The 144,179-nt window shown below is 39.2% G+C and overlaps 1 long non-coding RNA gene across 2 annotated transcripts; it reads right to left on the minus strand.

The window, feature by feature from the left end:
* Positions 1-2,566: 2,566 nt before the first annotated feature.
* On the minus strand, positions 2,567-111,659 carry LOC147573434 (uncharacterized). Of its 2 annotated transcripts, XR_015244520.1 has the most exons (5): positions 111,614-111,659; positions 101,675-101,747; positions 86,535-86,708; positions 9,722-9,786; positions 2,567-2,643 (listed from the first exon to the last, which is right to left on the minus strand). It is a non-coding gene; the product is annotated as an uncharacterized LOC147573434 (long non-coding RNA). The 2 variants fall into 2 exon arrangements; XR_015244519.1 differs by lacking the exons at positions 101,675-101,747; positions 111,614-111,659 and adding an exon at positions 94,297-94,449.
* Between the last annotated feature and the right edge of the window lie 32,520 nt (positions 111,660-144,179).

The following is a 144,179-nucleotide window of genomic DNA, read 5'->3' on the forward strand; positions in this document are numbered from 1 at the left end:
TGACACCAGAGCTGCACTTTCTTTGGTTGGAGACAACATCCCCAGGGGATGCAGGTGTTCTTCACCGCATCACTTCCTCCTAAGTGGAGGAAGCCCAATTGATTGATCACCACACAACTAACTCTGGGGCAACACTTGAAATGACGCTTTCTAGGTAGAACCAACAGGACACTGGGTGTTTTATGTACTTCATTTCATTTACTCTTCACAATCATCTGGTGATGCACATGCTCCAGGAATGCTGGAATGATTGATCAAGCAATGAAATGACTGATTTTACTATTTTCACTACATAAGACAAACTACTTTTTGATGACATCAAAATCTTAGCTGCCTTTGTATATCCGTGGCCTGCCCATAAGTATTAGCCACATTTGTACATTTTAAATCTTACCTGCTTCAGCCTTTACAGTTAAGAGTTACAGGAATGGCAGGGATGCTTTGCAATTAGATTTTTACATCAGAATGGATTTGATTTTTGACATCAATGAACAAACCCATTTGTCTATTCCTGCATTTCAGTACTAGAAATCCATCATAGTTATCTGCCAGCTGTTGGTTCACCCTACTCATGGCTTCTTACTGAAAAATGCTTCCTAACCCCCAGCAAAGTCCTCACTACATTTGTAGTTTGCAGGTATCTAAAGAGCTTGCATTTTTAATGAATTCCTAATGTACTCACTCAAGCAAACAAGGAAATTATAACCATGGAACATTACATTTCAAACATTAATCATAATTACTTAATAATACCAAACAAGGAGATTTTATTACAAACTGAGACTTCTTATTTAACTTCAGAATCAGAATAATTGTCACATTTGCACATATTCTAAATGATACCACATATTTCCAAATGCCTACATTAAACAGTTTAGTCATAAAGAAATATTTTGTCAGCTAATTTAATTTAATTGCATGGCATAATCATTTCACCCATTTCTCTAAAAACAGATATTTTAATAGGAGAACTGCAAGGAGGTTATAAAAATCTCACTTTCTCAATTGCCAGGAAAGGTCTCTGCTGAAAGTTACCAGACAATTACAGATTCAGGGGGGTTCTATAGTTCTTCAATGTATTTGTTATATACCATTAGTCACCAGGTGAAGCCCTTCACTAATAGCAATACCCTTCAACAATAGCCCCAGAGAATTTAACACTGATTGATGGCAGGTCACCTGGAATTGGTTGGCAGAATTTCCAATTTTCTGTTGGGAAATTGCTTATTTCTCCAAGTCTATTCCCATTTTTACAAGTGGACAGAAGCTGAGATTATACATTATTATGTGTCTAAATATAAAATTGTGATGGATGGTGTCACACATTTAAAGAGAGTTAAGCATTTAATTTAAGATTTTAAAAGTTTAAAGAAGTTTAAAATGTATTTTTAATCTTTCTTGGGAATTCATGGGCTGATCCATATTGGGAGAAATATTGAGAGATTGCCTGAGGATTGCCACTTATATGGAGAATTATTTTCATAAAATTATCCTTTTAGATTCTCAAAGCTCTAGCACCATAACTTTCTTTGTAAATGTATCTGAGAATCCCAGCTTATCAAAGGACCGAAGGGATAAATAGATTCTTTTCATGAGGGCACTACACTAAATGTGACAGAGAGGAGAGGAAAGTAAACAAAACTCAAAAGTCACATTAAAATCAGAAGACAAAGTATGCTATTTACATTAGATTGTTATTTCTTTGAAAACATATATTAGGTGTCAATCTTATTTTTATTGTTATTTTTTAAGTAAACTCTATGCCCAGTGTGGAGTTCAAACTCACAACCCAAAGATCAAGAGTCCCATGCTCTACCAACTGAGTCAGCCAGGCACCCCTTAGGTGCCAATTTTATAAGTGTGTATTTAGGATGCTACAATATCATATACTACAGTAATATTACTCTGCAAGTATTTTTGCACACAGAAACGTTACCAAATTCTTGAATTTAATAACTGGCTACCTATATAAAGATCTTAGAGGTAGCAGGTAACAATCCAATGACAAATTTAAAATTTAGTCAATATGGGTCACTCTGCAGAAACAAACTAGCAAAACCCTCAAAATCCTTAATGCTCAACATGATTGCTTAACCTACCTGGGGACTAAAAATGCCTTTATGACTTTAGATTTTCTTAAACGCAAAAAACTAACTATAAAAATATAGAGAGGCACAAAGAACAAATATAAAATATTACAAAAAATTCAAAGAATAAATGAAACTGAACTCTCTCCACTCAGAAATAATTACCATTAACATTTTTGTTTTTTTCATACACACACAAAAACACACAAATATGTATGCATATGGGGAGAGAGAGAAAGAGAATTATACTGAACAGTGAAAAGGCTTCTTTGCAAACTATACCTTTTTTTACTATTATGAACAACCTATCGCATTAAAAAAAAAGAAAACCATATATATTTATAAAAATGCCATTTTAAAGGCTGCACAGAATTTCATTATATTGTTATCCAATGCATTTGGTCAATAACCTACTGGTGAACATTTTGTTTGTTTTGCTTGTGTTATTTATTCATTCAACAAATATTTATGGACTATGTGTTCATTGCTCAATAGTTACCTCGTCCCAGACTGGAAATGCAAGGCCTCTGTTCTCATAGAGTTTACACTGTGGGGACTGAAAGATAAACAAGAAAAACAACGCACACAAATAAATATGGCAGTTGGTGTTTAAGTCCTGCAATAAAACTATCATAATCATAATAAAGATAATTATAATCATAATCATAATAAAAATAAGAAGATAGAGAGTAGCAAGAAGCAGTGGCTGCTCTCTAGCAGGTGACCTACAATCAAGGATCTGAATGGGGTATATGGCGCTAGCCATGTGGAAATCTGAGTGACGAGCCTTTCAAATTCAGTTTATGAAAGACAAAAGAGGGAGTGTGTTTGACTTGTTAGTATAACAACAATTGTTTAAAAAATTAAAAATAAACCTTTGCATCTAGCTCTTTACACATACATTTATATCCATGGAAGACATTCCTAGGACCATATTTGTGAGGTCAAAGTTATGCTCATTTTTAAAAAATCAGAATTCTCTCAATATTTTGTGAAAAGAATTTTTATGGAAATAGATTGAAAAACAGAAACCCTCCATGTTATACCTCATTACTTCTTGAGAATCTCTGCAGATTAGTGCACTCTCAAGCATCTGCTATGTATATTTCTGTCATTTACATGTACAATCAAGCCTATCATTTGACATTATTCAACAGTTGTTGATGATAAATGTCAGCATGCTGTGATTTGCAGGACAGTTACTTTGCACACATTCCCTACCAGACTATGAGCTCAGAAAGGATAAGACCCTGACTGCACCACTATACATGACAGCACTGCACATTCTAGAGATCCTATGACTGTGTGACTAATGTTGTATTACGTTACCTTTTTTATATTAAGTTTACTCCTGAAGCAGTAAGAATGGTGACCATATAGTCTCTGTCTCCTCAGCATCCAACATAAATGCCTACCACGCAGTAGATGCTCTACATGTACTTTGGATGAATGAGTAAATAAAAACATCTTCACCAGGGGTGCCCGGGTGGCTCAGTCGGTTAAGCATCCGACTCTTGATTTCAGAGCAAGTCATGATCTCATGGTCATGAGATTGAACCCCGTATCAGGCTCCATGCTGGGTGTGGAGCCTGCTTGAGATTCTTTCTTTCCCTCTCCCTCTGCTGTTTCCCCTCAAATTAAAATATATATATACATCTTCACCAAGATTATAACTGAGATAAGGACTAGCTAATAGCCAGAGTAATAATGATTTTTAAATGTTCAATAAGTCATCAAAATGTACCAACGATCTTTAGCCCCAGGAGTCTCTATGACTTCTACTTGTTCAGTGGTCACTCAAAGAATGGATATTGTCTTAAAGGTCTCTCATCTTAAAAATCATTTTAATCGTATGTACTAATACCACAGTTCCCAGCATGCTTTACAAAACAAGAAATATAAAATACTTCCCAGCAATTACAAATCATGTGTGTATATGTATTAAATGCCTACTATCGGCCGGGCATTGAATTAGAAGCTAGAGATGGTGTGCTGACATGGTTCGTGTGCATGAGAGGAGACACGTGAGCACATAGTTCCAAGGATGTGATACTCTCCCTTCTAGTTTTTTTTTTTTCAACGTTTATTTTTATTTTTGGGACAGGGAGAGACAGAGCATGAATGGGGGAGGGGCAGAGAGAGAGGGAGACAGAGAATCGGAAACAGGCTCCAGGCTCTGAGCCATCAGCCCAGAGCCTGATGCGGGGCTCGAACTCACGGACCGCAAGATCGTGTGACCTGGCTGAAGTCGGACGCTCAACCGACTGCGCCACCCAGGCGCCCCTCCCTTCTAGTTTTAGAAAGACAGTCTTCCCAGCGAATACAAAAATACTAATTCAAAGGGATACATGTACCCCAATGTTTATAGCAACACTCTCAACAATAGCCAAATTATGGAAACAGCCCAAATGCCCATCGACTGATGAATGGATAAAGAAGGTGTGGAATATTACTGAGCCATAAAAAAGGAATTAAATCTTGCCATTTGCAACAAATGGAGGGAGCTAGAGAGTATTATGGTAATTGAAGTAAGTCAGATTATATGATTTCACTAATATGTGGAATTTAAGAAATAAAAACAATCATAGGGGAAGAAAAGAGAGTAAACCAAGACACAGACTCTTAACTATAGAGAACTGATGATTACCAAAGGGAAGGTGGGTGGGGATATGGATGAGACAGGTGATGGCGAGTAAGTGGTGCTCTTGTGATGAGCACCAGGTGTTTTAAGTGTTCAGTCACTATTTTGTACATCTGAAACTACTATCACACTGTGTTTACTAACTGGAATTTAAATAAAAACTTAAAAAAAAAACACAGTCTTGTTGTTTGTTTGTTTTGCATTAAGGAAGGGGATAAAAAAGGAAAATTAAATTTACTGTCTCACATAAATATCAAACTGGCCAAATGAGCAGAAGTGGAGCCTCAAAGGCCCTGCCTGGTCTGTCTCCTGCCCATCTTTTCCATTTCTCCTGACACTCCTCACCTTTACTCATGATTTATTAAAAATAGATCTACCCTATGTTGCAGCAATAGCACTGCTAGGAATTTACCCAAGGGATTCAGGAGTACTGATGCATAGGGGCACTTGGACCCCAATGTTTATAGCAGCACTCTCAACAATAGCCAAATTATGGAAAGAGCCTAAATGCCCATCTACTGATGAATGGATAAAAAAATTGTGGTTTATATACACAATGGAGTACTACGTGGCAATGAGAAAGAATGAAATATGGCCCTTTGTAGCAATGTGGATGGAACTGGAGAGTGTGATGCTAAGTGAAATAAGCCATACAGAGAAAGACAGATACCGTATGGTTTCACTCTTATGTGGATCCTGAGAAACTTAACAGAAACCCATGGGGGAGGGGAAGGAAAAAAAAAAAGAGGTTAGAGTGGGCGAGAGCCAAAGCATAAGAAACTCTTAAAAACTGAGAACAAATTGAGGGTTGATGGGGGGGTGGGAGGTAGGGGAGGGTGGGTGATGGGTATTGAGGAGGGCACCTTTTGGGATGAGCACTGGGTGTTGTATGGAAACCAATTTGACAATAAATTTCATATAGTGAAAAAAAAAAAAAAAACAACTAAGGGTGTTGTATGCAAGCGATGAATCACAGGAATCTACTCCTGAAGCCAAGACTACACTGTATGTTAGCTAACTTGACAAAAAAAAAAAAAACACCCTACGATAAACCAAGCCCTTTCCCAGACTCGAGAACTTGGTATTACCTATCTTCTATGCTCATGCTCTGAACAATCTGCTCCTCGCTTTCCAGCATGATGGGTCCCTGGTCTTTGAGGCCCCACCATCAAAGTCCCCTTACCAGTGATGCATTTCCTGACCACCCCATGTTGTGTCTCCCTTCTCCCATACATGCTTATTTCTCCTTCACAGCCCCCATTTCATTTCCATCATAATTCTTATAACTAGCTGTGGTGCCTTTGTTCATTACTTTCTTGTTTCCCTGTTGGCTCCTCCCATCTCTGAACTATGAGTTCCAGTTACCAGGCTTCTCCTGATGACCTCAGTGCCCAGTGCAGTACCTGCTGTATAAGGGACACTCAGTAAATATGAGGATAAAAATACATCTAAAGGAATGCAAGAATGCAGGAGGAGACTTTGATTATAGGCATCCCACAACAAACCGGTTTCCAAATATGACCTACAGCATGTAACTTGAACAACATTCCACAGAAAGGAGCATGCCCTAAAGAACTTCTTAATGCCTGCTCCAAAGTTACCATATATTTGAGCACACACTCACTAAAGTGAATGATACAGAACATGCGATGATACACTTTTAATCTTTATGCAAAGCATAATATAGCATAATATAAGAAACTAGTTTTTTCTTGCAAAACATCACAATTCACCATTCTAGTCAGAATATCTACACACCAAGCCCTGCTGGCAACATGTTTACAATTTCTCTTTTTTTATATAGTTGTTTTTTGATTTTTTTAACATTTACTTATTTTTGAGAGATAGAGTCAGAGCACAAGCAGGGAAGGGCAGAGAGAGAGGGAGACACAAAATCTGAAGCAGGCTCCAGGTTCAGGGCTGTCAGCACAGAGTCTGACACGGGGCTCGAACTCACAGAGCACGAAATCATGACTTGGGCTGAAATCAGATGCTTAACTGACTGAGCCACACCCCTGTTTACATTTCTTTATCCACCTCTTCTTTGGTGTGCTGCCATCCACTTGCTAACTACACAGTCCTCAATATCAGACCAATTCCAGGAATCTGACTGGTAAGAAGTGAAGGTGCCCTTTTTCTTTAGCAAGTCCAAGAACTACTTTTACTGTAATTAGTCACAATGGTAATTCCATTTCATTCAACGTATTCACTGTCATTTGAAATTATATTTTTTATTTATTTTGTCTCTCTTTCCAATCACATGGCAGATACATGAGAGTAGAAATCTTGTCACAATTGTCCTCCTTATAGCTCATCTACCTCTCTTTATATCCCCTCCTTCTATCTCCTCACCCCACGCCATCCCCAGTGCAAATAGTACTGGACTCAAATCTGGCACTTGATAAATTTCTGAATGAAAGAACAAACAATTGAATGAATGAACAAATGAACTGGCTCTCAGTGTTGCCTATGGATTCCATGTGTAAGGCATCTTTTTCTTTCAGTCTGTTTCATCAACTTTAGCTGTTCTGGGGTTACCCATGTAAATGGGAAAAATGTAGAATCCTAGCTTCAGTCAACAGTCTATAGTTCTAGAATAAATCCAAATTACATGATTTTAGAATTGTGTCCTATGTTCCTCATATGCAAACTAAGTGCAGCAGATGCTGTCATGGCTCTGAGACCATCTGCAGCTCCTTATATACCAAGGACTGCTTCCTGGGTCTGTTTTTAGAATATGGTAATACGACAGTGTGTAGGAATTAATGCCCCAGAAGCAGCTCTCAATCAATGAGCGGTAGACGTTGGAGGATTAAATCCCTGGCTTCCCCAGCCTTCAGTGGAACAATTCTGAGGCATGTTCTATAGAGGACCTCCAGTGGTATTTGAGCTCCGGTTGACCACAGCAGACACCACTAATTAATAGAATTTTATTTGGTTTTCCTCCCTTCCTGTCTACCTTCCCCATTCCCTCAAAGAAAATAGAAAACCTGGGATCATTTCCCTGAGATTGAACCCAAAACCCTGTCTTTGGGTTTCCTCTTAGGACATTACAAGGTTAGACATTGGAAAATAATATAAGTACCTATCACATAAGGCTGTTGAAAAGATTCATGGAGTTAACACAAGTAAAGAATTCCTTGGATGTAGTCTGTGGTCCGTGAGTGTTATCTACTAGTTATTTCTAGTATTACCTATCTCTTCTAACCCCAAAATTCCCCTTAAATTTGCCAATCTTGGTTCTCTATTTAAGCCCACACCCTTATTCTTGATAGTTGTCTCAATCCCCAATTAGTCTCTGAAATTTCTAGACTAAGTTGAACTCCTTCTGAACCATTGGTAGTTGCCATTCTATTTGTCCTTCCCAGAAATAAACCAAGGGCCATCCTCAACAGCTTCAGAGGCAGCAAAGCAAAATTGCACAGATACAATTAAAAAGACTTACATTACTGCTAAAAAATAGACAAAAAGACTCAGATTTTCCAGCTTGGCCTTTTTTCCTCTGGAAAAAATATATTGCTAAAGCAACTCCTAGGTGGGCATTTAAGGACCATTATAGTAGATCCAACTGACCAAGTATATATGTTGCTGGGTAACTCACTCTCCTTTTTTACTGGTATCAGGGCTCTAACTTTCTCGGATTAATTTTCAGCTAGGATTCATCCTAGAACAACTACAGAATGTATGACTTTACGAAGCAGCTGTGTCAATTCCCTTAAGGTATTATGAGCAATGACTTCACTATATAAAAATCCTCCGAATGTAGGCTGGTAGTCAGCTTCTTGCTGTCCATTTTTATCCTCTCTCCCAACCATCAAAGGATATCAAACATTATGAGTATACAACAAATACATCTTGATGGGTTGGTATTAAAATTATGAAACAGTAAATTGTCTTTTACATACTGGTATCTATGAAACAATCAGATGATCTTTATGTAGACTAGCTGCCCCCAAATAGAGATATTAAAATACCTTTATGATGGATTAGTCTGACATAATTGTGATGTGTAAAATGACGATGACTTCATTTTTTTTCAATTATTTTAAATTGTGGTAAAAGATACATAACACAAAATTTACCATCTTAACTATTTTTAAGTGTATACTTCAGCAGTGTTAAGTGCATTCACACTGTTATACAATCAACATCCAAAATTCTTTTCACCTTACAAAACTAAAACACTATACCATATTACACAATTCTTTTCCCCTCCCTCTGAGACCCTGTCAACCAGCCTTCTATTTCCATCTGTATGACTCTAACTATTCCAAGTATCTCATATCAGTGGAATCCATAAAGCATTTGTCTTTTTGTGTCTTAACATTATGTCCTCGAGGTTCATCCATGTTGTAGCATGCATCAGATTTTCCTTCCTTTTTAAGGCTGAATAACATTCCATTGTATGCATATACCACATTTTGTTTATCCAGTCATCTGTCAGTGAGCACTTAGTTTGCTCCCAACTTTTGGTGATTATGAATAATGTTCTTATGAACATCATTGTGCGAATACCTCTTCGAGACCCTGCTTTCAACAGTTAGGTATATACATACAAAGGGAATTGGTGAATCATACAGTAATTATGTTTTTAATTTTTCTGAAGAATTGCTATGCTGCTTTCCTGAACAGCTTTGCCATTTTATATTTTTACCAACAGTGCACATGGCTTCCAAGTTCTCCACAGGCGACTCCATTTTTTAAGCTCTGAATGTTACCACATCTTGGACTTCATTTTCTTTTAAGCTTCCTTATTCACTATAAGGATCCTGTTTGCATACTCTTATTTACCTTTGAACAATTTTTGAAAACTAATATTCACTATCTACTTTTAATCCTGGATATTTTTTTTAATAAGTACTAGCCCCTATCCTCTAGAATCTCTCTGACTAGTTAAGACATGAAAAGATACTTGAAAAAAAACAATGTAATATGAAACTGTCATCATACACATACATAAAAAATACTGTAAGAACTTGCAGAGAGTGATTACCTTTGTTAGAAGAAAGTCCGTTGAAGTTTCAAAAAGAAGATAGCATTGTGGTTGAATCTAGACTGCTGAAAAATTTCAAGTTGAAAAAAATAGTGTAAGGGAAAAGTGCATTGCAAATTAGCCATAACATATACTAAGGTAGATGACTATGAGAGACTAAGATCAAGCCAGTGGCAAAGACAATTAAATGTCATGCAAATGTCTTTTTTATGTTTGCATCAACCACGCATGTACAAAAATTTCATTCATGAAAATATAAAATGGAATGGAGATAAAGTCTACCTACCAGGATTAGCTGCTTTTTCTAAACCAAGCCCAACCCAGACTCAGACTACAAAGCTTAACACTGTTGTCAAACCACTGAAATTCACTAAGTCATCTGGGATTGTGACAGGGGCAGAAAGTAGACATCCCACAGTCAATCTGATATGGAGTGTTTCAAGTGTTTAAAAAGCCTAATGAACCATGCATCCATTAATCTGGTTATGTCGTAGAACCATTGTTACCCTAATTAAGGGCCTCTCGGTATGGGGCACCATGATAGACACTCCTGAAAAAAGAGTCCTCATCATACTTGCATGATTAAAATCAAAGTCACAGAAAACTGATGCAGACAGATTCCAAGGACATCCAAATGTAAAGTTCCATCCAATTATAAACCCATATAAAGGTATATTTTACCTACATGTGCACATACATATATATTGCACATATACATATCTTTCAAAACTATTACTGAGAGTATATACATATATCTTAGGAAAGAATGCATACTGTAGAACAGAGGATAAGTAGGTGTCATTGGCAGGTATGTATATTAATAGAGTGGATCAGTGGACCTTTGGGGAAAAGTCATTACTTCTTGCATTTATCAGGAAAGTTCACTCAAGAATGTTTTGGGAAAGTTCAATTTTTAAAGATAATCATCTCCTTCCTACACTTGGCACATAAAGAGGTAACCATTAAGGTAGTAAATCATAGATCACAGTTAGTTAGCATAACCTAGATAGCAGAAAAAGGCATTTTTCACAGGTAAGAAGTAAGAAATTTACTACCTAAGTAATTTTATCAGGTGACTGATAATTTTCACCCATGGAAATAAAGTATGAAACACAAACCTCTCCCTCATATTTGGGTGCATATGAGCTAACCTTATTTTCTCTGTCCCCAGAGCCAACACTTGTGTAATTATTTGATATATATAATTTTTTTTATCAAAGGCATTGGTGCACATCAGTGAGAACTTTCAACCACCTTGAAAATGACTTTTAGAATATTTCATTAGCAGACTGTCTTTCAGAGCCTGAGTTGACATTCATGTTTCTTCATACCAGTCTTTCATCCATAAAACCCTTTGTTCTGCTGAACAGTTTCCAGACAATGTAGGCAATAAAAAAAAAGAAAGAAAGGAAAGAAAGCATCCATTCCAGTATTTGATCAGTTTTATTCAAATCTCATCTATTAATAATCTTTTGAGATCTTTCTAAGAATTTTATTTCCTTTCTTTTGGTATCATATTATTTCCTTAAAAAAGCTCTCCAAATTTAATGAAATGGAAACTTGCTATTTCATAGGAAATAGGCAAAACTCATGTTAAATTTTTTTCTATTTCTATCACTTTCAATAAAGTTTATGGGAAAATAACTGCTGTGATGAGCTCAAAGATTTATTTTTAATTACAAAAAGTTGAATTTTTAGCAAATAATTAGGAAAAAACACCCAGTTGCTTAAATAGCATTTTATACGCACCAAAATAAATGTTTAAAATGAGATAATCTGAATAGCCAATTAGATATTTTTAATATTTTAATAAAAATAAAATGTCAAATGAGTATTTTGAGGAACAAAAATATTTATAACATATCCTATAAATTGGGTTTGTTTTAGAACCACAAAGACAGGACTATGTACAACATAGAAATCCATGTGTCTAGTCTCTGCAATGCAAGAATCACGCTGGCTTCTTCAACTCTTCCAATATTTATGTGCAGATCTATATCATTTTAGCTGATGTAGTTTGGAAGGTTAAAAATGAAGCTGTTACTAAACAGGTAAAATTTTGATGTGTCTTGGCATGCACATGTACACACTGTGTGAAATATGTACATTTCAGAAGCAGAAAATTCTGCTTCTGCCTCACAGCTAGGCCTAATAATTCTACTACAGTAATTTAAACAACCATTTGGAGTTTGCTCTTAAAAGTTAAACACAAACCATTAAAATCTGAGAAACAGCAAGCTCAATTTGATTTATTATCTTTTATATGTTATGCTTCTGCCTATTGGATAAAAGGCTCCAGCAGCCAGACTGAAATTTGCCAGGTTCGTTTTCTTAATAGAGATATTGATTTTGCCTTTTGTTCTAGAACTTAGAATATCCCAGTTTCATTATGTTTTAATATTTTGTTGTTCAAGCTAGTTTACTTTTATGGTACTTCATAACATTACGTTTTGTGAATGAAAGAAGAAGAAGAAATAGAATTTGCTTTCAAACAATGTAACTTAGAAGAGAGAAATGGAAATTATCAAAAAATTGAAGAGTTAGAAGCAGCAAGATTCTCTTTATACTTTTCTTTCAAAAAATATAACTGAAAGCTCCTAAATATGTCAAAATACTTCTTTCTTAATTTAAGCTTTTACTTTAATTCTAGTTAGTTATCATACAGTGTTATATTAGCTTCAGGTATACAATATAGTAATTCAGCAGTTCCATAAATCATCCTGTGCTCATCATGACAAGTGCACTCCTTAATCCCCATCACCTATTTAACCCATCATCCCCATGCCCCCTCACTTCTGGTAACCATCAATTTGTTCTCTATAGTTAAGAGTCTGTTTCTTGCTTTATCTCTCTTATTTTATTTCCCCTTTGCTTGTTTGCTTTGTTTCTTAAATTCCACATATGAGTGAAATCATATGGTGTTTGTCTTTCTCTGACTTATTTTGCTTAGCATAATACACTCTAGCTCCACCCATGTCATTTTAAATGGCAAGATTTCATTCTTTTTTATGGCTGAGTATGGCATTGTATATATAAACCATATCTGCTTTATTCGCTCATCATTCAATGGACACTTGAGCTGCTTCCACATCTTGGCCATTGTAAATAATGCTGCTATAAACAGAGGCTCATGTATCCCTTTGAATTAGTGTTTTTGTATTCTTTCAGTAAATACCAAGTAGTGTGATTGTTGGATCCTCAGATAGTTCCATTTTTAACTTTTTGAGGAACCTCCATACTGTTTTCCACAGTGACTACACCAGTTGACATTCCCACCAATGGTGTATGAGTGCTCCTTTCTGCATGTTACTGTCCAGTTTTCCAAACACAGTTTGTTGAAGAGATATTCTTTTTCCCACTGGCTATTCTTCCTGCTTTGTCAAAAATTAACAGACCATATGAGTTCATTTATGGATTTTCTATTCTGTTTCATTGATCTATGTGTCTATTTTTATGCCAGTACCATACTGTTTTACTACTGTTTTGAAATATAATTTGAAGTCTGGAGTTGTGATGCCTCAAGCTTTGCTTTTCTTTTTCAAGGTTGTTTTAGCTATTTGGGGTCTTTTGTGGTTCCATATGAATTTTAGGATTGTTTGTTCTAGTTCTGTGAAAAACACTGTTGGTATTTTGATAGGGATTGCATTAAATGTATAGATTGCTTTGGATAATATAGACATTTTAACGATAATTGTTCTTCCAATCCATGAGCATGGAATACTTTTCCATTTCCTTGTTTCATCTCAAATTTCTTTCACCAGTGTTTTATGGTTTTCAGAGTACAGGTCTTTCACCTCTTCGGTTCAGTTTATTCCTAGATATTTTATTATTTTGGGTGCAACTGTAAATAGGATCGATTCCTTGATTTCTCTTTCTGCTGCCTCATTATTGGTGTAAAGAAATACAACAGATTTCTATACATTGATTTTGTATCCTGCAACTTTACTGAATTTGTGTATCAGTTCTAGCAGTTTTTTGGGGGAGTCTTTAGGGTTTTCTATATATATTATCATGTCACCTCCATATAGTTAAAGTTTTACTTCTTCCTTACTGATTTAGATGCATTTTATTTCTTTTTGTTGGCTGATTGCTAAGGCAAGGACTTTCAGTACTATGCTGAGTACAAGTGGTGAGCGTAGACATCCTTGTCTTGTTCTTAACCATAGGGGAAAAGCTCTTAGTTTTTACCCATTAAGAATGATGTCAGCGGTGGACTTTCCATAGATGGCCTTTATTATGTTGAGATATGTTCCCTCTAACCCTAATTTCCTGAGGGTTTTTATCATGAATGGATGTTGTGCTTTGTCAAATGCTTTTTCTGCATCTACTGAAATGATTGTATGGTTCTTATCCTTTCTCTTATTGATGTGATGTATCACATTGATCAATTTGTCAATATTGAACCACCTTTGCAACCCAGGAATAAATGCCACTTGATCATGGTGAAGTATTTTTTAATGTATTGTTGGATATGGTTTACTAGTATTTTATCGGGAATTTTTACATCTGTGTTCATCAGGGAGATTGGCCTTAGTTCTCTTTTTTAGTGGTGTCTTTATCTGGTTTTGGTATCAGGGTAATGCTGGCATCATGGAATGAATTTGGAAGTTTTTCTTCCTCTTCTATATTTTGGAATAGTTTAAGAAGAATAGGAATTAACTATTCTTTAAATGTTTGGTAGAAGATGAAGCCATGTGGTCCTGCACTTTTGTTTGCTGGGAATTTATTGATTACTGACTCAATTTCTTTGCTGGTTTTCAGTCTGTTCAAATTTTCTATTTCCTCCTGTTTCAGTTTTGGTAGTTTTTATGTTTCTAGGAATTTATGCATTTCTTCCAAGTTGTCCAATCTGTTGGCATATAGGTTTTTGAAATATCCTCTTCTGATTGTTTGTATTTCTGTGGTGTTGGTTTCAAACTACTTCTTAAACAAGAGAACGAGATGCTCATAGAGTACCTAAAAGCCACTTTCTACCCCCTTATAGCCAGTTAGACAGGAACTACTTTTCAGTCTTAGACATCAGATACTGTAATATCAGACTGGAAATGGAACCAGTTAAATTGGAGGAAAAAACATCAAAAAAGCCTTCTGAAGGAAACTCATGGAGAGAAACAGATTAGCAATTAACTTAAATTCACATGACAGATGTTCCAACATTTACAAAGTTAAGATGACTTGTCAAACAAGAATCAAACTCTGTCCTAATAAGAGGGGTTAAAGCTCATTTAAAGAAACTACTTACTGAAGGTGCAAACAGGATGGTAAACATGAGATGTAGAGTATATACTGAAGACGTATGGGGTCATCAATGACTTTTTTTAGCTTTCCTAAATATAACCAAATCGTGTTCATATGTCAGATTATATGCTTTTGGAATGTTTCTACAGGTTTTGAACATTTGAACATTTTTGTATTCAGTAATTTTCACTGAGCACCTTTGATGTTTCAAACAGTGAACTAGGCATTGAGGTTATATTGACATTTAAAGTAGAGTCCCTACTCTGGGGCAGACAGAGCTTACATGTACATACATCCTCTTACAGATTGGTCCTAATGAATGCCTCATTATACTGGCCTGGATTGTATCCTATTCACAACCGAGGAAAACTAGAGAGAGAGATCATGGGAAACTGAGGCACTATTTTGAGTGAGTCACTTTGCATTTCTCACCATATAATCATAAATAAGGGTCTGCCATCTTAATTCATATCTGCCATACATTACCCAAAATTAATTTCCGGTCACTCCCCAAGCTCTCCCTTAACAGCATCTCCTCCTCTTCACTCCTGCTGCATCCCTGATTTATTCTCCACAATCTACATGCTACCCCACTGTTGCCCTGAAAGCTCTTCCACCAGAGTCCCCAGTGACCTCTTGTGATGAATTCCAATAGATATTTCTCAGTCTGTGCTGTATTTCATTTGCCCCTTTGATGTGCACTCCCATCTCTCTCCCAATCTGCTCCACACCAGAGGCTGATCTGTACAGACTACTTCACAGATTTTCTTGCTTCTGATTGGGCGTGGCCAGTGGAGAGTACATGCAAGAGAGTGAGGGAAGAATCACGATAGTGTCAGGGTAATCCCCATCTAGCCTCAACCTGAAACGTCTCTCAATCAAAGGTTGGAGCTCTCTTGTGCCAGGTTCTGGTAACTGCTCCCTCTTCTTGCCCCATTGGGCTGAGGAGCAGTCATGATCTCACCCTCTTACCCTCGCCCCAGTGAAAGCCACCGTCACACGGAATTTCCCCCACACTTTGGTAAACAGTCACTTTATTAAGTTCTCCTCAAATTAACCCATTTGAGAGCTCAATCCGTTTCTGGCTGGCAACCTGACAAACTACAGTCCTTATCGCACTTGCCTGCTCTCCAACATTTGATAACCAATGTCCACTCTCTTCTTATCTCTGACTACTTGCTTAGTCTCCTTAATGAGTCTGTCTTAGTGTGGTCAAGAAAGAGTGACAACATTAATCTTCAACAGCCCTCCCCCATAAACATAACAGTCTGAATAAAAACAATGTGCTTTGATGGAAACATAACTTCAAGACAAGTTCCCTGTGCCGCGCCCTTTCTCTCCCTCCCTCCCTCCCTCCCTCTCTCTCTCCCTCTCTCTCTCTCTCTCTCTCTCTCTCTCTCTCTCACACACACACACACACACACACACACACACACACACACACACACACACAAAATCCAAGTTTATTTTATGCTCTTGGGCAACTCCAAAGAATAAATTCTAGATTCATTCAGTGATTTCTCATTCTCTGCTTATCCCTTAAATAATGTCACTTTCCACATGTACATTTTACATTCTCCATGCTTTTTTTTATTTTATACATTCTTACTGTGATACTTTAAGTATATTGGTTCAATTTACATACAAATGCTGAACACTTTCCAAATTCTTACCACTAAACTAGTCCTGTCCTTCTGAGTACTGGGCAGTCCCTTTAGGAGGCTCCAAAGAATCTGAAACTCAACAAATTCAAGCCAGAATCATTAAGAGCTCCCAAAAACTTTTGCATTCTCCTATTCCCTATCCCAGTAAATGGCACTGATATCAGCTCAGAAGTGCGAGACAGAAATCTATGAGCTGGCCTTGATGCCTCTTACTCCACTGTCCTTCACCCATTAAATCAGCCAGACATGACCATTGCTTCCATCCTCTTTTTTTTTTAATGTTTTATTTTTTAGAGAGAAAGAGGCAAAGTATGAGTGAGCAGGGGGAGGAGCAGGGAAAGAGGGAGACACAGAATCTAAAACAGGCTCCAGGCTCTGAGCTGTCAGCACAGAGCCGATCGCAGGGCTCGAACTCATGAACTGTAAGATCATGATCTGAGCCAAAGTCAGACACTTAACTGACTGAGTCACCGAGGCACTCCAGTTCTATCCGCTTAATTACATCTTAAACCTACCTTTCTCCTTTCCTCAACCTCATGGCCTCCTAACTATACCAACTGAATCAAACTTCACCATTCTATAATCCATCTTCCATATCTCTTCTCTCTTTCTAAAGAAAAAAAAAATCTTATCCTGTTACTCTCCCTCTATATCCTTCAATGACTATATTGCATTCAGGAAAATATATTTGAACTTTCAAAACCCTGCAAGACCCCTACCTATATTTCTAGTCTCATATCTTCACAATACATATATATCATAAAATCTAGTCACTTACAATTAATGTTATATGATCACGTACACGTATATATGTACAGGCGTATTTCCAGACTCTTCATTCTGTTACAGTGTTCTATTTGTCTATCTTTATGCCAATAACTGTCTTTATTGTAGACTTATAAAATTCTCTTTGCTACCAACACACACAAGCCATAGTCTGGGTGCTCAGTGCTGAATATTTCCTCATTGGTACCACTTAGTTCGCATGTCACAAGTTTGTGTGTTGTATTTTCCTTTTCATTCAGCTCAAAATACTTTCTAATATCCAAAAAATAGAAATTGAAGGAAAACTTCCAAACTCTTTCTATGAAAGCAGCATTACCTTGATTCCAAAACCAGACAAAGACCCCACTAAAAAGGAGAACTACAGACCAATTTCCCTGATGAACATGGATGCAAAAATCCTCAGCAAGATTTTAGCCAACCAGATCCAACAATACATTAAAAAATTACTCACCACGACCAAGTGGGATTTATACCTGGGATGCAGGGCTGGTTCAATATCTGCAAAACAATCAATATGATTCATCACATCAATAAAAGAAAGGACAAGAACCACATAATCCTCTCAACAGATGCAGAGAAAGCATTTGACAAAATACAGCATCCTTTCTTGATAAAAACTCTTAAGTAGGGATAGAAGAATCATACCTCGAGATCATACAAGCCATATATCAAAGACCCAATGCTAATATCATCCTCAATGGGGAAAAACTGAGAGCTTTCCCCCCTAAGGTCAGGGACAAGACAAGCATGTCCACTCTCATCACTGTTATTCAACATAATATTGGAAGTCACAGCCTCAGCAGTCAGAGAACACAAAGAGATAAAAGCATCCAAATTGGCCAGGAGGAGGTCAAATCCTTCACTCTTCGCAAATGACGTGATACTCGATATGGAAAACCCAAAAGATTCCACCAAAAAACTGCCATAACTAATCCATGAATTCAGCAAAGTGGCAGCATATAAAATTAATGCACAGAAACAAGTTGCATTCCTATACACCAAGAATAAAGCAACAGAAAGAGAAATCAAGGCATCGATCCCATTTACAATTGCACCAAAAACCATAAAGTACCTAGGAATAAATCTAACCAAAGAGGTAAAAAATCTATACACTGAAAACTATAGAAAACTTATGAAAGAAATTGAAGAAACAATAAAAATGAGAAAATATTCCACGCTCCTGGATAGGAAGAACCAATATTGTCAAAATGTCTATACTACCCAAAGCAATCTACATATTCAATGCGATCCCTATCAAAATAACACAAGCATTCTTCACAGAGCTAGAACAAACAATCCTAAAATATGTATGGAACCAGAAAAGACCCCAAATAGCCAAAGCAGTCTTGAAAAAGAAAACCAAAGCAGGAGGCATCACAATCCCAAACTTCAAGCTGTATTACAAAGCTGTAATCATCAAGACAGTACGGTACTGGCACAAAAACAGACACTCACATCAATGGAACAGAACAGAGAACCCAGAAATGGACCCACAAACATATGGCTAACTAATCTTTGACAAAGCAGGAAAGAACACCCAATGGAATCAAGACAGTCTCTTCCGCAAGTGGTGCTGGGAAAACTGGACAGCAACATGCAGAAGAATGAACCTGGACCACTTTCTTACACCATACACAAAAATAAACTCAAAATGGATGAAACACCTCAATGTAAGACAGGAAGCCACCAAAATCCTCAAGGAGAAAGCAGGCAAAAACCTCTTTGACCTTGGCCACAGCAGCTTCTTATTCTACATGTCTCCAGAGGTAAGGGAAACAAAAGCAAAAATGAACTATTGGGACCTCATCAAAATAAAAAGATTCTGCACAGTGAAGGAAACAATCAGCAAAACTACAAGGCAACCGACAGAATGGGAGAAGATATATGTAAATGACATATCAGATAAAGGGTTAGTATCCAAAATCTATAAAGAACTTATCAAACTCAACACCCAAAAAACAAATAATTCATTGAAGAAATGGGCAAAAGACATGAGTAGACACTTCTCCAAAGAAGACATCCAGATGGCCAACCGACACATGAAAACATGCTCAACAGCACTCATCAGGGAAATACAAATCAAAACCACAATAAGACACCACCTCATACCTGTAAGAATGGCAAACATTAATAACTCAGGCAACAACAGATGTTGGCAAGGATGCGGAGAAAGAGGATCTCTTTTGCATTGCTAGTGGGAAGGCAAATTGGTGCATCCACTCTGGAAAACAGTATGGAGGTTCCTCAAAAAATTAAAAAGAGAACTACCCTATGACCCAGCAATTGCAATACTAGGTATTTATCCAGAGGATACAGGTGTGCTGTTTCGAAGGGGCACATGCACCCCCATGTTTATAGCAGCACTATCGACAATAGCCAAAGTATGGAAACAGGCCAAATGTCCATCAATAGATGAGTGGATAAAGAAGATGTGGTATATATACACAAGGGAGTATTACCCAGCAATCAAAAAGAATGAAATCTTGCCATTTGCAACTACATGGATGGAACTAGAGGGTATTATGCTAAGTGAAATGAGTCAGAGAAAGACAAATATCATATGACTTCATTCATATGAGGACTTTAGGATACAAAACAGATGAACATAAGGGAAGGAAAGTAAAAATAATATAAAAACAGGGAGGGGGACAAAACATAAGAGACCCTTAAATATGGGGAACAAACAGAGGGTTGCTGGAGGGGCTGTGGGAGGGAGGATGGGCTAAATGGGTAAGGGGCATTAAAGAATCTACTCCTGAAATCATTGTTGCACTACATGCTAACTTGGATGTAAATTTAAAAATAAATTAAATAAAAAAATTTTTAAATGCTTTCTAACATTCCTTTTGATTTCTTCTCTAATCCATGGGTAATTTAGAAATGTGCAATCGAGTTTCCAAGTATTTAAGGGTTTTCCAGGTATCTTTTTGTCATTCGTTGGTAATTCAATTCTGACATGGTCAGAGAACACACGTCATGTTTTGATTCCTTTTAAGTTTATTGGGATTCATTTTATGGTACAGAATATGGTCTAACCTGATAAATGTTCCATGACTCAAAAAAAAAATCTGTTTATAGGAGTATTATTTAAATTTCATTTAGATCAAGGTGGTTGATTAGTACAATCAGTAAGCCTTCCATAGTTTTATTGACCTTTTAATTTTCCTTTTCAGTTACTGAAGAGAGATACTAAAATAACCAACTATAATTGTGAATTTGTCTAGTTCCCCTTGCAGTTCCACCAGTTTTTACCTCATATATTTTGAAGCTCTGTTATTAGATGCTTGAACAAATAGATTGTTATGTCCTCCTAATGAAATTGAGCCCTTTTTATCATTATGAAGTGATCTTCATTTACCCTTGTAATATTCTTTGCTCTGAATCCTATTTTATCTGATATTAATATACAGTCTAACTTTCTTTAGCTAAGTGTTAGCATTGTATACCTTTTTCATTTATTTTAAATCTATTTCCATCTTTGTAAATTGTGTGTCCTATAGGCAGCATATAGTGGGATAATGCTTTTCTATTCAATCTGATCATCTCTGTCATTTAGTTTTTTGTTTTTTTATTTTAGCAGTTACCTTGGGGCTATACACACACACACACACACACACACACACACACACACACACACATATATATATATATACATATATATATATATACATATATACACATATATATATATACATATATCTTATTTTTAAGTTATCACAGTTGATCTTCAAGGTGTATTTTATCACTCCATATGAAGAATTAATATCTCACAAGAGCATATTTTCATTTATCTCTACTCAGCATTTGTCATACATTTCATTCTTACATGTTACAAATTCCACAATACAATGTTTTATTTTTAAGAGTCTACAACCTCCTAAATCAATTTTAAAAATAAGAACATAGGGGCGCCTGGGTGGCTTAGTCGGTTAAGCGTCCGACTTTGGCTCAGGTCATGATCTCACAGTCCGTGAGTTTGAGCCCCGCGTTGGGCTCCGTGCTGACAGCTCAGAGCCTGGAGCCTGTTTCAGATTCTGTGTCTCCCTCTCTCTCTGCCCCTCCCCTGTTCATTCTCTGTTTCTCTCTGTCTCAAAAATAAATAAACGTTAAAAAAAATTTTTTTGGGGGCGCCTGGGTGGCGCAGTCGGTTAAGCGTCCGACTTCAGCCAGGTCACGATCTCGCGGTCCGGGAGTTCGAGCCCCGCGTCAGGCTCTGGGCTGATGGCTCAGAGCCTGGAGCCTGTTTCCGATTCTGTGTCTCCCTCTCTCTCTGCCCCTCCCCCATTCATGCTTTGTCTCTCTCTGTCCCAAAAATAAATAAACGTTGAAAAAAAAAATTTAAAAAAAAAAAAATTTTTTTTTAATAAGAACATAATCTTGTACATTTATCAATGTAGTTAGCATCTCCAGTGCTTTCCATTCCTTTGTGTAGATTCATGCTTCCATCTAATATGATTTTCTTTCTTCCTGAAGAACATCCTTTAGCAATTTTTATAATAGAAGTCTGCTGGTAATTAGTTATTTCAGCTTCTGTAATTCTGAAAGTCTTATTTTATCTTCCATTTTCAAATACATTTTACTAGGCATAAACTCTAAGTTGACATAGTTATTTTGTTTGTTTAATTATATAAAGATGATATGCCTCCATTTTCTCAATTACATTCTCCAATGAAAAGTCTACTGTTGGGATGCCTGGGTGGCTCAGTCGGTTGGGCGTCTGACTTCGGCTCAGGTCATGATCTCACGTCTGTGAGTTCGAGCCCCACGTAGGGCTCTGTACTGATAGCTCAGAGCCTGGTGCCCATTTCAGATTCTGTGTCTCCCTCTCTCTCTGCCCCTCCCCTGTTCATGCTCTGTCTCTATCTCAAAAATAAATAAACGTTAAAAAATTTAAAAAAAAAAAAGTCTACTGTTATCTTTCTCTTGTAGTGTATGTATTGTGGCTTTTTCTTCTGCCTCCTTTAAGAATTTCTCTTTATTAGTGGTTTTAAGCGATTTGCTTATGATGTGCCTTGGTGTAATTTTCTTCATTTTCTTTATGCTTGGCATTATTTGAGATTCCTGCATTTTGGGTTTATAGTTTTCAACAAATTTGGAAAATTTTTAACAATTATGTCTTCAACTATACATTCTGTGTCCCTCTTCTTGCAGACTCTAATTACATGCATTTTAGGCCATAAGTTGTCCCACAGCTGATTCTTTTTCTCGTTGCCTTTTGTTTTGGATATTTCCTATTGTTTTATCTTCAAGTTCACTAATCATTTTTTCTGCAATGTTTACTTAATGTTACATTAATTTCATTAAGTGTGTTTTTTTTTCATTTTCATTTGAGACACTGTAGCTTTCATCTCTAGAAGGTTTATTTGTTTTTTTTTTAATTTTTCATATTTCTATTTAACTTTATGAGTGTATGGAATAAAGTTATTGGAACTTTTTAATGTCATTTTTGGTTAATTCTATTATTTGTTAGTTCTGGGTTAGTTTCAATTGGTTAATTTTTTTCAATATAGATTGTATTTTCCTGCTTCTTTATCTGCCTCACAGTATTTTATTGGATGCCAGACATTGTGAATTTTACCTTCTTAGGTGTGGGTATTTTTGTGTCCCCAGAAATGTTCTTGAGCTTTGTTTGGGGATGCAGTTACTTGGAAACAGTTTGATCCTTTCAGGTTCCACCTTTAATCCTTATTAGATAGGACCAGAGCCATGTTTAGTCTGATGACAATTATTTCCCAACACTAAGGCAAGACCCTTCTTAGTATTCTAACTCATTGAACCATCATTTATGAAATCTTCCACTCCAATTTGTGGGAATAAGCACTATTCCTGGCCCTGTGTAAGATCTGAGTACTGTTCTCTTTAATCCTTTCAAGTGGCTCTTTTCCCAGCTGTGGGAAACACAAGATGCTGATCACACAAGATGCTGATCAATAAATACTTAGCTAAATACTCAAAAAATACTCTACAGATCCCTAGATTTCTCTCTGTAAGCAAAGCTCTTGCAGCTTCGGTGCTTTTTCCTGAAAACTAGTTGCCCGTGTCTCTCCAGACACAAAGCCCCATCTTCTCAACTCAGGGAGTCTTCTAGGCTCCATATGAGTTTTCCCTCCAGCATTGGAGCCCAGAGACTCTCAGAGGAAATCATAGAGTTCATCTCATTTTTCCCCATCTCCCCAGGATCACTGCCCTGCATCACCTTATGCCCAGTGTCTCGAAAACCAGTTTTGTATTTTTTGTCCAGTTTTTGTTTCTCAGGTGGGATGGTAAATCCATTATTTGTCACTCCATCTTGATCAGAAGTATCTCTGAATAACCTAATTTAATCACTTATGAGAGCCCTAATATTACTACTATTTTGAGTTCACTATGTGCTAATTTCTTGACATGTTCCTTTCCATTTATTCCATTTAAATTTTCAACAACCCAGTCAGTTAGATGCTGTGTTTTATAAATGGGAAAACAGAATTCAAGAGAATTTTTCTTCATCATCCAGCCAGTAAATGCTGAAGCCATATTTCAAACCTGGACAAGTTGATTCAAGTTGATATCCATACCTGTATATATACCACATTATAAGACTAACCACAACTACAACATTTTTAATCATATGAAAGATTTATAAATCTATCTATTTTTGAGTCTTTGGCTGCATGATGATTAATTTTGTGTGTCAACTTAACAGAACTTAGGGATGGATGCCCAAATAGATGGTAAAACATTATTTCTGGATGTGCCTGTGAGGGTTGTTCTGGGAGAGATTAGCATTTGAATTGGTGAAGAGAGTAAAGCAGCTGGCTCTCCCCAGTATGGGCATCTCTTGAGCAAGCAAAACAAAAAGATGGAGGAATGATGAACTCATCTTCTTTCTGCCTGAGCTGAGCCATCTACCTTCTATCTCAGACATCAGCTCTCCTGGCTCTTAGGCTTTCACACTCAGATCAAAATTTGCAACACCAGCCCCTCCCCCTCCCTGATTATCAGGCTTTCAAACTCAGATTGAATTAGACCACCAACTTTCCTGGTTTTCAAGCTTGCAGATGGCAGATCATGGGACTTATAGGCCTCCAGAACTGCATGAGCCAATTCCTGTAATCATATAGACAGATAGATAGATAGACAGAGATATTGATATATACTATATTATATACAAATTATATATACAATATATTATAATTTACATAGATATACAAATTATATATTTATAATATGTAATTATAAATTATAATAATATAAATGTATATGTTATATATTTATATCATATATATTGTATTGTATTATATTATATATTCGTTCTGGAGATATATAGAGAGGGGTGAGGGAGAGAGAAAGAGAATCCAACTGGTTCTCTTTCTCTGGAGAACCTTGACTAATACAAGCTGTTACTTAATAGAAATATAGTTCATACCACCATCTGGCACAACACACACACACCCCTGTATAACAAAACTAAAACCAAAATTTCATGGCAAAATATTTACTGTTATTATAGCTGCTGATCACTTATTTTTCTTTTTTCTCTTAAGGCCTATCTGAATTCCTAAAATAATTTTATGATTAATAGGTTTGACTCTCAGAAAGACAAAATGATATAATGTTAACTGAATCATTTATTCTAAGCCCTCCTTCTGAAATTGCAATCTTTCCTCCTGACTTTTAATTTTATTTGATTGAAATTCTGCAGGAATCAAGTAGATTCAAGGGCTAATTATAAGTTGGTCATACTTACCCCAAGCCTTGAAGTTTTGAATTATTAATAGTCTCACTCTTATTGTCTTTATTTATTTTTCAGCTTCATGAATTTTACCACAAATTGGTGCAGGTATACCTTGTTTTATTGCACATTGTTTTACCTTGCTTCATAGGTGGTATTTAAAATTTGATAAGAGAGTTTATCTTAAATATAAGAATATTAATTAATACTTTAGCACTCTTCTCTTTTGGTGCCTCACATGGGGTTTCTTACTTATTATCACCTGTGTGCTCTCTATTTTTCATATTTAAACTTCCAGATAAGTAATATTGTTGGTTCAGAGCATCATGAATATTCCTCATGAGTCACAGTTTTGTTCTATATCATTTTATAGGTCAACTGGACCTCCAAGTGCAATCAGTTATGACCAGAGAAACAAGTTATAGAGACAGGGAGAATGACAAATTCTTTAACAACCCCATCCACAGAGGGGCATATTTTTTTTCTGGCAGAAATTCAAAGCAAAATCATCTCCCCTCCTCCATTTTAAACTACATTTCACTGTATGTAAATAGCATTGAATAAATTTTATGCAACCACTGGTCATTTGATTTCTTATTTCTTAATGTTAATAATTCTGTATTCCAAGTTTAGAATAAATAAAAATGCAAATATTATTTAGCAGAAAAATATTTAATTAACGTGGTATTTTTATTTCCTATTTGCTTGAATCAAGCAACTTTGAAGTTGGGAGAGTATATTGAAAATCCTTAAATCACTTAAAATAATTTACACCTGCTATTAATTTTATTTCATAAGTGAGTAGTTAATGCAGAGTAAGCAAGTTTGTCACTGCTTTTTAATTAAACATAAGTTGAATGTAAAGAGCGAATTATTCAGCATATGAGAGATATATCTAATGGCTATATAATTAGATGAAAATCACATAAAAAAGGAATGCCCAATTTACTTCTTGGTATACTAGTTACATAAGAAATATGCAGATATTTCACTCACATTTATCAAAATAGCCTACAGCAAGATAATTACAGATCACCTTTGAAAATAGTGGCATTCAATATACATATTGATATCAATCTTCCTTCAAATAGCCCATTAAGTGGAAAACTCTGACACAGAAAATAGTTTATAAAAATCAAAATACGTATCTCTATTTGCAATGTTAATTGACTATCACTCATATATCTTCATTTATTAAAGTTAAATAATTATTTTCTTTGCTTTGTTGATAATTAAACAGCCATAACAAAGTTTCTCAATTAAATCATGATGGTAGCTATCAATTTATAACAATAATGATGATGATATACCAGGCAATCAGAAACAATAAAATCTGAATTCATTGTACTGAAATAAAACTATATGACTAAGTTTTATTTGAGTGTATTTAAAATTGGGTAAACTTTTAATAACATTTTAAACAATCTTTTTGAGAAGGTTGCAATAAATTGGTGAAATATAATATCAGAACTTTTGTCCTATGAAAGTAACTGGCTGGCTAAGTACTGCTATTAGGAAAAATAAACATTTCCAGTCAATTCACAGTATCTACTACCTACAAGAATACCTCACAGATATTTGGGTTTGGTTCCAAACTACCACAATTGAACAAGTAACACAATAAAGTGAATCAAAGGCATTTTTTGGTCTTTCAATGCATATAAAAGCTGTTGACACTATACTATAGTCTATTAAGTGTACAAAGCATTATGTGTAAAAAAAAAAAACAGTGTATTTAAGCAATTTCTTAAAGAAAACAGTGGGGTTTGCTACATTGATTGATTCTTCTTTCATAAACAATTTTTCTGTAGCATGTGATTTGTTTGATTACATTTTACCCACAGTAGAACCTTTTTTAAAACTGGGAGTCAATCCTCACAAACCCTGGTGCTGCTTTATCAACTAAGTGTACAGAGTATTCTAAATCCTTTGTTGCCATTCCAACAATCACAGAATCATCACCAGGAGCAGATTCCTTCTTGAGAAACCATATTCTTTGTTCATCCATAAGAAGCAACTCCTCATCTGTTAAAGTTTTATCAAGAGATTGCAGAAATTCAGTACCATCTCCAGGCCCCACTTCTGATTCTAGTTCTCCTGATATTTCCACCATATCAGATACTTCCTCATCTGAATCCCTTATAATCATCCATGGGGAGTTGGAATCAACTTCTTCCAAACCCCTGTTCATGTTGCCATTTTGACCTCTTCCCATAAGCCATAAATGTTCTTCATGGCATCTAGAATGATGACTCCTTTCCACGAAGTTTTCAATTTACTTTGCCCAGATCCATCAAAGGAATCACTCACTATCTATGACAGCTATAGTCTCATGAAATGTATTTCTTTTTTTTATTTTTTTAATCTTTATTTTTGAGAAAGAGACAGAGTGTGAGCAGGGGAGGAGCAGAGAGAGAGGGAGACACCGAATCCAAAGCAGGCTCCAGGCCCTGAGCTGTCAGCACAGAGCCCAACGTGGGGCTCGAACTCACAAACCGTGAGATCATGACCTGAGCCAAAGTCGGACACTCAACCGACTGAGCCACCCAGGCGCCCCACATGAAATGTATTTCTTAAATAATAAGATCTGAAAGTCAAAATGATTCCTTGATTCAGCAGCTACAGAGTGAATGCTGTATTAGCAGGCATGAAAACATTAATCTCATTATACATCTCCATCAGAGCTTTTGGGTGATCAGGTGAATTGTCAATAATCAGTAATATTTTTCAAGTTACCTTTTTTTCTGAGCAGGTCTCAACAGTGGGTTTAAAATATTCAGTAAACCATGTTACAAACAGATGTGCTGTCATCTGGGCTTTTTGTTCCATTTATAGAGCACAGGCAGGGTCAATTTAGCATAATTTTTAAGGGCTCTAGAATTTTTGGAATAGTAAATGAGCATTGGCTTCAACTTAAAGTCATCAGCTGCATTAGCCCCTAAGAGAGTCAGCTTGTCCCTTGAAGCTTTGAAGCCAGCCTTTGACTTCTCTCTAGTTGTGAAAGTCCTAGGTAACATCTTCTAATGGAAGGCTGTTTCATCTACACTGAGAATCTGTTGTTTAGTGTAACCACCTTCGTTGATTTTCTTGGCTAGATCTTCTGGATAACTTGCTGCAACTTCTACATCAGCATTTGCTGCTTCACCTTAACACATTTATGTTTCCCTTAAACCTCATGAACCAACCTCTGCCGGCTTCAAACTTTTCTTCTGCAGCTTCCTGCAGAAGAAAAAGAAGTCTCAGCCTTCATAAAATTAGAGTTAGTGTCTTGCTCTGGATTTGGTTTGGTTTAAGGGAATATTGTGGCTGATTTAATCTTCTATCCAGACCACTCAAACTTTCTCCATATCAGCAGTAAGCCTATTTCACTTTCTTATCATTTATATGTTCACTGGAGTAGCACTTTTAATTTCCTTCAGGGACTTCTCCTTTGCATTCACACTTGGTTGTTTGGCACAAGAAGCCTACCTTTTGACCTATTTCAGCTTCAAACATGCCTTCCTCACTAAGCTTAATAATTTCCAGGTCTTGATTCAAAGTAAGATACATGTGGCTCTTCCTTCCACTTGAACACTTAGAGGCCACTGTAGGGTTATTAACTGGCTTAATTTCAACATTGTTGTGTCCAGGAATAGGGAGGCCCCAGGAAAGGAAGAGACAGGGAACAGCTGTTTGGTGGAGCGGTCAGAACACACAACAACAATTATGGATTAAGTCTGCCACCTTACCATGGACATAATTCATGGTGCCTCAATACAATTAGAATAATAATATTCGAGATCACTGATCATAGATCACCATAACAAATGTAACAATAATAACGAAAAAGCTTGAAATGTTGCAAGAATTACCAAGATGTCACACAGAGACACAAAGTGAGCAAACGCTGTTGGAAAAAACCGGGCTTATAGACTTGCTCAACACAGGCTTATATAAACCTTCAATTTGTAAAAATGCAATACAGTGCATTTGCACTGTTAATATTGCAATATAGCAGTATTAACTATCATCACCATGCTATACATTAGATCTCCAGACGTATTCATCTTATAACTGAAAGTTTGTACCCATCTCAACACTTCCTCAACCCACCCCATTTCCTGGTAACCACCATTCAACTCTGCTTTTGTAAGTTTGACTTTTTTTAGATTCCACATATATAAGTGAGATCATATAGTACTTTTCTCACTGTGTGTGGCTGATTTAATTTAGCATAATGTCCTCCAGGATCATCCAAGTTCTCACAATTGACAGAACTGTATACAGACCACCACATTTTCTTTATCCATTCATCTTTTGATGGACACTTAGGTTGTTTCCATATCTTGGCTACTATAAATAATGCTGCAATAAACATGCAGATGCAGATATCTATTCAAGAGAGAGATGTTTTTTCCCCTTGGATATATACCCAGAAGTGGGATTGTTGGATCATATGGTAGTTCTATTTTTAATTTTTTGAGGAGCATCCATACTGTTTCCATTATAGCTATTACCACTGTACATTCCACCAACAGCACACAAGGCTTCCCTTTTCTTCCCATCTCACCAACACTCACTTTCTTTTCTCTTTTTGGTAAAACCTGTCCCAACAAATGTGGGGTGGTATCACACTGTGATTTTGATTTGAATTTCCCTGATGATGAGTGACGTTGAGCACCTTTTTATATACCTGTTGGCCATTTGTATGTCTTCTTTTAAGAAATGTCTATTCAGGTCCTTAGCTGAGTTATTTGCTTTTCTGATGTCACATTGATTGAATTCCTCTCAGTCTTTTCTACTATACATATAAAAGCTGAGTTTTTAAATTTTAAGAATAAAATAAAATGTTAAAAAATTTAACTCTCTTACTAAGAGCAGAAGATGAGAAGAAAGAAGTGACAGCTAGAGTTCTACTTCAACTTGAATAACCATCCTCTATCCAACTCAGTATCAGGCTCCTTGGTGCCTGGCTTTTCTATTATCTTATGAGGTCCAGTTAACACAACCTTCCTCACAAAATCTTCATTACACCAAGTAATGTAAATGAATATATGTTCCTTCTAACCAAATTGTGTTAACACAGTGAGGTTCCCCTTTTTTATCAGGACAATACAAGTATTTGTGTAATTATATATAATGCCCAAGCATGATGATATACAGTATAACATGACAATTCATATACTCTCAGTTGGAATGAAAACTGTTCTACTTTCCTGCACAAAAATTTTACTTGTAGTAAGTTATCCAAAAATTATAACTAAGATTAGGTGTAAGGATTTAGTGAAGAAATTTTTTAGAGGTTTGTATACAAAATTCCAGTAATAATGGGGCGCCTGGGTGGGGCGCTTAACCCAGTCGGTTAAGCGTCCGACTTCGGCTCAGGTCATGATCTCGCAGTTCGTGAGTTCAAGCCCCATGTCGGGCTCTGGGCTGATGGCTCAGAGCCTGGAGCCTGTTTCAGATTCTGTGTCTCCCCCTCTCTGACCCTCCCCCGTTCATGCTCTGTCTCTGTCTCAAAAATAAATAAACGTTAAAAAAAAATTCAAAATTCCAGTAATAAAAGATTGGTGTGGTGCCTGAGTGGCTCAGTCAGTTAAGCATCCAACTCTTGATTTTGGTTCAGGTCATGATCTCAGGGTTCATGAGATCAAGCCCCATGTTGGGCTCCGAGCTGACAGCACAAAGCCTGCTTGGGATTCTCTCTCTCCCTCTCTCTCTCTCTGCCCCACCCTCTCGACCCCCTTCCCCAGCCTCTCTCTCTCTCTCTCTCAAAATAAACAAATATTTTCAAAAATAAAATAATTAAATATTGGTAAAATAAATTGTCATATGATAGATTTCTATAGACTCCATGAAACTAGTGTTATGAAATAGTTTTACAGGCCTAGAAATATGAAAATGAAGTATTAAATGACAAAAAAATTATAACAATATGTATAGTTCCCTTAGTTAAAAATAAAATGCAGATCTTAAATATTTATATACAAATACATAATCTAGATAAGTACAGAGGCCAACATGTTAAAAGTAGGTATCTCTTAGTGGTGAAATTGTGAGTGATTTCATTTCCTTATTTTTTGCATGCCTAAATTTTCTAAATTTCTTCTCTAAACATGTTTAACTTGTATAATCAGAACAAATTAAAGTTTTAGAAATATGAAAGCAGTGATTGTCCCTAGGTGTTTAGGATTATGCTTTTCCCTTACTTGTCTATAATAAGCAAGTATTACTTTTATAATTGAAAAATAAATTGTATTTTTAAAAAACGGCCTAAGTATAATGTAAAATGAGAGAAAAAGTTTTATTCTAAAAGAGACTTTATCAGGATTATGATATGCTGTTGATAGATCCTGCATGATGAGCCATTCCAGTGTTACACATACCACTATAGGAACAATTTTCCCCCCAATATTAGTACAATATAACCTGGTTCAGTGGCAAGGATTTCCAATTACAAACTGATCTCCATTGCCTTTGTAATATACAAAGGTAATTTTCCTCTATGGATATGAAAAACAAACTCAAAGCTATGTTACAATAAATCCACCATCACTAGCATTGCTTCCAGGAATGCCATTCACCATCCTCCCCGGATAAATCGTTCTCTCTGAAATCCAAAAGTTTGGTGGTAATTCGAACATTGTCAACGCATCAAACTATATCATTGCTAACATCATCAACAGGATATGTTACCTACATGGCAACATGTGAAAGTGTTCATTTAATAAGAAAAATGCTGGTTTTGGATGGCTATAGGAGTACTTTCAGTGTTAAAAGACCAATCAAGGGGCGCCTGGGTGGCGCAGTCGGTTAAGCGTCTGACTTCAGCCAGGTCACGATCTCGCGGTCTGTGAGTTCGAGCCCCGCGTCGGGCTCTGGGCTGATGGCTCAGAGCCTGGAGCCTGTTTCTGATTCTGTGTCTCCCTCTCTCTCTGACCCTCGCCCGTTCATGCTCTGTCTCTCTCTGTCCCAAAAATAAATAAACGTTAAAAAAAAATTTAAAAAAAAAAAAAAAAAAAAAAAAAAAAGACCAATCAAGGCTTTCAAATAGATACCTTTCTGGAACTTCCAGTCCCTTACCATGGTTTTAGTACAGAGTATTACTGCTTCACTTATTTATGTTTCTTTATATATGAGTCAAAAAAAAATCCAGCATTGTGTCTGTACTAATATGTCTAATTTTTCTCCATAGAATCTCACAAAATTATTTCCCCCCCACAATAAATAACTCTTTTTCAGACTCCATGTTTCAGGGATTTCATTCATCCCCAGTCGTTTTCATGTTTGTGTTAAAAAATTCTCAGTTAAAGGATACTTCTCCATAGACTGATGTTATGGGTTTGATTCTCCAAAATCAGCTAATACTGCTTGATTTGAGGCTAACAGACTGGCCTTCTAATCATCTATTTTACAAATGGTGATAGTGACAAAGGGACTAAGACAAATCAAAACTACCCTTTCCCAATTTACTGAAAAACAAATAGCAACACAGCACCTTCATTCACTCAACAAACACTGAGACCGAACATGTGCCAAGCACTCTTAGAAGTTCTAGAAATACAGAGGCACCTGGGTAGCTCAGCTGAGCGTCTGACTCTTGATTTCAGCTCAGATGATGATCTCAGGGTTTGTGGGATGGAGCCCCACACTGGGTTCTGCACTGACAGCTCAGAACCTGCTTAGGATTCTCTCTCTGCCCCTCCCCTGCACTTACTAGCTCTCTCTCTAAAACTACATTAATTAATGTTTTAAAAAAAGAAGTTCTAGAAATACACAAGTGACTATAACAATGTCATTACCTTTACGGGGCTCGTATTTTGGAATTGGCTTTAAATATTGTAAAAGATCAGAATCCTTAACTGCTGCCCCAAGGCAAGAATTCTCTAACTGCTCGATTGACTCTTAGTGGATTTTTAAAATACCTCAGGGGTATCCAAAAGAGACAAGATAAGGATCCCCATACCCTTTCCTCTCCATTCTCCAGCATTCAAATATCTAAGAAGTTACCTGCTTCAAGCAGGGGAACTTCATTTTAAGTTCAACATATTAGAGTTCTGCAAAAGATTTCACTTGCCAATTAGATTCCATTTGAGGTGGGGGGGGGGGAAGGCTATAGATAGGGGAAAAGCAATGACCCCAATGACTAAGATTTCATAATGGCCCTCCAAAGAATCAGATGTCACTCAGGCCACAGAGTGTCACTGTTTTCTGAACTGCAGAGCTTCCTGAGGATATATCCTCGAGGATATAACCCTGTGCCTGCACAGACTCTATGAACTTCTAGAGACAAGAGACTCGCTGACTCCAACACACCGCAGCACTGCCCAGGGACTCAGTGCATTCATAAAAATGACCCACTTTGACCCACACAAAAGGCCCCCCTGAATTCTAATTCTATTCACTTCTCTAATGTAGAGAAGTTTTTCACTGTCACCACTATCCATTTTGCTTCCACACTAAACCTCTCTTTCCTTTTTTTTTTTTTTTATCATTTTATTTTTTTCATCATGAGAAGTGTACTCTTTAATCCCCATCCCCTCCATATTGACCATCTCTTAAGCACTGGTTCAAAACCTATCACCCTCAACTCTTTTTCCAACCACTAACATTATAAATAGATTTGTGCAGATGCAACCTGACAGCACACTTCTCACCCTTCTCCGGGTGTCTCTGATGCTCTGCTCAACACTTATGCAGGAGCAACCTGAGATGCACCTTTTGAGATACTTATTAAGATTTTCAAAAGGTCCTAAAGAACCAGCTGTCCTGCATCCCTAACAAAGTTGGTTACACATCCTTGTAATGACAGTCCATCTTTCCCTGTTCTGCCACCTCAATCCCTCACACCTGCTCCTTGGGATCACATTCTTAAATTAACAACCTGTGCAAATAAGCCTCTGACTCTGGCTTTCAATAGAGGGAGGGGTAGCTTCTCTGTTGTCTTAGAAGGCAGCTTGAAAAGTGACGTCAGCAGATGGCCTTCTAGGAGGTCTCAATGCTTGTCTCCCAACAAAAACAATGATTAAATAACTACCTACCAATGAAAATAGCTATGGGAGAACTCAAGTACAATGAAGAGGCTGTAACAACTGGAGAATGGCTATGTGAAAAAACACAGGAAGCATTTTACCTGTGTTACCCTATCTCCTAGTCCAGCACATCTCTTCCCCACCATGGGGGATAAAGAGTGCAAGACCCCCAAAAGGCTTCACCACTAAGGACCCAGGCAGCCCTTACCACAGTCCTGGACACCCGCAGCCTTGGTCACCTAGGAACCAAGCAGTCTTTGCCAACACTGACATCAGTGATAGAGCTACTCTCCCAGAGCCAGAGATAAGGCACTCCCCCCAGCTGCTGCCCTTGCATCCACTCACAGGAGAAGGTCTTTCCCTACTGAAGCCCCTTTAAGTAAAGAAGAAGTGACTGCTCCTTAGGGGCGCCTGGGTGGCTCAATTGGTTGGGCGGTCGACTTCAGCTCAGGTTATGATCTTGCAGCCTGTGAGTTCAAGTCCGGCATGGGGCTCTGTGCTGACAGCTCAGAGCCTGGAGCCTACTTTGGATTCTGTGTCTCCTCTTTCTCTGCCTCTCTCTCTCTCTCTCTCAAAAAAAATAAACATTTAAAAATTTTTTTTAAAAAGAAGTGACTGCTCCTTAAATTCACACAGTATAGAAGTTCTTCACAAATTTAAAAAATACAATGGCAATATGATCCAGCATCCCATTTCTGGGTATTTATCCAAAGGCACTGAAATCAGGATATTGAAAAGATACCTGCATCCCTATGTTCATTATAGCATTATTCACAATAATCGACATATGGAAACAACCTAAATGTCCATCAGTGGATAGATGGATAAAGAAGATGTAGTATATACATACAATGAAATATCATTCAGCTTTTAAAATGAAGGAAATCTGCCATTTGTGACAACATGGATGTTGTCCATGTTGAGGTATTACGCTAAGCGAAATAAGCCAGACTCAGAATGACAATACTGCATAATCTCACTTCTATGTAGCGTTTCAAAAACGTCAAAGAGAAGTAGAGAGCAGAATGATGGTTATCAGGGGCTGGTGTGAAGGAGAAATGGGGAGATGTTGGTCAAAGTATACCAACTTTAAGTTATAAGATGAAGAAATTCTTGGAGTCTAATGTACAGCATGGTGACTATAATGAACAACACTGTACTCTTTACTTGAATCTTGATAAAAGGGTGTATCTTCAGTGCTCTCATCATATACAAAAAAAAACAAAGATGGAAACTGTGAAATGATGAATATGTTAATTAGCTTGATTGTGATTATTTCACAATGTACACATATATAAATTACCAAGTTGTCCCCATAAATATATACAATTTTTAATGGTCAATTATACCTCCATAAAGCTGGGGGAAAATAAGAAGGCAATTTGATGTGGAGAACATAGAACCATGCAGACCCAGGTTCCAACCTTTGTTTACAACTGGTTAGCTGTAGGACTTTGGACATAATCTAGGCACCTTTTAAGAAGTATGAAGAATAAATAAGGTAATATAGTTGTTAGCTTCCAGATACCAAGACTTCCTTCCCTAACCCACAAACAGCCATTTTCAGCAGCTTATAGACTCCCTAAAAATAAGAAAGTAAAGGGTCGCCTGGGTGGCTCAGTTGGTTAAGTATGCAACTTCAGTGCAGGTCATGATTTCACAGTTCCTGAGTTTGAGCTCCGCATTGGGCTCTCTGCTATCAGCGCAGAGCCCGCCTGGGATCCTCTGTCCCCCTTTCTCTCTGCTCCTCCCCCACTAGTTCTCTCTTTCTGTCTCTCTCCCCCAAACTAAATAAACTTAAAAAAAAAAACTAGAAATTCAATAAAAGAACAACTGAAACATACAAAATATTCTCTTATAAATGGCGTTTCCTCTTTTTTCCCATAAGTTTACTTGTTTATTTGGGAGATTTTCCCCCTTTAGAATTAGATATCCTTATCAAACATGCCTTTCAGGTAATGTTAGTTCTGAGTAGTTACTATTTTAAGAACATTTCAGATTCTGCAATGGAGGTCCTTTTAATTTTTCAATGAAATTACCTGAGCTTGGCAGTAACTCTTTCGAGAAAATAGGTAAAGCAAGAAGTAAAAATAATAATAATAATAAACAGTGGTTTGAGAAGATAGCAGGAACAGAGGAATGTGACCAAGGGTCAGCTGGAAAATAGAAGAATTGCTGAGAGTCACTGAGGTCCCAGCTGCTATTAGCTTGCAGGTAAATTCTGGTGAATTCAATCAGCAAAGTTATAGAATGTGCCTTCTCTGATCCTACCAAAGCATCCTTCACTGGCTTACTATTCTCAACCCCATCATAAATAGCACTTACCACACTAAAATTTCATTGTTTATTTCCTTGACTATATCATTCATTAGAAAACTCTACAAAACATAGGGACCTTCTACCCAGGAAAAAAAGTAGGTGTTCACATATCCACTATTTTGCATATACTTTCAAGAAGTTCATTTACCTAGATTAAGGATCTCTGTATTTGACTCTGAACATATTGACAGAAGTGCTCAAATCATGGCAAACTCTGTCTCCAATGCCCAGTTCCCAGTACACGGAATCTACTCGAAAGTATTTTGGGAAGAATTAACGAAGAAATGTTTTTCAACCTGGGAAAAGAACTGAATAAATCATAAAAGGGCTAAGGTTTGGCAGAGCAGGAATCATGAATAAACAAAGGGATGAGGAGGTGTCAAGATGAAATGGTTCAGGTTGTGTGAAAAGGCAGATAGATAAATGAGAGAAAGGCAAAGAAGATTGACGATCTGAGAAAATTATGAGCATGTTCAGTATACACGAAGAGAGTGTAAAAGAAACTGGGGAATCTTGTAGTCAAAGAAAGCAATCTCTGGGGCACCCGGGTGGCTCAGTCAGTTAAGCATCTGACTTCTGCTCACGTCATAGTCTCATGGTTGCTGAGTATCAGCCCTGCATCAGGCTCACTGCTGTCACATGGAGTCCACTTTGGATCCTCTGTCTCCTTCTCTCTCTGCTCCTCTCCCCCGCCTCAAAAAGAAATAAACATTTAAATATACATCTATATTTAAGAAAGCAATCTCTGACACTGGGAATATTTTGAATTGTTGTCACATGACTGTCAGCAAGAGAAATAAATTCTTTGTGTAGTGGGTAAACTAGTCTTTGTATACAAATAGAAATGTAGGCTGGGAAAATTATTCAAGACTCAATATATAAGGAGTAGGTCCGTAGATCTTATTTATCCTATAAAGTGGAGATTTTAGACCTTTCAGATCTTTGTTGTTTCAAAAAAAAAAAAAAAACAGGAATCAGAATAAGACTTTAGCATCCTATGAAGAAGGTTTATCAAGTTGTCTTCATTGAGGTTCAATCTTAATTATTTTCTACAGCCTAAAAGCCATGACCAGGAAAATAATTATGTGGTGGATTTTGTTCTTGCAAAATAATTCTTTAGCTCTCTAAAATATAGAAATCCAAGAAAATACTGAATATAGCCACCCATCCATCCACCCACCCACCCATCCAATTATTCATTGAACAAGCATTGTTTACCAATATATCCCAAACACTAGTACATAGAAGTTCCTCAATGAATCAAACACTTAAGAACTGAGCATTGTGCTGATGGTAAGTTTACAAAGATAAACAAGGCACCATCCAAAGCATTGAAGAGCTCACATTTTTTTATTTTTTTTATTTTTTACATTTATTTATTTTTCAGAGACAGAGAGAGGCAGAGCATGAGCAGGGGAGGGGAGAGAGAGACACACACACAGAATCCGAAGCAGGCTCCAGCCTCTGAGCCGTTTGTTAGCACAGAGCCTGACATGGGGCTCGAACCCACCAACTGTGAGACCATGACCCAACCCAAAGTTGGACACTCAACCGACTGAGCCACCCAGGCACCCCGAAGAGCTCACAATTTAGAAGAGAATTAGAAATGTAAATGAATAGATATAATGCATTTTGAAGATGGATATGTAGCTGGGGGTGTATAACTCTCCCTTTTTAAAAACTACTTTATTAAGATTATGATAAATTCAGATTAATTGGGGGCAGATGTGGAGAGAGATTGGCAAGAATCATTAACATTTATAAACAATATATTAGTCAAGTCAGATCAAGTTTTAAAAGTAATTTTTGTACTTATGTGCATTTGAAAGACTCTTTACCATAAAACTGATAGTCTTAACCATCACGACTTAACTATGGTTTTTTTCCAGTGGGGCTAAATAGGTTACACAGACTTCATTTCTGGGCAAGACATGCTGTGATGTGTCTTGAGTCAGCATTGCAAAGGCTAGTCAAGGTTTCATATCAACAGCCCTCCTCACCCAGCATCTGTGGGTGACTGATACTAAGCCTTTTAACAACTTGCAAGGAATCATTTTTAAAAAGAAAAATAGTAAAAGAAAAAAAGAATAAAAATAAAATAAATTTATGACCTTGGCTTTCCAACTTTTATCTGTGCACTTCTTGTTCAAATCATGTCTCCTGGGTCTCTCTCTGCACAAAGGGGAATGTTTCTCTCTTCTGTATGACTAGGATGCCTGCATTTCTCTCTACTCCCAGCCCCAGTAGGATGTCGACTTGTGATCAACAGAAAGAATAGATCATGGAGAAATGGGCTATTTTTCCACATGGCATGTTTCCCCATGACTGCCTTTTTCCTGGTCTGGAAGAAAAGTTTCCATGACAACCAAGTAGCTAACATTCACTCCCCACCAGCTGACTTGCTTGCCTCCCAAATGATCAGCTGGATATTGTGTTAAAATTATTTTACAGAGACTGGCTAATCTGCAGGGATTATTTGTCTGTTTATTTTTGAGAAACTGGCTCCTTGGTGAAACTTCATAAGTGGACCTAACTTCCTTTTCTGGTGCTTTAAAAGCATCATCTCAACTGAACAAAACAAGCCTAAGCCAACATTAGACAGTCACCTCCTGGGACATAAAATATGAATGTGAACCTTCCTTCCCCATGAAGGGCACATAAGTGCTTTGAGCAAGAACTAAGCTGTATTTTTTTCTCTGTCCTCAAGTGCCTAACACATGGTCTGGCAGGTGGTATACATAAAATAAATGTTGAACATCCCATCACCTGATCTTCTCCAAACAGAGTATTTATGTTTAGGTTGATGGGCTGAGGCAGAATCAACTTCCTAATAATGTAATAATCTTACTTTTTTAAATGTCTGTCTATAAAAAGGATGAAAAAAAATCACAGTAGAGTGTCAGTATATACAAATTGTTGAGCCTGTGCATATAAGAAAGACTGGAAGGAAATATACCAAAACATTTACAATTGTTATGTTTTGTAGGTTGAAATAGGACCGAGTCTTCTGATTTTTCTCAATTATTTTATTTTTTTTTTTGCTAAACAAATTTTTCTGTTGAGTACTGTCTTGGTCCTTTCAGGCTGCTGTAACAAGATACCACAGACTGGGTGGTTTGTAAATAAGAAACATTCATTTCTCACAGTTCTGGAAGCTGGGAAATCCAGTATCAAGGCACCAGTACGACCACATTTTGTTAAGGGCCCTCTTCCTGGCTCATATCTTATGCCTTCTTGCTGTGTCCTCACATGGTAGGAGGTCTGAGGAATCTCTATGGGTCTCTTCTTTTTGTTTGTCTGTTTGTTTGTTTATTTATTTATATTGAGAGAGAGAGTGAGCAGGGGAGGGGCATATAGAGGGAGAGACAGAATCCCAAGCAGGCTCTGAGCTGTCAGTGCAGAGCCTGATGTGGGGCTCAAATTTACGAACCATGAGATCATGACCTAAGCCAAGGTCAAGAGTCAGATGCTTAACTGACTGAGCCACCCAGGTACCCCTCTTGGGGGGAGGGGGTCTCTTCTATAAAAACATTAATCCCATTGAAGAGGGCTCCACTCTCAAGACCTAAGCACCTCCCAGGGCCCTACCTCATAATACTAACACATCAGGCATTGGGACATCACCATTTGAATTTTGGAAAGACACAAACGCACATCATAGCAAGAATCTACAATGTTCAAGGCACTGTACTATCATCCAGGATAAGAAAGATGAACAAATCTCTCTCATATTCAGTCATGAAAAGAAGAGGTAAACTAGGCAGAAAACAACTTTCTAGGATTATCTACTCTGACATGCATATCAACTGGTATTATAACTACATCCTGTGGTGTGATGAACATCAGATAGGGTTGTGGAGGGAAAAGCATGAACAAATCCTTTTCTCGTTCTCTAAAGACAAATCTGATCTTAAGTTAACTTGCTTACTTTCTCCTGAAAAATCTGATAAAGGTGAAATCTCATCTGTATTACAAGCAACATTTTTTATACAATGGATAAAAATGGCCCATTATAGATAAATTTCATCTGGCCTGGAGAAGTGTGAATAAAGTATAAATACCTGGTGGGAAGCCATAACTTTATGATTCCTTGAATACACAGATTCATAACTGGGCATATCCTTTGTGGAGGCCTGACAGCTATGCATAAGCCTATTAAGAGAGACCTTGGTCCCTATGGGGTGAGAGGCCTCTATGTCAGGGCAGCTATTCCATCTGTCTAATAGAAGTTGTGTTCCCTCACACCCGAATTCTCCTGGAGCATGGAGAAGAGAAAGGGTACAGGTGGCAGGAAGAGTCAAAGAGTGGACTATTATGAGGATTATTCCCTCTGAAAATAAATGGCTGACACCCAGCTGGATGCTGTTTATGCTTCTGGACCAATATCCACCTGATTAAACTGGCACCAGGTGCTACCTGTTCAAGTCTTGTGAGTCTGAAAGTCTAGTTAAGAACATCCCCCTCTAGCACTTGCACAGAGTATGAGGAGGAAAGCCAATTTTAAAAGAGCTGAGATCATTTCCTCCATTATTTTTTCACCAGTAAACACATAAGCATGACTCCACATGAGCTCCCCAAGGGGATGTTTCTATAGCTTTTACAACATTCTTTACTGAAGTCAGTCCTGGAGCTAGAGGGTCCAAGTGAGGACACTAGATGTGCCACTCAAATCCCCTTCAGAAAGGAAAGAGTATTTCCCTAGTTGCTGGTCATGCTACTGGCAGGCAGCCCTCAGCTATCAGCCCCCTTTGGAGACTGATTGCCTTGGTGGAAGACAGCCCTTGCACCCAATCATTGAACAACACAGGTGTATAAAAACCCAGGCCCCTGACCCCAACCAGAGATCCCCCTAAAGGATTATCCCAGCTTCAGAGCTCCCTATAGCATAGCTGAAGCTTCCACAAGGCTGTGCCAAGGTCCAATCCCTCCTTCTGCCCCATCTCTATTCTAAGAGGGCTCCCTGAGAAATCTGCACAGCCATTTCCACCTGTGACAACCCCTGATCAGAAATGTTTGTTAGGCACCTTTCATGTTTCAGGTACCAGAATCAGCATCGGTAAATAAGATACAGTCTTTGCATCCAGGAAGCCTCCAATTTAGGGGCAGGGGTATATCCATTAAAAGCAGTGTAATAAGTGCTGTGATGGGTAAATGTTATGAGGGCCATACAAAGTATTCCTAACTGAATCTTTGGACAATTAAGAAAGGATCTGTAGAGGAAGATATATCTATACTGGCTTCTAGGACATATGTGGAAGCTAGGTAGTCTAGAAAAAAAGAAAGAAAAGCAGAACAGTATGAAATATGATGACACTGTAGAAGAGGCAACTTCTTTTCACTTCTAGAGTAGAAAGTAGGAGAGAGGTGATATCCCATGCAAAATATTTATTAAAAAATACTCATTTAATGACTATTAAAAATACTCATCAAAATACATTGAACTGTATGCTAAAGGAAAGGAGAGACATGGATGGTTGGTATACATTATCAATATCTCTATGCCTACAATATGGAAAGTGGATTGGAGGAGAGGGGGATGGAAGACGGGCCAGTGAAGATTGTGCTGGAGTGTTCTTGGCAGGAGGGGAAGTTAGCCTGAACCAAACTGGGATAGAAGGAGTGAAAAGAAAAATTGAGATATTTTGGAGGTAGAATTGATAAGACTTGGAGATTCACCGAACATGGGATTAACAGATCAAGGGATCAAGGGAAACCTCAAATTTGTGATTTAAGCAAATGGGCAGAGAAGGCAAAATGTAACAATCAAGGCAGGATGTTTTAGTGATTTCTAGTGTTTTAGTGACCTGTTTGTGGGACACCCAAATAGATATATAAAGTTAGCAGCTCAATGTGGGGCTAGGAGAAAGAGGAGAGAAAAAAGACAGAGAAAGAGAGGCAGGGAGTGTTTGTGTGTGTATACATGAGTAATAGAGAAAAACACTTAAGAGTACTGGCCCAGCCATAACCAGAATTTGTAACAGTCTTTTGGATCTCCACAGTCCAATATTACTCAGCAGTTATGAGAACATATTTAGAGAGAACAAAGCTTTGAAGTCAGGTGTACCTCAGCTTTTATCTCAGCTCCATTACTTACTTGCTACAAAGACTTGGGCAGCTTGCATATCTGGGACTCATTCTCCCCATTTCCCCATTAGAAATGGGGCTGCCAGGGTGCCTGGGTGGCTCAGTCGGCTCAGGTCATGATCTCACAGTTCATGGGTTCAGGTCAGAATTTGCCTGGAATACTCTCTCTCTCCCTCTCTCTGCTCCTCCCCCACTCATGCATGTGCTTCTCTCTCTCTCTCTTTCTCTCTCTCTCTCTCTCCCTCTCTCTCTCTCCCAAAATAAATAAATAAACTTAAAAAAAATGGGGCAGCTAATCACACTTTATAAGGTTGTCATAAAGGTTACATGAGATAATACACATAAAACAATCTGACACATAACAGGCCTTCTGTGATTCTTTAGTTCCCCAACTCAAATGAATTCTAGTGATCTCTGCAGTGTCCCTCCCCCTTCTCAGTACCTCCCAACTCCAGTTTCTACTTTAAACTCATACTGTTAACATAAAGCATTGTTTCAATTACCTGATAAAGATAAGATCCTGCCCCCACTCTCCCTTTCTGCGGTCTGGCCCTGCAGGTGTTCTAAGCCTCTCCCACCTTGTCTACATCTAATTTACTTCCCTTCAGTTGAATGTTATCACAAGTCATGAATTATTCTCACTTCGTGTTTACTGCAAACAGATAACCATTATCTCCAACGTGCCTGCTTGGTTTTATCTTAGTCGGTTCACATTCTGCAACTTTTTAATTATTTCATTTTATTTCTCTACATTAGGTTGTTTCTCTTCTGCATTGACACTTGGATTAAGAGAGGAAAACAAATTTGTAATTTAATACGCCTTTTCAAACATATTACTGCTGGAAACAAGCTGAGGCCTGTAAAGTATGTTTTGATTGTAAAGTTCAACAACCGTATCAAGATTCTTTGGCTGGTAAAGGCGAGGTCTTTCAGATTCTCCTTTACAGGGAGCTGAGTTAATTTCAGCAAGGGATCACAGTCAAGTGAACCAAGGCTTGGTTGGTTCCAGAAGACAGGGCTCCTTCATTTGAGGGTTTACACAGGGCAGCAGAAGTAGATGGGATCAAAGGGTAGGTATCAGACCATATCCAGGAAGGGGAACAATGGCCAAACTAGAGAAGAGAAAGCAGTTGCCTTATTTAAGGGAAAGGCATAAAATGAGGGGTGGATAAAGGAATCAATACTGTGGAATTAAGTAAACCTAAGAATATTTGGAGAGGGTTCAAGTCTGAAACTTTGAACATGGGGCAGGGACATTTAAGTACCCTTTAAGGGATATGGTCAAATATCTGCAAGTAATACAACGCAAACTGTAATAGAGAAGGACAGGTCCTTTTGTTCGCAGCCTCGGGGTGGCTCTTTGATTCCCATTCAAGACAATTCTATTAGAGCCTATAAAAGATCCTGCATTCTATCCTTACCTGCTCCACTTTGCCCTCTCCATCTCAACCCTCCACCTATGTGTCCACTTCCCACCCCTCACAACACACACCTAAAGGATTTAGTTTCTCCTTTCTCTGCTCTTGATCACTCCACCTGACTACACATGCCATCTATCCTCCCCTGGATTGTACCTCCCATGGATCTTTCTGCCGATTAAGTGCTCTGAAAGAAAATATAAAGATAAAGCAACAAACTCCTCCTCACCTTCCTTGTTAGCCACACGAATCAGCCCTGAGCAATGGAACTGAGGAGAAAGGGAACCAGAATTTTCTGAGCATCATCGATCTGAGTGCCCAGCACTCAAATACTTTACATTCCCTATCCCACTGAATCCTCGTGATGCTGCAATATTTACATCTGGGGAAACTAAAGGTCCCTTGATTGACAAAGCTGGTGGATAGAAGACCTGGAATTTAGACACTGGCCCTTCTGAGCCCAAACTCCATTTTTGACAAATCCTAATTTATGAATTTCACTTTGATGGTGCAATATTAATCGTTTCTGCACAGTGAATTGACAGCCCTCCATTACGAGCTATTTCTCCCCTTGTGTCAATGTCTTTCTGGTCCAGCGTAAGCACAAAGTGAACTAGGGAATCATATTAGAGAGCAAATAGCTCCCAAGTCCTTTATTCACAACTCTGAGTCTCTAGTATGCTTCCCTTTGCTCCTATATACACTGAAATATAATGTATTTTGTGATGTTAATACTGGAGTGGCATTTACAGACCCAAAAGCTGACACTCAGCTTTAAAATTCTATCATGAGATAAATATCCCTCTTCTGTGCCAAAAGGAAAAAAAAACCTCAAAATGAAAAAGCAATACATTTAATAATCATCCAAATGAACAGGAATGCGAGGCGCTGTGCTGGCTAGTTTGATGCCAAGTCACCTCTGCCCTGTCTGAAGCTGATCCACCACTTCTGTCCTCAGCTGTTTGTTTATTCAGTGCAAGGGCTTCACTTCCTGTTTGATATGCATCCCATGAGCTGCCTGTGCCAGACATCCTGAAATAAATTACCAAATGGACTCTAGGCAAACTTCTTATTCTTGTTATGAATTTTGAGAAGTATAAAGAACTTCCCATGGACCACAGTGTCATCCTTTCAGTTACACTGATGCAAGGTCAGTTCTCCTCTTCTGGAGGATGTATCTCCAAGAGCCCAAGAACAAAGAGCCGTAGTAAGACCTCCAGTGTTTACAACCCCTTTTGCAACATGGTTCAGAGAAAAGATCATGGGCTTTGGAGTCAGAAAGATTGAGTTCAAGTCTGAGTTTTGCTACCTACTTACTCTATCTGCAACCTAATGCAATGGCACTAATTTCTTTTTTTGTTTGTTTATGTTTATTTATTTTTGAGAGATAAAGACAGAATATGAGCTGGGGAGGGACAGAAAGAGAGGGAAACACAGAATCTGACTTAGGCTCCACGCTCTGAGCTGTTGGCACAGAGCCTGACATGGGGTTCTAACTCATGGACCGCAGGATCATCAGGTGAGCCAAAATCAGACTCTTAACTGCCATCCAGGTGCCCTGGTACTAATTTCAATGACCCTTGGGATCTTCCCATATAAGGTAGATAAGCAATCACAGTGGAAAGAGTGGTGCAGTAATTCAGTGAGACCATGTCTGAAGGGATCCTGAGCATATATATGGTCTATGTCCAAGAAATGCTGGGCCCCTCCCTGCTTTGAAAAGAGGTATCAATCACCTTCATCTTCCTAGCAACTCAATGGAACAGAAAAAAGATGCAACATGTGGAATATGTTGATGGAATTGATAATATATGATGAGGTAAAATAATATGCTAACTGCCCTTCAGAAAATGGAGGGAAAATTTTTAGTTTTGCCAGGTCACCTGAATAGTCTCCCCAACCTCAGAATTTTTTTCCCATTAATCTGGTTTCAGAAGCAATTAATCGTAGGATTACTGGGGTAGGACTCAGCTTAACCCCTTCCCTAGCTCCCAAGACAGTTAGACAGTTATAAAGCTGAGCCATATTCTTTGTTTACCCAGAACACAGCACAGCACCACTGGGGGGACATTGCAAGGATCCTTCAACACAGGGTGGCGAAGAGGGGAAAGAGCACTGGCAGAAGAGCCAGGAAGCTTATGTTCCACTGCTGCCTCTGCCCTTAACTCACCCAGCATTCCTTCTCTCTTCTTCTGTTTCTCAAATTTGCATCTGAAAAGATGGCATGGGATCAGTTCAGCTGGTGTCATATATGCTCTGCATCATAATCATGTGGTAAACATTTTTTTTAAGTTAACAGACTTTAGGGGCACCTGGGTGGCTCAGTCAGTTAAGGATCTGCCTCTTCATTTCTGCTCAGGTCATGATCTCATGGTGTGTGAGTTCGAGACCCATTTGGAGCTGTGTGCTGACAGCACAGAGCCTGCTTCGGATTCTCTCTCTCTCTCTCTCTCTCTCTCTCTCTCTCGCTCTGCCCCTCCCTCACTCTCTCTCCTAAATAAATAATTAAGCAAACAAATTTTTTTAAAAATTAATAGGGTGCCTGGGTGGCTCAGTGGGTTAAGCATCCGAATTCAACTCAGGTCATGATCTCATGGTTTGCAAGTTCGAGCCTTTCATCAGGCTCTCTGCTGTCAGCAAGGAGCCTGCTTCAGATCCTCTGTCCCGCTCTCTCTCTGTCCCTTTACTGTTTATGCACATTCTCTCTCTCTCAAAAATAAATAAACTTTTTTTAAAAAAATTAACAGACTTTCATGTTTAGACTAGTTTTGGGCTCACACAATATTGAGGGAAAAAGAGAGTTTCCCACCTGCCCCTCCAGGCATACATAGGCAGCTTCCTCCCACATTCACATCCAACACTAGTGTAGTACCTTTGTTACCAATGATGAACCAACAATCACACATTTTTGTCAACTAAAGTCCATAGTCTATATCAGAGGTCACTCTTGGTGTTGCACATTCTATGGGTTTGGATATGTATCCACCATTATAATATCATATAAAATAGTTTCACTGCCTACAAATCCTTTGTGCTCTGCTTATTCATCCCTCCCCACCCCCACCCCTGTCAACCACTGATCCTTTTTACGGTCTCCATTGTTTTGCCTTCTCTGGAATGTAATGTAATTGGAACCATATAGTATATAGTCTTTTCAGACTGGCTTCTTTCACTTGGTAATATGCATTTAAGTTTCCTCCATGTCTTTTCATGGCTTAATAACTTGTTTCTTTTTAGCCCTGAATCTGCTGTATGAATGTACTATCATGGTGAACGTTTTTTAAATAGGAAGCCCAAGATTTACTGCATCAGAGTTTTTGCATGTATCTTAACAAGGTCCTCAAGGTGATTCTGATGTACATCTGGGCTAGATGATTGGAAAGATTTCTCCTGGATTGAAAAAGTATATGCATTAATACTCCCTAGATTTGATTATTTTCCTTTGAGGGAAAATACTTATTTCCTCTAAGTTGGGCGTGGCTATGCTCCACCCCACAGCCTCTACTCAGCCAGTGAGGCCCAGCCCAGGGAGAATATAGGAGAAAGAGTAAGTTTTGCTTTCAGCTCTTGATCAGTTGGAAGGAAGGAAGGAAGGAAGGAAGGAAGGAAGGAAGGAAGGAAGGAAGGAAGGAAGGAAGGAAGGGAGGGAGGGAAGGAGGAAGGGAGGGAGGGAGGGAGGGAGGGAGGGAGGGAGGAAGGAAGGAAGGAAGGAAGGAAGGAAGGAAAGGAGTAAAGACAGAGTGGTAGAGAACAGTAAAAGTAATAAGATATCTGATACCCTAATTTTTGCCACATGACAGACACTCTAAAGAAATGGTCTCTTTAGCTTTATTTCTAAGGTAATATTTACCCATTTATAAGGAAACCAAGATCAGCGACCTCAGGTAACATTTGCAGTTAAGAGGTCAAGATTTCATCTAATGTCTGCCTGTATTCCTGTATTATTGTTTTACCCATTTTAATCTAGAGGACAAGGACTACATATGTCCATTTTAAGCTAAGTATCTGACAGACACAAAGTACACAATACTTACAAAATATGTCCTAAATGAGTAATTGTTCACAAGGAGTATACTGCCTCCTTTTGAATAGATTGACCATAAAAGAAAATAGAGAAAAATTAGTTAATATTCCTGGTATTTTTATGTGACTCAACTTTTGACATTTCTTGATAGCACAGGCTTCAGACAGAGACCTCTCTTAAAGCCACAGATGATTCAGTAAAGTCTGTTAAACCCCCAATTCATAATCACACTAGGTAATGGTGGTTCATTTTCCTTAGCTCAACTTGACACACCTTTTGATCAAGGAGAGCTAGGCTAATGGTGTCTGCAATTTATCATGCTTCCAGAAGAACCACGGATTCCATTCTACTATGTCTCAAACACATTTCCAGCTTCTTTAGACTAAGCATCAATTCCCTCAACACTAAAAAACAGCCGACAATGAATAAAGAAGAGGGTTTGCTTCTAACTATACAGAGTGTGTTTCTTTATAAATCCTCTCCGAGGGCTCCTAACGACATATAACTCATATTGTAGTCATAGAATGAGCCACATTTGCCCCTGGGCCTTCTCAGTCTAGTAACACATTAGATATTTGGGATGTGCTTTAATTCTCTCATACCACTCACCGCCTTATATTTCCAAAGAGCTCGTAGCTCAGTGCAAATGAGGTCAAGGTCCCAAGCTTGATTTCTCATGGGCACAAATGATTATCCCTCTCTTGTTTAGACATATAAATATCACTGAACCTTGCCAGTTCTGACTGTTTTTTCTTCACAGACAAATTTTTATAGAGAAAAGAGGGTCATTTCATCCTCTGGGTCTCAATGTCCTACTCCATAAAAGGAGAATAATAAGTCCTTATTACCTAGCATGAAATATCCAAAGAAGTATCTAAGAATATATTTTTTATGAATGTACTTATTAAACATTATAGAAAGAAAAAAAGGAGGAAGGGGAAGAAGGAGAGGGGGAGAGAGGGTAAAAAGTAAGGAAAAGCTTTGGTAGGACGATACTAATTGAGTATCATAGCGGCTTTTCATTATTCTTCCATACCCAATGTCCATCTTCCATGTGAGTTTTAATAGCGGCCTGCTATTTTTCTCAAAAACTCACATCCTCCCACTTTGTGTTTATGTGCTTTGATACATCTCCTAGATCTAGAGGTGGGCCTAGGTCACAGGTCTCACCCATCCATTGAGTTCCATTTTTTGGCCACGGTGACTATTTCAGGATTGGCACAGACCTACGTCAATCCAAAGTCAGTCTCAGAACTTATCCAAGACAGTTGGACAAGGGGCCTTCTCCATTGACTTGGAAAGAGAAAAAGTGAGTCAGCAACGTCTTGGAACCATCCTGAGTTGACAGCCTGCCTGAAAATGAAACCCAACAGAACAGGAGAATCTAAGGATGCAGAGAACTCACCTGTGATGATACTGATTGAGCCCCTAGATCTAGCTATACCTAAAGCTAATATTTTCAATTGTCAACCTATAAATTCCCTGCTTATCTGAAGCTGTTTTAGAGTTGGCTTTCAGTCACCAAGCCTGGAAGAGTCCTGAGTGACAGGAGGAGAGAAAGTAGGAAAGAGGTTTGAGTACCTCAGACCAGCTACCACATGCACTTCTTCCAGCCTGCACATGGAAAGAGAAAGAACAAAAGCAGCACACAGAACTCATTTCAATCTTGACTCTACTTACAACTCTTACTTGACTCTACTTACAACACCACTAATGTTGTAAGCAGTGCTGAGCAAATTATTTAATCTCCCTGAGCTCTATCTTTGCCGTAAAAAGGAGAAATAGTGAATCCCCCATGGGATTATCCAGGGGATTAAAGAAGATGAAATATGTTAAGAGTGTGGCACACTGTATGCACGCCACATACTGTGTCCTACATTCCTGATTACATCTTGGACACCAGAGATGAGAGGAAATTGGACAAGTTCACAGTGATTGTGCCCTTGAGGCTGTCAGCCTGCATGCCGAGTTCCAGGTTCAGTTTTCCATTTGTTTGCGTTCCATCCCAGTGTGACTAACTAGATTACCATCTCCAACCAGCTGGAGTTATTGTTTCATTTTCCATAAAACCCAGAATCCTTTTATCGTCATAAGTATTTTTTTAAAAAACCAGGGTGGTGGGGCGAGGTTCTGCAGCAGAGAAAATATCTCAGGCAGTCAGAAGCACAGTAAGAGGGGGAAAAGTTAATCCTTCATCCAGAGAGCTTTGTAAAGGTAGGCGTCTGTTAATAGAAGGCACAGATTTGGTCTTTTTTTTTTTAATTTTGTCAGAAAACAATGAAGGAAACCCTGAGCAATTCAGGAAGCATATTTTTTTTAAAAGACAATGAGGAACCTACACATATTAAAATAGAAACCAGGGGCATCTGGTTGGCTCAGTTGGTAGAGTATGTGACTCTTGATCTCGGGGTCATAAGGTCAAGCTCCACATTGGGTGTGGATATTACTTAAAAAAATAAAATCTTTTAAAAATTTTTAAAAATAAAAAAATAAAATAAAATAGAAACCAAACTCAAAGATGATAGCTCCTAATTTCTATACTTCTTGTATGTTGCCAAGCTCTCTGTGTACTCAATCTACAACCATCAACATCCCAGGAAGTGGATGTTTCATTTCATCCTTTTACAAATGAGGCTGGAAAGAATCAGAGAAGGCTCAGAAAAGTTTCACATGCCCATTGTGCTTCCCCCTCACCCCCATTAGTGTCTTCTTATCACAAGCCATCACCCTTGTCCTCCTGACCTGAGGAGCTGGTGTCTATTTAGCAACCTGACAATCTAGGTCCCAAAGAGCATCTAGAATGGTCTTCACAAAAATAAATACTAATAAATCAGATTATCCCCCACTTAAAATGACCCAATAGCTCTGGAAAATATGTGGGCAGCTTCTTTTAAAACTAAACACACGGGGCGCCTGGGTGGGTCAGTTGGTTAAGTGTCCAACTTCAGCTCAGGTCATGATCTCGCAGTTCGTGGGTTCGAGCCCCTTGTTGGGTTCTGTGCTGATACCTCAGAGCCTGAAGCCTGCTTTGGATTCTTTGTCTCCCTCTCTCTCTGCCCTATCCCCACTCATGCTCTGTCTCTGTCTTAAAAATAAACAAAACATAAAAAAAAAAAAAAAAAAAAAACCCACGCAACTACCATATGCCCCGGCAATTGTTCTCTTAGGCCTTTGTCCAAAAGAAATGAAAACTTAGGTTCACACATATACCTATATACAAGTATTTGCAGCGGCTTTATTCAAAATAGCCAAAACCAGAAACAACTCGGTGGGTGACAGTTAAAGAAACTGTGGTATATCCTCTACCATGTAGTATTACCCAGCAATGAGAAGAAATAACACATGCATACTGACATACTGATTGTGGAAAAAAGCAAATCCCAGAAGGTTGTATACTTTAAATTTCATACATATAACATTTTTTAAATGACAATATTATAAAAATGGAGAACAGATTAGTGGTTGCCAGGGGTTAGGGCTAGGTATGGAGGTGGCAGAGACTTGGATGTGCCCAAGAAAGGGCCATACAAAGTCTCTTTGTAGTGATGGAACTGTTCTGTAGCTTGACCACAGTGATGGATACATGACTCTACATAGATAATAAAACTGCACAGGCTAAATATGCTCACAAGTGCATGCATGCACACACATGTACAAATAAAACTGAAGAAATCAGAATAAGATCAGTGGATTATATCAATGTCAATATGCTGATGTGATATTGCATTACAACATTGTAAGACCCAAACAAGCAAGGAAACTGAATATAGATAGGCAAGAGCTGTTGGCATTGTTGCTTACAACTTCATGTAAATTTACAATTATTTCCAAATAAAAGGTTTGATTTTTTTAAATCATCCAATGTCTTCCCATCACATTAAGAAAACACTGCAGATGGGAGGAAGAAGTCAAACTTTCACTCTTCATAGACAAAATGATACTCAATATAGAAAACCTGAAAGATGCCACCAAAAATGTTGCTTGAACTAATACATGAATTCATCAAAGTCACAGTATCTAAAACCAACATACAGAAATCAGTTGCATTCCTATACACCAATAATGAAGCAACAGAAAGAGAAATCAAGGAATCAATCCCATTTGCAATTGCACCAAAAATCATAAGATACCTAGGAATAAATCTAACCAAATAAATCTAACCAAAGAGGTAGAAGACCTATACTCTGAAAACCACAGAACACTTATGAAAAAAAAGTGAAGAGACACAAAGAAATGGGAGAATGTTCTATGCTCATGGACTGGAAGAACAAACGTTGTTAAAATGGCAATACTACCCAAAGCAATCTACACATTCAATGCAATCCCTAATCAAAATAACACCAGCATTTTTCATAGAGCTAGAACAAACAATCCTAAAATTTGTATGGAACCACATAAAAAAAAAACCCAAACAGTCCAAGTAATGTTGAAAAAGAAAAGCAGAGCAGGAGGCATCACAATCCCAGACTTCAAGCTATATTACAAAGCTGTAATCATCAAGACAGTATGATACTGGCACAAAAACAGACACTCACATCAATGGAACAGAATAGAGAACCCAGAAATGGACCCACCAACATATGGCCAACTAATCTTTGACAAAGCAGGAAAGAATATCCAATGGAATAAAGACAGTCTCTTCAGCAAGTGGTGCTGAGAAAACTGGACAGCAACATGTAGAAAAATGAACCTGGACCACTTTCTTACACCATACACAAAAATAAACTCAAAATGGATGAAACACCTCAATGTAAGACAGGAAGCCATCAAAATCCTCAAGGAGAAAGCAGGCAAAAACCTCTTTGATCTTGGCCACAGCAACTTCTTACTCAATATGTCTCCAGAGGCAAGGAAAACAAGGGCAAAAATGAACTACTGGGACTTCATCAAAATAAAAAGCTTCTGCACAGCAAAGGAAACAATCAGCAAAACTAAATAGCAACTGACAGAATGCGGGAACGACATATCAGACATATCAAATGACATATCAGATAAAGGGTTAGTATCCAAAATCTATAAAGAATTTATCAAACTCAACACCCAAAATACAAATAATCCATTGAAGAAATAGGCAAAAGACATGAATAGACACTTCTCCAAAGAAGACATCCAGATGGCCAACCGACACATGAAAAAATACTCAGCATCACTCATCAGGGAAATACAAACCAAAACCACAATGAGATACCAACTCACACCTGTCAGAATAGCTAAAACTAACACCTCAAGAAATAACAGATGTTGGTGAGGATACACAGAAAGGGGAACTCTCTTACGCTGTTGGTGGGAATGCAAACTGGCATAGATACTTGGGAAATAAGTGTGTAAGTTCCTCAAAAGTTAAAACTAGGGGCACCTGAGTGGCTCAGTTGGTTAAGCATCCAACTTTGGCTCAGGTCACGATCTCATAGTTCGTGGGTTTGAGCCTGGTGTCTGGCTCTGTGCTGACAGATGAAAGCCTGGAGCCTGCTTCGGATTCTGTGTCTCCCTCCCTTTCTCTGCCCCTTCCCTGCTAGTGCATGCTTGCTCTCTCTCTCTCTCTCTCTCTCTCTCAAAAATAAATATTTTTTAAAGTTAAAATTAGAACTACCCTACATCTCAGCAATTGTACGACTAGATATTTATCCAAAGGATATAAAAATACTGATTCAAAGGGGTACCTGCACCCCAATGTTTATAGCAGCACTATCAACAATTGCCAGAGTATGGAAAGAGCCCAAATGTCCATTGACTGACAAATGGATAAAGAAGATGTGGTATATAAACAATGGAATATTACTCAGCCATCAGAAAAGAATGAAATCTTTCCATTTGCAATAACATGGCTGGAACTAGAGTCTTTATGCTAAGCAAAAAGAGTCAGAGAAAGACAAATACCATATTATTTCACTAATCTGTGGAATTTAAGAAACAAAACACATGAATATAGGGGAAGGGAAAGGAAAATAAAATTTTAAAAAAAGAGGAAGGCAAACCATAAGAGACTCTTAACTATAGAGAACAAACTGAGTGTTGCTGAAGGGGAGAAGGGTGGGGAGACGGGCTAAAAGGGTAATGGGCATTAAGGAGGACACTTGTGATGAGCACTGGGTGTTGTAAGTAAGTGATGAATCACTTAATTCTACTCCTGCAACCAGTGCTATACTATATGTTAACTAACTTCAGTTTAAATAAAAACTTGGAAGAAAAATCAGTTGACCAATCAATCGTCTTTGGGGGAACAAAAAGAGTAACAGTGCAGATGGGTAGTGGGAACAGAGAGCTGACTCCAAAGAGTGATGAACAGTCCCACAACCACCACCAGGGACCTAGTTACCATCACACCCAGGAAAACTGCAGCTGCCCCAATCACCCAGGCCAAATCTCAACAGCCACCCTCAGCTTTGCCCACATCCATCCCCCACCCCCCACCCTCAGTGGCTCCAGCAGTAGAGGACTCAGGTGGGTGGTGAATGTCTTCAGATACAAGAAAGTCTTTGCAAGGGCAGTTTGGGAACTGTAAAGTAAGAAATAGGTGTGGCTCCATCAACAGGGATGACACCCGGGAAGATATATTTGTACAGTGGACTACCATAAAGAACCCTGGGAAGTCCCTTGGCAGTGTGGGAGACAGAGACTGTGGAGTCTGACATTGTTGAGGAGAAAAGGTGCGGAGGTGGCAGAAAACACAGGCCATGGTGGAGCTCAGGGCAGGGCAGTAAATCTCCTGTAGTCTGGAAGTACAGTAGATACTACCCCCATCCCAAGAGCCTTCCATGCAACCCCAGTAGCATTACCAGAAGGGTGAGTAGGGGAGAAAATCCTACAGGGATCTCCAAGGCTAGGCCCTACTCCACAGCCCCACCAGGGGGGCAACAGGTCTCACCTTCCTACCTGTGGAGACCCCAGGGGCACCACCAGTGTTCCAGCCCTCCCCTGCAGGGAGGAGGAACAGAGGGGCTTGATAACCAGGATACAAGAACACGGCAAACTAGTGAAACAGAATATGTATGGAGTTAAAGACCACTATTCCACAGGGCCCCCTCCTCACCCAAAGACAGCCTAGAGAGGATGGCAATGAAGGAAATGAGGACAATCAAGGAGACCCAAGGTCAGCAGCCACCTTGACATGGGTACCCCTATATCCGCAACTACCAACGTAGGCACCAGAAAACCCTAAACCACAAGATGGCAGAGACAAAAATGACTGATCCACCAGCTAACAATCCATCTGCCCCCCAAGATGGCTCACCATCTCTACCATCATCCTGTTTAGTCATCCAACAAGAAAAAATGACCATGAAATTTCAGCAATAAGAAGTGAGCGAAAGATTGGAGCTGAAGACCTTAAGTGCTTGCTTTTTTCCCATTGATCAGACAACTAGAACTATCTATCCATGCAGCATGGGGTTTTTATTATTTTTAATTGGACTCCTCTTCTGTGTAATGACAAACTTGGTTTGTTTGTTTTAAGCCTGGTTTTTCTCCATATAAGGTTTTTTAATTGTTTTGTATCTGGTCAAGTCGGATTTTTACCAACATCACTTTAATTTGTAACAAAAGTTTACAACTTGATTTCTTCAAGAGAATCCAACTACAAGCACCTATTAACAAAGGTCTTAAATCATTAGATAGATAGATAGATAGATAGATAGATAGATAGATAGATAGACAGACACACACCATTGTATTACTTGCCCTGGCTTACAGAGCCCTCCTCAACCTGGGCTCTTTAGACCTCTCTGATCTCATCCATTGCCATGCCCTCACCCTGCTCCTGCAAGCATCACTAGGGCCTTGGCAAGATTTGTTTCTTTTTGTTGAAATGTTCTTCCTCTAACCTCTGCAGGATTAGTTCCTTCTTGTCACTCAGTTCCCATCCCAGCCTGGTTCCTTCTCGGGGAGGCTTTTCCTAACTACACACTCAAAGGCATCTAGCCACCCTGTTACATCTGTGAATTAATTATCACTGTGGCATATATTATTTTTTATTTTTTCATGTTGTTTATATTTGCTAGAAAGTAAGCTCCTTGGGAGCAGAGATGCTGTTTGTTATTTTCTGCTGTATTTCCATCATCTGGAACAGTATGGCACACAGAGTAGGTACTCAATAACGGTTTATTGAGTGGATATAGACATGCACGCATGCGTAAGTTGTGGAGAGAGGTCTTGTTTAGTACCTAGTCATATCTTTCGTGGCATTCAAGGTCCCCACCTGTCTCCAGTGAGTTCAAAGTCCCCAATGAAATATTACTCTCTGGTGTTTTAATGAAAGTCTTAATATCAATAGGACAGCCCGGACCTGAAGGAGACAATAATTCAGAGAAGAGACACATTCCAGAGATGGGCAAAAGAATGGGAAAGAACCCAGGAATACAGGTGGTAATAGAAAGGTGGACAGAATGAAAAATCCAGGTAAATTTAGCAAGCACACACTGACCCCCCTCGCTTCCAGGCACTGAGGTATACACTGTAGAGATAAGCGATGAGAAAGTCCTCATCTCAAGCATACAGGTGGTCCCTGAGCTCTACCTGAGAGGCCCAGCAGGAAGGGACATCATCTGAGTGACCTGACAGGTAAGGCTGGACAACTCGAACAGAAAGGCCAGAGCTGAAAGAACTTTAAAACTGTCATCTTGCAGATGACAATCACTGGGCAATAACATAGTCAGGGACCAACCCAGTGACCCCTACACTCCCTATCACCTGGAACAGGTCCACTTTTACTTTTATCGCTTACTGGGCTTCTCTGATCAACAAATGATCCCACAGTCAAAAAGTGTTTGAAGCCACTCTATGTAAGCAGACCCAGATCTTGGGCTAGCTGGACAGCAAAAGATTTTGAAAACATCCCATCATTTGAAGACAACATCTGCTTCAAACCTCTTTCACTTCTGTCTTTACAAAATAGACAAACAGAAGCAATGTACTGACATTCTCATTTTCAAGTCCCCAGTGGGTTTCACTGTCAGAGTCACATGGGGCTATCAAGTTGCTTCCTTCACAACTGCTGGCCAGGCCAGGCCCAGAACAGGCTATCATATGCTTTGCACATCCCGTTCCAAATGGAACAGAGCTCTCTCATTCTTCAGAACAGAACAAAGGCTGGTATTGATTTCTCCATGAGCAATAGTGTTTAACTCTTATGCTTTTAGCCTGATGGGCCCTGGAAGCTTCAAGTATTCTTCCTGGTAAAGAGTATGGCATCTGTCTCTCTCTTGGACTGGGGATGTTTGTTCCCATGGCTTCTCAGATCTGCAGTAGGAAGCACCTTTCATGGGCTGAAAGGCCATACTGCAAAACAGCAGCACATTTTGTGTTTTCCAAGTTCTCACATTCTCACCTGCTATCATGCCTTAGTCCTTACCAGGACTGGCCATTCTGGTTCACTAACTGACCAGATCAAAGTCAGAAAGAAAAAAAAAAGTGGTAGCCACTAAGATAAGTCTAGGGTTCCACAGGTTAACACTGGACATTCCAGTCTATTTTCTGATACAGCCCTCCTGGCAGCCATATGTAAGGGTGAAGGCAGGGATTTTCATACCCATTTTGCAGATGAGAAAATTGATTCAACAAAGCATTAGGAAGTTCAGGCAAGTTTCTAGTTCTTGAAGTTCTATCCAGCCTGTTGTACTTCTTCTCATCAAAACCATTTGGCTATTTTTCCCCTGAAATGAAGAGTTATTTGAACCAAACTGATCAACGTGATTGTTTCCTTTAATCAGAGCCAACTTTAACCCATATCTAGTAAAATTTAAGGAAAGAAAGGCTCTGGTCTTGACATAAATCTCTTTCTCAAATCTGCACTTTCCCATAGGACCAGCTGGAACAGTTAGTCCTTCCAGGCCAAGACTCCATCAATACTGGAAAACATTTATCAGCTTTTCCTGATACAGAACTTACAAATACAGTTTGCTCAAAAATAATCTCATACGGTAAAAAGAATAATGATAAATAATTTGCTTAATGTTTATTGCCCTGAATTTCCACACAACCCTTGTTATTTAACTCTTACAACACAGAGAAGTAAATATTCGTAGCTTATTTTACAGAACAACAGATGAAGAAATTGAAGGGCACAAAATTAGTTAGACACATGAGATGACAAACCTAATAAAGGACACATCTGAATGCAAGCAGTTTAGCGGCCTCTAAAATCTATTCTCTACGAGTGCCTAGGTGGCTCAGTCGGTTGAGCATCCAACTCTGGGTTCAGCTCAGGTCATGATCTCACGGTTCATGAGTTCGAGCCCCGCATCTGGCTCTATGCTGACAGCATGGGGCCTGCTTGGGATTCTCTATGCTTGCCTTTCTCCAACTCACACTGTCTCTGTTTCTCTCAAAATAAATAAATAAACTTTAAAAAAATAAAATCTGTTCTCTTACCCTCATACCATGTTTCTCAGACAGAGAGGCTGAGAACAAAGTACCTGCCTGCGTTCAGCACAAAGGATACTATCCAATTTACCCTTCGCTCCACAAATATGTATTGAATGATAAATGGCCCATATCAGTCTGCTCACTGGGGCCAGAGCAATGAACAAAAACAAGTCACCGCCCTCCTGAGGCTGACATTCCAAATGCAAACATTAATGGTTTATAAATTATTATTATTCCTTGCCATCTATTCTCCCCACAAAAAAAGAAAATAAGATTTCTTTATATACATATCACAAAATGAGAAATTATACCTCTAGTCATAGTTAAATGTGAAGGCAGTGGTTCTTGGGCTTTTTATTCCAACGTGCTATTTTAAATACCTGAGTCACCACCCTCATTCACGACTGTGACACAGACAAAGCAGGCTGGGGTTCTGTATAATTCCCTGCACGTTAGCTGTATCTTAATTGCTTTTGCTCTTTCTCAAGACAGCACAGCAGAATGGAAGAAAGTATTCTGTTATTATAGGATAACCATGAATCCATAAGTAATTATTTGCAAACTTCAATACTTTTGAATGTTACAATGAATTGTAACAAATTACTTGTGACCCACCTACCCAGTAAGATAGATATTGAGATACTATATTCTGAGCCAAGTTACTATTCCCAGGAATCCTATAAGGTTCCTGCCCTGGAGAGAGGAATAACTTAGTCAATTATCATAAACCATACATACATTATCATGGATATATATATATATATATATATATATATATATATATATATATATATGTTGGTACCAGTCTGGAAATGCATAGCATTCAGGATAATTTTTTTAAATTTCTTCAGCTTAGCACACAATAGCAATGTGAGAGGTCAGAAATGGCCTTCCAAATAGGAAGGAAGAAGAGGGAATCAGGAGGCGTGCAAAACCCTTCTCCAATCTTGCAGATATGCCTTCAATCAGGCTTATTCTATGATTCAGACCAGAAAGGAACATGAAAACTGTTACTAAGATTCTTCAAGGCTCTCATCTTTTTACTGTATGGAATCAAACATTTTGGGTGAGATCAGAAAAGTGGTGCTTTTATTGGACTTACAAGGTGTTTCCTCAGCTGCATAGCCTTAGAATCCACCTGAACAAACTGGAGTCCCTGCAGGAAACAGAATTCATCCAAATCATTCAGATGAAGACATTTTAATTTAGGGACTGCTTACAGGAGTATAGGCATACCTCGGGGAACAAACCAAAGATAGCGGGGCAATAAGAAATAACAATATGAAGACATTAATATCCCTAAAACCAGAGCTGGTGAGAACTGGAGCCATGGAGAAGTTTCCAGAGGAAGTGGCAGGATGCAGTTCTTGCCTCACAGGGCACCAACGCAGGGAGGAAGCTAGAAGAGACGTTCCCCCGTCCTCTCTCTCCCCCCACATTTCAACACACTGCCACTGCAGCCCAATGGTTAAATCCAACAGTGAGCCAGACAGCAAGGAGGTCTGGGTGCTGAAGTCTCCAAGAGTCAACTTTGCAGTACACGGGAAAAGCAGAAAAGGAAAAGAATAGAAGAGTGGATACAAATTAATCAAACGTGGGGGTAGGAATTTACTCATCCTTCCAGCCCCATGTCAGGCCAACCTCTCCCTCCCCTTCTGTATCTCTCCCCTGACCAACTGGCCTTCTCAGCAGCTGCTCTCTTTTCCTGAGAGTTTTTTCACATGCCACTCCTTCCTTCTCCCCTTCCCCATTCCTACGATAGCTTCTCCACCTCCTTGGAGGCCTCACTTAAACATCCTTTCTCAGGGAGACTTTGGGAGACTTCAACATTTCAGAGTCCCAATCTATAAAGGGTTCACTCAAAATGAAATGAAATGAAGACAAATTAAATTACCAAATTCCTGTCATGTAAGTAATGTGGTACTGGGTGGAATCCAAGAGGACGGATCAGCTAAAACCAGACAGTTGCTAAACTTGCTTGCAAAAGGGTGGGTTTGGTTAACTGAAGGACTTCTACAATGCTGAATGGGGTGGGCAGTTGAGAGCCAGTGCTGAACCACCCAGGACAGGAAAGGAGAGCCTCAGCACAGGCTCCTCCTATTCAGCCCCTCCTGCAAGTCCCTGTGGAACAAATGCCCTCACAAAGATCCATCTGGTACATTAGCATGTACCTTCCCTACCCAATACTGGAAGATTCAGCCTTGTTCATTCCCCTTCAATACCATATAGTTCTTAGCTCACTGTTGGGAACCTCCTAGGTAGATCTTCCAAAGTTGCAACAAATAAATAAAAGAATGAACCCAGGATATTTATAGCTACATAGATATAGAAATACACTTACAACACACACACACACACACACACACACACACCAGATCAAAAAGGATAGATTGCATTTTATCTTGTGACAATGAGATACCATGTGCAACTCTGAGTCTGATTCCAGGAATCTTCATCTGAAAGGGACCTCGACTAGTCACAATACACGTAAGAGAAGTAGGAGCACTCTAAAAATCTAATCTTTGCAGCAGATCACTGGCTCACTCCAAATCTACTTCTTAAATGCTTCTTTTTCTAAATACTATCAAATGCATTTGCCCAGAAGAGTTTTTCTTTTAGCTGTGATAGGCAGCTTACTCATTTGTATGTGCACACCATGTCTACCGCTTCTATCCCAATCATGAGATGTTGAGATTGTGAATGTTTCCATGAACTGGCAGGAGAGAATGAGAGATAATGAAATTTACAGTTTAAAACCAAAACCTCATGTTTTATAAGTCTATTTAAGGGAATTCTTCAACCAAAGTAATGCATATGCTCATCATAAATGTGCAGCTACAAACCAAGGCACTCTGTTAAACCTTTATCTTAAGTAAATAAACTCAAAAAAGTAAAAGTAAGGATACTTACAAGTTCATCTTTTTCTAAATAAAAGGCCATTTCCCCAACAAAATTCTAAGACATTTTTAAAAAGAAAAAAGAATTTTGTATTTCAGAGGCACTTTCTAGTTTTGTGCTTGCAATATACACTCCTATTACAAGTCGGCCTCTAGAAAAATGAGTTTATATTGATGCATCTTAACAGCATGAAGGTATAGCTCTGATTACATCAATACCTGCAAACAAGAACGCAGGTGGACACTGTTTAATGCATTGTAAACATGCTGTGCTGAGACTTAAAGGTCCTAGGGATGTCACACAGAAAAGGATCCATGCATGTCCTTTCTCCCTTCATTTGGACTGCAGTTTAAAGTCCATGCTAATATCATTTCCCATTTCCTAGGAAAGAAATTAAAAGTCAGAAGCAATTTAAATTACTTGAATCCTCCCCCATGAGAGGAATTTGTATACCTCAGAAATGAATGTGGCTCTTTGATGGGGAATGCTTATTTGCTGTTGACAGCTTTTTAGTGAAAAAGATAGAAATCAGATTGAATTTCGACAGTGAGAAATTGAGAGCTTGTTCTGCCAGCAGGAGGCTGAGGCCTCTAATTTTACCTCTGCAAAACAAAGATGAACCAAGAATATAATCTACCTACTTTTCAAAAACAAAACATAAAAATTCTTCATGTAGCCTGCTTCAAAGTAAGAAAAATTGCACAGAGGGCCAGCTCCGTTCTATCTGTCTTGGTATTAATATAATAGCTGGACTGTATTCAAAACCAGATAGAATAGATTCCAAATTCCATTATACTCTCTATTCTGAACTTTTTATTTGAACAATGAAGTCCACAGTAACCCCATCAAACTTCCTTAAACCAAAGGTCTGACAATCCCTGAATACCAAAATATCTCTAACACATAAAATTAAATTCTATTCTACAGGCAAAATATTGATCGTCAAAGATACATTTTTGCAACAGTGGCGATATACAGATAGGCTTCGTTAGACTCCAGTAAGCTCCTAATTATATATAATAAATCCAAACAGACAATGCTCATTTTGTAATAGAAATAAAATTTGGCTTTGGTGAGTCTGTCAGATTCTTCAAAGACATTTAGTTTCTAAAAGCCAGATCTGAGACAAAGGCAATGCTCATAAATTTCACATCCCAAATGAAGCCTGAGGCAGAGAAACGTCATAACAATTTTCCAAGTTAGTACACTATGGCTGTGGAAGAGATTTTTGCTAATAGAGGTTTTTAACATCAAGGAGTATCTGTGTTGATACTATGACCCTATGTGTATTGTGTTAGGAAAAAATAAGGTAATGTTATTATAGACTCAAAACAGGACTTATCAAGTAACATCCCCTGGGCTCTCCTTCCCCCCTCCCAACAGAATAAACAGAGAAAAATATAATAATAATAACAGCAACTATTATTACTACAAAGCTGCCAGGCAGAAAAGCATGTGATGATTCAGGAGACAAAATTAATCAAACCCAAAAGCAAATATGATGAAAGGAAGTAGTACAGTATGTTAAACAAAAATCCAAAGCAATTATTGGGATAGAAGGAGGAGAGGAATGCATAACTACAAAATAATGTAGATACTATGTTTGATTGAGAAATGAAAATAGTGTTACAGATATATACAGAATATTCTCTTTTATCAAGTCTCAATTAACCATGTATTTAGAAAACTTTCAAAAGAAACTTCCTGAATATTTAAGCATTAACACTGCATGTCAATCCAACTAAAGAAAATAATTGAAGTCTAACCGAACTTATTAGTTCAAAATAATTAATTTTACTAAGTTACTGAATTTGCATTAAAAGTAATATCAGAATAATGATTTTAAAAAAAGATCTGAGGGCTCATCCAGTTCAGTCTCAGAATTCTATAATACAGAAAGTGAGTCTACTGAAAAAAAGTAACAGATTTCCATTTCCGTAAATATAGTTGATTATACTGAAAGATCTCCTAAAAACAATTAGAAATATTGAAAAAAAATAGCACACATCCTTTTAAAGTGTGTTGGCTGGACAGAAAGCAAATGATCTTCCAATAGAATATGGAATGAAAAACAAAAACAAATGTATGGGTAAAGCTAAATACATATTAACTGAATCAAACAATAATACCATTTGGGATACAGCAACACAAGTTGGTGGTAAATAAATAGGAATAAAGTGTTCGACAGCCCTAGAATTTTTATAGAAGCAGTAAAAGTACTAAATTACATTGCACTAAGTTAAACATGAATGTTTTAATTTTTAGAGGAATCACAAAAAAAGAAAACTGACATTAACAATTTAGCAAGTGATGGAAATTGAATAATAACTTTTAAAGTGATTAATCAGGGGGCGCCTGGGTGGCGCAGTTGGTTAAGCGTCCGACTTCAGCCAGGTCACGATCTCGCAGTCCGTGAGTTCGAGCCCCGCGTCAGGCTCTGGGCTGATGGCTCAGAGCCTGGATGGAGCCTGTTTCCGATTCTGTATCTCCCTCTCTCTCTGCCCCTCCCCCATTCATGCTCTGTCTCTCTCTGTCCCAAAAATAAATAAACGTTGAAAAAAAAAATTTAAATGATTAATCAGAAAAAGGCAAGGTAAGTAAGAGGAAAAAGAATATTGCCAGCGGGACAAATAAAGAACAAACAGTAAGCCAGTTATTAGAATAGTTAAGTGTATGGGAATGCAAGCTGGTACAGCCACTCTGGAAAACAGTATGGAGTTTCCTCAAAAAACTAAAAATAGAACTACCCTACGACCCAGCAATTACACTACTAGGCATTTATCCACAGGATACAGGTGTGCTGTTCTGAAGGGACACATGCACCCCCATGTTTCTAGCAGCACTATCAACAACAGCCGAAGTATGGAAAGAGCCCAAATGTCCATCGATGGATGAATGGATAAAGAAGATGTGGTATATATATACAATGGAGTATTACTCAGCAATCAAAAAGAATGAAATCTTGCCATTTGCAACTATGTGGATGGAACTGGAGGCTATAATGCTAAGTGAAATTAGTCAGAGAAAGACAAAAATCATATGACTTCACTCATTTGAGGACTTGAAGAGATAAAACAGATGAACATAAGGGAAGGGAAACAAAAATAATATAAAAACAAGGAGGGGGACAAAACAGAAGAGACTCATAAATATGGAGAACAAACTGAGGGTTGCTGGAGGCGTTGTGGGAGGGGGGATGGGCTGAATGGGCAAGGGGCATTAAGCAAGCTACTCCTGAAATTATTGTTGCACTATATGCTAATTTGGATGTAAATTTTTAAAAAAATTTTTTTAAAAAAGGAAAGTTAAAAATAGAACTACCCTGTGATGCAGCAATTGCACTACTAGGTATTTACCCAAAGGATACAAAAATACAGATTAGAAGGGGCACATGCACACCAATGTTTATAGCAGTATTATCAACAATAGCCCAACTATGGTGAGAGCCCAAATGCCCATTGACAGATGAATGGATAAAGAAAATGTGGTGTACATACATATGTGTATACACACACACACACACACACACACACACACACACACACACACACACCCTGGAATATTACTCGGCCATCAAAAAGAATGAAATCTTGCCATTTTCCATGACACAGATGGAGATATAGTGTGTTATACTAAGCAAAATAAGTCAGTCAGAGAAAGACAAATACCATATGATTTCATTCATATGTAGAATTTAAGAAACAAAACAGATGAAATTAGGGGAGGGGAAAAAGAGGGAAACCATAAGAGACTTCTTCATGCATAAGCGAGGGAGAGAGAGGCAGAGGCAGAGGGAGGGAGAAAAATCAATGAGGGGCTAAATTCCACAACCCTGGAATCATGATCTGAGCTGAAATCAAGAATTGGATGCTCAACCAACTGAGCCACCCAGGAGCCCCCAGGAGACTCTTAAAGACAGAGAACTGAGACTTGATGGAGGGAGGTGGGTGGGGGATAGGCTTCATGGGTGATGGGCATTAAAGAGGGCACTTGTTATGATAAGCATTGGGTGTTGTAAGTGATATATCACTGAATTCTACTCCTGAAACCAATATTGAACTGTATGTTAACTAACTAGAATTAGACATCAAAACTTAAGTACAAAATTGAAGCAACTTAGATGATTGGATATTGGCACAAGGAAAGATTAAAGAACCAATGAAAGCTTTTTCTTTTTTAATCTGTGTGAGATGATGGATGTTAACTTATTGTAATTATGATAAATCATTGTGCTATACACCTTAAACTTTGTGTCAATTATATCTCAATAAAACCGGGAGGGGGTGTCCAGAAGTAAAACTTCAATGCAGTGTGAAAAATTTATAGCCTTTGTAATAACTGGGTCAAATGTAATGGTGAGTCAATTGCATACACAAGTTTAAAAACTGACACCCCCCCCCTTCACACCATATACAAAATTCAATTCAATTTTACATGAACTGTAGATCTAAAAGTCAATGATGGGGTGCCTGGCTGGCTCAGTTGGTTAAGTGTTCAACTACTGACTTCAACTCAGGTCATGATTTCTCAGTTCATGAGATCAAACCTGCATTGGGCTCTGCGCTAACAGAGCAGATCTTGCTTGAGATTCTCTCTCTCCCTCTCTCTCTGCCCCTTTCCACCCCTCTCTCTCAAAGTAAATACACATTTAAAAGTCAATGATGCAGAGCCTGAGTGGTTCAGTCAGTTAAGCATCTGACTCTTGATTTCAGCTTGGTAATGATCTCATAGTTCCTGAGTTCGAGCCCCATGTAGGGGCTTAGAATCCACTTAGGATTCTCTCTCTCCCTCTCTCTCTGCCTCTCTCTTTCTTTCTCTCAAAAATAAATAAATAAACATTTTTTAAAGTCAATGATAAAACAGTAGACTCCTAAAAATAAAATATAAGAAAATATCGGGGTGTCTGGGTAGCTCAGTTGGTTAAGCATCCGACTTCGGCTCAGGTCATGATCTTGCAGTTTGTGAGTTCGAGCCCCGCGTCAGGCTCTGTGCTGACAGCTCAGAGCCTGGAGCCTGCTTTGGATTCTGTGTCTCCCTCTCTCTCTGCCCCCGCCCTGCTCATGCTCTGTCTGTCTGTCTCTCTCTGTCTCAAAAATAAATTAAAAATAATTTTTTTAAACAAGAAAATATCTTCATAACCTTGAAGTAAAAATATTGTAAGTGGGACGCAAAACTGCTAATCTTAGAAGTAATTTCTGCCTTATCATATCACTTTGGGCCCAGTTAAAGGTCACAGCAAATATCACAGGACATGGCTTCCAGACTGCCTGCCAACAGAGATAAAAGAAGCAAGCAGAAACAAGAGGAATAATCCCCAGTGAGACAAATTTTGGCCAATGAGAGATAGAAGATGGACGATAAGAAGGAGTACCTTTGTCTCTCCAAGGTACTATTTTAGGGAACAGCGTCTCTGTCCCAAAGCATCCTATGATCTCAAGTAGTTGGATCTGCTGAGCAATCAGCTATGTCTATTGTGGCTTATTGCAAAGCAGTGGCCACCTTCCTTTGAATGCCTTTCATCTTTCCCTGACTCACTTTCTTTTCCTGATCCCTTTAACTGCCAAGTGAATATATGCTGATTGCTTCAACACTAATCCTTGTCCCAGCCTCTGTTTTGGCACAGACCTGTGACAAATGCATTGATGGATGGATAAATGAATACAACAAATATTTATTATTATACCAAGTATGTCAATAATTATAACAAACATTATTGTAAAAATCACATGCATCTTCCTAACTTTGAGTCCAGTGAACATAATTGTGAAATTCTTTTAAATATATATTTAACCCTTTTTTTTTTAATTTTTGCAGCTTTATGAAGATAGAATAGACATAAAACATTGTGTACATTTAAGATACACAATGTGATGATTTTATATACATATGTGTATAATATATACAAATACATATAGTTAATACAGGTAATTAACCTTATTGTAGTATATAGTATATGTTTGTCCATATCGCAAAATGATTACAATAAGGTTGATTAACACCCATTACCTCACATAGTTATTTTTGTGGTGAAAACATTTAAGATTTACTCTCTTACAACTTTCAAGTATATAAAATAATATTGTCAACTAGAGTCACCATGCTGTACATTAGATTCCCAGAACTAATTCCTCTCGTAACTGAAAATCTGTACCTTTGAACACCTTCCCCTATTTCCCCCAGCCCATCCAGGTTCTAGACGCTGGGAAATCAAGATCATGTCACCAGTACATTTGGCATCTGGTGAGAGCCCACTTTCTGGGCTACTATTGTCTCCCTGAGTCTTCACGTGATGGAAGGGGCTCCCTGGATGTATTGTATAAAGGTACTAATCCAAGCTGTGAGAGCTCTGCCCTCATGACACAATCACCTCCCATAGCACCACCTCCATAGTCCATCACTTTGGGGATTAGGTTTCAACATATTAATTTGGGAAAGACCCAAACATTCCATCTACAGCAGGGTTGATGCAAAACAAAAACAAAAACAAACAAAAAAAATTCCTGTGTAAGTTGGAATAGAGGATGGTAAAACCTGGTGAAGACTTCAATAGTATCTGTATCTAAAGAAAGGTAAAATCTTTCAAACTGCTTTTTCTTTTTGGCACCTCTTATCTCCTTGTCTGCAAAGATCATTTGCGCACTGGCCCAACTTTGAGAAAATAAATGTTAAGCTAAAAGGTTTACTCACCCTGTATCATGAAAAAGAAAAGGCTGGCAAAAAAAAAAAGTCTGCCAAAAATGCTTCCAGGAAAAATTTAGGAGTATGTTCCTTTCTCTCCTCAGAACCAAGGCTCAGGGAAAATGTCAGGAAGACCATGCCAGAGGGAGACTACATAAACCTGGCAGGGGCAGCTAAACCTAAGGTTATGACAGTGGGAACAGGAAAAAATCTCTTTTCCACTTGCCCTGCAACTTCTGTTGTTCTGCAAACTGAATGAAGAAAACCATCTGACAGAAGAAATAAAATAATGCACTCCTCTCCAAATGTATGCCTATGAGCAGTAATATACAGAAGCATCCATTTAGGAAACAATTCTCAGAATGTGGATTTTAGAAGGGAAAATCACAAGAAGTAAGTTGTTCTTAAGTTTAGTTACTGGACTTTGATTTTTTTATTTAATCCACTGGATTCAGGTTTAGGATTCATATTTGAATTAGATTAGGTCCTGTGCTGAGTGTGCCGTTCAAAAAGTTACATATAATTTTAATGTACATATAAAACTACAATTAGGGGCACTTGGGTAGCTAAGTGTCTGATTTTGGCTCAGGTTATTATCTCACAGTTTGTGGGTTCGAGCCCTGCATCAGGCTCTGTGCTGACAGTGCAGAGCCTGCTTGGGATTTTCTCTCTGCCCCTCCCCCACTTGCATGCGCACGCGCTCTCTCTCGCTCTCTCTCCTGTTTCAAGATAAATAAATTTTTAATTTTTTTTTAATGTTTATCTTTGAGACAGAGAGACACGGCATGAACGGGGGAGGTCAGAGAGAGAGAGAGACACAGAATCTGAAGCAGGCTCCAGGCTCTGAGCTGTCAGCACAGAGCCCGACACGGGGCTCGAACTCACGGACCGTGAGATCATAACCTGAGCCGAAGTCAGACGCTTAACCGACTGAGCCACCCAGGCGCCCCTAAATAAACTTTTTAAAAGAACTACAATTCAGTATATGTGTCTGTGTGTGTGGTCACATATGGGATTTTTTTTATAAGATTTAGGAATTAAGGGGTTCACTGTATCTTGTTTTTTGAAACAACGATAATAGAGTTAAGAGAGCACAGGCAATTGGATTCTGAGACTCCTCTTAAAAGGCAAGAATAAACAAAATAAGCTATTTTTGAAAACGACATTTCATCTGGCTTTTTCTTACTTTCTAATTCTCTACTTGCTTACCAAAAGGCTTTAAGCATTTTTTGGAGCAGGAGGATTAAACAAAAGGCAAGCATGTTTCTCTACAGACTTCCCCATGTTCTCTCACCTCAACTTTTAATTAAAATATTGTCAGTTGGGGACAAGGGGAGCAAAATACAAAGGCAATTATGTACAGAAAACAAAACAAAACAAAACAAAACAAAAAAAAGCCTATTTCACCAGAGCACAAGCTATTAGCACTTTCTTAGCTATCCGATCATCTGAATTTAAAATCACATGCTTAGCTCCTGTGAGGCATGAGCAACCAACTTTGCAGAAACAAGAGTCAACACCAAAGCAGAAAAAAGGAGCAGGGTGCCCTTGTGAATACACAAAGGCCACAGCTAAAGAGATAGTGTCAGGCAGACTACAGTAAATCCACACACGCCCAAGCATCATCCTGAGGGGCACCAGTGGCTATATGGATCACAAGGTAGACATGAGTACCTAGAGAAGCAGAAACCCTGGTTTTGTACAATGAAGAGCAAGAGAAACTATGGCCAGTGAGTCCATTGGTCCCAATTCCCACCGTGTGGTTTACATACCATGATTCAAGCAGTAACTTAAAGAGGTGATGGATTCAAACGGAGCAAGAGTCAGGCTTGCCCTTCTACCCACCACTGACACTCCCCGAGGCTTTCTAGAAAACCCTAAGCTCACCATTTTGAAAGCCACTGATCTGAACCTAACTGTTGCCGGTGCTTAATTCTCTCTCTAGAGTGCCTGACAGATTTCACTTTTGGTCAGCACTGCCCATACTCTGCAAATAGGTGACAGATTTCAACTGGCTGAATATTTCCACCTATTTTCAATCAACTATAGGCATCTATTTTGTTTGGCTTGGGTTTCCTAGTGTGTGTGTTCCTTTGTAATGTTACATCAGAAATACACAGGTTTGAAAGACAGTGAAGAAGACACAAAATAAAATGGAAAAAGATTCCATGCTCCTGGATAGGAAGAACAAATATTGCTAAAATGTCGATACTACCTGATATAGGCCAAGATGGCAGAACAGCATGGAAGCTTTTTATGTGTCTCGCGCCCATGAAATATAGCCAGACCAACACTAAACCATCCTACACACCTAGAAAACTGACTGGAAGATTAACACAACAATCTGCACAACCTGAACCACAGAATTCAGCAGGTACGCGACATGAAGAGCTGAACTTGAGGAGCAAGAAGCCCCAAAAGGGAGGGAACCCCTTTTGGGGGCAGAGAGAGGACAGAGACTGGGGAGGGGGGATCATACAGGAAAAGCACCCCTCCCCAAAAGCAGCTGGAGAGAAAGTGGAAAATTGGAAACAGCCACAGGGACTAAACTAAAAAGGGAGAAAAGAGAAAGGAGAGGGTTTAAATTCCATTAAGACTGTAAACAAGGGGAGCACAAAGGCTCCAACTCCACAGCTCAATACCTGGCGGTGTTCTGGTGGGAAAGGTGATTCCCCAAGAACAGAGTGGGGTCCAGGAGGCTCTCGGGCCACATGGGGAAGAGCAGTTCCACTGCTGGAAGGACATTTGGTATAGACTGTTGAAGCCACCTGGTCCCAGCAGACCCCGGAAGGCAGCCACATTCACTGGTGCTGGGGCAAGGTTGTTGAAGGTGAAGGCTGGTGCCAGATGTGTGTTGCAATTTTCCATGGTCCCTGAAATGCTGAGGCTACATTGTCTCGCGATTTTGAGGTGGGGGGGCAGGCTGGCACCTGGCCGCAGTCTCAGGGCACTGGCAACAGCGGGTTCCAGCGGGCGTTCCTGGGTGCAGGAACATTCAGCCATTGCTCATTCAGCCATTGCTCCGTCAGACCCTCCCGCAGAGGAGCGGAGCGGGTCAAAGCCGCAGTCCTTCAGAAGTAAGGGGCCGGGGAAAACAGCCGCATCTGAGACAAAACTTGGGAGAGAGGTACTGCCTGGGGCCTGGTCACCGAGAGTGGAAAAGCGGGGAGTGGATGAGAGCTGAAGACGGAGGACCAGTGCGTGATTGCTGATCCGGGAGAACAGATGCGGTGGCTGGATGGCACCATTTTTTCACCTCTCCTGCGCATGTGCACCTGCAAAGACTGCAACAATCCACCCCAGTAAGCTAGCAGCGCCATCTAGAGGAGAGCGGAGCTGTTACACCGGGCCCGGCCCAACTGGGCCAGCTTCGCTCTTCAAGAACACAAACCTCACCGCCGGCTTAATTTATGGACTATAAAGAACTACACGGACTGACCTCTAGGGGAAAACGAAGCAATTTCAGTCCTACTTCAATCTGTTAGAAGTTCATCTCTTCAATTTTTTTTCTCTCTTTTTCCTTTTTCTCTTTTACAATTCTTTTCTTTTTCTTAAATACAGAAAGAGAAAAAACTCATTTTTATTTTCAATTTTTATTAAAAATGTCTTTAATTTTTATTACTATATTTTTTGCTTTTGTGTAAATTTCTTTAAATTCTACTTTACTTCCATCATTTTATTTTAGTCTACTTCAGTGTACTCATCTTTTCAAATTTTCAAATAATTTCCTTTTTTTCTTTTTTCTCTTTTTCATTTCTTCTTCTTGAATGCAGAACAACTTCATTTTTACTTTCAATGTCTTTTAAAAATGTTTTTATTTAATTTTTATTACTATATTTTTTGCTTTTATGTAAATTTTTTCAAATTCTATCTTATTCCCATCATTTTGTTTCAGTCTACTACACTGTATTCACCTTTTCAAATTCCCAAACGATTTCTTTTTTTCTTTTCTTTTTTCTCTTTTTTAATCTTTTTTTTTGTTTTTTTCTTAAATACAGAAAATGAAAAAGTTCATATTTCTTTTTAATTTTTATTAAAATATGTTTCTAAATTTTTTTCTCCTATATTCTCTACTTTTGTTTATTTTAGTCTACTTTAGTGTATTCATTTTTTCAAATTCTCAAACGATTTCCTTTTTTTTATCTCTCCCCCCCTTTTTTTGTTGTTGTTGTTGTTTGTTTCTCTGTCAAACCACTTTCTACACCCAGACCAAAACACATCTAGGATCTAGCATCATCTATTCGATTTGTGTGTGTGTGATTTTTAATATTTTGTTAATTTTAATTTTTTTAATTTCAATTTTTCTCTCTTATTACTTCCTTTTCTCCCTTCAAAATGACAAAATGAAGGAATTCACCCCAAAAGAAAGAGCACGAAGAAACGACAGCCAGGGATTTAACCAACACAGACACAAGCAAGATGTCTGAACCAGAATTTAGAATCATGATAATAAGAATACTAGCTGGAGTTGAAAATAGATTAGAATCCCTTTCTGCAGAGATAAAAGAAATAAAAATAGCCAGAATGAAATTAAAAATGCTATAATTGAGCTGCAATCATGGATGGATGCAGCAGCGGCAAGGATGGACGAGGCAGAACAGAGAATCAGAGATATAGAGGACAAAATTATAGAGAATAATGAAGCAGAAAAAAAGAGGGAGATTAAGGCAAAAGAGCACGATTTAAGAATTAGAGAAATCAGTGACTTATTAAAAAGGAACAACATCAGAATCGTAGGGGTCCAAGAGGAGGAAGAGAGAGAAATAGGGATAGAAGAGTTATGTGAGCAAGTCATAGTGGAAAACTTTCCTAACCTGGGGAAAGACACAGACATCAAAATCCAGGAAGCACAGAGGACTCCCATTAGATTCAACAAAAACCAACCATCAACAAGGCATATCGTAGTCAAACTCACAAAATACTCAGGCAAGGAGAGAACCATGAAAGCAACAAGGGAAAAAAAGTCCCTAACCTACAAGGGGAAGACCAATCAGGTTTGCAGCAGACCTATCCATAGAAACTTGGCAGGCCAGAAAGGAGTGGTAGGATATATTCAGTGTGCTGAATCAGAAAAATATGCAGTCAAGAATTCTTTATCCAGCAAGGCTGTCATTCAAAATAGAAGGAGAGATAAAAAGTTTCCCAGACAAACAAAAATCAAAGGAGTTTGTGACCACTAAACCAGCCCTGCAAGAAATTTTAAGGGGGACTCTCTGAGGGGAGAAAAGATGAAATATATATACACACACACACACACACACACACACACACATATATATATGTGTATATATAAATATACACATATATATGTGTGTGTGTGTGTGTGTGTGTATATATATATATATACACACACACACACCAAAAGCAACAAAAGATTAGAAAGGACCAGAGAACACCACCAGAAACTCCAACTCTACAAACATCATAATGGCAATAAATTCGTATCTTTCAGTACTCACTCTAAACATCAATGGACTCAATGCCCCAATCAAAAGACATAGAATGGATAAGAAAATGGATATCCATAGAATGGATAAGAAAACAAGACCCATCTATATGCTGTTTACAAAAGACCCACTTTAGACCTAAAGACACCTTCAGATTGAAAATAAGGGGATGGAGAACCATCTATCATGCTAATGGTCAACAAAAGAAAGCCGGAGTAGCCATACTTATATCAGACAATCTAGACTTTAAAATAAAGACTGTATCAAGAGATGCAGAAGGGAATTATATCATAATCAAGGGGTCTATAGACCAAGAAGACCTAACAATTGTAAACATTTATGTGCCAAATGTGAGAGCACCCAAATATATAAATCAATTAATCACAAACATAAAGAAACTCATCAACAGTAATACCATAATAGTAGGAGACTTCAACACCCCACGCACAGCAATAGACAGATCATCTAATCAAAAATCAACAAGGAAACAATGGCTTTGAATGACACATTGGACCAGATGACTTAACAGATATATGCAGAACATTTCATTCTAAAGCAGCAGAATATACATTCTTCTCCAGTGCACACGGAATGTTCTACAGAATAGACGATATACCAGGACACAAATCAGCCGTAAGTAAGTACAAAAAGATCGAGATCATACCGTGCATATTTTCAGGCCACAGTGCTATGAAACTCGAAATCAACCACAAAAAAAAATTTGGAAAGGTAACAAATACTTGGAGACTGAAGAACATCCTACTAAAGAATGAATGGGCTAACCAAGCAGTTAAAGAAGAAATTAAAAAGTATATGGAAGTCAATGAAAATGATAGCACCACAACCCAAAACCTCAGGGACGCAGCAAAGGTAGTCATAAGAGGAACGTATATAGCAATCCAGGCCTTCCTAAAGAAGGAAGAAAGATCTCAGATACACCAACTAACCTTACGCCTTAAGGAGCTAGAAAAAAACAGCAAATAAAACCCAAAAACAGCAGAAGGCAGGAAATAATAAAGATTAGAGCAGAAATTAATGCTATTGAAACAAACAAACAAAAAAAAAACCCAGTAGAACCAGAAGCTGGTTCTTTGAAAGAATTAACAAAATTGATAAACCACTAGCCAGTTTGATCAAAAAGAAAAAGGAAAGGACCCAAATAAATAAAATCAAAAATGAAAGAGGAGAAATCACAACCAACACAACAAAAATAAAAACAATAATAAGAGGCTATTATGAGCAATTATATGCCAATAAAACGGGCAACCTGGAAGAAATGGACAAATTCCTAGAAACATACACACTACCAAAACTGAAACAGGAAGAAATAGAAAATTTGAACAGACCCATAACCAGTAAGGAAATCCAATTAGTAATCAAAAATCTGCCAAAAAACTAGAGCCCAGGGCCAGATGGCTTTCCAGGGGAATTCTACCAAACATTTAAGGAAGAGTTAACACCTATTCTCTTGAAACTGTTCCAAAAAAATAGAAATGGAAGGAAAACTTCCAAACTCTTTCTATGAAGGCAGCATTACCCTGATTCCAAAACCAGACAGAGACCCCACTAAAAAGGAGACCTATAGACCAATTTCCCTAATGAACATGGATGCAAAAATCCTCAACAAGATATTAGCCAACCGGATCCAACAATACATTAAAAAAATTATTCACCACGACCAAGTGGGAGTTATACCTGGGATGCAGGGCTGGTTCAATATCCGCAAAACAATTAACGTGATTCATCACATCAATAAAAGAAAGGACAAGAATCATATGATCCTCTCAATAGATGCAGAGAAAGCATTTGACACAATACAGCACCCTTTCTTGGTAAAAACCCTCAAGAAAGTAGGGATAGAAGGAACATACCTCGAGATGATAAAAGCCATATACAAGCGACCCAACACTAATATCATCCTCAATGGGGAAAAACTGAGAGCTTTTCCCCTAAGGTCAGGAACAAGACAGGGATGTCCACTCTCACCACTGTTACTCAACATAGTATTGGAAGTCTTAGCCTCTGCAATCAGAAAACACAAAGAAATAAAAGACATCCAAATTGGCCAGGAGGGAGTCAAACTTTCACTCTTCGCAGATGACGTGATACTCGATATGGAAAACCCAAAAGATTCCACCAAAAAACTGCTAGAACTAATTCATGAATTCAGCAAAGTTGCAGGATATAAAATCAATGCACAGAAATCGGTTGCATTCCTATACACCAACAATGAAGGGACAGAAAGAGAAATCAAGGAATCGATCCAATTTACCATTGCACCAAAAACCGTAAGATACTTGGGAATAAATCTAACCAAAGAGTTGAAAAATCTATACACTGAAAACTATGGAAAGCTTATGAAAGACATTGAAGAAGACACAAAGAAATGGAAAAAGGTTCCATGCTCCTGGATAGGAAGAACAAATATTGTTAAAATGTCAATACTGCCCAAAGCAATCTACATATTCAATGCGATCCCTATCAAAGTAACAACAGCATTCTCACAGAGCTAGAACAAACAATCCTAAAATTTGTATGGAACCAGAAAAGACCCCAAATAGCCAAAGCAATCTTGAAAAAGAAAACCAAAGCAGGAGGCATCACAACCCCAGACTTCAAGCTATACTACAAAGCTGTAATCATCAAGACAGTATGGTACTGGCACAAGAACAGACACTCAAATCAATGGAATAGAATAGAGAACTCAGAAGTGGACCCTCAAACGTATGGCCAACTAATCTTTGACAAAGCAGGAAAGAACACCCAATGGAATAAAGACAGTCTCTTCAGCAAGTGGTGCTGAGAAAACTGGACAGTGACATGCAGAAGAATGAACCTGGACCACTTTCTTACACCATACACAAAAATAAACTCAAAATGGATGAAAGACCTAAATGTAAGACAGGAAGCCATCAAAATCCTCGAGGAGAAAGCAGGCAAAAACCTCTGTCATCTTGCCCTCAGCAATTTCTTACTCAACACATCTCTGTAGGTAAGGGAAATAAAAGCAAAAATGAACTGCTGGGACCTTGTCACAATAAAAAGCTTCTGCACAGCGAAGGAAACAATCAGCAAAACTAACAGGCAACTGACGGAATGGGAGAAGATATTTGCAAATGACATATCACATAAAGAGTTAGTATCCAAAATCTATAAAAACTTAAACTCAACACCCAAAAAACAAATAATTCCGTGAAGAAATGGGCAAAAGACATGAATAGACACTTCTCCAAGGAAGACACCCAGATGGCCAACCGACACATGAAAACATGTTCAACATCACTCATCATCAGGGAAATACAAATCAAAATTTCAATGAGATACCACCTTATACCTGTCAGAATGGCTAACATTAGCAACTCAGGCAACAACAGATGTTGGGGAGGATGCAGAGAAAGAGGATCTCTTTTGTATTGTTGGTGGCAATGCAAGATGGTGCAGCCACTCTGGAAAAGAGTATGGAGGTTCCTCAAGAAATTAAAAATAAAACTACCTTACGACCCAGCAATTGCACTACTAGGCATTTATGCATGGGATACAGGTGTGCTGTTCTGAAGGGACACATGCACCCCCATGTTTCTAGCAGCACTATCAACAATAGCCAAAGTATGAAAAGAGCCCAAATGTCCATCAGTGGATGAATGGATAAAGATGTAGTATACACACACACACACACACACACACACACACACACACACACACACACTAGAGTATTACTTGGCAATCAAAAAGAATGAAATCTTGCCATTTGCAACTACGTGGATGGAACTGGAGGATATTATGCTCAGTGAAATTAGTCAGTCAGAGAAAGACAAAAATCATATGACTTCACTCATATGAGGACTTTAAGAGACAAAACAGATGAACATAAGGGAAGGAAAACAAAAATAATATAAAAACAGGGAGGGGGACAAAACAAAAGAGACTCATAAATATGGAGAACAAACTGAGGGTTGCTGGAGGGATTGTGGGAGGGGGGATGGGCTAAATGGGTAAGGGGCATTAAGGAATCTACTCCTGAAATCATTGTTGCACTATATGCTAACTAATTTGGATGTAAACTTTAAAAAATAAAAAATTAAATTAAAAAAATAAATAAATACACAGGTTTAGGAGTAGAGAGGGGACCTAAAGTTCCCTCGTCCCTCAAACACAGCAGTACTGAAGCCAGAAGACTTCAAATTCCAGGAATCCGGGCTGCAGAGTGACAGAAACATCTCCAGGGGCTCGTGCGGACAACTTGGCAGGCCATAGGTGTGTGACTACAAATTGGGAGAGATAAAATGGGTGGCAAAGGCACAGAGGGGAAGATCTCCTTCTGTGGAGAGACAAAAGGAAGAGAAAGAGAGGCTGTGGAAGTGTAGGATTGTATCTGGACAAGAGAAAAACCATGGACCAGAAAACGGAAAAAATGGAGAAAGAATCAATTTCTAACTCAATCCAGAGTTGCGAGGCTTTCTTCAGACTGGGGCCTGCAGCTCTATACATGTGCCTGGAGGGGGACGGGCAGCCCTGGGCTTGGTAGCCAGCTCAGAGGCACAGATGGCAAGAGCAGAACCATCCCTTGAGTGCTGTGGGAAGAAGGTATATAAACGCTCCAAGGACAAAAGACCCTCCAGGCACCCACCAGCCAGAGGCCCTTTGTCAACTGTCTGGGCAGAGTGGCACTACCCCAGAACCAGTGTGTATGGACCAGGATCCTTTAAGACATCAGGGTTTGAATCCCAGGTGAGTGCCTGAGACGTGCGAGTGACTGGAGTGAGGTTAACTCATGCCCACACATTACTGTGAGGACGGCCTCAACAGAGTGGTTTGGGTCACCCAATCCCGGGAGGAAAGACCGGGGGTGTCTCCATTTTTCTCCCCATTACCAATAAGGTGAGGCTTCAAGGATCAGGACAGCAGGCCCACAGTTGAGGTGGAACCTGCCTACACCAAACCACGCCCCTCTGTGCCTGGTAACTGCATATCTACCGGCCAGAGATTGACACTGACCACGCCCGGCAGACCCTCCTCCAGAGGAGCGCAGCCCCCCTGTTCCAAGGCACCATCAGGTGTCAGTCCAGTGGCTTTGCATCTTCTGATTTGATTCTTGGTCAATTCTTATTTTATATATATATTTTTCAATTCCTTTTCTTCCTCTTATTTCTTCCCTTCTCTATTTTGGTTGTTGGTTTGTTTAAGCAGACATTATCTTTTTTTTTTTTTTTTAATATATGAAATTTATTGTCAAATTGGTTTCCATACAACACCCAGTGCTCATCCCAAAAGGTGCCCTCCTCAATACCCATCACCCACCCTCCCCTCCCTCCCACCCCCCATCAACCCTCAGTTTGTTCTCAGTTTTTAACAGTCTCTTATGCTTTGGCTCTCTCCCACTCTAACCTCTTTTTTTTTTCCTTCCCCTCCCCCATGGGTTTCTGTTAAGTTTCTCAAGATCCACATAAGAGTGAAACCATATGGTATCTGTCTTTCTCTGTATGGCTTATTTCACTTAGCATCACACTCTCCAGTTCCATCCACGTTGCTACAAAGGGCCATATTTCATTCTTTCTCATTGCCACGTAGTATTCCATTGTGTATATAAACCACAATTTCTTTATCCATTCATCAGTTGATGGAAATTTAGGCTAAGCAGACATTATCAATCTATTCTTTTTACTCTTCTGTATCTCCTTCTTTATTTTCCTGTCTCTCTCTGAATTAAGCCATATAGTTTCTCTGATTCTTTGCCTGGTCAATATTTTTTTCTTCTTTTCTTTTTCCCTCCCCTGTCATTTCTTTCTTTGTATGGGATAAGGCTTCCTCCACCACCCCTCTCTTTTTAAATATTTTACAGGGTTACTTCAACAAACAAATCAAAGCACACCCAGTGGAAGGTCCAAACCACCACTATGAGTAGGGAGATAAAGCACAACAACAGACAGCACACAACACACTCCAAAAACACCTCCTGAAGGGCCAGACCCTGGACAGCGTATGACCTCTTTTCAATACAGTGCTCACAAGTGCAGGACACATATCAAGCTACTAAAACACATAAAGGACAGAAAACTAGCCAAACTGGGCTTTTGAGGAAGCCCAATCTTCCAAAGAAGACATCCAGATGTCCAACAGACCCATGAAAAGATGCTCAACACCACTCATCATCAGGAAAATACAAATCAAAAACCACATTGAAATACTACTTCACACCAGTACTTCACACCAGTCAGAATGACTAAAGTTAACAATTCAAGAAACAATAGATGTTGGCGAGGATGTGGAGAAACAAGAGCCCTCTTGCACTGTTGCTGGGAATGCAAACTGGTGCAGTCACTCTGGAAAACAGTGTGGAGGTTCCTCAAAAAATTAAAAATAGAATTACCCTACAACACAGAAATAGCACTACTAGGAATTTATCCAAATGATACAGGAGTGCTGATTAATAGGGCACATGTATTCCAATGTTTATAGCAGCACTTTCAACAAATTATGGAAAGAGCCCAAATGTTCATCAACTGATGAATGAATAAAGAAAATGTGGTTTATATATACAATGGAATACTATTCGGCAACGAGAAAGAATGAAATCCTGCCATTTGCAACAACATGGTTGGACCTGGAGGGTATTATGCTAAGTGAAATCAGTCAGAGAAAGATAGATATATGTTTTCACTCATATGTGGAACTTGAGAAACTTAACAGAAGACCATGGGGGAAGGGAAGGGAAAAAAAGAGTTTCAAACAAAGAGGGAGGCAAACCATAAGAGACCCTTAAATACAGAGAACAAACTGAGGGTTGATGGCATGTGGGGGAGGGGAGGCAGGGAAGAGGCAAAAATGGGTGATGGGCATTGAGGAGGGCACTTGTTGGGATGAGCACTGGGTGTTGTATGTAAGCGATGAATAATGGGAATCTACACCTAAAGCCAAGAGCACTGTATACACTGTATGTTAGCTAACTGAATGATAAATTATATTTAAAATAAGTAAACAAAAATTTTTTTTAAAAATTTTTGAAAAGAGTGATGGGAGTGGAAAAAAAAGAAAGAAAGAGAGGGAACATAAATTATATGTATATCAGGAATAAAGAGGAAATATCACTGCAGATCTATAAAGATGTTAAAGAATGATAAGAGAATATATGGACAACTTTATGCCAATGTATCTAACAAGTTGGATGAAACAGATACATTTTTTGAAAAATACAATTTACCAAAACTTATACAAGATAAAACAAAAAATCTGAAGAGCCCTATAGTTTTACAAATTTATTATAAAAATAACATCTTCCCTGTTTGTATTTCATACCTGATATTTTAACAGAGTGTCTTAATGTAAAAAAAAAAAGAGAGAGAGAAAAGAAAAATACACACGTTTATAAAGGTGGTTACAACAAAGGAACATTAATGCATATTTTTAAACATCTAGTATGTGAAAAGTGCTTTAAACATATAGCTCACTTAATCCAGATGAGATGAGCATTCTGTCATACACATGGGAAAACTGATCTGGATCATGCTGCTTGGCCTCTCTGAGCTTCAAACACCTAACAAAGAAGGAAACTTAGAGCTGAAATCATGCACACATACAACACACAACACAACACAACACACACACACACACCCTTATTCCTTCAACAAATGATGACCCATGGGGGCCCTAGGGATCAAAAGTAACTTTCTTTAAGTCTTTCTTTTTTTAATGTTTATTTATTTATTTTTGAGAGAGAGCAAGAGAGAGAGCATACCAGCAAGCAGGGAAGGAGCAGAGAGATAGAGAGAAGAGAGAAAATCCCAAGCAGGCTCCATGCTGCCAGCACAGAGCCCAACAGAGCGCTCAAACTCACAAACTGTGAGATCATGACCTGAGCCAAGATCAAGAGTTGGACACTTAACCAACTGAGCTATCCAGGTGCCCTTCTTTAGGTCTTTTTAAGCAGGCTAAGTCATCTACTAATGTTTATCACAAAAAGAAGGGATATATTTGAACTGATGATTGGGTGTAGGCTTTGTTTTAAAGAGGATCTGATTCCCGTATTGGAGTTTTTAGTGGCAAGCAAAATTGACTCTTCTATGTATAATCAGAAAATATGTGTGCTTATCTCCACCACCTACTAGATTTGTGTCTTTGGCAACTTATTCAACTCCACTGACACCCAGCTGTAGAATGGGGAGTCACAAAGACTCCACGTGGGGTGGACTAGGGCTCTGAATTTGATAACAGATATAAAACACCTAACACAATGCCCAATAAATGAGTTCCTCTGCCTGCCCCCATTTTACATGGACAAAGAAATGCTGACCCTGAAGATGGAGAAGGAAAATAAGCAATGATATAAGGCTACTTTAGAGTGGAGACAGTTTTAGTAGAATCAGAAAGCAGTTTCCAATAATGGGCCCCATCCACAGACAGCCCAAGATGTAGAGTAACAAGCATCTTAGCATTTTCAACATTTTTCTTCCATCATGTTAAAGGGTGAGTGACACCAGCAGGTGCAGAAGTCATCTTATCGGCAATTCCCACAAAACACCCTGGCCAGGCATGATAGCAGACTCTGAGGTAATGCAAAGTTATGTCAGTAAACAAGGCAAATATAGCTCATGGTTCTGAGATGCAGCCTGAATTCCAAACACACTCCTGTGTAAATACATGTGACTGAGGGAAGCAGGTAGGGGCGGGGGTGAGGGGACAGGGCATCATATGACAATTCAAATAAGCCCCTTTGACTCAGGATTGCATGCAATCAGGAAAGTCTGAAAAGTGAAAGGGAGACATCTAAAATATTTGTGCTGGACAATTTCCAGAGGTGCACTGGCCCATAAGGATTTCATGATTCCAGCGAACTGTTTATTCTACATAATGAGCAGTCATGTGGGTAAGTAGAGAATCTGCAGAAAGAGTACCATGCATTTGCCAAGTATTAATGCAGTTTCTAATTGAGCATCTCCAGTTGCCCATTCAGTGTTCATACAATCAAGTGAGAAAGTCTTTCCTAATGTCCTAAAATCTTCTTCACTGTAATCAGCACCCATCGTTTCTGGTCTTACATCTAAGGGCAACATAAATCAAGACTCACTCTCCACAGTGCAACTCTCCAATATCCTAGTTCTTCATTCCTAGAAATGTCCTAGTTTGTCAACCTTTTACCTACAGGACCCCAGAAATACTTACTTCAGGTAGATAAGGGCTGAAGGACAGTAAAATTTTCACTTTGTTGCTTTTAATATGTTAAGTAGGCTCTACACCCAACGTGGGGCTTGAACTCATGACCCTGAGATCAAGAGTTGCAGATGCCTTAATATTTTACTTGTATTAACTCATTCCAAGCACTCAATTTTCTGACAAACCATGTATCAGCTTGATGATAAATACATTCATCAATGAAAAGGCCAAAATTTACTGAGTTCTCAGTATGTGCTTTAGGGGCTTTACGTTATTTTTATTACTTTATTTCATCTTCTTATCTATTCTGGAAAGAAAGTGTTGTTCAAACCATGTATGAGTGAACAAATTAAAGCCAGTCTAAGGTCACAGAGATAGAAGTTACAAATTTCCAAGATCAAATCCAGCTCTGTCTGCTCTAGAGTCCATGCTCAAGCCTGCCAGTTTCTTATGGTCCTTGTTCAGTTGAGCTACAAAGCCAACTATAGTCATCTCCCACACAGGGTTACACAGGCTTAATTTTTTGTTAATCAACAAAGCACTCTGACACACATCAATTAAAGAAAAACAATAATTTTCTGAACTTCAAATCTGTGGTGTGCTCAGCCTCCACAGTTCTATCTGGGAGAAAGGAAAAGAACGAAAATGAGCATGAGAGAGTGGGAGAGAGAACTTGCCCTTGAGGGACTTTTGATGGAATTAGGAATTTGAAATAAATTAACTTAATTCGGTTAGAAAATATTACCAGGCACACCACTGTTGTTCAACATAGTACTGGAAACCTTAGCCTCAGTAATCAGACAACAAAAAGAAATAAAAGGCATACAAATTGGCAAGGAAGAAGTCAAACTTTCACTCTTCCCCGATGACATGATACTCTACGTGTAAAACCCAAAAGACTCTACCAAAAAAACTTCTAGAACTGATACATGAATTCAGCAAAGCCGCAGGATATAAAATCAATGTACAGAAATCAGTTGCATTTCTATACACCAATAATGCAGCAGCAGCAGAAAGAGAAATCAAGGAATCTATCCCACTTGCAACTGCACCAAAAACCATAAAATACCTAGGAATAAACCTAACCAAAAAGGTAGAAAAAATTACAAGGCGTGACATGATAAAATGTTAAAAAGTGTAAGGCCATGTAAACTCAAGGAACATAAAATCAACACAAAATGAGGCAGCCTTAGAAGGCTCCATCTAAGAGCTGGAATGTAAATCAGTTCTTATAGGATAAGTCAAATAAGGATAGTCAGGTAAGTACAGAAACTGCCGTTATTCAGTCTACCAGCCAGTATTCTTGATTACATGTCTCAGGAACCAATTCTAACTTACAAGAACTTATTGGAATGATATACTACACCTCACACAATCAACAGGAAGTGGAGAACAAAGGTAGGAAAATGGACAGGAAGCAAGGGTGGCTACAGATCAGTAAAACACAGCCAAGTTTATTTGGTAGGATTAGTCTGAAGACTACACCACTCACTAGCAACCAGAAGTCTCTGGACAGCTGATACCAACATAAAGGACTCTTCCCTCAGCTGTTGTAATCATGAGTTTCTAAACTGCTCTTCAACACTTGTATAACTCCCTCAAGATTACAAACAAAAGAGAAGGTGGAGGAGGAATAGGGGGGAAAAAGGAAGAAACATAAGAAGGGAGGAGAGGATGAGAAGAAATAAAGACAAGGGGGAGAAGGAAAAGTCCTTGTTAATAGATTCCATAAAACAGGTGTCTTGGATGCCCAAGTGGGGAAAGAAAGATTCCCCCCAATTCCTTAACCCAACCACCTTCAGCTTCTGAAACATGAGGCACTCCTACATTATATATAATAGTGAACCTATTCTCAACAGAAAGTGTTCATTCTGGGTAGCCTCAAAGTTTAAACTCCCCTCCTCCCTTAAAAAAAAATCTCCAAAAGGCCTCGAGATTTCAACAAGTGCTGAACTCTTAGTTTGTTAAGAAGTTGTGCATTTTATGTATGGTTAAACAATGTTTGTTTGAAAAGAAGACACATGAGGATCCTGAGAAACTTAACAGAAGACCATAGGGGAGGGAAAGGGAAAAAAAAGTTAGGGAGGGAGCCAAACCATAAAAGACTCTTAAAAACTGAGAATAAACTGAGGGTTGTTGGGGGGTGGGAGGGAGGGGAAAGTGGGTGATGGGCATGGGGGGGGGGCACCTGTTGGGATCAGCACTGGCTGTTGTATGGAAACCAATTCGACAATAAATTTCATATTAAAAAAAAAGAAAAGAAGACACATGAAATTTAAAGTATCTTAAGTTGATTTTAGTGTTCCATGTATTCTATACAGAAATTCTCTAAGAATTTCTAGGATCTTTTAATGCTTCAAGAACCAGCATCATGATTCCCAAGGAGAAGTATAGCAATGCTGGAAATTCTGTGTTCCTCAATATTAGCAGTTTTATATTTTCCAAGAGCTTCAAAATGCCACATGGAATGCATCCATGGGAAAGCTAGAAAACACTGAAGTCTTAGGAAAGCAAATTCCCTAACGTAAAAGAATTTTCTGTCAGTGTGCTGCTGAAATTATCATGGAGATAAAGCACAGAAACCAAAGACAAAGCCAAGTCACTAAAGACTGCCTAGAAGATGGAAAACAATATGGAGGCTCCTCAAAAAAGTAAAAGTCATATGATCCAGTAATTCCACTACTCAAAAAAAATACAAAATTCCATTTACCCAAAAAATATGAAAACACAGATTCAAAAAAAACTCCCTATGCTTATTTCAGCATTATTTACAACAGCCAAGGGGTACCTGGGTGGCTCAGTCAGTTAAGCATCCAACTTCGGCTCAGGTAATGATCTCACAGGTCATGGGTTCGAGCCCCCGCTCTGGGCTCTGTGGTGACAGCTCAGAGCCTGGAGCCTGCTTTGGATTCTGTGTCTCCCTCCCCCACTTGCTCTCTGTCTCTTTATAAAAGATAAAGAAACATTTTTTTAAATTTTTTAAATAAAGCTTTACAATATCCCAGATATGGAAGCAACCCAAGTATCCATCCATAGATGAACGGATAGAGAAGATGTGGTATATATATCTATATAATGGAATATTATTCAGCCATAAAAAAGAATTAAATCTTGCCATTTGCAATAATACGGATGGATCTAGAAGGTATAATGCAAAGTGAAATAAGTCAGAGAAAGACAAATATCAGATGATTTCATCCATGTGTGCAATTTTTTTTATTTTTTTAAGTTTATTTCTTTTGAAAGAGAGAGAGAAAGCACAAGAGCACATGGGAGGGGCAGGGAGAGAGGGAGAAAGAGAGAATCCAAAGCAGGCTCCACACTCTCTGTGTGGATCCCAATGTGGAGCTTTAACTCACAAATTACAAGATCATGACCTGAGCCAAAATCAAGATTCGGATGCTTAACTGACTGAGCCTCCCAGCCACCTCTCACCAATTTAAGAAATAAAACTAATGAAAAAAAAAAGAAAGAAAGAAAACTAATGAACAAAGAAAAAAAGAGACCAAAAAATCCCAGAACTTTAAAGACAGAGAACCAACTGGTAGTTCTCAGAAGGGAGGTGGGTAGAGGATGAATAAAATAAAGGGGCTTATGAGCACACTACCACGATGAGCCCTGAGTAATGTACAGAATTGTTGAATCATTATATTGTACACCTGAAACTAATGTAACTCTGTTAACTATACTGGATTTTTTAACAAAAAATAAAATAAATATTTTTAAAAGAATGCCTATATCCACATAGACAATGACTCATATATAAATATACTGTGGCCAATAGGGTAAGGAGATTAAAATTATTGAGACCCTACTCTGTGTCTATCCATGTATCAAGAATTTTACATGTATCAATTTGGTCAGCAAATTTATGTATGTGCCTTAATTTCTAGCCATTTACTTCACCTCTTTAAGCCTCATGTTTTCCATCAGTAAAACTGGAACAAATATTCTTACCCCAATTATCACACTGGATTGTTAAACAGATCAAACAAATGCATAAATGTAAGAAATGTTTCAGAAACTCACAGGCAAGGGGCTGTGCTGGTGACAGTTACATTTGATGGCTAAGCCCCCATCTGAGCTCTCCAAACATTCAGGGCAATGTTCTGTTCTTTGCTTTGCTGCTCCTCTGAGAATCTCAAGCTGGAAGCTAGCATACTTTTAAATGCAGCTCTGCTCGCTCCAGGACACAAATCCACTCTGTAAAAGATAAATTGAAGCTTGTTCCTAAAAGTACACTGGAAGCTACCAAGGGAGAAGACTTATCAAAGAGAGGACATCAAGATGTCACTCATTCCTCCCATCTGTACCTGTGATTGAGAAAAATGTTTCCTTTAACACAACTTGATATTTGAAAAGAAAATGACAAAATGAGATCCCTTCCCTTCATCATTTACATTATGCCATAGGGGTACATATTTGATCTAAGACATTTTGATTTATGCCGGTTGGTAGGATGCACCCAATAACGGAAACAGTCTATTCCTAGGAAATGTGTGTGTGTAGATATATATACACACATATCCATATGTATGTGTGTGCGTTAGATCAAGTAACTCTCCTGCTCAAAAGTACCCAAATGTTTCCTATCATATTAATGAGATACAAATTCTTCACTATGGTAGGTCTACAAAGTGGCCATTGAACATCTCTCCAACTGCATTTTCTGTGACGTTCCCCATAACTCACACCACCCAAACACGTTAGCTGCCTTGTTCCTTGAGCAATTAAAAATACACCTGTCTTGGAGGCTTTGCTTTTACTATTTTTTTGGTATGAAATACTGTTCAGCCTGTATTGCGTGTTTCAGTCCTAACCCTCCTTCAGGTGTCTCCCTTCAGTGTCACCTTCTCAGATGTGCTATCCAAACATCCTTTCAAAAACAACACCAAGGACACCTGAGTGGTTCAGTAGGTTAAGCCTTTGACTTCAGCTCACATCATGATCTCACAGTTTGTGAGTTCAAGCCCCACAGTGGGCTCTGTGCTGACAGTGTAGAGCCTGCTTCAGATCCTCTGTCTCCCTCTCTCTCTCTCTGCCCCTCCCCCGTTTGCATTCCCTCTTCCTCTTTCTCTCTCTCTCTCTCAAAAATAAAAAAAAAAGGTAACACCCTTGGTTACTCTTCCACTTACTTTCCTTATTTTCCTTCATCTCACTTATTACCATCTGAAAATACATTATATATTGGTTTCCCTGTTTGCTGTTTATCTCCTCCACTAGAATCCAAGTTACACAAATGCAGGACTTTACCTATTGTGTGCCTGGCATTATTCTAGGCACTAAATATGAATACAGTGAACAAAAAAAAAAAAAAGACAGCCAATGGGTATTGTGAACAAAAGAGAGGAAAAAGCATTCCCAATAGGAAAAGTTTGAATGCACATCTCCATGTCTTTCCCAATCTCAGGTTACTTCAGTACGGGCTCTCAAAAAACCACATCCTTTTCTTTCAAATAGTTGGTCTATATGTATTTATGAACTTATTAGTAGATGAGTGCCTGTCTCCCCACTAGGGCTACAAGCTCCATGAGAACAGAGATCACCTCTCTTTTTTTATTTATATTTGTCTCCCTAGGTCCTTACAATACGTGTTGCAAAAGACAAACATTTGCTGGTTGAGCCAATGCACGCACTGATGAATGCATGTCTGGTAATGAAATAGTTATGGCCCAAAGCTGAACATTTGCCCTCCACTGTTGAACAAAAGGCTTCCCCATGAAATAATTCCCATTACTTAAAACAGTCATTTATTTTCATCATATACCTTCTTTTGGAATCGAGGTGTCTAGGAAGCATGATATGGAAAAGAGTAAAGATTGGTATTTAGACAGCCCCAGATTCAAAACCTGATTCCCTCACCTAATAATCTCATCTTATAGTTTATATCTCTCTGAGTTTTCATATACAAAATGGATATCCCAATACCTATGTTTTAACACCATGAAGTCAAAATAAGTTCAGGTATGTTTAATCTGAAGATAAACTATGGCCCCTCTGGGCCTATCTCTGTGCTGTCCAGCCCTAAAATTAAACTTGGGAATTATGAAGAGAATCCATTCTTCACATGTATCTTTAAGATATATATTTAAAAGGATCAAATTCCTAATTCACAGCACCTCTCGGGAATCCTGTGGCCATGGCAGATCCCTCATAGGACTTTCTCAAACTTTCCACCAGTCCCATAACTCTTTCTTCTTTTTCTCTCACCTCTTCATCATTCCATCTTATTTAGGCTTTTTATTGTGATCTCCTGTTCCCCTCCCCAGGTTCCCTTCCTCCTCTCTTCATCCAGGCCTCACAGTTACCAAGGGAGATACAACTACCAAGAACAAAATAAAACGAGCAAAAAACTCATCCAGTTGGCGGAATGGGAGGAAAGCAACACCAAAAATAACATACATCTTATCCCTCAAACTAAAAACCAGAGAAGAAAGGAACCAGCTTAGATTCCTGAGCTAAGAAACACTGCAGCTAAGATTAAAGCTCGGGTTTGATTCTGGGGACACACCAGGCCTTATTGGGAGATTCTGAAACCCCAAATCTGCCTACAGCTTAGGTTCACCTGAGATCACATCCCAGCCGATGAAGCAGGAGGGAGGAAGTTCATGCTGCTTAGTTCCTTTTGGCTCCTTTTTGGAGGATTCTAAGTAAAGGAACATGAGACACATTCACATATGCATTTATATTTACTCCTTTCAACTGGTGGCCTCCAGAAAGAGAGCTCAGTGGCAGGGTTTGATTTAGCAGCAATCAGCTCGTTGCCATGTTAGCTCTGTTTAAAAAGGGCAAGCCACGTCCATCTGCTCCAGCCCATCGCGTGCTGCGCTGATTTGGTGAGGTTTATCATCTGTCTCTAATAGCAGTGGGCCCCAGAAATGGCACAGAGCAATTTTCTGCTTTCATTTCCACAGCACTTGAGAAAAATCTGGGGGCATTTTTTTAGTCTGAGGCAATATTTCTTAATGTTTTTATCTCTAAGAACTGCTACTTAATTCTCTCCTTGACTCACTTTCAAAGTTTAAGGCAGAGTAGACTATCTGGTGGTCCGGGTCTGACCAGGAAGAATAAAAAGGGGAACTGGAGGGCTGAGCAAGGTACTCAAAATAGGGTAACTGAGAAAGTGGGTCAGCCCAATCACAGAGCAATTTCTGGCTGAAAAACAGAACTACTTCCCCATCCTTGTATCTGGCTTAAGTTTACAGAATTATTTCCTTGATTCATATATGTCTGGTGCCTCAGATTCTGGCATTTCTTCTGTCTTTGTCATAAATGTTAACATTTCTATCCATCTTTTTAAATTTACAAGTTCAGGGATGCCTGGGTAGCTCAGTCAGTTAAGCATCCAACTTCGGTTCAGGTCTCATGATCTCATGGAGCGTTGTGTTTGAGCTCCATGTTGCACTCTGTGCTGACAGCTCAGAGCCTGGAGCCTGCTTCGGATTCTCTGTCTCCCTCTCTGCCCCCCTCCCCCACTTGCACTCTTTTCTCTCTCTCTCTCTCTCTCTCAAAAATTAATAAACATTAAAATATAACAAAGAAATGTAGAAGTTCATATTCTAAAAGCATAGCAGCTAGTTTGTTGATGCTCTCAACATTGAGGGAACTGCTAAAACTTTTCATTGCTTGCAATCTCCTAAACCACACATTCTTAGCTGACATAAAGTGGCACATGCTATTGAACTTGCTGCCGTCAGGTGATATAATCATCCTTCAGAGCCACTTAATTTTCTTTCTACTGCCTATATTCTAAGGCTTCCACAAACCTGGTGGTTTATTTAGCTATCTGTAATTGTCCACATACTTTGTTTACAAAGCATTCACTTAGACATGATATTCCAGTCAATATCCTTGTACCTTAATATTAAGATGCTATTGAATAACTGATAGAAGTTTGTTCCTTGGCCTCCTGATGGTAGAGATCTAATGTTTACCCTTTGGATGGCAACCAAAATTGACCTCAGGACTTGGAACCCCACTTCATGTTCCAAACAGAGTCAACAATCCCCTTAAGGCTCAGCCCTCATAAAAATGCAGATGTCCTGACTTGATTCCATTAAACCAGGTGGTTGCTGCCTTCCTAATGTCTGTCAATAAAAGGGTTCCAGGCACAATGTGGAAGTATATGGCTTGGAAACAAGGAGTTACTGAATAAGTTCTCTTAAGTCCATTTTCTCTACTGACCCTTCTAACACCACAAATGTTGGGGCATTACATTAAGGAGAGGAGAGACCCTGTAACATGAGAGTAGTGAGAAGGACTGAGGGAAAGAAAGAAAGACAGAAAGAAAGAAAGACAGACAGACAGACAGACAGACAGACAGAAAGAAAGAAAGAAAGAAAGAAAGAAAGAAAGAAAGAAAGAAAGAAAGAAAGAAAGAAAGAAAAGAAGGAGGAAGAGCAAGAGGAAGAGCAAGAGGAAAAGCTAGTTCCACATCTCTCTCTTCTCAAAAATACACATAGGGTCCTTTCAACAGGCTGGTGAGATTCAGTCATTGAAGCACTTCTTCGAGACCACCCAATTGAAACCCTCCCTGGCAATAATAAGGAAACTATGAACTATTGAGAAATTATATGGCTTTCGGGGTCAGCTTTCCCAAATCCCCACCAGTGCTCTTCTCACTCTACCTTGCTATTTTTTGCTAAAATTTTAAACTTACATCTATCAAGGGGCACCTGGGTGGCTCAGTGTGAGTCTAGATTGCGGCTCAGGTCATGACCTCATGGTTGGTGAGTTCAAGCCCTGTATTGGGCTGTGCACTGGCAGTTTGGAGCCTGCTTGGGATTCTCTCTCTCTCTCTCTCTCTCTCTCTCTCTCTCTCTCTCTCTCTCTCTCTCTCTCTCTCACCCCCCTCACTCTTGCTCTAAGTAAGTAAATAAAAATGTTTAAAAAATTAAACTTACACTTATGGAGAGTTTATTAACACTGAGCAGAATCACTGTGCATATAGTATTTGATTTAATATCAAAGCATTCCTTTTAAGCAGCCACCAGTACCATCTGAGCAAGGCCACTTACCATCCCTAAGGTCTCCCCGAACCTGCCGGTGTGGGAGCTGGAGCTGCATACAACCACACTGCCTCTCAGATACTTTCTCACACACGGTGATTGGAGCTCAAACCTTCTCATTGGCTCTAAGAGCAAAACCACAGATGTTCCTACTCCAACACAATAAATAATGTGCTTTTCTGGGGGATATATTTTAAAAACAAGCCCAAAAGAGAGCTTTAAAGAAGATGCAAACCTTTGTGAAATAAAAGGTATTTTCAGCAAAATGGAAAGTCTCCCGTGCATATTATAAGTAGTTTGGTGTATGAAGACAAAATTCTGGCAGGAAAAAACCTGGCTCGTTATGTAGCCATAATTTAAGAGTTGTACCCAACAACAGAGTTAGAAAAAAGAAAGAAACCACTTATAGGAAGTTACCAACGAATATAGATCTATTACACTTTGAGTGGAAATGATCTATTTATAGGACACAAACATGTCATGTCTTCTTGGCTATTTTATGTTCCCATTCAGGAACTTTGAAAAAAAAGAGCGGAGAATAGCGATTGCAAATAGTCTGATTATCTTGACAACTGCCATCCAGCCTCTCAGGCTCGACACTCCTGCAAGCCTCTTCAACAACCCCATGAAATTCGGAGCCTCGCTCGGTTCCACTACCTACAGGGAAATACAATTCTCGTCAGGAGCTACCTGTGGCTGATGCAGCTGACAAATGTTATCTAATCGAGTCTATAACCATCTCAGACAGGTGCGTCTCTCTCCCAACCTAGGAAATCGCCCTGAATAATTCATTAATATGTTTCTTAAGCGAACATACCTGAGGAAAAGAATATCATGTTGTGGCACTTTTTATGTAGAAAAAGTAAGGGCTTTAGGATCTTCAAATTCTCACAGGAAATATCACAAAACCCTTTTTTTCTGCTAAAGAGAAATCAGTATTAGGGAAATGTGGGCCTTGCCGCTCTCTAACCAACCTCCTAGCTGATTTCCACATCCATGCCTTGGCTCTATCCTGCTTCTAAGATAATGCTCTCCATTGGTTTAAACTCATTTCTTTTTTTTTTTTTTTAAGTTTATTTATTTATTTTGAGAGAGACAGAGACAGCACAAGTGGGGCAGGGGCAGAGAGCAAGGGAGAGACAGAGAATCCCAAGAAGGCTCCACACTGACAGCGCAGCGCCCAATGGGCTCAAATCCACAAAGCTGTGAGATCATGACCTAAGCTTACACCAAGAGTCAGATGCTTAACCAACTGAGCTACCCAGGCACCACCCTCCCCCAGCTTTTTTTAACGTTTATGTATCTATTTTGTGTGTGTGAGAGAGAGAGATGGGGGAGAGAGACAGAGGGAAAGAGAGAATCCCAAGCAGACTCCAAGCTACCAATGCACAGCCTGATGCAGGGCTCAAACACAAACCAGGAGATCATGACCTGACCCAAAACCAAGAGTCAGACACTCTACCAAGTGAAACACTCAGGCACTCCAGGTTTAAACCCATTTCTAAGTCTCCACACAGACACGAGCACACTCACTTTGTAGCTCCTGGGGATGGTGCCTCAGATCCTTTCCCTGCCCACATGAGAGGGGAGTCCAGGGAAAGGGAGACCAGTCCCTTCTGGTCCAGCCTCTGTGCTCCCACCCACACACTCACTTGCCCCTGTCACCACTGGAAGCTAGCTTACTTGAGCTCTAACCATTCAGCTCTCAGACCAGAGTGGGCATGGAATATGTTCCCCCCCTCCTTAGGCTCCAACACAAGCTGCCTCCTTTTATCAGGGATTCTCAAATGTAAGTGTACACCTGGAGAGCTTGTGCAAATATACATCACAGGGCCCCAGCCAAGAGTTTCTGATTCAGTAGTTCTGGAGGGGATCAGAAAATCTGTATTTATAACAACTTCCCAGGTGATGCTACTGGGGATCACATTTTTAAGAACCCTGAGTTATATTAATGTTTCCCACACTGGCTTGTTCTTAAGAATCACCTGAGAGTATGTGGGGGTGGGTGAGAGCAGGGAATGCAGTTTCAGACCCCCTCTCCTGGCGATTCCCATTCAGTAAAGCTCCAGTTTTCACAGGGTCCCCAGGTGTTTATTATAAACAGGCACATGGGAGATTTTGAGCTGTCAAGAGCAAAATACAGCTCTGAACCCACAGGTTTCACATCATCACGATTTGGGGAAATGGCTGACACAGGTAAAGAATATCTACTATGATAGATCACTAGCATGCTCACATTCATCATTTATGTATTAGACTGTAAGTTCTTTGAGGGAAAGGCTTTATGTCTTTCCTCCCAGATTTGCACAGTAACGACTAGTAAAAAGAAGGAAGATATGGAGGAAGGGAGGGAAGGAATGGGGGCAACTTGAAAAAATACATAAGCCCAGGCCCAACCTTATAGTAGTTCTGATTTAATGGGGCTGGAGTGGGATCCAGGCATTGGTAGTTTTAGAAAGAATTCTAGGGAATTGAAATATATAGCCAAAATTGAGAACCACTATGATCTGCTGCTCTTAGAATGAGCATTTCTTATTTGTGTTAAAATGAAAAGAGCAGAGAGTGACTAACATTCCAGCTGAGCCCTATCATGCTGCATGTATCCCACTGGGCAAGTCATGTAATCTCTCTAAATTTTAGTGTCCTCATCTGTAAAATGAGGATAAAATATCTACTGCATTCAGTTACTCATGAAGAGTAAATGAAATAAGAGTCTCCATTCAATCCACTCCTTCACTCACTCATTACTTCATTCGCTTAACAAGTATTTATGGATCACTCACCACATGCCAAGCACTGTTATAGGCCATATGGATGGTGCAGTGACCATGACAGACCAACACATCTCTGCCTTCGTAGGAGTTAGCCATGTCCTGGAAACACAGTTCATGTTCCACAAATGCTTATCACAACAGTTATCCCAACTGGAGATAATGACCGTTACCTACTCAACATGAAGTGCTAGAACAGAAAGCAACATGCTTTATACATTCCCAAGAACTATTCAAATTAATAATTATAGTGTAGTTATGGTTATAGTTGATACTATATTATGATCAATATTATAAATTTGAGGTTCATTTATTTTTTTCCCTTTTCTGTCCACACCCAAAGGATGATATGGCCATGGAATCGCAGAACATAAGACCTGAAGAGGATGAGCGCCTGGCTGGCTCAGTTGGAGAGCATGTGACTCTTGATCTTGGGGTCATGAGTTCAAGCCCCACATTGGGTGTACAGATTACTAAAAAAATAAATAAACTTAAAAAAAAATACCTGAAGAGGATCATAGAGATCATTCAATAAAACTCCTTCATGATATAGATGAGAAGTCCACAGCCCTCTGAAGTGAAGTTCCCTTCTATGGGACTTGTTAGTTCTTTCAGGTCAGGCCTGGAGTATTTTTCATCAGTGAATACTACATAAGTGCTTGGTCAGTGCCTTACAGAGTGTAGGCTTTAAATAAATGTTTGTTGGCTAAGAGAATGAATGAAAAAACATATAAAGGTCAATGGTAATCTTTGTTTAAGGACTGCACATTGAACATTAGGCAGCCAAGTGGGCAGCTTTTCAATTTGGCATTTTAATACACGACAAAAAGCCTATAAATATCTCATCTTCTCTGAAATAGCACCATAGGTAAGCATGTTATAGTATTAAATACATTTTACAAGAAATAAGTCTCTCTTCAATGTAAATTAATAAATTTCCTTTTCACCATATTTTTAGCTATCTAGGTCCTTAGCCTTTACTTAATGATGATGCACTTGATTAAATAAAATGAAAGAAAAATGAAAGTTCTTTCAGACATTAAAATGAATAATGAGTTTAGACTTAATCCAAAAGCAATTTAACTTTAAACATTCATATGAAATTAAATGAGCCATTGAATTTGCTATATAAGCAAGCATTAATCTTATCACACTATGAAAACTAGAAAGTTATACAGTGACCCATTAATTTCAGAGCCTAATACAAGGTCTGTTTAATGCCTGTACTCCATTAAAAAGTCTGATTCCACAATATAAGTGCTTTTTCATAAAAGTTTAAACTCAATTCATTTTTTTTTACTGCTCCAATCATGTGATAATCGACTCTGACAAGATTATGGCTGCAAATCTGAATATGGTATGTAATGTCATGTGAAACAAATTTTGCTCATGGCCTGCTTCCATCAAAAGAGAAAACATTTGGAGGTTGAGAGGGAAGATGGCGGCGTAGGAGGACGCTGGGCTCACCGCGCGTCCTGCTGATCACTTAGATTCCACCTACACCTGCCTAAAGAACCCAGAAAACCACCAGAGGATTAGCAGAACGGAGTCTCCGGAGCCAAGCGCAGACGAGAGGCCCACGGAAGAGGGGCCCCTCCTGAACTGGATCACCTAAGGAGAAGCAAGCTAAGCCTGCCCCTCCTGCCCCTGTGCACCTTGCCTACCCACCCCAGCTAAGACGCCAGATCCCCAGCATCACAAGCCTGGCAGTGTGCAAGTAGCCCAGACAGGCCACCCCACCCCACAGTGAATCCCGCCCCTAGGAGAGGGGAAGAGAAGGCACGCACCAGTCTGACTGTGGACACAGCAGTGGGCTGGGGGCAGACATCAAGTCTGACTGCGGCTCCGCCCACCAACTCCAGTTATACACCACAGCACAGGGGAAGTGCCCTGCAGGTCCTCACCACGCCAGGGACTATCCAAAATGACCAAGCAGAAGAATTCCCCTCAGAAGAATCTCCAGGAAATAACAACAGCTAATGAGCTGATCAAAAAGGATTTAAATAATATAACAGAAAGTGAATTTAGAATAATAGTCATAAAATTAATCGCTGGGCTTGAAAACAGTATAGCTGACAGCAGAGAATCTCTTGCTACAGAGATCAAGGGACTAAGGAACAGTCACGAGGAGCTGAAAAACGCTTTAAACCAAATGCATAACAAAATGGAAACCACCACGGCTCGGATTGAAGAGGCAGAGGAGAGAATAGGTGAACTAGAAGATAAAGTTATGGAAAAAGAGGAAGCTGAGAAAAAGAGACATAAAAAAATCCAGGAGTATGAGGGGAAAATTAGAGAACTAAGTGATACACTAAAAAGAAATAATATACGCATCATTGGTATCCCAGAGGAGGAAGAGAGAGGGAAAGGTGCTGAAGGGGTACTTGAAGAAATCATAGCTGAGAACTTCCCTGAACTGGGGAAGGAAAAAGGCATTGAAATCCAAGAGGCACAGAGAACTCCCTTCAGACGTAACTTGAATCGATCTTCTGCACGACATATCATAGTGAAACTGGCAAAATACAAGGATAAAGAGAAAATTCTGAAAGCAGCAAGGGGTAAACGTGCCCTCACATATAAAGGGAGACCTATAAGACTCGTGACTGATCTCTCTTTGGAAACTTGGCAGGCCAGAAAGAATTGGCACGAGATTTTCAGTGTGCTAGACAGAAAAAAGATGCAGCCGAGAATCCTTTATCCAGCAAGTCTGTCATTTAGAATAGAAGAAGAGATAAAGGTCTTCCCAAACAAACAAAAACTGAAGGAATTTGTCACCACTAAACCAGCCCTACAAGAGATCCTAAGGGGGACCCTGTGAGACAAAGTACCAGAGACATCACTACAAGCATAAAACATACAGACATCACAATGACTCTAAACCCATATCTTTCTATAATAACAGTGAATGTAAATGGATTAAATGCGCCAACCAAAAGACATAGGGTATCAGAATGGATAAAAAAACAAGACCCATCTATTTGCTGTCTACAAGAGACTCATTTTAGACCTGAGGACACCTTTAGATTGAGAGTGAGGGGATGGAGAACTATTTATCATGCTACTGGAAGCCAAAAGAAAGCTGGAGTAGCCATACTTATATCAGACAAACTAGACTTTCAATTAAAGGCTGTAACAAGAGATGAAGAAGGACATTATATAATAGTGACAGGGTCTATCCATCAGGAAGAGCTAACAATTATAAATGTCTATGCGCCGAATACCGGAGCGCCCAAATATATAAAACAATTACTCATAAACATAAGCAACCTTATTGATAAGAATGTGGTAATTGCAGGGGACTTTAACACCCCACTTACAGAAATGGATAGATCATCTAGACACACGGTCAATAAAGAAACAAGGGCCCTGAATGAGACATTGGATCAGATGGACTTGACAGATACATTTAGAACTCTGCATCCCAAAGCAACAGAATATACTTTCTTCTCGAGTGCACATGGAACATTCTCCAAGATAGATCATATACTGGGTCACAAAACAGCCCTTCATAAGTTTACAAGAATTGAAATCATACCATGCATACTTTCAGACCACAATGCTATGAAGCTTGAAATCAACCACAGAAAAAAGTCTGGAAAACCTCCAAAAGCATGGAGGTTAAAGAACACCCTACTAACGAATGAGTGGGTCAACCAGGCAATTAGAGAAGAAATTAAAAAATATATGGAAACAAACGAAAATGAAAATACAACAATCCAAACGCTTTGGGACGCAGCAAAGGCAGTCCTGAGAGGAAAATACATTGCAATCCAGGCCTATCTCAAGAAACAAGAAAAATCCCAAATACAAAATCTAACAGCACACCTAAAGGAAATAGAAGCAGAACAGCAAAGGCAGCCTAAACCCAGCAGAAGAAGAGAAATAATACAGATCAGAGCAGAAATAAACAATATAGAATCTAAAAAAACTGTAGAGCAGATCAATGAAACCAAGAGTTGGTTTTTTGAAAAAATAAACAAAATTGACAAACCTCTAGCCAGGCTTCTCAAAAAGAAAAGGGAGATGACCCAAATAGATAAAATCATGAATGAAAATGGAATGATTACAACCAATCCCTCAGAGATACAAACAATTATCAGGGAATACTATGAAAAATTATATGCCAACAAATTGGACAACCTGGAAGAAATGGACAAATTCCTGAACACCCTCACTCTTCCAAAACTCAATCAGGAGGAAATAGAAAGCTTGAACAGACCCATCACCAGCGAAGAAATTGAATCGGTTATCAAAAATCTCCCAACAAATAAGAGTCCAGGACCAGATGGCTTCCCAGGGCAGTTCTACCAGACGTTTAAAGCAGAGATAATACCTATCCTTCTCAAGCTATTCCAAGAAATAGAAAGGGAAGGAAAACTTCCAGACTCATTCTATGAAGCCAGTATTACTTTGATTCCTAAACCAGACAGAGACCCAGTAACAAAAGAGAACTACAGGCCAATATCCCTGATGAATATGGATGCAAAAATTCTCAATAAGATACTAGCAAATCGAATTCAACGGCATATAAAAAGAATTATTCACCATGATCAAGTGGGATTCATTCCTGGGATGCAGGGCTGGTTCAACATTCGCAAATCAATCAACGTGATACATCACATTAACAAAAAAAAAGAGAAGAACCATATGATCCTGTCAATCGATGCAGAAAAGGCCTTTGACAAAATCCAGCACCCTTTCTTAATAAAAACTCTTGAGAAAGTCGGGATAGAAGGAACATACTTAAAGATCATAAAAGCCATTTATGAAAAGCCCACAGCTAACATCATCCTCAACGGGGAAAAACTGAGAGCTTTTTCCCTGAGATCAGGAACACGACAGGGATGCCCACTCTCACCGCTGTTGTTTAACATAGTGCTGGAAGTTCTAGCATCAGCAATCAGACAACAAAAGGAAATCAAAGGCGTCAAAATTGGCAAAGATGAAGTCAAGCTTTCGCTCTTTGCAGATGACATGATATTATACATGGAAAATCCGATAGACTCCACCAAAAGTCTGCTAGAACTGATACATGAATTCAGCAAAGTTGCAGGATACAAAATCAATGTACAGAAATCAGTTGCATTCTTATACACTAACAATGAAGCAACAGAAAGACAAATAAAGAAACGGATCCCATTCACAATTGCACCAAGAAGCATAAAATACCTAGGAATAAATCTAACCAAAGATGTAAAGGATCTGTATGCTGAAAACTATAGAAAGCTTATGAAGGTAATTGAAGAAGATTTAAAGAAATGGAAAGACATTCCCTGCTCATGGATTGGAAGAATAAATATTATCAAAATGTCAATACTACCCAAAGCTATCTACACATTCAATGCAATCCCAATCAAAACTGCACCAGCATTCTTCTCGAAACTAGAACAAGCAATCCTAAAATTCATATGGAACCACAAAAGGCCCCGAATAGCCAAAGTAATTTTGAAGAAGAAGACCAAAGCAGGAGGCATCACCATCTCAGACTTTAGCCTCTACTACAAAGCTGTCATCATCAAGACAGCATGGTATTGGCACAAAAACAGACACATAGACCAATGGAATAGAATAGAAACCCCAGAACTAGACCCACAAACGTATGGCCAACTCATCTTTGACAAAGCAGGAAAGAACATCCAATGGAAAAAAGACAGTCTCTTTAACAAATGGTGCTGGGAGAACTGGACAGCAACATGCAGAAGGTTGAAACTAGACCACTTTCTCACACCATTCACAAAAGTAAACTCAAAATGGATAAAGGACCTGAATGTGAGACAGGAAACCATCAAAACCTTAGAGGAGAAAGCAGGAAAAGACCTCTCTGACCTCAGCCGTAGCAATCTCTTACTCGACACATCCCCAAAGGCAAGGGAATTAAAAGCAAAAGTGAATTACTGGGACCTTATGAAGATAAAAAGCTTCTGCACAGCAAAGGAAACAACCAACAAAACTAAAAGGCAAGCAACGGAATGGGAAAAGATATTTGCAAATGACATATCGGACAAAGGGCTAGTATCCAAAATCTATAAAGAGCTCACCAAACTCCACACCCGAAAAGCAAATAACCCAGTGAAGAAATGGGCAGAAAACATGAATAGACACTTCTCTAAAGAAGACATCCGGATGGCCAACAGGCACATGAAAAGATGTTCAGCGTCGCTCCTTATCAGGGAAATACAAATCAAAACCACACTCAGATATCACCTCACGCCAGTCAGAGTGGCCAAAATGAACAAATCAGGAGACTATAGATGCTGGAGAGGATGTGGAGAAACGGGAACCCTCTTGCACTGTTGGTGGGAATGCAAATTGGTGCAGCCGCTCTGGAAAGCAGTGTGGAGGTTCCTCAGAAAATTAAAAATAGACCTACCCTATGACCCAGCAGTAGCACTGCTAGGAATTTATCCAAGGGACACAGGAGTACTGATGCATAGGGGCACTTGTACCCCAATGTTCATAGCAGCACTCTCAACAATAGCCAAATTATGGAAAGAGCCTAAATGTCCATCAACTGATGAATGGATAAAGAAATTGTGGTTTATGTACACAATGGAGTACTACGTGGCAATGAGAAAAAATGAAATATGGCCTTTTGTAGCAACGTGGATGGAACTGGAGAGTGTGATGCTAAGTGAAATAAGCCATACAGAGAAAGACAGATACCATATGGTTTCACTCTTATGTGGATCCTGAGAAACTTAAGAGAAACCCATGGGGGAGGGGAACAAAAAAAAAAAAAAGAGGTTAGAGTGGGAGAGAGCCAAAGCATAAGAGACTGTTGAGAACTGAGAACAAACTAAGGGTTGATGGGGGGTGGGAGGGAGGAGAGGGTGGGTGATGGGTACTGAGGAGGGCACCTTTTGGGATGAGCACTGGGTGTTGTATGGAAACCAATTTGACAATAAATTTCATATATAAATAAAAAAAATAAAATAAAAAAAAAAAATAAAGAATCTTATGAGAAAAAAAAAAAGAGAAGACATTTATATCATTGGCAGGAATGAACATAAATTATTATAGCCCACTCTCCCTCCATCCAATGGTGTTTCCTCTGAATAAAGTACTTTATAATTCTCCCATTGCATGGATAGATATCCCTGTGATGTAGAAGCAAAATTTCTTCAGAGTTACACAAGCCAACAATGGCATTCCAGTACACATCAGTCATATGCTATAAGCAGATTCAGTTCAATGCTGAAATCAAACAACATATGTTTATTTTTACACACTTAAAATATTTCTCCATGTAAAAAAAAAAAACTGAATTTTGATTTCATCAGGAATTCTTATATCCCAACTTTAGACTCCATACGCAACAAGCCCATTTTGCAGGTGAAAGCACAGGTGAATAAAGGGTAAAGAAAAAAAGCAGCAATGTTGTGCTTATTACCTTATAAAGTGTGTAGCTGAATGGAAAATCTATCCTTCCCATTCTACATAACATTTCATGAATGTTGGAAGATCTGGAGGGAGAGAAGAGGACAAGTAGAAAAAGTGAAATACATGTATTTTGCTGGAAGGAAGAGTCACAGTCAATTTTATTATATGCCATATGACAAACTGATTATTTCATAATAATAGAGGTGACCAAAGAAGTAGAATGTGTCAAGAATATGATCAAAGTGGTGTAGACTCACATGTATTACTTATTTCATTGCATTGGGATTAGATTAAGGAATTACATAGTTTACCTATTTTAAACCCTCATTAATAAAAATTAGTTCTTATTATTTAGAGAATGGCAATATGTTTTCACTCTTATGTGGATCCTGAGAAACTTAACAGAAACCCATGGGGGAGGGGAAGGAAAAAAAAAAAAGGAGGTTAGAGTGGGAGAGAGCCAAAGCATAAGAGACTCTTAAAAACTGAGAACAAACGGACGGTTGATGGGGGATGGGAGGGCGGGGAGGGTGGGTGATGGGTATTGAGGAGGGCACATTTTGGGATGAGCACTGGGTGTTGTATGGAACCCAATTTGACAATAAACTTCATATATTGAAAAAAAAGAGAATGGCTAATAATTCACCAGTGACCTAATATTTGATATTTGAAATTTATAGCAGTAAATTTAAATAATGAAGTCTATAATTAATTTATTCATCCTTGGGCTGGCATTCAAGGCCTCTATGAGCGGCCTCCTAAATTCAAAACATGGCAGGAGGCATGTCCTGTGTCACTCATTCAGCCAAAATAAGGCCAATCAAGACCTGCTCCCACCAATCTAGTGGCTTAAGCCAGACCAAATACTACCTACCAGGCCAGCACAACAGTCCTAAAGGGAAGTCTGAAGGAGGCTTAGCAAAAGTATGTTTTATTTCCTTATATTCACCAAAAAACTTAAGCTACTTTCACAATCTCTAAGTATTCATTCACCCTTAGTGACGAATACCTTAACATTTTTAGTTCTCCTAAAAGGAGAAATGAAGATTCATAATTCCCCACTTTGAAAATTAAAAAACATAAGTTTTGGAGTTTAAAAATTTAAATAAAAGGGATTGTTGAGCGTCAAACTTGCTTCTGTCTATAACGCCCAAGCAAGTTATCACTGTTGTAAATATTTCCTAATTTTAGAACTAAAACCCCTTCATATCTTGGAAGGCCCCTCCTTTCATGAGTCTTTGTGAGATACAGGGCTTCCCAATATCCTGCCAATAAGTTACCATTTTTTCACAAATTAGACAGAATTATTTCCCCATCAACTGCCACCAAGAACTCTGAGTGACACGTTATGTCCTTAAAACTCCATTTCCCTATCTCTGAAATTGGGGATATTATGACCTGTGCTGCCAACCTCATGAAACTGAGGGGGTTAAATGACTTAACAGAAATTAAATTACCTACAGAATTGACAGATGCCTTCCACAAGACTCTGTATTCCCTCTTAACACTCTCTGAAAATACTGAGAAAACATATTTCACAAAAATCTCCTAGTTTTTGTCAAAATGGAAATGATTTCTTTTTTTTCAATGTTTTATTTTTGAGAGAGAGACAGAGACAGAGACGGAGAATGGGGAGGAGCAGAGTGAGAGGGAGACACAGAATCTGAAGCAGACTCCAGGCTCTAAGCTGTCAGCACAGAGCCTGACATTAAGGCTTGAACCCATGAACCATGAGATCATGACCTGAGCCGAAGTCAGACACTTAACCGATTGAGCCACCCAGGTGCCCCGCGGAAATGATTTATTCTTAAACAGTTATTGTCAAGATCAAGTGAGATCATATATGTAAAAACAACAAACCAATCCCTAGCATATCAGAAGCCCTCAAAAACATTTTTCTTCTTTCCTCTTAATAAGAGAAAAAGAATGATCCAATTTCAAACTTTATGATGATTATGAGCCATCCAAAACCATAGAATGTCTAGTTGAATATACTTTGCAAGTACAATCAAAGATGTATCAAAAAGCAGAAGTAATGTAAATTGATAAGAATATGAAAATATAATCACTCCTTCCTGGTTTATGTTCTCTTATTAGCTGTAGGATCTTTTTAACTCACTTAACCTCTTTGATCCTCAGTTCCTTTATTTGTAGAACAGGGATAATTACATCTACCTCTCAGAGTAACAATTAGGATAGAAACACAGAAGGTATGGGGCTATGGTTTATAAAACTCTTACATGTTGTGCAGACACTATTTATCATCATTGTCATCAACTTAATATTTACTGAGATGTACCTGCTCTAAGAACCATCATATGTACACACACACATACATTAATTTTACTTACCCATTGTAAATATACTAGGCTGAAGATATAAAATACAAGTATAATGACACGGCTCTTAATTTTTCTCTTGACAAAACTCACAGCAACAAGAGATGTTGCCAATAATGTAGTGGCCCCTTGCTTAAGATCGACAGGACGGTGTTGTTAGGACTCCAGCAAAAACCAGGAATTAAAACCAGGAATTAAACCATGTTGATTTCAAGCTTCATTAGAACTTGGGCAAGCATGCCTATGAAGACCACCTGAGAAAAGGATATACCTAGCCAAGCTCTCATTCACCATTAACCACACTCTGTGTTTACCACAGCAAAACACAACCCCATTATCCTATGGACTTCTTGCTTGGAGTAAATCAGATTTTCTTTTGCATTTATCTTTAATCTTATCATAAATTAAGAAAGTCAATTGAAAATATCATATTTGCTAGACTGTATCAACCAAAACTTTAAAATAATAAACCAATGATTGATGAGAGATAGATATTGATCAATCAATTGACAGATCAATCATACCTGATAGAGTTTTAGCTACTTGACTCTATGTGAGGTAAGCTATGGAGAATTTCATTCTTTAGTTTGCTCCAAATCAATAATTTCTCAAAAACATGGCCTCTGAGAAAATGTACTTCCAACCAATAAAACTTAAACAGGACAGTCCTTGAAGGCAACTCATTAAACTTTACAAATGTAGGGTGAAACAACTTCCTTAATGTGGAAAATTGTGACTAAATAATAGGACAAAACCATGAGGAAAATTGAGATTTTTTCATTAGTCTTTCTTAAAGGCATCATAAATTATGTATATTTTAAATAAAATTACTAAAATAACTTTTTTGGAAGTCCTTCTTAAACACTCAGGTTAAAGGTGTTCTATAGAAAGATCATCACTGTAAAAGGGTGTGCTTATCCAAGATTAAACATACAAGGATGCTATTAGGGAAAACACCTATGTGAGAGAAAACAGAGGGCGCTAAAAAGGCTAGGCAAACCATCGAGTACAAAGCACTCTGATCCCAAATGAAGGAAAGGAGAAGAGTAGGTTGGGTTAAGGCATCCTAGACTGTCATGCAGTCATAGGAAGTTTTGGCAAGACCATCAGGGAGTCCTCAAGCCAAAACTGCCATCAGAAGAGTCCCACATCTCCTTGGAATAGGCCCACCTTACTATCCTTCACTCCTTCACTGTCCAGGAGCAGCTGGTGGGCAACATCCCCTGAACACACAAGCTTGGATTTCAGAATGCAGCAGCTGATGCTCTTGGTCAATTACACTTAGAGATTTGCAAGGCACAATCTCATGGCTGCCACTAGGGCATTTCCAATTAAATATATATTTAAATACATAGGGCATTTCCAATTAAATGTATTTCACATATACATAATACATATTATATATACATACATATAATACTATATGTTATATATATGTTACATGCATATCCTTTTAATTTATTTCATTAATATGATGATCATTATGGAAAATAATTTCACTGTAGTTAATAAATACACCAAGGGGGGAAATATCTTCATTTGCTCCAGCTACTGTGTTTGATGAGAACTGTTTCTTGAAATAATGGTTAGTTGACCAAGTGAAATATACTTTCTCCATCTCTCCCTTACCCTCACAAGGAAAAAGAGCTGTTAAAATATTTTGTTGAGGTCTGGAACAAAAGTTGTTCTGTGTTTATTAACAGGTAGAATAACTATTGCATTAAACACTAACACATGAGAGTGTGGCTCACTCTCTCATCTTTCATTTCCTTGTTCAGTGTGGCTAGATTGGTAAACTGACTAAGAGTCTAAAACCTCAGGGTTCCTTCATCATTTTTTAATCTCCTATATATTTCAGCAACCCACAGAGCAATAAGGTCCTGTAGTCTAGATCTGGAATTTGAAACTAAAACTGCCAGTCTCATGCAAGCCTTAAGCCTAAGACATATGCTCCAAATTTCCTTTCCCAAAATGTTGTTCTGAGGAGCAATGAACCCTGGTCCAAGTGCACTTTGTTTCCGTTTCATTTTACTCATTGTGTTCACTTCTTCTGCAGGAACCTCAAAGAGATGGAGATACTTGGGTCTTGGGATATAATTACATTTTGGTACTAATTTACTATTATAGATTATAATAAATTAAAGATTCACTTATAAATAATATACCAAAAATGACATCAGCAAGATAGAGACTAGGAGATCCCAGCCCTTACCCACACTTATACACAACGATAAAGTCAACTATCCATGGGTGAGAATAGCTCTGGGAGAACCCTGGAGTGTAGTTCAAGGGCTGCATTGACCCAGGGGAGCACAGAGACTGGGAGTAACAATATATAAAAGGGGTAAAAAGCATTCTACCTGTATTGCCCCCTCTCTGGCCTGGCACGTCACCATAAGGAATCCTGTCAGCCACGAGTTCTTCCCATGAAAGAAGTCAAGTAGAGGACCTCAGCAGCCTTTGCCACTGAGGGTCACAGCAGCCTAGCCTCCACTTCAGAGAACCCCCACAGTCTTCATGCAGACCCCAGCTACTGGACCTGCCTAGAGCCAGAGGCACCGCGTCCCCTTAAGATGGAGCTGCCAAAAGCCACCTCTCCACTCCTTGGAGTCAGAAATACTTCTTCTCCCACCTCACTTCCAGTGATGCCACCCCTGTACCTGAGAACTGACAACCACTATGAAGTATGTGCCTACATATGGTCCTGACACCCACTAGTTCCACCACACATGCACCCACTTGCTCAATGGACCTGCCACCCACTGCAGCTACACACATGCACCCGCCGGACCAGGTGCTTGCTACAGCTGTTTGGACATCTACATTCCCACCAGACCCAACACGCATGCCTCCTTCGATTGCACCACTGTAAACCCCCAGCATCGACACCCCCATGCATCCCCCAACATACATCTGGATGAGGAGCCACTATTCAACTCGCCCAGCTGACATCCTTACACCAGCCTGTAGGAGGTCTTTCCCTACCTCAGCCAGTGCATAATATTTAGAAGGGATGACTGCTTCTTCAAATATGAAGACAATGGGCATCTGGGTGGTTCAGTCGGGTAAGCATCCCACTTCGGCTCAGGTCATGATCTCACAGCTCATGAGTTCAAGCCCCATGCTGGGCTCTGTACTGACATCTCAGAGTCTGGAGCCTGCTTCGGATTCTGTCTTCCCCTCTCTCTGCACCGCCCTGACTCTCATTCATTCTCTCTCTCTCTCTCTCTCTCTCTCTCTCTCTCTCTCTCAAAAATAAATTAACATTAAAAAAAATGGGAGGACAATAATGCAAGGCTACCAGGAACAGGAAAAACCAAGGAACCATGACACCACTAAAGGAACATAATAATTTGCTATAGCCAACATCAAAGAAATGAAGATCTACAGATTACCTGAGAAATAATTCAAAACAATTTTTTTAAAGATCACTGGGCTACATGAGAACACTGACACAAAACTCAATGAAATCAGGAGAAAAGTACCTGAACAAAACAAGAATTTCAACATAAAGACAGATATTTTAAAAACTATTACACAAATTATGGAGCTGAAGACTACAATGTCTGAGATAAAAACACAATTGAGAGCTTCAACAGCCTACTCAATCAAGCAAAGAATGAGAAACTTTGAAGAGGGGTATTTGAAATTATGCAGACAGAAGAGAAAAAGAAAAAAGATGAATGGGGGGAAAAAAGCCTAAGGAATGTATGGGATACACATTATGGGAAGAAGGAAGAAAGAAGAAAGAAGAAAGAAGAAAGAAGAAGAAGAAGAGAAAGAGGCAAAAAACTTATCTAAAGGAAGAATGGCTAAAATTTTCCCAAATTTTAAGAGAGAAATCAACATCCAGATTCATGAAGCCCAAAAGACCTAAACAGGATCAATCCACCAACCCACCAAGACATATGACAATTAAATTGTCCAAAGTCCTGGGCAAGGAAAGAATTTTGAAAGCAGCAGAGAGAAGTGACTCGCCACATATAACGGAAGCCCCGTAAGATTATCAGTGGATTTCCCAGCAAAAATCTTTCAGGCCAGGAGAGAGTATGATGATATATTCCAAGTTCTAAAAGGAAAACACTACCAAACCAGGATTCTATACCTGGAAAAATTAGTCTTTAAAAGTGAAGACGAGGAAAAAAAATGAAGGAGAGATAATGTCTTTCCCAGACAAACAAACACAGGGAATTTGTCACCACTGGACCTGTCCTACCAAAAATACTGAAGGGAGTTCTTCAAATTAAGAAAGCACTGGGGGCACCTGGGTGGCTCAGTCCATTGAGCATCTGACTTTGGCTTGAGTCGTGATTTCACGGTTAGTGGGTCCGAGCCCCCACATCAAGCACTCTACTGTCAGCGCTGAGCCTGCTTGGGATTCTCTGTCTCCCTCTCTCTCTGCCCCTCCCCCACTCACTCTCTATCTCTCAAAAACAAATAAACATAAAAAAATTTAATAAAAAAAAAAAACACTTGGGTGGCTCAGTCATTAAGCATCTGACTTTGGCTCCGGTCATGATCTCGTGGTTTGTGAATTCGAATCCCACATCAGGTGAGCTCAAGCCCTGCTTCAGGTAAGCTCCTGCCCCACTTCACTTTAAATGGATATAATAAAATAGAAAGATTAAAGATTAAGAAACTAAGCATTTGAATAAAGATGTGAGCGAGTTTTAGCGGCGCCTGGGCGGCTCAGTTGGTTAAGCCTCCAACTCTTGATTTCGGCTCAGGTCATGATCTCAAAGTTGGTGGGATGGAGCCCCACAACAGGTTTTTGCTGACAGCATGGAGCCCACTCAGGATTCTCTCTCTGCCCCTTCCCCACTCTCGTGCCCGATCTCTTGCACTCTCTCTCTCTCTTTCAAAAATAAGTAAACTTAAAAAAATATAAATAAAAATAATAAAAAACAGCAGAACAAAAATGGAGGAAATGAATGGAAGGAAATAAAAGTGAAAATTAACAAACCGAAAAATAAAGAAATTAAAGAGAATAAGAACCCCATTGTTCTTTTTTTTTTTTTTTTTTTTTGATGTTTGTTTATTTTTGAGAGGATGAGCTTGAGCGGGGGAGGGGCACAGAGGAGGGGGACAGAGGATCGGAAGCAGACTCTACACTGACAGCAGTGAGCCTGCCTGATGCAGGGCTCCAACTCAGGAACCTGTGAGATCACCCAGGCACCCCCTGCCATTGTGCCTTAACTGGCATACTTAAAAGACAATGTGTTCAAGAAAATAATCAGCACACAAAATTTTAAACAAATGCATAGCTTCCTTAAGAAAAAATAATTAACATACAAATACAAAGTGGAAATTACTAATACAACATAAGTATCCCAATCCATATTAACTATCTGAAGTTTATTTATCTTGAGAGAGAGCGCGCGCATGTGCACGTGCGCTCATGGGGGAGGGGCAGAGACAGGCGCCAAGTACTGACAGCACGGAGCCTGACACAGGGCTCAATCTCATGAACTGTGAGATCATGACCGCAGCCAAAACCAAGAGTCTGACACTTAACCAACTGAGCCACCCAGGCCCCCCCAATCCATATTAAGTATCTAAATGTTATTATATACTCAAATTCTCTGACACCCAGGCCAGTTTGATTCCAAGTTTTACTACAATGTAGGGATTCCTAGCATTTTGATGGATGAGTTACTTGAGAATTAATTTTATAACTCACATTTGATGTCTTTTTTTTTAGAAATTATGGTTTTCAAATATCTATGTCTAATCAGTAGAACTTTCAAAATCAATTAGAGCAAAAAGGTGAATGTTTAAATATGCTTATCATCTGAGGCAGGTGTTCTCATCAACATACGATACCCCGATTCACAAATATAAGGTCAATATAAAACTGTATGTCTTGAGAAAGGAGAGAAGTTTAGGGTGGCAATGTACATGATAAATTGAAATACAATATCACTCAGCATTTTTAAAACTCAGCATTACAATCGGCTTTTCTTCACAGGGTACCCCAATTCTAGTTTTGTACAGGGATTCATGAGTTTTCATAGGTGACTCTATACATAACCGCATTATACATATTTATTTATAATTTGTTCACAGAAGTGTCCTAGAAAGTAGTAATTTCAATGGCTAAGTTATCTTTCTTAAGGCTGTAAATACCTACCGATATCCATGGTCTTTGTAACACAACTAAACTGGACTCCTCAGACCCACATGTCTAGGTAAAGCTACATGACTGAGTTCTGGCCAGTGGAAGTGTTCAAGTGGTATTTGCCACTTCCAAGCCTAGACCCCTAAAACCAGTATCACGTTGGTAAATATTGAACAACCACCTATTGCGGAGGGTGGCAGCAGAGTCCTGGTTTGTAGTATTTGCCAATTTCTGTGATATAAATATTCCCACCATGCCTAAATTCAAGGTACCAACATAGCATCACTAAACATGGAGTTGGAAAGATGTATTGTATAGTATTTCTACCATACAAATATAATAAATATAAATAACCTCAAGAGCACAAAAAACAGCAAAATGTAATAATATAATTAGGAAATGATGATATAATATACTAATATATTAGTATACGAATACTAATATAAATTAGTTTAACTGGAAGTGCATATAATTTGATTTTTAATAATCATATTTAAAAACAAACTCAAAAATTCCTAAAAAAATGAGCTCTCACAAGCCAGTATAAGCCAACTCCAGCACACCACTGCTAAAAAACCTTCCATGTGATATTTCATACCCTCATTCCTTCCTTGTTCCCTAGCCAAATAAATGCCTAGGATTCAGTAGAAGTTTGGGGATCCGTAGAACCACAAGAGTAAGCCTGGGTCCCCGACTGACTGCAGGGAGCAGATTCCCATCTCTCCTGATCCTACTCACCCACACTGGATTGAGAGTAAGAAATAAGCCTTAGTGTGTTAAGATATGTGGGGTATATGTTGCAAGAGCTGATACTGACTACCCGACTAAATCCACCATTATAAAAACAAATGAATTCTCTCACTCATCAATTCCCACATTTTGTGAATTGCCAAACCCAGATGCGAATGTTTTATAAAATACAGATTCCTGAGCCCCTGGAGATTAACATTTTTCAGGTGTAAGGTCCAAGACTTTTGGGAAAGTCTTAGACAGGTTTGGGAACCACTGATCCAATTCGACCTATTTCTGCCCAACTGTTTTTAACCAAAGCATCTTTACAGCTTTGCAAAAGGAAAGTATTATCTAAAATAAATTGGGGTATGGGACGCCTGGGTGGCTCAATTGGATGACCATCCAACTTCAGCTCAGGTCATGATCTCATGGTTTGTGGGTTTGAGCCCCATATCAAGCTCTGTGCTGGCAGCTCAGAGCCTGGAGCCTGCTTCCGATTCTGTGTATCTCTCTCTCTCTCTCTCTCTCTCTCTGCCCCTCTCCCGCTCATACTCTGTCTCTCTCTCTCTGTCTCTCTCAAAAATAAACATTTTTAAAAATTTTTTTAAATAAATGGGGGCATAACTAGAATAAGCCTATCTCAAATTCGAAATTGGTTGAAGTTTTTCTTTCATCTTAAAAATGCATTTAATTCTATACATTTGGTTCCATAGTAAATCTGTATTACTTTAGTATTATAAAAGTATTTCAAGTTACTTACCAGTTAGGTTTCTTGACTCCCTCCCTCTTCTCACTCCCCAAAAACTATGAAGTAAAAAAAATTAATGCTTCAGGGATACATGCCTAGTGGGGTCATATGATCCAGTGCTACATTTGGGAACCATATCAATATTCCAGTGCTCTAATCCCAGGGGAAGTGCTCCTAATAAGCAGTTAACCAGACTGCTTGAATACCTCTAGAGATGGGGAGCTTATTACTCATTCAGGCTGCCTTTTTCATTATTTAATACCTCTGAACATTTAAGAGCTCTTCCTCATAAGAGCTAGAATATAAATCTATTATTTCAAGGCTTTATGTTTGTTCTTTTGGACCCCCCCCCACACACACAAATTAATTCCTACCCATGTGATAGTCCTCTAGTCCCATAGGACAGCTATCATGCTCTACACCCCTGATTTTTCTATTCTAAAAGCCTAATAAAGTTTGTAGAAAAACAAAAAGCTACTCTATTTGCCAAAGGAAAACAAAGAAAGATTTACAGAAAACATTTAGATTTAGTCCTATAGTAAAAGTAGTGGGTTGACAGGCAAGGAGGGAAGTAGGTGCCTGAGGAGGAAACTGAACAAAATTTCTGTTAAAGTTTGTTATATTCAAGATCAACGAGGGGCTCCTTGGGTGGCTCAGTCCGTTAAGTGCCCAATTCTTGGTTTTGATTCAGGTCATGATCTCACGGTTTGAGTTCAAGCCCCGCATTGGGCTCTGCACTGAGATCACAGAGCCCACTTGGGATTCTCTCTCTCCTTTTCTCTCTCTGCCCCTCCCCTGCTCATGCACTCTGTCTCTCAAAAAAAAATAAATTAATTTTTAAAAAAGTTTTTTTTAAGATCAACCAGAAATTGAGTTAGGACATATAGGTAGAGGACAATAAGGGGAAAAAAAGTTGGAAAGGTAAGATAGTCTATTTCTTGGCTACAACAGCAGCATTGGGATCACCTGAGAAATGTTAGAAATATAAGGTGGGAATGAAATTAGGAGTGACAGAAGGTAGAAGGTGAAAGGCGAGATGTGGAAGAAAGAGGGACTCGGTGGGTGCTGTTATTTTTACTCTACACAAAGGAGAGTCAGGATACTAAGTAGAGGGGATAAGGTATGAAAACAGGAATAATAATAAAACTAAAAATAACACCAAACTGGGGTGCCTGGATGGTTCAGTCAGATAAGCATCTGATTCTTGATTTGGGCTCAGGTCATGATCTCACAGGTTATAAGTTCAAGCCCCATGTTGGGTTCTGCACTGATAGCGTGGAGCCTGCTTGGGATTCTCTCTCTCCCTCTCTACCCTTCCCTGGCTCGTGCACACTTTCTCTGCCAAAATAAACAAATAAACAGTAAAATAATGATAATAATAATAATAATAAAAAAAAATAATACCAAACTATCGAACACTGGAGGGAAGAAAGAGAGGAGGTAAAGAGGTGGTCAGATGAACAAAATTTTCCTATTTCATAAAAGGGAATAAATAATGTCTTAAGTTGATAGAGGAAGAGTTGTAAGTGTATAACTTAAAGTTATGGAATAACCACCAGAAGATCCTAGGGCTTCCTCTAAGCTGTGGGACTGCAGGTAAAGGTATTATATCAAAATAAAATAGGGACGCCTGGGTGGCTCAGTCGGTTGGGCATCCGACTTTGGCTCAGGTCATGATCTCACGGCTTGTGAGTTCAAGCCCTGCATCAGGCTCTGTGTTGACAGCTCAGAGTCTGGAGCCTCTTCAGAGTCTGTGTCTTTCTCTCTCTCTCTCTCTGCCCCTCCACCACTCGCTCTCTGTCTCTGTCTCTCAAAAATAAACAAACATTAAAAAAATTGTTTTTAATAAAATAAAATAAAAATGCCACAGGCTCCACCCCAGACTTACAGAATCACACAATGTATTTTAATAAGATCCCCATGTGATGAACACACACAGTAAAGTCTGAGAAGCACGGATGTAATACACAAGCTAGAGTCTTGGCAAATGCTTTGGCACTCAGGAGAGAGAAACAGAAAATTTGATGTCACAAACACAAAATCCACAAGAAATGATCATGGGAAAAATCATAACTTTTTTAGTATTTTCAGTGCTTACAGTCTCTAAAGGTTACAGCCATGCTCTTTGTTATAGCTAAGACTTGAACTTTATCTCATCGGGAATGGGGAATCATTGAGCCAGAGAATGACAAGGGTAAACCTGAGTTCTAGGACCCTCCCTTGGGTACACATGGAACGTCAGAGTAGGAAGTACAGTGCTTCCAGAGCACCGCTAATTTTGCGCAGTTTTGTGTGATTCCCCAGGTGCTGGCGAATGCAAGATGGTATATAAACATTCCGTAACTCATATATGTTCCTTCTTTAAACAATTTAAACAGTTTCGTCTTGTATGATGAAAGCAGTCTCCTTTCCTCTGACCCTCCTTTCCTCTTTGTCCCTCTGCCTGTATCCAGGGTTACAATGCCAATCCTCATTTCAAATTCAAATTGGCCTTTGTCTCTAGTGCAAAGATGTCACTGAATCTGTTTGCTCACTGGCATGGTCCACTCTATGTATGAGAGAGCAGTTAACTAGTGCTGGATGAGGATTCTGGGTCTGATGAGCATGTTTTGTTTCTTCTGTGGTGTCCTGGACCCCAGAGTCCTACCTATTTCAGAATAACTAAGGATTCATACCCGCTTTTGTAAATTAAGAGAAGCAAACAAGAGAGAGAAAAAGCTGAGGAAAAAAAACACGATGATGTATCTATATTATTATTCACGCTTGCCCAGTGTGTTGTGGGCCACCCTTTCCCCATCCTCAATCCCGTGGTCTAGGAAGACCTCCTCCACCTGCCATTCGAGGGGGGGGGGGCGGTGGAGGAAGTCAGCTCTGCCAATCAGAGCACAGCATCAACCCCGCTCAGTGATAGATTCAGCGTAGGAATGCACCAAGCCTAACTAGTGAGAACCACACCTAGGACTTTTGTAGAAATCATCAGGAAACAAATTGTCTTCCTACTTTACACTGGTGTCAAAATTCCAAGCATATATTCCTAGAGCCGTTGGTGGCCATCTTTGCTCCACTACACTCCCAGAGCCCATCTGACAATGAATTATCCACAGAAGAAAACAGAACTTCAGGATGAGAAGACAGACTGCTGATGATGTTATGAAGTTCTGCCTACTTGAGTCATGCATGAAGGCTGTCCTAGACTTGGTCTTCACTGTTTAGGAGCCAATAACTTCCTTTCAGCTTAAGCATGGTAAAATTTAATGTATGATATTTGCCATCAAACAATGTCTTTACTTATAATAAGGAGATGAAAAGGGAAAGAAAATCTATTCAGGCAAATGACATGGATTGAGTTTCAGACTGCCCCTCCCTGGATCACAGAGACAGCACACACTTGCTGGGCAAAGCACAAAGCCAAAATAGGCAAGGAGAGGGCTAACTAAAGGCTGGCATCTAAAGCTGCACTGCCTGAGTTTGTAGTTTGGATCATTAGTAAATTGAGTGATGGTGAGCAACTCATTTGACCCTTCTATGTCTCTGTTTCCTCACCTACAACCTGGAGTGAGTGATAGAACCTACTCTGCAAGGTTGATAAACGAATACACTGAGGTAATAACATGATGCACCTAGAAGAGTGACTGGCACTGAGAAAACATTTTTGAAGACTATTTTTAAGTTGTTTTTTGAAAGAGAGAGAGAGATATAGAGTGTGAACAGGGGAGAAGGGCAGAGGGAGAGGGAGAATCCCAAGCAGACCCCACATTCAGCATGGAGCCCAACACCAGGCTCGATCCCACAACCGCAATATCATCACCTGGGCCAATATCAAGAGTCAGATGTTCAGTTGGCTGAGTGACCCAGGCACCCTGGCTATTTTTTTAAAATCCTTCCTTCCCTCTTCTCTTCCTCCCTCCTTTCCTGAGTCCATTGCTTCTTCTTCAAATCAGAGACTATACAGCACTCAGGTACCAGAGATGGACACACGTTGGTCTGGTCCTCAGGAATCTCACAGTCTGTTGGAGAAGACCTCGTGCCCACTATGTGTTTGCATCCATGTGCCACATGTACAATGATTAGCATAAAGGACCTAAGAACTCACAGAGAAGGAATTCCCCTCCCATCATCATAGTGGTCAAGGAAGGTTTCTGGAAAGGCATCACTCAGAGCATACACCACAGTCACTGCAGGTATGGTGGTGATGCCATGGGCAAAGGCCCCCTAAAGGAGATTTATAGGAACATCCCACATCAACTCCCTCCCTCCTAATACATGAAGCATTTCAAGGTGGGCCAAATACAAAGCTGTGTAGGTAGTGTGAGCACAGCAGATGCTCAAATTAACATGACATATTATTCCTGAGAAAGTATGTTTAAGCTGGGTTGGGACTTAAAAAAAAGATCTCTAATTGCTGCCAATGCTCTAATTGTCCTTGGAAATTATGAAGGTTGGGGCTTGTGAGTCAATATAAAGGCTAAAGTGGGATCCTGGTGGTTCTATTCTTAGGGTATGAAAAATCGAGTAAAAAAAAAAAAAAACAGAGTTAAGGCTGGTGATTAATGTGAACTAATAGGATCTCAGGAGTGTTTCAGTCCACAAAGGTGAGTCATGGAACATGCCTCCAGATAGTTGTGGGAATTCTCCCCAAAGCCTCACCTCTAGCAATAGACACCCTGACAGAGCATGTTGCCAATTTCCATACAGCTGAACCACGGAGGCCAAATGCTTCTGTTTATGAAAACTATTCTGAGCTATAATTCTATAACATTTGAGTAATTCAGATGGAAAATGCAAAATAACAGATTTTAAAAATGGTGGACACACATATATATTCACACTCAAAACCCCACGTGTCTATCACAACTATATACATATGGTGCACTCACCCACACAAGGCACACAATGTATACCACAGGGATACTAATAGTCACAATATTATATTCTTATACACACATCCTTCATATACTCACACGAAACACACATGCCACTTGCATACACCTTTCCCACCACACTCACACACCCAAGACACAGCCACCATATGTGCCAGACCAGATAAGTCACTCCAAATTTACATATCAGCTCACCCCCCAGACAGTTATCCAAAAAAATCACATTAGCACACACATACACTTCCTCCCTCCCTCTCTCTCTCCCTCTCTCAAATTACACCCCTGAACCTGAGACTGAATTTTTTTCTTTTAAGACATATACAGCTTCATTTTTAATGTTTATTTATTTTTGAGAGAGAGAGAGAATGCATGTGAGCAGGGACAGGATAGAGAAAGAGGGGGACAGAGGACCCCAACCAGGCTCCATCTTGACAGCAGCGAGCCCACCCAATACTAGGCTCCAACTCAGGAACCCATGAGACCATGACCTGAGTCAAAGTCGGATGCTTAACTGACTGAGCCACCCAGGCGCCCCCACACCTTCATTTTTAATGCAGAGAGGCAATAGAGAGGAACAGAGGAAGTATTTTCAAGTTTTAAATGACCAAGATGTCCCAATACATCAAGACTCAACAGGTTTTGCAAGACCAAGCTAAAGGTGTCCTGAGAGATGTTCAGCACATTTAATTCACTCAACGTCCAGGGATGACAGTGAAGAGTCTGATAAAGCAGCCTACAGAGCCCTGCATAAGGCAAGCCCTCTGAACGCAGAGCTGGTGTGACAGTAATGGTGAGAAAACTACTCCGTGTCTTCTCTTGTCTCTACCTTCATGCCTTTTCCAGGAATCTATTGGGCTCCAACCCCTCAGGTGAGATAAGGGCTGGTGAGAGGTGAGAGCACTCCATTTTTGCCCTAACAGTGGCAGCAGAAATACCCCAGGACAAAGGCCACAGCCATTTAAACTGGACTCCCCTGCATGGCTGTCACAGTAGAAAATTATAAGAGAGGAAGAGGGGATTCCACTGAGTAAATACTATGCAGTAATCCTGGGCTGAGTGCCCCAACCACCTTTTCTTGTTTATTCTTCACAGCAAAGTTCCCTTAATATGGTCCCATTCTACATGTTCTGTATATTATATTGAGTAGCTTGTCCAAATGCACACACTTTGGGCCTGGATTTGAACTCAGATCTTCCTAGCTCCTAAGACATAGCTCCTTCTACATGTATTTATCTGGCCTGTTAGTACTATAGTTGGCATCACACTCATACACAGAGACTCAGGATGAGGCCGGTGGATATTTCCATGAAAACCAACCAAAGGAAAACCTCAATACCTCTTCATTCATGTTAGAACAAAAGTATAATTAATACTTACTGATTTTTAAATTGTTGGGAGTAGGCTGCTATATTGCCATGTGAATGATATTTGGCCAAGGGCGTCAGCTGGTATGGAAATGACCACTTCTGTGGACTTGTGCATACATGTCACTCCAAAAGAAAAAGTGAGAAGCATCCCCTGTCCCTACCACACTACAAGCTCCCCCATCATTTGTCTCCCTTAAGATAAATGCATCTCATCTGGCTTTAACCTCTAGTGCTGGGTACATGGTACATGCCTGTAGAGTAAATGACTGAAGTAATGAAGAAAATGTACTGCTTTACATGAAACAATGTAACCTTACGGAGCCCCCAAACCTGGCAGCAAGATCATTTGTGTGAAATGGCACACACTGGGCTTGGGAATGAATCCACAATGTGGAGACAGAAATGGCAAGGCTGATGTTGCTAACTCATCATGCGAAAGCTTGGGTCCTTTGAAGTCAGAACATCCTCTCTGAGGAACGAGATCATAGATTTCTTCCCAGGAACCCTATTTATGACACCTGGGGGGAATCTGCCATGCCTTTTAGTTCAGTAATCCCACTGGGGTTTATAGGTTTTCTCTTAGGTACCACAGTAGTGAACAAGAGCACAAATACTAGCTCCCACCTAATGAATGAATTTCTAAGGGAAAAAGTTTTTCAATTTTGCAAAATTATGGAAAATGCTCTGAAACATTGATCCTCTAATCTGCTGCTATTAGGTGAAAGAATAGATGAACCAATTAATTAAAAGTAGAAGGGAAAGTAGGAAAGGCACAAGAAGAGAGGGAGAGAGAAAGGAAGGAGAGGATAAACAATGGAGTGAAGGAATAAATATTAGATATTATTACAAGCAAAGCACTCTGCTCCACCCAATTCTTGCATTATCACATTGGATCTGAAAAACAGCTACTATTATTATCCCCATTTTTAAGATGGGTAAACTAAGACTCAGAAAAAATAAATTGCTCATGCAAGGCTCACACAGATTACACGTTAGGTAGTTAGGTTCTTGGCCCAATACCCGCTCTATGGAACTTAAATTTTCTCTTTAAGGAAAGATTAGGGTTTTAAGAAGATTAATCTGCAAGCATTTTGAGAGACAGCAACATATAACACTGGGAGGCCTGACTAGCTGCTATAGGAATCCATGAAAGGGGCGCAGACTCTCTGCCTAAAAGTACTTGATAAAAATTTTGCCAGGAAATCAGTTGAAGAAATACCAAATACACAGTAAAATTAGTACAGATTAAGTGAGAATGAGGACATGAGAAAAAGGTTAAGAATCAGTAAAAATTCCTGTAATTGGAAGGCATTTCTGGCATTTATTAATTCACTGAACACCTACAATGTGGACAGGTATATAGGGAAACAATAATCAGCAAAACTGGACCCCATTTGTGTGCATCACACAGCCTAGATGGGAGACTAACAAAAGAGTTTCAATTCGTAGAAGTTTTTGATATGTGACATGATAGTGATAAGTAAATGGAAGGAAGAGGGACCCCTGTTCTGGACCAAGGAAGGACCCAGGAACTCTGTGCACAAGAAGAGATCCCTTACTATGTTCTGAAAACCCAAAAGAAGTCCTCAAGGTGAGAGAGTAAAACTGGGAAGAAAGAAAGGAACTAGAGAAATCTTGGAAGGCAATGGACATGTAAACAAGTGGAAGCTTGATTTTCACACTCTGACCTTACTTCTCACCTCTATCCCTTCTTCACAGTTAAGACCAGGCATCAGCACAGTCTGCCCAGCAGCCTCTACCCTGGGGTGAGCAACTGCTCTCTGCTTACAGAGAACTCATCAAAGCCATTTGGGACCATGGTCTGTTATGGCAACGGCTCCCCCGCGGCTTCTAAGTACGTTAATTTCATTTTGATCTGTGAAAAGATAAAGTATAATAGGAAAATGCTTTAAACAAAGGTAAGATCCAGGAATGTCTCACATTGCCACTTGAGCAAATGTTCCATGTGCCATTTTTATTAATGCTATCAGAAAAGGATTTTGCTGGCCTTGAGTGGGGAGCTTAAGTGTCTTTTCTGGAGTTGCTGTTTGTGCTGTGGGAAATTACATTTGCTCTCTGGGGTTCCTGTGTTGATGGAATGTATTTATTTCCTCCTGGAATAAAAGTAAATAATTCTGAAGGGAAACCAAAAAGTTCAGGCTTCCAGGACCACCCTTGTTTATTACCTAAATGTACAAAGAATCCATCACTTTGGAACTGGCCAGCTGTGAGGTGTACAGGTGATTGTTTAATAGTGATGGTCTGTATGGTCTCAGCCCACGAGAGCTATCACATAATGCATACAGCTGTCAGGACTGGCACACAGCATAACACAGGAGGATGTCACAACCCAGAGTTAGGCAATCTTGCAGTGCCGAAGATAATGTCCACTGTCTTTCTCATTAATCTTCTAACACAAAGTTTTGTTCTAAATCTTTTAAAAAAAGAAAAAAGTCAACAAATATATTTGCATGCCTATGTGTATGTCTGTGTGTATATTCAGGTATAAATAGCTAGACTGATAAAGATCATTCTCATTGAATGATTCCAGGTTCACACACCCTGCCTCCCCTACTTTCTCAAGATGAATCCAATCTTAAAAGACACAACTGTTTTATGCGCCACTTATGTGGAAAATCTGACCTGCAGGCCATTCGTGCCAGTTAATTAATTTTACTTTGCTCGCCAAGGCAGCTGTCACAGAAGTGGAGGATGCTCTCATTTTATGCGTAAATTGTGTAGGGAAGCATTCTTAAAATTAGAATGCAAGAAGCCACTCAGCGCTAGCCCCTAAGGGAAAAAATTGGGAGGCTGGAAAATATTCTCAGCCTTCGGTCTCCCTTCCTTCCCATTCGTCCTCTATGCCCTCTCTCTCACAATCCTTGGATTATAAAATTTGTATAATAGTTTTTCTTCTATCCACCTATCAGAAAGGGCCTCTTTCCGTGTATACACTCATGCATTCTGTCAGTCTGTCAGTCAATCATCTGTCCATCTGTTCATTCTATAATTTATTTATTCATCCATTCAGTCATTAAACTGTCAATTTACTACTTCTTTTTTTTTTTTAATTTTTTTTTCAACGTTTTTATTTATTTTTGGGACAGAGAGAGACAGAGCATGAACGGGGGAGGGGCAGAGAGAGAGGGAGACACAGAATCGAAAACAGGCTCCAGGCTCTGAGCCATCAGCCCAGAGCCTGACGCGGGGCTCGAACTCACGGACCGCGAGATCGTGACCTGGCTGAAGTCGGACGCTTAACCGACTGCACCACCCAGGCGCCCCTCAATTTACTACTTCTAAATGTGAAAGACTGTTCTGAGCCACTTCTTCTTGTCCACGTAGTACCTATGTGTACTTTACTCACAGTACTTCCAAAATCAGATCATCTAAATATGGTGCCATATCTGTCTTCCTCGTGGGCAAGAACCAAGCTCTTCCCCTTCCCTCCCTGAGCCATTGCTATTGCCTCTGACTAGAAACTTACCCTCATTCCTTTGATCTCTCTCTTCCTTTCCTTTAGAACTCAGCTAAAATGCCACCTCCTCAGAGGTCTAAAATGCCTTCTCATTATACTCCCTTGCAACATCCTGGTTTATCTCTTTACAGCATGTATCATTATGTGCAATATTCTATATATATCTTTGTTTGCTTTCTTTATCTTTGTCCCCAATTGGCAGCCAGCTCCACGATAGCAGCACCAACTTGGTTTTCACTTCTGAATGCCTAGAACCTACAATACATTGAACAAAACTGTTACTCAGTAAATATTATTAGCGATCAAATAGATGGTCATTTTTATCTTTGCATCTCAAGCTAATCGTCCAGGACTCCACATGCAATAAATAGGCACTTAGTAAAATGTTGGCTGCTTAGAAATAACTGGATTCTATGAAATCCAGGCTGTGAATTGAAAAAATCTGGAGACAAATCCATTTCTATTTTCCATTTTCTATTTCCTTTGACACCAATGTCTGTCTGTCTCTCTCTCTTCCTCTCTCTCTCTGTCTTTCTCTCTCTCTCCCCTGCCTGAAATCCTCTGCAGCCATTTGAAATTCTAAATGCTATTGTGAGGCCATCCTGGGCGAGATGGATAATGTTGTTTCAGCAAAGCATAAACCATGAAAGTACAACCAGCTGAGTTCTTAACACTTTTCATGATAGCTTCACATTTATATTAAAAATATGGGTAAGGGGCGCCTGGGTGGCGCAGTCGGTTAAGCGTCCGACTTCAGCCAGGTCACGATCTCACGGTCCGTGAGTTCGAGCCCCGCGTCGGGCTCTGGGCTGACGGCTCGGAGCCTGGAGCCTGTTTCCGATTCTGTGTCTCCCTCTCTCTCTGCCCCTCCCCCGTTCATGCTCTGTCTCTCTCTGTCCCAAAAATAAATAAAAACGTTGAAAAAAAGAAAAAAAAATTAAAAAAAAATATGGGTAAGAATGGACAGAATGTATAATTTTAAGTGGGGAGTCACTCACCCGCTTACTTTTGATCTATCGCTTCAATTGGGCTGAGAAGGAAATTTTGACAGAGACAGAATTTTGCCAAGTGTGAGTGGAAAATTTGACCTGAAAGTGTAATTTTCAGATGGACATCATGGAACATTTAGCAGTCCCTCTTCCTGACTGCCTAATAAAATATTCTGTGTTCTTGAGTTATGAACCTAAATTAGGCTCCAAAAATACAGAAAGTGTTGCTCACATTCTGAAGCGGAATGTCGCAGTTGAACAAAAAAAGATGAGGAAGACAGATGGGTGATGCTTTTCTACTCCATTCCCAAACTTCCCATGTTGTTTGGGCTCAGGAAAGAATTGCCAACAGAGGACCAGAATGTTAACACATTTTGTCTTGTAAGAATAAGATTACATCGCAATAGGCAAAAACTTAAAGCAACCTAAATGTTCATCACCTGGCATATAGATAGATAAAATACGATCAGTCAGTACAATGGAATACTACTCAGCAATAAAAAATGGATGAACACTGATACATGCTACATGGATGAACTTCAAAAACCTGCTGAATGAAAGAAGACATACACAAGAGACCACATATTGTATGATTCTGTTTATAGGAAATGACCAAAAAAATCAAATTTATAGTCAGAAAGTAAATTAGGGGTTGCCAGGGGTTAGGGGTAGGATGGGGATTAGTTATAAGTGGACAAGAGGAATCTTGTTAGCTGAGTGAAAATGTAAAACTGATTTAAGGTGATGGCTGCATTACTTGGTAAAGTTACTAAAAATCACCAAATGGTACTCTTGAAATACGTGACTCTTATGATATATAAAGTACGCCTCAATGAAGTTGTTTTTAAAATCTAAGATTACATTTTTTCTTACACAATTATACCACATTCTTAGCTAAAGTCAGTGCTCCCGTCATGATATTAAAACACAATGAATTTGTTTACAACTCTTTTTATTTACTTATTGTCAAAATTAAACTTGTCTCTAAAAAATAAAATTAGGTTGTTGTTTTTTTCAGAATATTAATTCTGAAAAATGAATTGCCTACTGGAAATGGATGGGTTGAAAAACACTGCTTCTGAACCAAAGTTTTTTTTCTGGGAGATTTTCAATAATAAAGTTTGGAAGGTTTTTTCCCTTAAAAATGAAATATTTTGTCCTTTCATTTGGTTCATTTCACTTGATTTCAGAGATTCTAATTTCTTCTGGGCTAATGGGAGTGGTCAGGTTTTTGTACATCTTCTCAAAGGGAATTAAATTTGCAATTATTCCTAGCATACCATAGACTCTTGCAAACCCGTGTTTCGTGCAGGCTTCAGATCCCTGATGCAATTAGCATATTTTCAAGGTGAAGTGCAGATGTCAAATTAATGTGGAAGGCACCAGGATTGCCAAACGCCCTGGGTCAATTGGTATTGGTCTAATTGGAAGACATGAGTCTTTCCTGTGAAAAGGTTCTAGGGACTGACATCAGAAACAGGAAAGGTCCTTCATGTGTGAGCAGGGATAGGGAGTGGGAAGGGGGGAGGTGAAAAAAAAAAGCTAGAAACACAAGAGAGGACTTGTTTTATAGAGCTTCAGAGAAAAGATCACAAGGAGAATTTTGTTATCACTCCTATTTAGTTACCATTATGTGCCAGGCACTGTGTTGGGCATTTTATATGCATTAGCCCATGTAAGTCTGAAAAAAAAAGATCCCTTGGAAAATTCTTCTTCTTCTGCAAGAAAGTGAAGCCCAGAAAGATGAAATTTGCTATATATTATTATTGAGCACTTACTATATGCCAAGTACTTTTTTTAAGTTTATTTATTTATTTTGAGAAAGAGACAGAGCATGCAGAGCCCAGACAGTGGAGCTCAAACTCACAAAATCATGAGATCATGACCTGAGCCGAAATCAAGAGTCAGACAATTAACCAACTGGGCCACCAGATGCCCCTAAGCCAAGTACTTTTTTTTAATGTTTTGCTCATTATCAGATTCACCTCTCACAACAATCCATAAAGTAGATGTTATTACTGCCTGCATGTTGTGGGTGAGGGAACTGAGGGAGAAGGAATTTAAGAAACATGCCCAAAGTCCCACAGTTAGTGAACCTCACAGGCCCGATCTCCATGTGACGTGGATCCCCACACTTAACCACAGCACCACTTGACCTCATGAAAGCTCCAGCCCAGGGTGGAGGTTTGAACTCTGCAAGGGCTTGTGAAAGACTGAACTCTCAGGCTGCTGAGCCCTTGCCTATGCTGTTCTCTGTGACTCCAAATCCAGATCTTTCCTTCAGCCCTGTTTATTTTTTTTCCTAAGTTGTTCTCCATGGAGCTGTAAGCGAAGAGGGCAGGAGAGAATCCTACAGTTGAGTTTTTAAACAGAGCAGCTCTATTTACTTTAGGGAAGTTAGGAAATTTTCTTATGAGATTTCATTTGAACAAAAGAAGCTCTGAAGTTATAAAGAAACCATGATTTTAGAGCCAATACAAGGATTACATCTTCTTGAGGGTGATATGGATATCACCCGACAGTAATGAAAGGAAATGTACTTGGGCATTAGATTTGGGATTGAATCGTGACTCTGACCCACACCAGTTGTTTGTGATTTGATAAATTCATCTCTTCAATCTTCAGCCTCATTAATTAAAGGGGAAGAATAGTTGTTTATCTTACTGATGTTACAGGGAAGTTATGAGGATCAAATGAGATAATCTACAACAAAGTGCTTTGTATTCTATAAAATAGGCTTGAAATAATAATAATAAATACAAGTGATTTATTGAATCAGTTGCCTGGCATTGTGCCAAGTAAGCTCCTTTACATGGATTATCCTCCATAAACCCCACAATAGCTCTAAGCAATAGGTACCATATTATCCCTATTTAATAGACTAAAAAGCCTAAGCTTACAATTTACCTAGATGTCAGAGCAAGGAAAGTGGTGGCACTTCTAGAATCAGAAACAGGTCTTGATTCGTTTTTTAATCACTCTTTTTTTTAAAGATACATGTCAATGTCACCTCTTTTTAGTAATTCAAAGTGAAATTGATCATTCCCACTTCCATTGTCTCGTGACATATTTGTGCCCCTTTTACGGAACCTAATCACAGTCAACCTTGCATTCAGAAGGTTGTGGGTTGTTGCCTGACCCTCACCAAACTACATGCCAAGGAGGAAGAACTGCATCTGTGCCCCCAAAACTCCCAGCATCTAGAGCACTGTGAGTGCTCCATAAGAGGGCATTCCCTTCTCCATAACCTCCCTACTGGGCAGAATTTAACCTCTTCCATACTCAGATCTACCCTGGGCTTCTTGACATTCCATGGCAAGTTCTCCTTGGCTTCTCTGGACTTGTGCCATTGCACAAAAATTTACATCTCATTAAATGGCAAAATAATAATAGCTATAATAATAATAGTGGCTTATATTTATTGAGCACTTACTGGGTCTGAGGTCTGTGCTAAGTCTCATCTATATGTCACTTCATTTAATCTTTGCCACAAGCCTGGTCTAAACCACCCTCTCCTCTACTATGCAGATAAGGAGTTGAGACCTGTCTCAGATAAGAATGTTGTAGAGTCCATTTAGAACTGAGGTTTGCTGGGGAACCTGGGTGACTCAGTCGGTTAAGCATCTGACTTTGGCTCAGGTCATGACCTCACAGTTTGTGAGTTCAAGCCCCACGTCTGGCTCTGTGTTGACAGCTCAGAGCCTGGAGCCGACTTCAGATTCTGTGTCTCCCTCGCTCTCTGCCCCTCCCCCACTCATGCTGTCTCTCTCTCTCATAAATAAATAAACTTAAAAAAAAGCTGAGGTTTGCTGACCCCACTGTCTTAACTCTTAGCCACAGACTACACTGCTGTACTTTTCTAGAATTCCTCTTGCAAAATTCTCCTCATTCCTGTAGATACATTCAACATGCCAGATCCTTCCTGAAACCTCCCCATTACATCAGCTGTTCAAACTTATTCTCAACCTCTCCATCATCCAATCCACCCCTACACATACTTCCTTTCATTTTTAGTAATTGTCTTTTCTGTCCACTTGGTTGTAACATCCCATTTCATTACCGCATTGTTCACAGCATCTAGCAACATGCCTAACGGCGAGTCAACACTTAGTATTAAGTTCTGAATTCTCCCCTTGCTATTCATTTATTCATTTATAATTCAGTAGATGTTCTCTATAAAAGGGCAGCTATACTATCTTTTCCCCAGCTCCCAGAGCAATGTTTCTTGGTTATGTCAAATAGAGCTGTCTTAATTATTTGACTCATCTTTTAACTGTTGGTTATTGAAAAACCTGTGGAGGGAAAGTCTCCACAGGATTTCTCACATATTTTGACAGGGGGAAGGACAGGGCCCACATCCATGCCAGGGCCCTAGAATAAGGTGACTGTAACCAACTTTATCCAATGCTATTTTCAACAGATTATGGAAATGGCTGGGATTTTAGAAAAGTTAACAATTTCTGAAATTCATCTGCTCAACATTTACTTGCTTATCTCAGAGACACGTTTCAAAGGCAGAAGCTTTAAGGAGAAAGGGGTGGTGGGCAGGAGAAATGCGGCTACTGGTATCATTGCTGGCCACCTTCCATCTACCAACCCTGCTCTGGGTGTTCAGCTTATGTTATTACCACGTCTACATCTCACAAAAACCCTAGGAAGTACTACCTATTAACAATTTCCCTGAGTCTTAGGATTTCACAGTCCATTTCTTCCCATTAGAACAAAGATTTTTCAATATTTTAAAGTATGGATACATTACTGGGAGGAAGCATATGACAATAAATACATGAAAGGTCTGAATTTTATCTGATTCAGCCTTTCAACATATTTTTGAGATCTTTTTAGACACTGAACACTGTTCCAGGAATAGGGGATAAGAAAATGAACAGAATAGACAAGACTCCTGCTATTATGAACTTTATATAACAAAAGGAAAACAAACTGTTTTCTTCGGTGATACGATTGGGGTATGAAAGCTGAAAAAAGACCAAGATTTTCAACACTGATCATAAGATGTTTTTCCATAGAATTAATACTTCCACATCAATTGTAATATCCTGGAATATGACCTCAATATAATATAGACCATTTAAATACAGGGTATATGCTATACGGTGACAGATGGTAGTTACCCTTGTGATGAGCATAGCATAACATATAGAGAAGTTGAATCACTGTGTTGAATACTTGAAGCTAATGTAAGATTGTGTGTCAACTATGCTCAAATTAAAAAATTAATAAACATAGTCTATAATATATATAGTTTTCTCTATGTATATATGTTTATATATACTTATATTTCCATATATAATACAGAACTTTAATAACTTTTTATCAGTGTTATATACTGAATTTTGTGTCTCCCCTTCACCCCACCAATAATTCATTTATTAAAGTCTGAAGTCCCGGGAGAGGGAAGATGGCGGCGTAGGAGGACGCTGGGCTCACCGCGCGTCCTGCTGATCACTTAGATTCCACCTACACCTGCCTAAATAACCCAAAAAACCGCCAGAGGATTAGCAGAACGGAGTCGCCGGAGCCAAGCGCAGACGACAGGCCCATGGAAGAGGGTAGGAAGGGCGGCGAGGCGGTGCGCGCTCCACGGACTGGCGGGAGGGAGCCGGGGCGGAGGGGCGGCTCGCCGGCCAAGCAGAGCCCCCGAGTCTGGCTTGCAAAAGCGGAGGGGCCTGACGGACTGTGTTCCGACAGCAAGCGCGACTTAGCGTCTGGGAGGTCATAAGTTAACAGCTCTGCTCAGAAAGCGGGAAGGCTGGAGGACAAAGGGAAGGAGAGCTGCTGAGCCCCCTGACGACAGAGCTCAGTTTGGTGGGGAACAAAGGCGCTCGCCAGCGCCATCTCCCCCCGCCCATCCCCCAGCCAAAATCCCAAAGAGAACCAGTTCCTGCCAGGGAACTTGCTCGCTCCCCGCAAACACCCAACTCTGCACTTCTTCGGAGCCAAACCTCCGGCAGTGGATCTGACTCCCTCCTGCGGCCACAGGGCCCCTCCTGAAGTGGATCACCTAAGGAGAAGCAAGCTAAGCCTGCCCCTCCTGCCCCCGTGCACCTTGCCTACCCACCCCAGCTAAGACGCCAGATCCCCAGCATCACAAGCCTGGCAGTGTGCAAGTAGCCCAGACAGGCCACCCCACCCCACAGTGAATCCCGCCCCTAGGAGAGGGGAAGAGAAGGCACACACCAGTCTGACTGTGGCCCCAGCGGTGGGCTGGGGGCAGACATCAGGTCTGACTGCGGCTCCGCCCACCAACTCCAGTTATACACCACAGCACAGGGGAAGTGCCCTGCAGGTCCTCACCACGCCAGGGACTATCCAAAATGACCAAGCAGAAGAATTCCCCTCAGAAGAATCTCCAGGAAATAACAACAGCTAATGAGCTGATCAAAAAGGATTTAAATAATATAACAGAAAGTGAATTTAGAATAATAGTCATAAAATTAATCGCTGGGCTTGAAAACAGTATAGCTGACAGCAGAGAATCTCTTGCTACAGAGATCAAGGGACTAAGGAACAGTCACGAGGAGCTGAAAAACGCTTTAAACCAAATGCATAACAAAATGGAAACCACCACGGCTCGGATTGAAGAGGCAGAGGAGAGAATAGGTGAACTAGAAGATAAAGTTATGGAAAAAGAGGAAGCTGAGAAAAAGAGAGATAAAAAAATCCAGGAGTATGAGGGGAAAATTAGAGAACTAAGTGATACACTAAAAAGAAATAATATACGCATTATTGGTATCCCAGAGGAGGAAGAGAGAGGGAAAGGTGCTGAAGGGGTACTTGAAGAAATAATAGCTGAGAACTTCCCTGAACTGGGGAAGGAAAAAGGCATTGAAATCCAAGAGGCACAGAGAACTCCCTTCAGACGTAACTTGAATCGATCTTCTGCACGACATATCATAGTGAAACTGGCAAAATACAAGGATAAAGAGAAAATTCTGAAAGCAGCAAGGGCTAAACGTGCCCTCACATATAAAGGGAGACCTATAAGACTCGTGACTGATCTCTCTTTTGACTCTTGGCAGGCCAGAAAGAATTGGCACGAGATTTTCAGTGTGCTAGACAGAAAAAAGATGCAGCCGAGAATCCTTTATCCAGCAAGTCTGTCATTTAGAATAGAAGGAGAGATAAAGGTCTTCCCAAACAAACAAAAACTGAAGGAATTTGTCACCACTAAACCAGCCCTACAAGAGATCCTAAGGGGGACCCTGTGAGACAAAGTACCAGAGACATCACTACAAGCATAAAACATACAGACATCACAATGACTCTAAACCCATATCTTTCTATAATAACACTGAATGTAAATGGATTAAATGCGCCAATCAAAAGACATAGGGTATCAGAATGGATAAAAAAACAAGACCCATCTATTTGCTGTCTACAAGAGACTCACTTTAGACCTGAGGACACCTTTAGATTGAGAGTGAGGGGATGGAGAACTATTTATCATGCTACTGGAAGCCAAAAGAAAGCTGGAGTAGCCATACTTATATCAGACAAACTAGACTTTAAATTAAAGGCTGTAACAAGAGATGAAGAAGGACATTATATAATAGTGACAGGGTCTATCCATCAGGAAGAGCTAACAATTATAAATGTCTATGCGCCGAATACCGGAGCGCCCAAATATATAAAACAATTACTCATAAACATAAGCAACCTTATTGATAAGAATGTGGTAATTGCAGGGGACTTTAACACCCCACTTACAGAAATGGATAGATCATCTAGACACACGGTCAATAAAGAAACAAGGGCCCTGAATGAGACATTGGATCAGATGGACTTGACAGATACATTTAGAACTCTGCATCCCAAAGCAACAGAATATACTTTCTTCTCGAGTGCACATGGAACATTCTCCAAGATAGATCATATACTGGGTCACAAAACAGTCCTTCATAAGTTTACAAGAATTGAAATCATACCATGCATACTTTCAGACCACAATGCTATGAAGCTTGAAATCAACCACAGAAAAAAGTCTGGAAAACCTCCCAAAGCATGGAGGTTAAAGAACACCCTACTAACGAATGAGTGGGTCAACCAGGCAATTCGAGAAGAAATTAAAAAATATATGGAAACAAACGAAAATGAAAATACAACAATCCAAATGCTTTGGGACGCAGCAAAGGGAGTCCTGAGAGGAAAATACATTGCAATCCAGGCCTATCTCAAGAAACAAGAAAAATCCCAAATACAAAATCTAACAGCACACCTAAAGGAAATAGAAGCAGAACAGCAAAGGCAGCCTAAACCCAGCAGAAGAAGAGAAATAATACAGATCAGAGCAGAAATAAACAATATAGAATCTAAAAAAACTGTAGAGCAGATCAACGAAACCAAGAGTTGGTTTTTTGAAAAAATAAACAAAATTGACAAACCTCTAGCCAGGCTTCTCAAAAAGAAAAGGGAGATGACCCAAATAGATAAAATCATGAACGAAAATGGAATTATTACAACCAATCCCTCAGAAATACAAACAATTATCAGGGAATACTATGAAAAATTATATGCCAACAAATTGGACAACCTGGAAGAAATGGACAAATTCCTGAACACCCACACCCTTCCAAAACTCAATCAGGAGGAAATAGAAAGCTTGAACAGACCCATCACCAGCGAAGAAATTGAATCGGTTATCAAAAATCTCCCAACAAATAAGAGTCCAGGACCAGATGGCTTCCCAGGGCAGTTCTACCAGACGTTTAAAGCAGAGATAATACCTATCCTTCTCAAGCTATTCCAAGAAATAGAAAGGGAAGGAAAACTTCCAGACTCATTCTATGAAGCCAGTATTACTTTGATTCCTAAACCAGACAGAGACCCAGGAAAAAAAGAGAACTACAGGCCAATATCCCTGATGAATATGGATGCAAAAATTCTCAATAAGATACTAGCAAATCGAATTCAACGGCATATAAAAAGAATTATTCACCATGATCAAGTGGGATTCATTCCTGGGATGCAGGGCTGGTTCAACATTCGCAAATCAATCAACGTGATACATCACATTAACAAAAAAAAAGAGAAGAACCATATGATCCTGTCAATCGATGCAGAAAAGGCCTTTGACAAAATCCAGCACCCTTTCTTAATAAAAACCCTTGAGAAAGTCGGGATAGAAGGAACATACTTAAAGATCATAAAAGCCATTTATGAAAAGCCCACAGCTAACATCATCCTCAACGGGGAAAAACTGAGAGCTTTTTCCCTGAGATCAGGAACATGACAGGGATGCCCACTCTCACCGCTGTTGTTTAACATAGTGCTGGAAGTTCTAGCATCAGCAATCAGACAACAAAAGGAAATCAAAGGCATCAAAATTGGCAAAGATGAAGTCAAGCTTTCGCTTTTTGCAGATGACATGATATTATACATGGAAAATCCGATAGACTCCACCAAAAGTCTGCTAGAACTGATACATGAATTCAGCAAAGTTGCAGGATACAAAATCAATGTACAGAAATCAGTTGCATTCTTATACACTAACAATGAAGCAACAGAAAGACAAATAAAGAAACGGATCCCATTCACAATTGCACCAAGAAGCATAAAATACCTAGGAATAAATCTAACCAAAGATGTAAAGGATCTGTATGCTGAAAACTATAGAAAGCTTATGAAGGTAATTGAAGAAGATTTAAAGAAATGGAAAGACGTTCCCTGCTCATGGATTGGAAGAATAAATATTGTCAAAATGTCAATACTACCCAAAGCTATCTACACATTCAATGCAATCCCAATCAAAATTGCACCAGCATTCTTCTCGAAACTAGAACAAGCAATCCTAAAATTCATATGGAACCACAAAAGGCCCCGAATAGCCAAAGTAATTTTGAAGAAGAAGACCAAAGCAGGAGGCATCACAATCCCAGACTTTAGCTTCTACTACAAAGCTGTCATCATCAAGACAGCATGGTATTGGCACAAAAACAGACACATAGACCAATGGAATAGAATAGAAACCCCAGAACTAGACCCACAAACGTATGGCCAACTCATCTTTGACAAAGCAGGAAAGAACATCCAATGGAAAAAAGACAGTCTCTTTAACAAATGGTGCTGGGAGAACTGGACAGCAACATGCAGAAGGTTGAAACTAGACCACTTTCTCACACCATTCACAAAAATAAACTCAACATGGATAAAGGACCTGAATGTGAGACAGGAAACCATCAAAACCTTAGAGGAGAAAGCAGGAAAAGACCTCTCTGACCTCAGCCATAGCAATCTCTTACTCGACACATCCCCAAAGGCAAGGGAATTAAAAGCAAAAGTGAATTACTGGGACCTTATGAAGATAAAAAGCTTCTGCACAGCAAAGGAAACAACCAACAAAACTAAAAGGCAACCAACGGAATGAGAAAAGATATTTGCAAATGACATATCGGACAAAGGGCTAGTATCTAAAATCTATAAAGAGCTCACCAAACTCCACACCCGAAAAGCAAATAACCCAGTGAAGAAATGGGCAGAAGACATGAATAGACACTTCTCTAAAGAAGACATCCGGATGGCCAACAGGCACATGAAAAGATGTTCAGCGTCGCTCCTTATCAGGGAAATACAAATCAAAACCACACTCAGATATCACCTCACGCCAGTCAGAGTGGCCAAAATGAACAAATCAGGAGACTATAGATGCTGGAGAGGATGTGGAGAAACGGGAACCCTCTTGCACTGTTGGTGGGAATGCAAATTGGTGCAGCCGCTCTGGAAAGCAGTGTGGAGGTTCCTCAGAAAATTAAAAATAGACCTACCCTATGACCCAGCAATAGCACTGCTAGGAATTTATCCAAGGGACACAGGAGTACTGATGCATAGGGGCACTTGTACCCCAATGTTCATAGCAGCACTCTCAACAATAGCCAAATTATGGAAAGAGCCTAAATGTCCATCAACTGATGAATGGATAAAGAAATTGTGGTTTATATACACAATGGAATACTATGTGGCAATGAGAAAAAATGAAATATGGCCTTTTGTAGCAACGTGGATGGAACTGGAGAGTGTGATGCTAAGTGAAATAAGCCATACAGAGAAAGACAAATACCATATGGTTTCACTCTTATATGGATCCTGAGAAACTTAACAGGAACCCATGGAGGAGGGGAAGAAAAAAAAAAAAAAAGAGGTTAGAGTGGGAGAGAGCCAAAGCATAAGAGACTGTTGAGAACTGAGAACAAACTAAGGGTTGATGGGGGGTGGGAGGGAGGAGAGGGTGGGTGATGGGTATTGAGGAGGGCACCTTTTGGGATGAGCACTGGGTGTTGTATGGAAACCAATTTGACAATAAATTTCATATATAAATTAAAAAAAATATATATGTAAAAAATAAATAAATAAATAAATAAATAAATAAATAAATAAATAAATAAATAAATAAATAAATAAATAAATAAATAAATAAATAAAGTCTGAAGTCCCAATGTGATGATATTTGGAGGTGAGGCCTTTGGGAGGTAATTAGGTTTAAATGGGGCCATTAGTATAAGGCCCCAGAATGGGTTTAGTGACCTTCTAAGAAGAAGAGAAATCAAGGTCTGTCTCTTTCTCTCTCTTCACCATGTGAAGACACAGAAGGTGGCCAGCTGCAAGCCAGGAAGAGCGCCCTCACCAGGAACCAAATCTGTTGGCATCTTGATATTGAATTTTCTAGCCTCCAGAACCATGAAAAGTAAAGGTCTGTTGTTTAAGCCAGGCAGTACTATGGTATGTTGTTATAGCAACTCAAGCTGACTAAGACAGTCAAGGAAATGCAGAATTTAAAAAATGTTTAAACAAAATGTACACAGTAGCACATTTTTATAACCTTAATTTGAAATAATCTCAAATTTATGGAAAAGGCATTAATTTAAAAAAAAACTTCTGTGTGCTTTTCATCAAGATTCCCCAGTAATTAATATATAGTCCCAACTGTAATTGTGAAATTTTATATTATGTATATAAAAATTACAAATTATATATATGTATATATAATGCAAATATATGTACATATACATATATATGTATATACACACACAACACACACATACACATATGTATGCAATGCAGTGTGTGTGTGTGTGTGTGTGTGTGTGTGTGTGTGTGTGTGTAACGCTTGATGGTGATAAGATGATCCTGGACTTTGTGACTCTGTGTGTGTGTGTGTGTGTGTGTTGTGCACTACAAAGGACATTACTGAAACTACTGATGAAGTTTGAATAAGATTTGTAAATTAGTTAAAGTATAAATTAGAAAATAGTATTAATCATTGTACTCTGGTTTATAAGAAATGTCGTTGTTCTTAGGAAATACATACTGACATATTTAAGGTAAAGGGGTATCATGTCTGCAACTTATTTGCAAGGAGTACAATAACACTTTTAACTGGTATCAATTTATATCTCCATCCCAGACCACTTCCCTAATACAGAGACTCATATTTTCAATTACCCATCCTACACTCAGCTTGAACACCTCACTGGAATCTCAAACTAATAAACATGGTCAAAAGCAAGCTCCTCCTTTCACTGATCTTCCTCTTCCCCCATTTTCCCTCATTCTTTGCCATCTTAGAAAACAGGATCTCCTTCCTCCCAGCTGGTCAGTAGTTGAAGTAAGTCTTGATCCTGCTTTACACTCACATTCCACATTTCTGCCTTCCAAACAAGCAGAGACTGACTCCCCGACCTGCTCCTGCGCCTACTGCTCCACCGCCACAACCACCTTCCTCTCTTCGCAGATTACTGCAGGAGCTCACACACTGTTCACGCTGCTTCTGCATTCCACCCGGAAGCCTTCTGCACCCAAAAGCCAGAATGAGCAAATCAGAACACAAGTCAGATCACGTTACTCCTCTGTTCATAACCCTCCAATGGATTCCCATCCCACTCACAGTAAAAATCAGCCATGAAAGTGACCTACCAAGTCCTGCAAGAACTGGCCCAAATTTACCTTTTTGATGTCATCTGTAACTCTCCCCCGTTTCACTTCATTCCAGGCACACTGACATCTTTTGTGGTCTTTCTTCTCCCTTTAGCCCTTTCCCTAGTAGCCCCACAGCTGGCCCCTCTCTTCCTGCAGATCTCTCCCCAAAAAGTACCTTCTCAAATGAGTGAGCTCTTCCTTGTACCTTTCAGCATAAAACAGCAAACTGCACTGACCAACATTTCCTTCCCTCATCCTGTTTTATTTTTCTCCATAGAATATTTCACCATCTGTATGTCACAGCTTTACTTGTTCAACTGTTTATTGTCAGTCTCATTTCATCAGAATATAAATCTCATGAGGGCATGGGCTTTGTCACTAAGTGTACTTCTGTATCATGAGCAAATAGCTCCATTCTTTGCTCATGTGAGTGCTTAGTAACCTGCTGAATGGTTCAATGAACATTAAAATCACAGTAATATCTAAATACAGTTAGGGAAGACAAAACACAGACATGTAGAATATTTATTCCACCTGCAGATACCGGCTGCCATTATGAATTCCAAGGCCTCTTGCATTAGCTCTAAAGTTAATAAAAAGAAAGATGTATCAGAGCAAGCTTTGCATTAAGATTGAAGAGATCCTGCTTCTAGTCTTGGCTCTGGACTTGAGGAACACACTTAACCTTGGTTTCACCATAAGTAAAATCAGAGAATTGGGGCTCTCTGGGGTCCTATCCAGCTCAGGTTATGTGATTCTGTGGGCCACCCACTGCTTTTAGAATCCTCAAATAAGTGCATGTGGCTGTCATAAGAAAGGATTTCCAGGTTTAAATGCTTCATGTATTAGCATTCAAAACTCACTTTGGATACTCAAAAGGTGGTAGTTGAAAAACTGCTGCTTCCACTAATTACAGTTATTCAGATTTTTCATTATTATTATACAGAATAATAATTGTCATCACTTACTAAGTGCCCACATTTTAAAAACCTAGTTAAAAGAAAAAAAGTCTAATTACAGGGTAAGGATATTTGCATAAATTGATGGATTTCAGGCATATATTAAGGTAGTAACATATTATAAAGCCAGGAAGGTTAAGTTTCTCATGACTTGTTCCTATTTTTTATTTACTTTTAATCTAGTTAATTTTTTTAATGGGCTAACGAAGAAGCACTATCTTTTCTCCTTCACTCAGCATCCTGGCTGCCCATCGCTGCCACAGAAAGACTTTTATTTAGAGATAACGTAGCCTGACACAATGGTGCAATTTTGGAAGATAGCTGACCTGTATTAATTTCTGGTTCTGTCATTCACTTACTTTGTGACCTAAAATAAGCTTCCCACTTTCTCTTAACTTTAAGGGTTTTGTTTATGGAAATAATAAAAGCCAATCCACAGGCTTACAAAAGTTCTTACAAAAGTTCTTTTGTAAGACAATAAAATAAATTTGCAAAATGTGGCACAGACTTGTCACCAGACAAATGCTAGCTCTCTTCTCCTCTCGTTCCCCTCTTTATGGCCTCAAAGAAATGGATCCCATTAAGAGAACATGGAAATTTTCCATAGGCAAAGTTGCCTACCCTCGCAAAGAAGAAATGACTGCAGAATCCCTTTTTACTTCCTGCTTTGTCCCTCTAAAACAAATGCCTCATTTTACCATACTGATTCTTTCCCACAAAAATTTAATTATAAACCCAGGAGAAAATAACATTTTTTTCCTAGAGCACAAACTTGCTGAAATGTGTGTGTGTGCATGCATGTGCATTAATCCTTCCATTTCTCGTCTCTTCAAAACAAAGCAAGCAACAAACAAAACAAAAAGCAACAAGTTAGTACCCAATGGGCTGAACTTCCTTTGCTCTGTAGTACTTTAATTTTAATTTTTTCCCATTTACATTCTTATACTTAAAAACATTACACATGAAATTTTGAATTTCTGCCTTATTATGAAACATCAAAAGAAATGGCAAGCCCAGATAAACCTTTGCATATATGTCCAAATTATTTTTGACAAGGATGCCAAGACCATTCAATGGGGAAAAGACAGTCTTTTCAACAAATGGTGTACCACCTGGATACCACCTGGAAAAGAATGAAGTTGAACCCTTACCTTCTACCATCCACAAATATTTACAGCAAAATGTGTCAAAGACCTCAACATAAGAGTTAAAACTATAAAAACTCTTAGAAGAAAAGATAGAGGGAAAAATTCTTGACACTGAATGTGGCAATAATTTCTTGGACATGACACCAAAAGCACAGGAAACAAAGTAAAAAGAGATAAATTAAACAAGCTCAAAATTAAAAACTTCTGTGCATCAAGGGACGCAAGCAACAGGGTGGAAAGGCAACCAACGGAATGAGAGAAAACATTGGCAAATCACGTACCTGATAGGATGTTAACATCCAGAGTATATAAAGAACTACACGCACACCTAGAAAACTGATCTGAGGATTAACATAACAATCTGCACAACCTGAACCACAGAACGGTGAACTGGGGGAGAGACAAGCTGTGGAGGGCAGGGAGCTGTTTTTGCTTGCGGAGAGAGGACGGAGACAGGGGAGGAGAATACGGGAAAGGCACCCCTCCCCAAAAGCAGCAGGAGAGAAAGTGGAAAAGTGAAACAGCCGCAAGGACTGAACTAAGAAGGGAGAAAGAAGAGGGCTTAAATTCCACTAAGACTCTATAACAGGGGGAGCACAGAGTCAGAAACTCTGCAGCTGATAACTGGCGGTGCTCTGGTGGGAAGGGCGAGTCCCCAGGAGCAGAGTGAAGTCCGGACGGTCCTCGCGCCACATGAGGAGTGGCAGTTCCCCCACTGGGAGGACATCAGGTAGAGGCTGTGTGCCCCTCCACACACAGGCAAAGGTGCCAGTGGATCCAGAGAACAACCACATTCGCTGCTACTGGAACAAGGTTGCTAAGGGTGAAACCTGGTGCCAGATGTGTGTTGTGATTTTCCACACTCCCTGAAACTCTGCAGCTCTACGATTACGTGAACTTTTTCTGGGGCGGGCTGGCACCTGGCCACAGTCTCTGGGCATCGGCAGCAGCACAGTCCTGCAACCGTTCCTGGGCACGGCAGGCACCTGGCCATTGCTCAGTGAGACCCTCCCGCAGAGGGGCAGAAGAGATCAAAGCCACAGTCCCTCAGAAGTGAGGGGTCAGGAAACACAGCCACATCTGAAGTAAAACTCAGGAGGGAGATGCTGCCTGGGGGCTGGTCACAGACAGTGTAAAAGCGGGGAGTGGACACAAGCCAGAAACAAAGGATGGGTACGCGATTGCTGATCCGGGAAAGCAGAGTTCGGATACTAGACACTGGATAACTGAGTGACGCCATTTTCACCGCTCCTGCACGTGCGCATACACACCTACAAGTGGCACAATGATCCACCCCAGTAAACTAAGCAGCGCCATCTGGTGGAGAACAGAGCCATTACACTAAGCCCCACTCAACTGGGCCAACCTCGATCTTCAGGAACACTAGTCTCTCTGCCTGCTTAGTTTACAGACTCTAAAGCACTTCATAGTTTGCTGCTAGGGGAAAACAATGTAATTTCAATCGTATTTCAGTCTGTTCCCTGGTCCATCTATTCAATTTTCTTTTTTTTTTTTCTCTTTCTTCTTCATTTTTCTTTTTCTTGAATACAGAGAGAGAAAAAAACAATTTACATTTCAATTTACTTTTTTGTAAATTTTTCACATTCTATTTTTCCTCTATCATTTCATTTTATTCTATTTCAATGTATTCATTATTTTAAATTTTCACACGATTCCTTTCCCCCCCTTTTTTTCTCTAATCTATCAATCCCCTTTCAACACCCAGACCAAAACACACCTAGAATCTAGCATCGTTTATTCATTATTGTGTGTGTGTGTTGTCTTTAAGTTTTTAATTCTAATTTTTTATTTTAATTTTTTTACCTTAATTTTTTTAACCTCATTAATTCCTTTTCTTCCATCAAAATGACAAAACGAAGGAATTCACCACAAAAGAAGCAGGAAGACACAACAGCCAGGGACTTAACCAACACAGATACAATCAAGATGTCTGAACCAGAATTTAGAATCATGATAATAAGAATATTAGATGGAGTGGCGCCTGGGTGGCGCAGTCGGTTGAGCGTCCGACTTCAACCAGGTCACGATCTCGCGGTCCGGGAGTTCAAGCCCCGCGTCAGGCTCTGGGCTGACGGCTCAGAGCCTGAAGCCTGTTTCCGATTCTGTGTCTCCCTCTCTCTCTGCCCCTCCCCCATTCATGCTCTGTCTCTCTCTGTCCCAAAAATAAATAAAAACGTTGAGAATATTAGATGGAGTTGAAAATACATTAGAATCACTCTCTGTGGAGATAAAATAAGTAAAAGCTAGTCAGGATGAAATAAAAAATGCTATAACTGAGCTGCAATCTCGAATGGATGCCATGGCGGCAAGGATGCATGAGGCAGAGCAGTGAACCAGTGATACAGAGGACAAACTTATGGAGAATAATGAAACAGAAAAAGAGACGGAGATTAAGGCGAAAGAGCACAATTTAAGAATTAGAGAAATCAGTGACTCATTAAAAAGGAACAACATCAGAATCATAGGGGTCTCAGAAGAGGAAGAGAGGGGAAAAAGGGTTGAAGGGTTATGTGAGAAAAATCATAGTGGAAAACTTTCCTCACATGAGGAAAGACACAGACATCAAAATCCAGCAAGCACAGAGGACTCCCATTAGATTAAAAAAAAAAAACATCAACAAGGCATATCATAGTCTAATTCTCAAAATACTCAGGCAAGGAGAGAATCATGAAAGCAGCAAGGGAAAAAAAGTCCTTAACTTACAAGGGAGGACAGATCAGGTGTGCATCAGACCTATCCACAGAAACTTGGCAGGCCAGAAAGGAGTGGCAGGACATATTCAATATGCTGAATCAGAAAAATATGCAGCCAAGAATTCTTTATTCAGCAAGGCTGTCATTCAAAATAGTAGAAGAGATTAGAAGATTCCCAAACAAAAATTAAAGGAGCTCATGACCACCCTACCAGCCCTGCAAGAAATTTTAAGGGGACTCTCTGAAGGGAGAAAAGATGAAATAAAAAACGAATAAAGACCAAAAGCAACAAAGACTAGATAGGACCACAGAACCACCAGAAACTCCAACTCTAGAAGCATCATAATGGCAATAAATTCATATCTTTCAGTACTCTCTAAACGTCAATGGACTCAATGCTCCAGTAAAAAGACACAGGGTAACAGAATGGATAACAAAACAAGATCCATCGATATGCTGTTTACAAGACACCCACTTTAGACCTAAAGACACCTTCAGATTGAAAGTAAGGGGATGGAAAACCATCCATCATGATAAATGTCAACAAAAGAAAGCCAAAGTAGCCATACTTGTATCAGACAATCTAAATTTTAAAATAAAGATTGTAACAAGAAATGAAGAAGGGCATTATATCGTAATTAAGGGGTCTATCCACTTAATTAAGGGGTCTATCCACTTCCAACTGTTAGAAGACCTAACAATTATAAACATTTATGCTCCAAATGTGAGGGCACCCAAATATATAAATCAACTAATCACACACATAAAGAAACTCATTGATAGTAATAACATAATAGTAGGGGACTTCAACACACCACTTACAACAATGGACAGATCATCTAATCAGAAAATCAACAAGGAAACCCTGGTTTTGAGTGACACACTGGACCAGATGGTCTTAACAGATATAATCAGAACATTTCATCCTGAAGCAGTAGAATATACATTTTTCTCCAATGCACATGGAACATTCTCCAGAATAGACCACATACTGGGACACAAATCAGCCCTCAACAGGTACAAAAAGACTGAAATCATACCGTGCGTATTTTCAGACCACAACACAATAAAACGTGAAATCAACGACAAGAAAAAATTTGGAAAAGTAACAAACACTTGGAGACTAAAGAATATCCTACTAGAGAATGAATGGGCTAATCAAGAAGTTAAAGAGAAAATTAAGAAGTACATGGAAGCCAATGAAAATGATAACACCACAGCCCAAAACCTCTAGGATGCAGCAAAGGTGGTCACAGAAGAAAAGCATATAGCAATCCAGGCATTCCTAAAGAAGAAAGAAAGGTCTCAGATACACAACCTAACCCTACACCTTAAAGAACTGGAAAGAGAATGGCAAATAAAACCCAAAACCAGCAGAAGACAGGAAATAATAAAGATTAGAGCAGAAATCAATGCTATCGAAAAACCCTGCCAAAAACAAAAAACAAAAACAAAAACAAAAACAAAACAAAACAAAACAAAACAAAAAAAACATAGAACAGATCAATGAAACCAGAAGCTGGTTCTTTGAAACAATTAACAAAATTGATAAACCCCTAGTCAGTTTGATCAAAAAGAAAAAGGAAAGGACCGAAATAAATAAAATCAAGAAGAAAAGTGGAGAGATCACAAGCAACACAGCAGAAATACAAACAATAATAAGAGAATATTACGAACAATTATACATGAATAAAATGGGCAATATGGAAGAAATGGACAAACTCCTAGAAACATATACACTACCAAAACTGAAATAGGAAGAAATAGAAAATTTGAACAGACCCATAACCAGTAAAGAAATTGAATTAGTAATCAGAAATCTTCCAAAAAACAAGAGTCCAGGCCCAGATGGCTTTCCAGGGGAATTCTACCAAACACTTAAGGAAGAGTTAACACCTATTCTCTTGAAGTTGTTCCACAACAGAAATGGAAGGAAAACTTCCAAACTCTTTCTATGAAGCCAGCATTACCTTGATTCCAAAACCAGAAAAAGACCCCACTAAAAAAGAACTATAGACCAATTTCCCTGATGAACATGGATGCAAAAATCCTCAACAAGGTATTAGCCAACCAGATCCAACAATACATTAAAAAAATTATTCACCACGACCAAGTGGGATTTATACCTGGGATGCAGGGCTGGTTCAATATCCGCAAAAAAATCAATGTGATTCATCACATCAATAAAAGAAAGGACAAAAACCATATGATCCTCTCAATAGATGCAGAGAAAGCATTTGACAAAAAACAGCATCCTTTCTTGATAAAAACCCTCAAGACAGTAGGGATGGAAGGAACATACCTCGGGATGATAAAAGCCATATACCAGCGACCCAACGCTAATATCATCCTCAATGGGGAAAAACTGAGAGCTTTCCCTCTAAGGTCAGGAACAACACAGGGATGTCCACTCTCGTCATTGTTACTCAACATAGTATTGGAAGTCTTAGCGTCAGCAATCAGACAACACAAAGAGATAAAAGCATCCAAATCGGCCAGGAGGAGGTCACACTTTCACTCTGCACAGATGACATGATACTCGATATGGAAAACCCAAAATATTCCACCAAAAAACTGCTAGAACTAATCCATGAATTCGGCAAAGTGGCAGGATATAAAATTAATGCACAGAAACAGGTTGCATTCCTATATACCAAGAATGAAGCAACCGAAAGAGAAATCAAGGAATCGATCCCATTTACAATTGCACCAAAAACTATAAAATACCTAGGAATAAATCTAACCAAAGAGGTGAAAAATCTATACACTGAAAACTATAAAAAGCTTATGAAAGAAATTGAAGAAGACACAAAAAAAATGGAAAAAGATTCCATACTCCTGGATAGGAAGAACCAATATTGTCAAAATGTCTATACTACCCAAAGCAATCTACGTATTCAATGCAATCCCTATCAAAATAACATGAGCATTCTTCACAGAGCTAGAACAAACAATCCTAAAATTTGTATGGAACCAGAAGTGGCCTGAATGGCCAAAACAATCTTGAAAAAGAAAACCAAAGCAGGAGGTATCACAATCCCAGACTTCAAGCTATACTACAAAGCTGTAATCATCAAGACAGTATGGTACTGGCACAAAAACAGACACTCAGATCAATGGAACAGAACAGAGAACCCAGAAATGGACCCACAAACATATGGCCAAGTAATCTTTGACAAAGCAGGAAAGAACATACAATGGAATAAAGACAGTCTCTTCAGCAAGTGGTGCTGGGAAAACTGGACAGCGACATGCAGAAGAATGAACCTGGACCACTTTCTTACACCATACACAAAAATAAACTCAAAATGGATGAAAGACCTAAATATGAGACAGGAAACCATCAGAATCCTCGAGGAGAAAGCAGGCAAAAACCTCTTTGATCTTGGCTGCAGCAACTTCTTACTCAACACGTTTCTGGAGGCAAGCAAAACAAAAGCAAAAATGAACTATTGGGACTTCATCAAAATAAAAAGCTTCTGCACAGTAAAGGAAACAATCGGAAAAACTAAAAGGCAACTGATAGAATGGGAGAAGATAGTTGCAAACAACAGCAGATAAAGGGTTAGTATCCAAAATCTATAAAGAACTTATCAACCTCAACACCCAAAAAACAAAGAATTCAGTGAAGAAATGGGCAAAAGACATGAATAGACACTTCTCCAAACAAGACATCCAGATGGCCAACTGACAAATGAAAAAATGCTCAACATCACTCATCATCACAGAAATACAAATCAAAACCACAATGAGATACCACCTCACACCTTTCGGAATGGCTAACATCAACAACTCAGGCAACAACAGATGTTGGTAAGAATGCGGAGAAAGAGGATCTCTTTTGCACTGCTGGTGAGAATGTAAACTGATGCAGCCACTCTGGAAAACAGTATGGAGGTTCCTCAAAAAATTAAAAAGAGAACTACCCTATGTTCCAGCAATTATACTACTAGGTATTTATCCAAGGGATACAGGTGTGCTGTTTCGAAGGGACACATGCACCCCCATGTATATAGCAGCACTATCAACAACAGCCAAAGTATGGAAAGAGCCCAAATGTCCATTGATGGATGAATGGATAAAGAAGATGTGGTGTATATACACAATGGAGTA

Source organism: Puma concolor, chromosome E2 (genome assembly GCF_028749965.1).
Source record: "Puma concolor isolate L17-30 chromosome E2, mPumCon1.1.hap2, whole genome shotgun sequence".
NCBI lineage: Eukaryota > Metazoa > Chordata > Mammalia > Carnivora > Felidae > Puma > Puma concolor.